We start from the raw sequence: 140,188 nt of genomic DNA, 5'->3' as shown, positions 1-140,188 counted from the left end.
CCCTTCTTAGTGGTACGGTCCGTTGGCATACACACACTTACACACGCATACACACACACACACACACACACACACATACACACGTATAAACACACACACACACACACCCACACACACAAATATAAACACACGCATACACACTCATACACACAAATACACAAGTATACAAATACACACACATATACACTCATATATACACAGACACATAAACATACATATCCATACGCATATACACCCACCAACATACACACACATAAAAACATACACAAACGCCCATACACACACGCATAAACACACATATACACAAACGCCCATACACACACACGCATTCATACATATATACAGAAGCATACACACAGAACACACAAACATAAACACAGATACACACACAGATACCCACATAAACACAGACACATGCAAACATATACATACACACACACACATACAAACACATCAACACACATATACACACACACGCATACACACATATACTTATCTTCTGTCTGTCCTACCGCAGAGTTCCCTGGGCCAGTATTGCTTTGTGCCGTTCGCTGGGGTCTGCCTGTTATCTGCCATGTTTGTTGGCTTCTTTCTCCCTGAGACAAAAGGCAAGACCCTCTCAGAAATCACCAGCGAGTTCAACAAGCTCAACTTCAAAGGCCAGCAGGAGAAGAGTTTGTCTCCTACCCAGTATCAGCTTGGGGAAGTGGGCCTCTCCACCTCTCTATAGAACACTTTTATTTTGTCTGCTAGCTTCTGTATACATCAGCGGTTGTCAAAGTGGTACGAGTGTCCCGGGGGTACCTGGATGGACCAAGGGGGTGCTCGAAATGAGTCTCTGATTTATCCCCCTAACAGTCTGACGGTACGAAACAAGTCTCAGTACGAAACAAACAAATGAGCCCGGTGTCACAACACCCCCCTTCCTCTGAACCATGAAGGAAACTCGCACTGACAGATGTACTCAGCCCACCCCTGGTTGTTGATGAACGTTGCCATGAAGACTGAGACATTTTGTCTGAAAGATTACCAAATGTTTTTTAGTGTCTAGTCAGTAGTGTTTGATTAGTTGAGAACTGACACATTTATTAATATTTTCGAAAGCACAGATCTTGGAAAGTATTCGGTGGGGCACACACACCTATGTTTTGATCTTTGCGTGGATGTCACGACTATGACAATAGAGCAAAATAATTAACTTGTAACCACTAACCATGATCAATCGAATAAAAAAGTATGTTTTCGTGCAAAGGAAAATACAATTCCTGTAATACATTGCTCTTCATAGCCTTATGTAGATTAAGCTTAATCACACCCTTTTGAAAATAATTGTTAATGATGGATGAACAGCCCAAACACAAATGTCTCAGTAAGGACATATGGAGCCTGCTGATGGTACGGCCTGTTGTGATGCTTGGTGAGCTAGTCCAGTACAGTACAATGTGTGGCTATAGTCCAGGTTGTTACTGACCGATTCTGTTGACCTGATGTGTTATGCTGTGAGCGTGAGTTTAGGTGCAGACCTAAACCTAACCTGTTTGAAATCCGAATAAAAAGCAGGAAACAGTTGAAGTTCTGTCTCGTATTATATGTTATGTATATCCACAAAACGATGACTGGGTTATTCCTTGGAGCACATTAATTTACTATTTCAACAGTTAAGCACTTGCATTTCTATGTGATTTTAGTGTATTTATAAGACGGGATGGTTTAAGTCAACATATGTCAAGCGGGAAATATTTAAGCGGGGACATATTATGAAAACAACACTTTTCCTGGGATTTGGGGTGTGGTTTTGAGTGTCTGGTGCTCCAACACGCATGCAAACTTTGAAATAAGTCTGAACATGATTTTTTGAGTGAGACATGCATTTTTTAAAGTACCCCGCCCACAGTTAACAAACGAGCGAGTCAGTTTCGGCTCCGCCTCCTACATAGGAAGGGGATTTTGTGGACCAGCAGACGAGCAGCTCCGGCGGGGGGAACTCGGCGGCAGCCCGGCAGCTCAGCTCCGGGAGTGCAATCCGAAGCTTCGGCAGCAGTCCGGAGGAGAAGACATGGAGGAGAAAGGGGTTGTTATCCCGGAGCTGAGCTGCCGGACTGCCACCGAGCTACCCCCACCGGACTTTTGCCGTCGAGGTGTCCGGGCTCGGCGGCAGTCCGGCAGGGGTAGCTCGACGGTGTACTCCTGGAGCTGAACTGCGGTAGACACGTTTATTTTTCCTAAAAGCTATTTCCAGCAAACAGCTTCAAAAACATATCTGGAACTCAAATACTATGTTTACTTGTTGGGAAAACACCATAATATGTCTCCTTTAAGTAAATGGGAGGTGAGTATGGACAATGCGGTTCAGTCACGTGAAGACAATTCTCATCTATGATTGGATTTAGAATTTGAACCAGCAGAACAAATTGTAGATACTTTATGTTAATGCCATAGGCTCTTGTCAAATTAGAGCTTGATTTGGGCATTAATAAATATATTTTCTCAGAGTGTATCATTGGCCTTTTGATGTTAATCAAAATTAAATGAAAGATTCATGTCTTTTTTTTTTTCCTTTTTTCTTGAACAAATATAAATAAATCCCAATATGCATTAATTGTATCACTTTATAAGGACAGAAACTCATATTTCATATTATTGTTGTTGTTGTTGTAGTAGATATTATTTATAAGCCGTTTATTTTCTGTTGAGTGAACTTGTTATGTAGTCCATGTATTACTAAATGTGAAGAAGTGAATCGTGGGCCAAGTCAACACACGTCACTACAGCGAAGATAGAGGAGAAGCTGAAGCTGCCACTTCCACCCAGAATAAGTAATGCATCTCCATACATTCAACTCACCATAAGTACAGGGTACATACATTAGTAATGGCCATAGCAGGCTAAATACATTACTAAGAGAAAGTCATCAAACACATTTTTCATGGTAAAAATAATAATATCTATACATCAATTTGTTCCATCTCTAGTTTTCTTTTGTATTGGTTCATCCAAGCTAGCGTCTAGGTCAAACCCCCCATACTGATGCATTTAGGCTTGCTCTTCCCAGTTGATCGTTCCAGGGCCGGCTCTAGACATTTTGGTGCCCTAAGTGATATTAACATTTGGGGGCCTGTAATGCCAAATTTGTACCGGCTGCCAAATTTGTACCGGGCGCGTCATCCATTCCAAACCTGCATGGCAGCAGATGATCGCGTCGTGCGTTGCCGGGCAGGTTTCAAAAAACATTTGCGCTCATGTTGCCAAAGACGAAATAACATAATACAGTTAACGGATCGCTAGATAACACTTGTTTTTACTTTATATTTGTATTGTATTCAATTGTTTAATCAAATTTAGCTAGTAAACTGAGTGTTTAAAACGTGTTTCAAAAAATATTCGCGCTCATGTTGCCAAAGACGAAATAACATAATACAGAAAACGGATCGCTAGATAACACTTGTTTTTACTTTATATTTGTATTGTATTTAATTGTTTAATCACATTTAGCAAGTAAACAGAGTGTTTAAAGCAGGTCAAGGATGAAATAGCACAATACAGATAACGGATCGCTAGATAGAAGGTTCGCGAATGTTCGTGAACCATTCACGTCATTCGATCATCTGTTGCCAGGCAGGTTTGGAATGGATTACGTATAGATGACGCGCCCGGTACAAATTTGGCAGCCGGTACAAATTTGGCATGACAGGCCCCTCCCTGGCGGCATGGGCAGTGTGGTAGGTTCTCCGGGGAATGGGCGTCCAACGTAGGGCAAAGAAATGTGGGCTAGGGAGTGAGGTAAAAAGAGGGAGTGGGAGATGTTATAGACTCCTGATGTTAGTTCAAGGAGAGAGAAGGGGGCATTTTATCCCCATGGTTACAACCAACAGCAGCTTTGTGATACTTTTCTAGTACCGTTGATGTGTATGTTGCGTTATAATGAGCGATGTTGTATATGGACTGTGCCACGCATCACAGCGTCACTCGGACGAGGTTATTAAATCAAACGCTGGTCAGTCGGAGCCTCACCGTCCATACACACATAGCATTATCCTTTAGGTGTCCCATCTGGACTGATATAGAGTAGATACAGTTAGCATATACATGTAGCTTCTGCTGCACATTAGTAAGCTAGACTGTATGATGTTTTATTGGTTCTCGTCCCCAATATGCATGGGGATATAAAAATAACTATATCGGCAATATTACTATATCAGCAGATATGAAAACATCATTAAAAAATTGAATCAAAGTTTTCTACAAACTCCACCATATTCTGGTTGCAAAAACAAACACACACACACAAACACACACACACACTGTATGTTAGTAACACACACATACACACACACACACACACACTGCATGTTAATAACACACATACTGCATGTAAGCAACACACACACACACATACTGCATGTTAGTTACTGTCACAACCCCACTGGTATCTAGGGAAAACCGGCACTCTGTCTAGGCAGGAGTCGAGACACATACGTGGTATAACCACAGCTGGTAGGCAACTAGCTACGGGCACATGTGTAGTGACTCACCTGGGTTCCTGGTGAGCGCTGGTCCTTCTCTCTCTTGCCATGGAGATAGCCCAAGCGTTGTGGTGAACGGTAGCTGTCTCGTTCAGTTATGGTTTACATGTTTAGACAAACACTTGACAAACAAAGACAGTGAAGGGGCGGTCACGTTCCCCCGTTGGACTCCTTAGCTCTGGTGTGTACTGGCATCTGGGTGAATGGCTTTACAAAGTCTTATCCTGCCGGGGGCTGTCACCACTGGCCACCATGCTGTGTATATCCACCATCTTGGATCCCCCAGGTGACCACAATCAACCAATCAAGGGAGCCACTCCCACCGTTACCATGACCACCAGTTACCAACCAGCTTAACCTTACCCAACAGTAGGATCGTGACATTCCTCCCCCCATAAACAAAACAAAAACACAATTATTTTTTTATTTTTCACCTATCCTTTTGTGTGTTTTTTTTTCCTAATCTTACATTTCATTATTTTATTTTTTTTTTCCAAAAATAACTTCTAACCTAAAATAGAACTCAACCATTATGTTGAAAACATGAGGATCTTGTAAATAACAAGAGAACCCACTACAAATCCGGTAGACAACATCAGTCGTAAACAAGGTCTCACACCCTAGAGAGAGCATCAGCAATAACGTTGTCCTTGCCAGCTATATGCTTCACCACCAGGTTGTAAGGCTGTAATACGAGACCCCAGCGAAATACCCTGGCGTTAGCACTACGGAACCTGGCTAAGAAAGCTAGGGGATTATGGTCGGAATAAACCACCACCGCCTGCTCACCTCCCGCAATATAGACCTCAAAATGCCTAACTGCTAAGACTAGAGCCAAAGCTTCCTTCTCTATGGTAGAGTACACTCTTTGATATGAGTTGAGTTTCTTTAAGAAGTACGCCACCGGCCGCTCATAACCATCCTCTCCTGCCTGTAGGAGGACAGCTCCTATTCCAACATCACAGGCATCAACAGCGAGAGCGAATGGCCTCTCAAACTCTGGTGCTCTGAGAACAGGGGCACTAGACAAAATGGTTTTAACTAGAGCTGTCAGTTAAACGCGTTATTAACGGCGTTAACGCAAACCAATTTTAACGGCGTTAAAAAAATTATCGTGCGATTAACGCAAATATTTTATTTACAAAAAAAAAAAAAAACTTTTTTTTTTTTTTTTTTTGGCTCAAAACAAAGAAGCAGTAGCCTGACTGCTATGTTCAAATGACATTTGTTCAAAGCAGTGTTAATTTCGTTAACGAAAAATATGACGAAAAATGTTCGTCAACGACCTTTTTTCCGTGACTAAGACGAGACGTTGACGAGCTAAAAATAGATCTGTGATAATAAAAACGATGACGAAATGTCATTTTGTTTTCGTTGACGAGACGAGACAGGACGAAAATGTTATTGGTGTGCTATTTGGACATTCAAAATGCACGATATTTTCCAATCAGTACACTCCCGTAAGGTTCTTATGCAACTGTTCACTCCTCCAGTAAATAGAACGGACCTTAGCTACGACTTGGCAACGGGAGGTATGGTCCACTCAGCTATGAGCTAACGTTATGCATTGTACATGATTCGAAATTCTTCCCAGCTTTTATTCCACAGATACTAGGGTCTATAGCATATAACCGCGTTGTCTGATTACAGTTTAATTCATTTTTCACAATTTACCGGCTCTCGTTTTGAAGAAAATCACCGCGCCATTCGTTTCAATGGGAATCGCCACGGTCTATACTTCAACATAAGGTGGACTTTGAAATTCGTCCAAGCCTTTATACCCAAGATACTATAGGGTTCATAGCATATAACCGCGTTTTCTGATTACAGTTTAATGCATTTTTCACAATTTACCAGCTATCATTTTGAAGGCGAACAGACAAGAGTACTAAAGTGTGACGTCACGTTTCGAGAGCAACAGATTTTCGGTTCTACACAAACCAAATTAACAAGGGGAAATCCTATGCCACACGAACCTTTTATAGAAAAGGAACAATCTTTTTGCGAATTGATTTCTGAGTTTGCTTTACCAATGATGTAAGTAATATTGAGAATAGATTGTCTTCATATTAAAAAAAAAAAACTAAACTAAACTAACGTTTACAAACTTTTCCTTTTCATACCCCAGGGGAATACATGAACGCCTCGTCATTTTTCGATTGGTAGTGATTTTCACCTCTTGAAATTGATTTATTTTAATTCTGAAAGAAACAACACATGGAAGCAATGGAGAACGCCATCTCTCGTTCGGTTGTTTAGAACTGAAAATCCGGTTGCCAGGACAACGTAACGTTTTCACTTTAGTACTCTATTTGAGTGGAACAACTAAACATGTGTCCATATAGCCTATATAGAGTTAGCCTAATTGAACTAGTTTAAAAAGAGAAAACATTTTGACTAAAAGTTGACTAAAATGTAAGGACTTTTCGTCGACTAAAACTAGACTAAAACTACAAAGGAAAACAATGACTAAAATGTGACTAAATATACTAAGCATTTTCGTCAAAAGACTAAGACTAAGACTAAATCTAAAATAGCTGACAAAATTAACACTGGTTCAAAGCAGTCGTTTAATTGCACTATAGGCTCTTTTTTTGTATCGTCCTGTTTTGATCAGTATATGCCAATGTTGTTATCAATAAAAAATCATTTGCACAAGACAAGCCGATGCACTTCACCATGTTGATAAGAGAATTAAAATGAGAAGAATTATGGGACAAAAAAATCAAGGGATATTTAGCATAGAAAAAGAATTTGCGACAAATCGCGATTAATCGCGAGTTAACTATGACATTAATGCGATTAATCACGATTAAATATTTTAATCGCTTGACAGCTCTAGTTTTAACCTGAGTCAATGCTACCTGACACCCATCTGTCCAGTCCCATTTCACACCCTTCCTCAATAAATTGGTAAGAGGGGCGGTCACTGCCGCAAAGTTAGGGACAAAACGGCGATAGAACCCACACATCCCCAAGATCCTTCTCAGCTGAGTCCAGGTGAAAATCCGCAATGGCCTGAACCTTAGCCAACCGAGGCTGCACCACCCCACATCCCACCTGATGACCAAGGTATGTGACCGTACCTTTACCAAACTCACATTTTGACAGGTTGATTACGAGCCCTGCCTCAGCCAACCGCTGAAATAAAGCCTTGACGTGTTCCCCATGTTCTTCCCAGTTGTCACTGACCACTACCACGTCATCTAGATAGGTGACAGTGTTTCCGAGCCCTTGGGTGAGGGAGTTCATCAACCTTTGGAAGGTGGCTGGAGCATTCTTCATGCCAAAAGGCATCACCCTGAACTGATACAGCCCATCTGGGGTTACAAAAGCTGACACTTCCTTTGCCCTTTCTGTTAATGGTACCTGAAAGTAACCTTTCAGGAGGTCGATCTTGGTCACAAACTTCTTCTGCCCCACCTGATCAATGCAATCCTCTAACCGAGGAAGAGGGAACACATCCCCTTTTGTGACCACGTTAACCCATCTGAAGTCAACACAGAACCTATCTGCTCTGCCCTCTTGAGCAACTAAGACAACTGGGGAACTCCAGGGACTGTCTGAGGGCTCAATTACCCCGATGCGCATCATATAGTCTACCTCCTCCTGTACCACCAACTTCTTACATGGAGGGAGCCTGTATGGATGCTGTTTCACAGGGTCAGCATACCCTGTATCCACATCATGTACCGCCCTATGTGTGCTACCGGGAGTATCTCTGAAAAGCGAAGGGAAAAGGTCAATCAGACGCACTACATCCCCCCGCTGGGAGTCAGTCAACTTCCCTTCCAACTCAGCACGAGCCTGGGTATTATACAACCTAGCATTAACCACGTCAGGGGACGAGTCCACATCACTAAGCTCCTCTGTACTTTCTGGGAGGTCTCTCTGAACACAAGTCACTACTGCCTCAGTTACCTCTCCCTTATAAGCTGTCATGGCATTAATGTGACAGTCGGGTCTTAGACCGCCTCTCTGGGGTACTAACAACGTAGTTGAGGTCCCCGACCTTCCTCAAGACCCTGTAAGGACCAGCAAACATAGGACCTAACGGTCCCCGTGGTCCTGCTCCTAAAACTAAGACCAAATCACCTGGATCAAAAACACGGCACACCGCCTTGCGGTCATACCTGGCCTTCATGCGAGCTTTAGCCCCAGCTAAATTCTTGGAGGCAACCTCACACGCCAACTGTAGTCGACCCCGCATTAATGAAACATAATCTAGAACATCACCGGGAGGTGCTGGCCGAATAATTTTCTCCCGCAAGAGCTGTAATGGCCCACGAACTTCATGTCCAAAAACTAATTCAAATGGCCTAAAACCCAAGGATTCAGTGGGGGCGTCCCTAACTGCGAACAACAGAAACAGGATGGCCTCATCCCACTCTTTAGGTTGACTCTCAACGAAGGCCCGTATCATGGTCTTTAAGGTTCCATGAAACCGTTCAATGGCCCCCTGAGACTGTGGGTGATAAGGTGAAGAATGCTTGACCACCACATTCAACTCGGACAAAACCTGATGAAAATGTTTGGCTGTAAAGTTGGAGCCCCTATCAGATTGAATAGAGCGGGGCAAACCAACCCATGCAAAGAACTTAAGCAAATGTTCCACGATTACTTTTGTCTTAATGTTACGTAGTGGAATAGCCTCCGGATACCTTGTGGCGGTATCCAATATAGTCAACAGGTATTCGTTTCCCTTCTTGGTTTTCGGTAAGGGCCCAACACAGTCAATCATTATCTCAGTAAAGGGCTCCCGTACCACGGGTAAAGGTTGTAAAGGAGAAACTGGCGGCTTACTGCCCTGTTTTCCCACCACCTGACAGGTGTGGCACCGACGACAAAACTCCTTTACGTCCTTGCGTAACCCTGGCCAATAAAATTGCCTGCTTACCTTGGCTAGGGTCTTTTTAAAACCCAAATGACCCCCGAATAAAGGGCCATGTGCCATGTGGAGCACTTCTCCACGGTAAGACTGTGGTAGCACAATCTGTTCATAACTGGCCCAGTCCTCACTTAGCAGGTCTACTGGCTGGCCTCCATTTCCTAAACAGAATCCCCTTTCTCACAAAGTAACCTGTTGCCACGTCGTCACTCTCTCTAGCAGACGTTGCCACTTTAACTGCATACTCAAGGGAAGGATCCTCCTTCTGCTCCTGAACGAACGTGGGTTGGCTTACCTCTGGAGCCCTAGACATCTCAGAACGGCTAACAACCCCTCTGGCATCTGACTCTGCAACATCATCACCACCGACCTCAGATGGCAACACAACCTCTGTCACCTCAGCACTCCGTAAACTCTGGGACGTCCCTATTTCGCCAGCTATATCACTGATAGGCTCTCTGACCCGCTTTAGAACGCCAGAGGTCAACCACTGAGGGAAGACGGTGTCACACAGATCCACCATTGGCTCCTCATCAACCAAGGGTGATGACAGGGCACCGGGAGCTGGTGCACCAACAGCTAGCTTTTCCCTAGCCTGAGCTCGAGTGACCACACATGAGGTAAAAACCTCTGGAAACTCTACCTCCATCTCCTTCATTTCAACCGGGTAGACTGGACAGTCTACAACCTCTGGGTTGACCCTAGTCCCTGCTATGTCGTTTCCCAGCAGCAAATCAATACCCCTCACTGGGAGATTGTTCACCTCAGCAACCTCAACACATGGTGAAACTAACTCTGATTTGAGATATATATGGTAGACAGGTGCATGCACGTAGCCACCACCTACACCATGCACCAATACATATCTGCCTGTGAATGAGGCAGGTGGAAGATCCACCACCCCTTTACACAACAGGGTTTGAACTGCCCCCGTGTCACGCAGAATTGTTACTGGCACCTGAAGACCCTCCTGAGACACTGCCACTGTCCCTTCCGAAGTGAACCCTTCATAACCCTCCAGGTCACTGGTAATACCGCTGCCAGAAGACACCAGTGCCACCGGCCTACCTGAGCTCTCAAACCGGGACCTCAGACCAGGACATTGATTCTTCTTATGCCCCTTCTTATTGCACCGGAAACACAGCATTTCCAAAGGGGATGTATAGCCTCGACCAAGAGATTGGGCACTCCTTGACTGCTGTTCACCACTAAATGAGTCAACTGGCCTTCTCCTGCCTACTTCACTTGTGAACCTCTTGCCATGAATCACTTCAGTTATCTGCAAGCTCAAGCGCTTCTCGTGGAGATTTCACTGCCCGTTCATTAAGATAAATTTCTATTTCCCTGGAAACACTAGCTTTAAACTGTTCCAACAAGACTAAGGCCCTTAGCTCTGAATAATCAAAGGCTTCCCAGGAGTTAAGCCAGCGATCAATAGCTATTTCCTGGTTCCGCCAGAAGTCTAGATAGGTTTCGCCAGGCTGCCGCCTTAGCTCCCTAAACCTAAGTCAATAGGCTTCAGGCACACTTCCATAGGCCTCTAATACAGCCTTCCTGAGTGAATCATACTCCAGACCCAACCGACAGTCTAGAGCAGCTACCGCCCTCTGTGCTTTACCAGTCATTACACTCTGTACAAGCAGAGGCCACTTTTCCTCTGGCCACTCACTCTCTTTGGCCACTTTCTCAAACATTTCGAAAAAGATATCCACTGCGTCTTCCTTAAAGACAGGCATGAATGTACGGGCCCTACCTAAATCAAAACCTGAGCCCCTGTTTTCAGCATGGTTACCGGAAGTGAAGGCCAACTTTTCCACCTCCAACCTAACCAACCTCTCTGAGTGTGCATAAGCTGCTTCTCTTTCCACTCTCTCACTCTGAAGGGTAGCTAACCGCTCCTCTTTCTCAGTCTGGAGTGTATGTAACCAATTTTAGGAGTGTAAAAGTGAATTACAGTATAATATAAGTTGGACTAACAATAAGACCAGGACCAGAATCAGAAGAGACCAAATTCGAGAGGAGCCACTGTACTGAGCAACAACAATGAGGCAGACACAAGAGTAACAATTGAGTAGCCACTCTTATATTTTACAGTGAACAAAGTAATTTGTCTGGTTCGTACAAAATGCAAAATATTATACCAAACAGTAAGAAAAATAAAAAAGTAGTGTGCACACTTGAAAAATGTCTGTTGGGGCCCTTAAAATAAAAGGAGTTGTTGCAAGTTCACCTGATTCCAAGGTTCCTTGTAGTGTAATGTGAGTGTATTATTTGTGTGAATGAGTGTGTACGTGAATATCTCCTCGGTGCTAATCTTCAATCAGGGTAGTTGGCTCGCCATCTTTTACAGCAGGAAGTTGTCCTGGACCTCAGACTCTTCAGTCCTCTAAAAAACCTGACCGTTGCTCTGTGTATCAAGGTGGAGCATGCCGATGCCGAACCTCGTAGCAGCTCTCCGGAGGACAGGCAAGCAGTTAGCCGACATAACTCTCCTTCGTTCAGCCACTTGGCTCCAGACCTCCACTGGGTAAGTGCTCCGACTCTTTTTCCTCACCGGTTTCACTCTGGGTTTTTTCTCTGGTTTTCCTCTTCTCCTTAACACACAGCTGCCCTCGCTTCTCTGGCTGAGATCCGAAAAGACTGGAAGAGCAACGCGACTGCACTTCCTCTCCGAGCCGACAGGCTGAGCGTGGCCTGCGTAGCTTCTGATTGGCTGCTGAGAACTAGGTACCCTACGTGGGACCATGCGAGTTGAGCGGTGCATTCAAAATAAATAAGATAATTAAAGTAAACAGTCTCTCTTCTTTTATGGTACTAAATTAACAGTGTTTCTTACACCTGGTTACACCCTCCCCTCCTGAACTTATGCACGTCCCTGTGCATAGTATACAGTTAAAGGAAAATTATTCGAGGGGTCAGGGCAGGGGGTTGGACAGGTTCTTCTCTTATGACTTCTTCCCAAGCTGTGGACAGTCCTTGAAAGAATGATTTCACTGCTGTGATCAAAGGATTTCCTAGCTCTGTATAATCAAGCCGTCGTGGTGGTTGACGATTTCTTTCAGATCTCCTGACTGTATCATTTGTATCTGTGTTCTCCTCTGTATCCATTGGGATTGTTCCATCCTTTCCTTCCTCAAGTTCTGCTCCTTTAAAACCATCCTCCTCAACTGGAAGTTGTTCTCCTTTGACATCTGGATTATCATCCTCAGGTAAGTCATTTTGAATCAAGGCTGGTTCATCGGCTTGCTCGGTTGGTGTGACTCTATCGGCGGATAAGTACTCAGTATCACTCTGATGAGAGTTAAACTTGATGGACATCAAAGGACCATCTGAAGTACTATTGGACATATCAGGTAAATTGTCAAAATCGGGTTGGGTGTCAAGATCGGTTGGATTGTCAAATTCAGGTGGATTGTCATCATTTTGAGCATTTACAGGACTCTCGACAGGACGAACGCCTGGAGGTTCAGTATGCCGAGTGTCTTGGACATCGGTCATGGACAGATCCGGGTACACAGGAATCTCACTGACCATGGGGACAGGGGAACTTAACCAAACAGGAATGGGTGCATCATCCTCTTCATCTGAGGAATTCTCTTCCTCTACAGCAGGGTTTGCACGAGTTCCTGGCCTGCGTGGTACCGGCTTTTGCACAGGCTCACTATTTTCCTCCGCAGGTAGGTACCCGCACGGCAGCAACAGGTCCCTGTGTAGCGTCCTTAGGGGACCATCCGCGTTTTCAGGTTTAACAGTGTATACAGGGAGAGTGCCTGCTCTTCTCACCACCACATGGACAGTGGGTTCCCATTTGTCTGAGATCTTGTGTTTTCCCCGGATGCGAACATTCCTGACCAATACTCGATCTCCAGGTTCCAGGTCTGAGACGGTAACATGTTTATCAAACCTTGTTTTGTTCTTGAGAGCGATCTTTGCAGCCTTCTCCATGGCTATCTTGTAGCTCTCCTTGAGACGTGACTTGAGGTTTTGCACATAATCAGAGTGAGATGAATGTTGACCCTCTGGTACTGGCAACTTGAAGGCAAGATCAACTGGCAGGCGAGGTTGGCGCCCGAACATCAGTTTGTACGGGGTGAAGCCAGTCACCTCGTTCCTGGTGCAATTGTAGGCATGGACCAGGGGTCTCACATGATCACGCCAACTGGACTTGTCTTGATTTTGGAGAGTGCCCAACATATCAAGCAGGGTACGATTAAATCGTTCCACGGGGTTGCCCCTAGGATGGTATGGGGTTGTCCTCACCTTGTGGATTCCAGCCACCTGACAGAGTTCCTTGATCGTGCGGGACTCGAAGTCTGGACCCTGGTCACTATGTAACTTCTCCGGGATACCATAGTGTACCATCAAGTTTTCGCACCTGCCACATGTCCTCACTTTCCTTTCCACACTCATGACCATCTTTGGCCAATAGAATCTGGTCCTTACAAGGTCCAGTGTCCGGTCGACTCCCATGTGACCCATATGGTCGTGCAGACTGGTGAGGACTGTGTCGCGGAGCTCAGCTGGAAGAACAAGCTGATAAGTTGTCTGTGGCCCCACTTGGCGTCGCCTGAACAGGATGTCGTTATGGAGCTCGAGACGATTGAGTTCTCGGAGGAGGAGTGGGAGATCAGGAAGTTGGGTGCGCAAGGTGGGAGGTGGTGTGTCCCCATGTTCGATCAGGGTGATTACATGCTTTATACATTGGTCAGCTCTCTGTTTAGCTGCTATCTCAGCTTCAGTGAGATGGGGGACGGTTGGAAGACCTCCAAACTGTTCTTCTTGTCCATAGCTGTCGGGAACAGCACTAGGGTACATGGCAAGAACCTCCACTAAAGCAACACGATCTGTATCTCCCTCTCTCTCATCATCAGGACTGACACTGTAGGTGAGCTGTCTCTCACAGATTGCTTTCACAACAGACTGATCGACTGCATTGATGTTGTTTGGATCAGAGAGGTGATCTTGTGTGAACTGCTGTATACGTTCTCTCTCTTTTTGTGATTTCAGATCGTCTGCTAGTATCCCATGTGGTCTGCGTGATAATCCATCCGCATCTCCGTTCTGCCTTCCTGGACGATAGAGGAGTTTGAAGGAGAATGTGGATAGTGCTGCTAGCCACCTATAGCTGGTCGCGTCAAGTTTGGCCGTTGTCAGGATGTAAGTTAGCGGATTACTATCCGTCACAACGGTGAACTGGTTGCCGTACAGATAGTCGCTGAACTTTTCGGTGACCGACCACTTGAGCGCCAGGAACTCTAGCTTGTGCGCTGGATAGCGGCTCTCGCTTCTTGACAGCCCTCTACTGGCGTAGCCTATGACTCTGAGTTGGCTCTCTTGCTCCTGATATAGCACAGCACCGAGCCCGGTGGTACTGGCGTCGGTGTGCAGTATATAGGGTTTCTGGGGGTCAGCGAAGGCTAGTACAGGGGCTGTAGTGAGGCTCTGGATGACTGCCTCAAAGGCTTGCTGGCAAGCTGGCGTCTAGCGCCCCCCGAAGGGCTCTTTTGGGTCATGGTATTGGTTTGTTTTCTGTCTTATGTCTGTTAGTTTCGCTTTTGATTTCTTGTGGAGAGGTGGGTAGCCAGAGGTTAAGCTGTGGAGGGGCTTTACGATGCTGGAGTAACCCTTAACGAACCTCCTGTAGTACCCAGCGAAACCGAGGAAGGATTTCAGCTCCCGTAGGGTCTGGGGGACAGGCCATGTCTTCAGGGCTGAAATCTTCTCAGGATCTGTCTGAACGCCACTTCTGGAGACTATGTGACCCAGATAATGGACTGATGTCTGGAAGAAGACACATTTTTCTGGGGATAACTTCAACCCAAACTCTTTGAGACGAGTTAGCACTCTCATGAGTCTTTCTTCGTGCTCCTCAAGGGTTCTGGAGAAAACGATGACGTCATCAAGGAAGACCACTGCATCTTTCAAATGCATATCCCCCATGCACCGCTCCATTAACCTTTGGAACGTGCTGGGGGCATTCGTCGGACACACAAAGGCCGTCTTCGGTTTGTCTGCCTCTTCAACCTCGATCTGGTAGTACCCCGACTTAAGGTCGAGAACTGAGAACCATTGAGAACCATTGAGGGCCGAGAATGTGTCCTCCAGCTTTGGAAGGTTGTACGCGTCCTTTATAGTCTGGAGGTTTAGACGCCTATAATCGATGCACAACCGGACTTGGCCGTTCTTTTTCCGGACTACCACTATGGGCGATGCAAATGGTGACTCTGACTCCCTTATAGCTCCCGCATCAAGAAGCTCTTTAATGTGCCTCCGGACAGCTTCAATGTCCTGTGGGTGGATTGGTCGGGCACGTAGTTTGAAGGGACTTTCATCTGAGAGTTTTATGTGGTGTCGCACCTGGTCCGTCCGGCCAAAATCCTGGTCATGATGTGCAAACACATCAGCCATGTTGTTGAGCTGCTGAGTGATGCGTCGCTTCCATTCGAGTGGGACTGGGGAATCAGTGAAATTGAAATTCAAGGTGGGTTCTTGAGATGACTGGGTCTCTGGAGGTCTCTGGAGAGATTCTGATTGCTTGGCTATGCTGTGCTCCTTTAATATGATGGTCTGATAAGCATAACCTCTGCAATAATGCACTTAGCAGGAATGACGATGTCATGGTCAGACTCGTTGCTTATGACGACTGGTAGCTTATGGGGCCGTAGCTGGGGGAAATCAACGAGACTAGATTTTACCAGCAGGCCACCTGGCAAGGGGGATGATGATGGATACTCAATGACGACGGATTTCTCATCCTGAAAACCAGTGACAAGGGCAACTCCCTCCACCACTACAATTTCACCGGCTGGAATGACTTGAGGCGTCTTGCCTTGCATCTTTACTACCCCCTGGTGGTTGTTGCTTGCCTGCTTAACTCAATGACCTTGAAAACTACTTTGTAGCCGTGTGGGAGGGGCTGGCGATTGGTTAAGTCAGTCTCTGAGTAAATGTCAAACAGTACATCTAGAGTGTTAGTACCTATGAGCATGAGGGACTGTGAAGTGTCAGGAACAACTAAGGCAAGTGTATTTACATCTATTGGGACTCCTACAAAGTCTTTTGGAAAGGTTATGGTCATTTCTATATAGCCAAAGTAAGGCACTAGCTGGCCATTTGCACCTTCCACTTCTAAGAGGTCATGAATCGGCTTAATCTTCTGCTCTGAAAGGTGCTGCTTGTAAAATGACTCAGGTACAGTGGTAACTTGTGAGCCTGAATCAAGAAGGCAGTTGACCGCTTCACCTCTCACAGTCACTTGGGCTGTGCTCTTGATGCCAACCAGCCGTTTGGGGAGTCTAAACGGTTGGTCCTGCGTTGGATGATGTAAGCTGGAACATGTTTGAGCTTTAATGTTCTCTGTATGTGTAATGTCTTTGTTGATCTCAGTAGGGGTTTTGTCTTCCTTGTTTACGTCTGAGGGACGTTGTTGACTCTCCTCAGCCCCTGTTTGTCCCACAACAGGAACTGTTAGTCGTTTAAAGGTACGTTTGAATCATTTTGAGCTTCCCACTGGCGCTGTTTTTTTTCCAACTGCCTCTTCTTTTCTGCCACTAGGTCGGGGTTTGCGGGGTCGGTGCAGCAGGGGGCAATGTGCCCATCTTCGCCGCAGTTAAAACAGTACCAGGGCTTGGGTTTGTATGTCTGTTTCTTTTTGATTTGTCTTTGCATGTCTATCATTTGGCTTTGACATCCTGCTCTGTTGCTTCCCTGCAGATCCCTTGCTGCTAGCTCCTTTGGTGTTTTTCTGTGACATGTATATAGTTAGTTGGCTTTGCAGACTTGCCACTTGCTTTCTCAGATCCTCAATAGAGTGGCGAAGTCACGCCTCTTCCGGTAGGGCTCATGGGACCTATGAGATCGAAAAATATGAATGGGTGTCAATGGAGAGAAAATAATTATTTTCTGGTCCCAGTCTTTATATGCCCTGGATTACACATATGTTGTTTGTGGATTTAAATGATAATTTTTCATGCAAAGAAAACTAAAAATGTTCCTGAAGAAGTTTGATAATTTTAGGTTTTATGTGAGGCCGCTTTGTGAACTACAGCTCTTCGCTGCTCTAGACGCATATGATATACGTCACCACACCCGCCCTTGGAACTCGGCACAGAGATGGCGATCTCTCTGCCCCACTTCACCGCTTTTTCCAAGGGGAGGATAAAAGCATCGAAAGAGGTGAAAACCATTATAAGTCGGGGCACGTGCAGAGTTTCAGTTATGCCGATGGGAAGATTGTCGGTCTTCTCCACGCCAGTCGCAGGGAGCGTGACGTCACATACGAGCCGTGTAGTCTTTCTCGTTGTGTTTTCTCTACAGCCTTTATCTGAACAATTGCACAATAAACGGTCGAACTCTTTGCATGAAAAATTATCCTTTAAATCCACAAACAACATATGTGTAATCCAGGGCATATAAAGACCGGGACCAGAAAATAATTATTTTCTCTCCATTGACACCCATTCATATTTTTCGATCTCATAGGTCCCATGAGCCCTACCGGAAGGGGCGTGACTTCGCCACTCTATAGCACTGATACTGCTCTCATCTTTCTCCTCTGGTTCACAAACATATGCGCCATGGAACTGCACCTGAGCTCTTTGCTTTGTGATGCCAATATGTTTTTTCATACGACAGGATTTTGCTTGCTGTCGATCTTCTTCGGAGCGAATCATTAGCAAGAGGTCTGAGAATGGGGGTGGGCTGCTCTTCTTTTGCTCCAGTTGCAGGGCGCTGAGCAAGGTGTTATCCCAACACCCCCTGCAGAACTGCTTAGTAAGATGTTTGTCTACTTCTTCATGTGTAACTCCCCCCCTTTTTGTTGCTCTGTTCAAGGCTAACTGGAGCCGATGAAGGTAAGTGGATGATTTCTCACCTGGGTCTTGGAGGGTGTTCAGGAATTGAGCAAAGAGCTCCTCTCCATCTTCCACAGTACCGAAGGCTGAGTCTAGGAGCTGTAGGTAGGCTGCAGGCGGTGACTCAGGCCGTAAGCTTTTAACTACATCAGCTGCTGGTGGGAGCAAGCTTTCATGGATTTTTCTGGATATTTGCAGAGGAGACAGGCTAGGATCATTCTGGAGCAACTCAATGTGTATGCGCCATGTGTCATAATCAGTTTCATGATTAGGTCTGGGAGTCTTGCCGGAGAAGGAGCTGAGTCTCACTTGGGATTGGATGTGTGGGACAACGTCTTGCCTCCGCACAATATGCTCGACCACGACCTTCTGGATGTCCGGTGGGTTCAAGTCACTTACTGATAGGGACGGTGCTCTCTTTCCATTGGTGAGGGGAACATGGTCAGTGGCACCGTTGCTGCTTGGTGTGGCATCTGGAAATGAGGTGTAAGACTGTTGCTCTTGATGAGTGGGTGGGGATACGACAGTGGTCTCAACATGTGTGGGGGAGGATTCTTCAGTTGTGGGCTGCATAGTTTCAACATCTTCCCCGATCTGAGACATCATTTCCTTCAACACCACGCAATAGTCTTTGCCACTCATCTTAGCTAGTTGCTTGAGCTCAGCTAAGTATGTCTTGGTAACATTACTTCCAACCTTGGTAGCGTACACGCTACTGAGTGTTTTTACTTCATAGACAACAGTGGGGTCATCTCGTGCTATGCACATGTACGGTAAGCGAGGTTCTAAACCTTCTAAGGCTGAACCGCTAGCATATTCAACGATCAGGTTTTGAAAGAACTCTGACTGTGAATCATCAACCAAAAGGATTCTCTCAATTTTACCATACTGTTTTAGAAAGTCAATCACTTGTTCATTTTGTTCAGCTACCTGAGTAATTCCACTGACAGTAACTGCATTTGGAATTTTGACACCAGACTTTTGTATGAAATCCATACTGGTCATTACTTCAATATTGATGCTCAAATCAAATGGCTCCTGGCTGGCTCACCACTTCTGTAACCAATTTTAGGAGTGTAAAAGTGAATTACAGTATAATATAAGTTGGACTAACAATAAGACCAGGACCAGAATCAGAAGAGACCAAATTCGAGAGGAGCCACTGTACTGAGCAACAACAATGAGGCAGACACAAGAGTAACAATTGAGTAGCCACTCTTATATTTTACAGTGAACAAAGTAATTTGTCTGGTTCGTACAAAATGCAAAATATTATACCAAACCGTAAGAAAAATAAAAAAAGTAGTGTGCACACTTAAAACAAAAATGTCTGTTGGGGCCCTTAAAATAAAAGGAGTTGTTGCAAGTTCACCTGATTCCAAGGTTCCTTGTAGTGTAATGTGAGTGTATTATTTGTGTGAATGAGTGTGTACGTGAATATCTCCTCGGTGCTAATCTTCAATCAGGGTAGTTGGCTCGCCATCTTTTACAGCAGGAAGTTGTCCTGAACCTCAGACTCTTCAGTCCTCTAAAAAACCTGACCGTTGCTCTGTGTATCAAGGTGGAGCATGCCGATGCCGAACCTCGTAGCAGCTCTCCGGAGGACAGGCAAGCAGTTAGCTCTCCTTCGTTCAGCCACTTGGCTCCGGACCTCCACTGGGTAAGTGCTCCGACTCTTTTTCCTTTTTCACAGGTTTCACTCTGGGTTTTTTCTCTGGTTTTCCTCTTCTCCTTAACACACAGCTGCCCTCGCTTCTCTGGCTGAGATCCGAAAAGACTGGAAGAGCAACGCGACTGCACTTCCTCTCCGAGCCGACAGGCTGAGCGTGGCCTGCGTAGCTTCTGATTGGCTGCTGAGAACTAGGTACCCTACGTGGGACCATGTGAGTTGAGCGGTGCATTCAAAATAAATAAGATAATTAAAGTAAACAGTCTCTCTTCTTTTATGGTACTAAATTAACAGTGTTTCTTACACCTGGTTACATGTAGCTTGCCCTTGCTGTTCCAACCACAGCTCTTCCAGGTTTAACTCCCTAGTCAAGTAGGACACTATTGCTGGTTTCCTGATATCTTTAGCTAACTCAATATCCTCAACTCCAGCCAAGGAGATGAGCTGCTCTTTCGTTAGCCTCCTGAACTGGTCACACGTCAGACCCACGCACACTGGTCACACGTCAGTCACACGTCAGACCCACAGACCCACGCACCCAGCAATAGTGTCAAGTAGGACACTATTGCTGGTTTCCTGATATCTTTAGCTAACTCAATATCCTCAACTCCAGCCAAGGAGATGAGCTGCTCTTTCGTTAGCCTCCTGAACTGGTCACACGTCAGACCCACGCACCCTTCAGAGAGATCCACCTGTGCGGACGCCATACTGACTACCCTGACACAACCAAACAATAGTTTCCTCTGTAGCAACCCACTACAAACAATACCCACACGTGATCTCTTCAATGCTAAACCTAGCTACATGTAGCCAACAACCACAATCCTTAAGCTAGTTTGCAAATCACCACAAATCATCACAAATCACCACAGCCCAAGCTTTCCAAGCTGGCTATCCAAGCTGGCCAACTACCGTTCTTTACATACTCAAGCATCTGTTTACATGAGAACCTGATACAGAGTGGCTACTCCACCCTTAGCCATGTGCTCCTCAAATGCTAACAGCACATAACTTTTAATGAGCTGAATACAACTCCCGTATCGCTTCTCTCGCCAACAGATTGCCTGCCTGTAATACTCGCTAGTCAAAATCCTCGGACGAGCAACCCAATTATGTCACGACCCCACTGGTATCTAGGGAAAACCGGCTCTCTGTCTAGGCAGGAGTCGAGACACATACGTGGTATAACCACAGCTGGTAGGCAACTAGCTTCCGGGGCACGTGTGTAGTGACTCACCTGGGTTCCTGGTGAGCGCTGGTCCTTCTCTCTCTTGCCATGGAGATAGCCCAAGCGTTGTGGTGAACGGTAGCTGTCTCGTTCAGTTATGGTTTACATGTTTAGACAAACACTTGACAAACAAAGACGGTGAAGGGGCGGTCACGTTCCCCCGTTGCACTCCTTAGCTCTGGTGTGTACTGGCATCTGGGTGAATGGTTTTACAAAGTCTTATCCTGCCGGGGGCTGTCACCACTGGCCACCATGCTGTGTATATCCACCATCTTGGATCCCCCAGGTGACCACAATCAACCAATCAAGGGAGCCACTCCCACCGTTACCATGACCACCAGTTACCAACCAGCTTAACCTTACCCAGAGCTATAGAGAGAGAGAGTTGCGACACGCTATGATCTCGCCGACAGGGTGGTCACGTGGTTGTCACGTGGTTCATGTAAGCCTCAATAGTTCCAAACACGCCGCGCAGTCAATGTTATTCTATGGGACGACAGCAGAGATTTCAATATTGAATGGTAAATATGAATGAAAAAAACACATAAGTATTTGTCTGTTATATTTGACTGTTATGGCATTATTGCATATTTGTTAATGTCAGTTTTATCTTTAGAGTGGTTAGATACGTTTTTAAGTTTGAGGGAAAGCTTCACGTTCGTGTTAGCATACTGGCTTAACCTTAACTTTTACCCTACATCTGTATTAAAATCAAAGTAATCAAGATGTTTTACCATGATCATTTTAAGATATGAGCCACACAAAGTATCAAATATATTAAAGAATAACAACTCATTACGCTTGGATGAATTAAATCGTTTTTATTTTTATTAAACAATTAGTGTGACAAGAACAAGTGAGTGTGATTGTGTTAACAGATTCAACAATGGACACAGCAGGGAACACTATATAATATACTTAGGGCAAACCATTAACATATAACGTTGCAAATATACTATACTTTATGCCATTACAATACTTATAATAGCCCTGAGCAAATTCAAAATTGGTTGAGATCAATGGTCATACCATGGTTGGCTGTGCAGCGTTTGGATGCTCCAATCGGTCCGAGAAAGGTTACCACATGTATGGCTTCCCCAAGGACCAAGAACGCAGGAAGAAATGGATGGCAATGGTCAGCCGTCAAAACGTACAAGTGACAGGGGTCAGCAACAGTCAAAAACGATGTAATGTAATTAATGTTCACATCACTTGATAGCATTTCAAAGGGCATAATAATTCTAAGTGTAGAGAATTATGACTTTTCAATGATATTTTAAGTGCAATGGAAACTGATCTTACAAGCCTACCTATAAAAAGGTACACTTCGAAGATGACCAATTCACGGCCACAAAAAGAGAAGGGATGTTGAAGCTGAGGCCCGATGCAGTCCCAACAGTTTTCATTCATCACCCTAAGCCGAAGAGGAGGAAACCCCCTTCTGTGAGGGTGCCTCCAGAACCAAGTGCAACGGACCACACATATTTCATCAAATTAAACTTCGGTATGATCCATGCAGCTGACAATATTCCCCATTTCATGTAATTCAAGGATAGACTACACTCCTAATGAGATTACATAATTCAGATTTGTACATTCAGTTTAAAAAACAACCAGAGGTCAGGGATTCACTGAGGATTTGCACACAATGTAGATAATCAACACATTCTACCCAATTAACAATTGCCGGTAGATCCATTTATACATTTTATTGATTTCTGATTGTGGCAGATGATTTAATTCACATTACAGAAATGATTCGCTTTAATTAATTTTCTTACATTGGAGATGACAGTAGTTGCAAATGCAAAGTCAAAATACATAAAACAGCAACATTACCTTGTAATTATTACAGAGATTGAGGGAGAAATTGAGGTGGATTTCAAGAGCGATGAAAAGGACATGACAGGAGACACCGAGAGCAATCAAGAGGCCACTTTGCCAGGGGCAGGTGATTCAGGGGCAGCTGCTCCAGGGCCAGTTGCTCCAGGGCCAGTTGCTCCAGGGACCAGACTGCCAGGGACTGATGGGGCGACTGGAGAAGTTAAAACGAAAAAGCCATACAGGTTCAATTCACCGCCCATCATAATCAGCCTTGTTGAAGCGGCGGCATCTGTAGGGCTTCATGTGCTGAACATCACCCTTTCCAGGATATAATTAAACAAACACACTGTTATTTCTACTAGCTATCGCATCATAAAACCCGTCCTTAAATCAACCTAAATTATCCTAGTAAACCAACATAAATAACTAACTAAATAAAAGTTTGATTCACTACTGAACTTCGTAATTGTTGGTGTAGATACCTTCACATGGCGAAGTCGAGCTCACAAACCAGCAGGCAATAGGTCGTCTACCAAGACAAATATATATATACGCTGTGCATATACAAATAAATGTCAGTATATGCATCATAAAAGGACCTCTAATACAATAGACAGTTGACAATTCAAAAGAGGTAGCTATTTAATCAATTCACCCCTGGAGATACCTTCACAGGTGGTGAAGTCGAGCTAACAAACTAGCAGGCAATCGGTCGTCTACCAAGACAAATATATATATAATTTACGCCGTGCATATTCAAATAAACATCAATATATGCATCATCAAAGGACCTCTAATACAATAGACAGTTGACAATTCAAAAGAGGTAGCTATTTAATCAATTTACCCCTGGAGTTACCTTCACAGATGGCGAAGTTAAGCTAACAAACTAGCAGGCAAACGGTCGTCTACGAAGATAAATATATATATAATTACGCTGTGCATTTACAAATAAATATCAGTATATGCATCATAAAGGGCCTCTGATACAATATAGACAGTTGACAATTCAAAAGAGGAAGCTATTTAATCAATTTACCGCAGAAGTTACTCGACGGCCAGCAATGGAAATGGATGATCTCCTACGCCGTAAAATGGTTGTTTGGAACTATTCGAGGCTCCATACCCCGGAAGTAGGCGCTACAACGGAGTCCAATGGAAGTGTCGCCACTCTGTTATATCTACCACTCTGACCTTACCCAACAGTAGGATTGTGACATTACACAGACAAACATACTGCAGATTAGTGAACCACACACACTTACTGCATGTTAGTAACACACACACACACACACACACACACACACACACACACACACACACACACACACACACACACCCACAAACACCCACACACTGCATTTTAATAACAGAGACACATACTGCATGCTAGCGTAACCCAGGTTTACATAACAGCTTTTTAATTTAATCAGATTGAAATCACAACCCATTAAAATATTTGTTACTAATCAATAACAAATACATGAACGACTTGTTTATTGTTGTTCTAAATAGTGACACAGAATGAGATAAAGATATATAATGGGAAAATATTGCAAATAAATGCATTTAATATATTGTATCTGAATGATATGGTGTGATTTGTTAAATCACCTGTCAACCAACGCATGGCAACTGTTTTGGCTTAGTTAGCCAATCAGAAATTAGACCCGCCTTTAACCATCAGCAGACGGCAGTTACGAGATTCATCCTTTTCGGGACGAGCCACAGACGTATGGGGTCAGAACAGTCTCATTAATAATGAGTGCACAGAGAAGGATTCACAAATGTATTTTGTGATTTATATATAAATTACTCTCTTCTCACAAATACATTTCAATCCACTCACAAATGGATATCGGTATGAATAAATGTAAAATAAATCCATAAACAAAAATAGGTTTCACAAACACATTTCTGATCTACACACGAATGTGCCTTGTTTTAATTATATGTAATATAAATCCATAAATATATTAATTAAAAAAATACGTTGCTAGATTCAAAAATGCATTTTTTTCAACAAGGAACTCTCTGTAGCCAATCAGATGCCTCCCTCGTTTTTAACCAATTACATGACTGCAGTTCCAACCTCTGAGTCCAGCCTCCGAGCCTCCCGGTTCCCTCTGTCAAATGTCGATGGGAAATAACATGGGTTTTTTGAATGATCGTACATAACAATCTCTGGTGGCGAAGAAGTAAAAACTGCGTCACGTTAAGCTACACACTTTTTCCATCTAGTTTCGACTGAGTTTTGTGGTTTGTCTGTGCCATTAAAGTAGTAAACGGCACCGACAATGTAAAAACCCAGTCACTGCAGTCATGTGATTGGCTGAAAACGAGGGAGGCATCTGATTGGCTACAGAGAGTTCCTTGTTGAAAAAAATGCATTTGTGAATCCAGCCATGTCAGGAGAGTCTCAAAAATCCACATATAAATACAGACCAGTTCACACACAAATGCAAACAAGTTCACAAATGAAAAGCGTCTTGTAAATTCAAGTTTAACAGTTTGTATATAAATGTAACAACATCCAAAAACATTTTGATGAAAATTGCAAATATTTTTTAAATTCATATATTTATGGATTTATATTACATTTATTTAAAACAAGGTACATTTGTGTGTGGATCAGAAATGTGTTTGTGAAACTTATTTTTGGAAGGATTAGGATTAGAATTGTGTTTATGGGATGAGAAATTACGTGCTAAACCGCTAACTGGCCGCAGCTAATGCTGCTTGCTTATTTCTAGCGTAGTGTCGCTAAACTTGGCGTGCCATGACTGATGTGGGGAGGGGATGTGAGGCCTGTTGCTGGGGCTGCGGTCTGGGGGCAGACCGCCTCGGCCGAAGCATCACGGCCGAGGCGAAAACATGGGTATTTTTTCTTTAGTTTGTCCGTGAACTTACATTTACGTTTAGGCATGGCTGCAGATGTAATGTGCTGTTGTAAACAGAGTGGAAGCGGCAAGGTGCTCAATGTTGCCAGATTGGAAATGGCAAAGTAACGTACCAAAGGCTCAAAATGGTCGTATTTGGAGGATAATTATTGTGGCTCTGGCAACCCTGAGATCGGTCGCCCAATGACAGACTCTGGCTGTTTCCCAATGTCAAGGAAGCATGCTCAACGGCCGCCCTTTTAAGGACGCTACGTCATAGAACGCCGACAAGCACTGTTCCAATGTTGAGGACACTCGAAAGCCGCGCCATTTTTGCGTCCTTTGTTTTTGAGAATTCCGAGATTTTTCAAGGATGCATCGCTGCATCCTAGACGAGCCAAAACTACCCACAATCCTCTGCGTTCACTGGGCGGGTTCTTGAAAATGGCAGAGCAGTACACGTTCAAACGAAGTGAAGTTATATTAGTTTTCAGAAATAGTTTGTGCCGTATTGCTTTTTATAGATTCATCATGTTAATGCAAATAATCAAGCCTAAAGACCTGTGCCACTTTTCAAACGTTTTTGCAACTTAATGATACGTTGCTATATTTTGCATGGACGTAGCTGGTGTTAAACACCACTGTCACCAATGTCAATTTACTCGCTCACAAGATTACATTATTTATGTATACCTATTTATGTTTGTGTTGAATCGTTTTTTTAGGGTCAGCCCAGCAAACGGAGGCTTTTGTGCGCCTTAGGGTGGCGCACAAACATTTGTTTACCGGTGGAAGGGATAGTGCCACTATCCAATGTTGTAAAATTAATGCACAACCGATCATTTGCAATGTTTGTAATTTTTATTGAACGTATTTAATTGTATTTGATATGCTATACTTATGTGTTCAAAGCACTGGTAGATTGTAGGCATATATGAATGAATCAGATCAGTTAAATATTATATCCAAATAAATACACGTTTATCATCTCTTTCTTTTTCCCCCTGCATAATAGTAATCAACCGTACTGTAAATGTGATGCATGAATTAAGTTCTCAGACAATTTCACTTAGTTTTATAAAAAATGAATGGATTTTCCTTTTAATAAAGACAATTCGATCAACCACAACAAAGCTTTTGTGACTTCCCCAAAGAGGCTCCATGCGAAGGAGACATGACCACATTCATAACAGACAAAAGTCAAATAAATATCGATCAGCTTGATTGCTGCCATGTTTTATTCATAAGCGCACATGTGTTTACAAGCGGACACGCAGTATTAAAAAGCGGAAGCGGAAGCGCTTCCACACTACCAAGTCGTTCCCAAAGTCCGACGTTACAAACGCTAGGAAGCACTCGATCTAGCACTCTAGTCTCATCTCCATAGGACGCGACTAGCAAGGACGCGTCCTAGCAAGGCTGCAGCCTTCACTTTGGGAAACAGCCTCTCTCTACAGTCAGCTCGCGCAAGAAGGTGGAACGTAAGGGAGATACCATTTCCAGAACTTGGAAGGCCGTAATAACAATAGACATATACAATGGTAATAACTAGTAGGTTATGTGAAAGACCCAGAAACACAAATATGCGACGAGGCAAAAACAAATATGCGACGAGATAATGTTGAGGCATTGGGAAATATGGATGTTCCTTAAAAGTGAGGAGGGCATTAATATAAGTATGTCAACATTGCGCAGACATCTGAAGTCATTGGCCGGCAAAGATGACGCTATCCGACGCTATCGTTTTTTATTTCCTGCTCGGGTTGAGGCATTGGGAAATATTGATGTTCCTTAAAGGACAATTCCGGTATTTTGAACATTGAGCCCCCTTTCTGGTTTGTTTAGGATGAAATAGAGTGGGTGACACCGAAATTTGAACTATTAGTCCTTTCTCGGGTATTTGGCTCATTTTGAATCGCTCCTGCCTGCTTCACAATGGTTGTCTGTGTGCATACACAAACCTGTCAACCCAGCAACCCTAAACGTTCGTTTTCAAAAATTTGCAAGTAACCGAGTGGTTAGTGACATTCGTGAAGTTTAAAAAAAAAATATCGGCGCAATATATGATTTCTGTCGTGTTTTATTGCACATTTATCGCCAGTTGATTTCAGTTGGAAGACTCATTACTGCACGATGATATTACTCCGCCGAACCGGAAAGGTGGGCTGTTAACGTTGGTTTGAAGTCTTGTACCGTGAGCACTTTGGATTAGGGAAAATCACATAGAAAATCACTGAAAATGGATTATGAAAGGTGGCTTCTGGAGGACGCACTCGATTTTGACGGCGGAGCTACGTGAGATGGAGGCTAGGGCTACGGAGGCGCCTGAAGCTCCGGCTGAAGCGGTCCCCCCAGGATCACGGGCGGGTGGTGTGCTGTGGGAAGTGCAGGCAGATGCCGACGGAAGTCGAAAGTAGGTGCTGCACGGAGTGGGACCTTGTGCGGAAGTTTATATGCGGTTGTGAGGTATCTGAAAAAATAGTTCAATTTAGCAACTAACACGGATGGAAAACATATATTGCGCCGATATTTTTTTTTTAAACTTCACGAATGCCACTAACCACTCGGTTACTTGCACATTTTTGAAAACGAACGTTTAGGGTTGCTGGGTTGACAGGTTTGTGTATGCACACAGACAACCATTGTGAAGCAGGCAGGAGCGATTCAAAATGAGCCAAATACCCGAGAAAGGACTAATAGTTCAAATTTCGGTGTCACCCACTCTATTTCATCCTAAACAAACCAGAAAGGGGGCTCAATGTTCAAAATACCGGAATTGTCCTTTAAAAGTGAGGAGGGCATAAATGTCAACATTGCGCAGACGAAGTCATTGGGACTGCTCAGGAGAAAAGCCCAGTCGGACCTGCTACAAGTGGCTCTCTTCCTGCAGGAGCAGTTGAACCAGTACGGGATGCTTCACGGATACAAATTGATGCATCTGAAATGCATCCAAGCAGGCTTGGTAGTCACTCATACTATCAATCTTTAAAGATATTTAAACTTTGACGCGACATTCGCGTGATGACAGCCAATCGGCGTTCAACAGCCTGGCCACTAAGTGACATGTGTAACGTAACAGCCAATCAGCGTTCAACCGGCCAACTCAGTGCAGTGCAGTCCGGGGTGAACTGCAGTATGGAGGAGAAAGTGATTGTTGCCGTTTGCGACTCCCGGAGCTCTTTATATCATATTATACAACGGGGGACCTAAATCCAGCGATCTGATTGGTTCCTAACTGTTGTATAATGAGCGTATACATAACTGCTATGACGCCCAATCATTTTGTGAAAGTATCACTCCGCGCCTTGAAGTGGAAACCGTTACAACCGTTCTCTCAGCGGGTCGCTAAAGTGTGTTGCATAGCGACCGTCGTGCATTTTGAAGGCAGCCAGGAGGGACTACTTTTTTGTATTCTTTAATAAAACAGCTACTTTGACTTTCTTGTTTTTTTTTTAAATGTAGTGTGTCTATGACTTTCGTTTTGCCATAATAGTAACCGTTGTATAAAAGCAATAGATCACTTCAGTCAGCGGTATGTGCTCATTATACCACTGTGAAGGTTTTTTTTTAATAATTTAACAACTGACAGGGTTTCCCTATAATAATAATAATAATAATAATAATACATTTCATTTAGAGGCGCCTTTCAAGACACCCAAGGTCACCTTACAGAGCATATAGTCATCATAAATTTTTTAAAAAACAAGACAAAAAAAATAAAAAAAATAAAAACAGTGATCAGTTAGACGTTGTGTGCGAGTTTGAACAGGTGAGTTTTGAGTTGTGACTTGAAGGTTGTAATGGTGTCTGACTGTTTTATGTGTGGGGGGAGGGAGTTCCAGAGCCTGGGTGCTGAACAGCTGAATGACCGGGCACCCATTGTAGTGAGTCGTGATGTGGGGATACATAGTAGTCCAGCAGAGGTTGAGCGGAGGGAGCGGGAGGGAGTGTATTCTTGGAGGAGGTCGCAGAGATAACTGGGGGCTAGGTTGTGGAGAGCTTTGTAGGTGAGGAGTAGGGTTTTGTATTGGATACGGTAGTGTACTGGGAGCCAGTGAAGTTGAATGAGGACAGGGGTGATGTGGTCAGATGATTTGGTGCGGGTGATGATCCGGGCGGCTGAGTTCTGAATGATCTGCAGTCTGTTGATGAGTTTGGTGGGGAGTCCGGTGAGGAGGGCGTTGCAGTAGTCTATGCGTGATGTGACAAATGAGTGAACTAGGATTTCAGTGCTGGATTGGGTCAGTGATGGGCGGAGTCTGGCGATGTTGCGGAGGTGGAAGAATGCAGTCCGTGTGATGTTGTGAATATGGGGTGCGAATGAGAGGGTGTTGTCCAGGATGACGCCGAGGCTCTTGACTTTGGAGGAGAAGGGTACTGGGAATCCATAGATAATTATGAGTGGAGCTGGGGTGTGTTGTGATTTAGTGAGGGTGGATTTGGATCCGATGAGCAGGGCCTCGGTCTTGTTTCCATTGAGTTTCAGGAAGTTCCTGCTCAACCAGCTCCGGATCTCTTCCAGGCACGTGATGAGGGAGGTGGGGGGGATGGCAGCGGTGGGTTTGGTGGAGATGTAGACCTGTGTGTCGTCAGCGTAGCAGTGAAAATGGACCCCATGGTGACGGAGGAGTGTGCCCAGCGGGAGGAGGTAAGTGGTGAAGAGGAGTGGACCCAAGACTGACCCCTGGGGGACACCCAGTGAGACACCTGAACACCCAGACTTGTGGTTGCTTAGTTGAACAAATTGTTGACGGCCGGTGAGGTAGGATGTAAACCGGGAGAGTGCAGCACCAGTGATCCCAATACCAGCTAGGCGGTCAAGGAGCAGAGGGTGGGAGATGGTGTCGAATGCTGCGCTGAGATCGAGGAGGATGAGAATGGTGAGTAATCCAGAGTCGGCTGCAAGGAGGAGGTCGTTGGTGATTTTGACTAGGGCTGTTTCAGTGCTGTGTTTTGGACGGAAGCCAGATTGTAACGGTTCATGGAGATTGTTAATGTCGAGGTGGGACTGTAGTTGTGCGGCAACCACCCTTTCAAGTGTTTTGGAGATGAAAGGGAGATTGGAGATGGGCCGGTAATGGTTAAGGTCAGTTGGGTCAGCACCAGGTTTTTTCAGGATGGGAGTGATGGCAGCCAGCTTGAGAGTGGGGGGTACAGTACCAGTAGTGAGGGAGGAGTTAATTATGTTGGTGATAATGGGGGAGATGGACGGAAGACATGCTTTGACAAGGGAGGTGGGAAGAGGATCGAGCTGACAGGTGGTGGTTTTGGCTTTGCGGATGAGTTCTGAAACGGCCTGTTCTGTTACTAGGGTGAAGTCAGAGAGGCTGATGAGAGGTTGGCCAGAGGTGATCATCCAGGGTGGGTCATCAGAGGGGGTGCGAGATGAGGCCAGTTGTTGGTGAATGGTGTTGATTTTAGAGCTGAAGAAGTCAAGGAACGCAGTGCATTGGGTGGTGGAAATATCTGGAGGGAGAGATTTAGGAGGCTGAAGTAAGTGGTTGACTGTTGAGAAGAGGACTCTGCTGTTGCCTGTACCAGTGTTGATGAGGTTGGAGTAGTATGAGGTTTTGGCAGTGGTGAGGGCATTCTTGTAGTGATGGAGGTGGTCCGAATACATTTGGCGGTGTACAGTGAGTTGAGTCTTATTGTACAGTCGCTCCAGTCGACGACCAGTGGCTTTGAGCTGGCGCAGATGAGGAGTGAACCAGGGAGCAGTGTGGGTGAATGAGACTGAGCGGGTTTTCAGGGGGGCCAGGGTGGTGAGGGAGGAGGAGAGGCAGTTATTGTAGTGAGTCACCAGGGGCCTCATGTACTAAGGTTGAGTACGCACAAAAACGTGGCGTACGTCCTTTTCCACGCTCACGTTCAGATGTACAAAACGTGAAATGATCGTAAAAATGTGCGGTCCCCACGCCAGCTCCAGAGCTGTCGTACGCACGTTTCTACAGCTATTGTTCCTTTGGCGACACTTAGAGGTGACGCTGGGAAACTGGGAAAAAAGGTGAAAACAATGACTCAGAGTGATTTGCACATCAGAGACACACTAATGAACAATTAACACACCTTGCAATTATATGGGTGGCTATAAAAGCATGCGCAATGGATGAAGAAAATTGTTTTAAAAATGGCTGCGTTAGCGTTGTTAGAGGACATCGCAAATGGTCAAATCCGAAGGGCGCTGGAGACGCCGGGGCCGACGGAGCAATCCGTGCCCTCTCCTTGCTTGTCTATTCAAAAATAAAAAAATTAAGTTAATAAACACGAGTCAAAGTCTTTAATATCCTGGCATCTTTACGCACGACTTATGTGTATTGCAAGCAGCCAATTGTATGACCAGCATAATTACAGCATTTATGACTTCAGCATATTTACCTTGGGGATGATCGGTGTCCCCTTCATGGGCTCCCACCACTCCGGTGAGAGCTGTGTCACCGATCAAAGCGGCCACTCTCAAATCGAAGGGGGAGAGTTCCCCCACTCCCGTCCCCCCACCTGTTGCGGTCACGCTTCGGCGGTGGGCAGAAACCCTCCGCTTCACCTCCACCTTGAGGTCTGACCACTTTTTTTTAATTTCAGAGTGTGTGCGCTGCTGAGACCCCACTGCATTGACGGCCTCGCAAACACACTCCCACTCACTTCTCTTTTGTTTTGCATTTATCCCTGTTGACAGGGTTCCAATAGCATATGCTTGCGCATTTCTACCTCGTGGAGCAAAATCTCGAGCTCAGACTCTGTGAAGTTTCGTTTTTTGCCTCTGTTCATGGTGCCAGGTGATCGGATTAAGAGGTGAATCTCAGGTCCAGAGGCCTATTTAAATGAAATTGCATATTTAAATGAGGGCGTGGACAGGGAGGAGTTTGGCACCTCGGCATGTGCGCTCAATTCCACGTTGATCGAGATGCACAAAAGAAACGTGCTTGGATCCATGCGTTCGCACACTTTGATACATCTGAATTTATTTGTGCGTAAGACAGTTTCTGGGTTTTGGCGTACGCCAAGTTTCAGTATGAAATCCACGCAAGTCTTAGTACATGAGGCCCCAGGTCAGTCAGGGAGGAAGCTGGGGGAGGGTTGGGGTAGGAGCTGATCATGGTGGAGAGGTCTGTGGTGTTGATAAGTTTGATGTTTCTGAAGGAGATGGTCCGTTGTTCCTTGGTTTTGTGTAGTTGGGTATGAATGTCAAAAAGTACAGCTTTGTGGTCGGAGATGGGGAAATCAATGACAACAAGGTTAGTGGGAGTGATGTCAGTGCAGCAGATTAAATCCAGAATGTGACCTTTGTTATGGGTTGGGAGGTTGACATGTTGCGTAATGCCAAGACAGTCCAGAAGTGATGTGAAGTCATTAGCAAAAGAATGAACATAGTACATAGTACTTTACTATGAACATAGTGTTTTTAATTTGAATACATTAATTATGTGACATACTGTCACAGCCAATATTAAAACAAAATCGAATGTGGGCAGTGGGACAAAAATTCTATTTCCCCACAAAAACAGTATTTTATTGATTTGTATAAAAACAATTTAGCTCATTAATTGGAAAAGAGCTTGAGGTAAGACGTTTTCTGAACAATAATGCATGGTATAAAGTTAAACACATAATGCACTGCTGTATTCAACTTGTAAGAGCTGCAATGTGAGGGGCCAGCCACATGCCCTTTAAACCACCACGACAACAACATTTCCACTTCTGGGTTCCACTGAACAATTAACGCGTCAATATTCGATGGGCTTTGGCACATTAAATGATGGAACAAGCATCCCGTACTGGTTCAACTGCTCCTGCAGGAAGAGAGCCACTTGTAGCAGCTCCGACTGGGCTTTTCTCCTGAACAGTCCCAATGACTTCAGATGTCTGCGCAATGTTGACATACTTATATTAATGCCCTCCTCACTTTTAAGGAACATCCATATTTCCCAATGCCTCAACCCGAGCAGGAAATAAAGCACGATAGCGTCGGATAGCGTCATCTTTGCCGGCCAATGACTTCAGATGTCTGCGCAATGTTGACATACTTATATTAATGCCCTCCTCACTTTTAAGGAACATCAATATTACCCAATGCCTCAACCCGAGCAGGAGATTAAATATGATAGCGTCAGATAGCGTCATCTTTGTCGGCCTGCAGCTAGACAGCAACGTTATTGATGAATGAGAGGCGTGATCTTTTCTCGTAAACGAGATCCTTATGTCGTAAATATGATATTTTATCTCGTAATTACGAGATCCTTATCTCATAATTACGAGATCCGTATCTCGTAATTACGAGATAGTTTCTCGTAATTACGAGATCCTGAGTGTGCTAACGGCTACATTAGCTGTGAAACTTTTTTTTATTTGGTGAATGCTCAGCGCCACCGTAATTTTGAAATCCCGTTTTTGTTTTTTTATATTTTATTTTGTAAGGGATTTTTTTTCCGGAAGAGTAACTAGGAACTTCCTGGTTTCAGTATTAAAATCATACAATCTACTAATTAACCAAAAATATACAACTAAATCTACTAATAAACCAACAAAAAAAATAATAAAAAATGGCCTAAATAATGAACCAAAATATATGTAATTTGAAATTAAATAGGAAAAGTGGCCATAAATAATTAAATACTAAATAGATACATACTTAAATTAAAAGTACTTGAAGGTAGAGGTACAAACCTGATGCAAATTTAGTTAAAGTAAATTGAACCAGGAAAGGTAGTATACTGACGCAGGAAAAAGGGTATAAATAAGAGAGGTGTTTGACATAATTTTATTTATTGATTTTATTGATTTTTTCCACGTTATAGTCTTCTCTAACACTCTAGAGGAGCATGAAGTCCGACTGCGACAAGTCCTTGAACGCCTAAAGGATATGGACCGAAACTGTCTCCAGAGAAAGGTTTTTCCAAACGTCAAATACCTGGGTCACATTGTGTCCCAAAATGGAGTTGAGACAGACTCCGAATCCTGCCATTTGCATGGTCCGCCAGAAGTGCCATATGGTGCAGCATTACCACGGCGCTCACCTCTGTATTTATAGGGTTACGGTAATAAGACTGACCGAGAACACCTTGGATAATCAGTTTGTAATCACCCACGTAAAATGTTCTTGAACATAACCCCTTTTTAATGCCTGATTTGTCATGAAAAGCATCAAGAGTAATGGACAACGATTGTGATGAGGAGTGTGGCTTGGTTTTCCACACTTCGGATTTGATTGACATTTGATTATGTGTTTACAGTGTCACATAAAAATATTATGTTATTGAAACATGTTGGACAGATGCTTTATTCCATGCAGTCGCGCCGTCAGTGGACAGTATGGAGTGACGGGATTAAATATAGAGATTCTTTTTTATTTCTATTCTAAGGAGATGTTTCTGGAGTTATAACTGAGAAATAACGCAGTTGACTTAAATTATTCTGATTACATTGATTTAACGCATGATTCGGGTTGAAATTAAATTTATGAAGGGCGATGATAAAACATAATCGTTCTTCTCACTCTACAATTCTTCGGTCGGACTTCAGTTCACCACAACACCATCTGTGTCGCCAATTCTCCTTTTCCTCTAAACTTTGCGTACGCATGGGTCAGAGTTTGCTTAGGGCTGCGTACATTTTCCCGTCAAGTTGGTTTTTTATAGATCACAACCTTGGCGTGGAAAGTCACATACGCCAATTTCAGCCCCGTTTTGTGCGTACGCAACGGTTATAAATGAGACCCCTGGCCATGGCCGAAGAACCTCAAAGAGTTGAGATCCTTTCTTGGATTCTCTGGATACTACTGAAGGTTCATTCAAGATTACTCGAAGATCACTAAACCTCTAGATAATCTCAACTCAGGGTACCCCCCTCTCTGGAAAAGCAGCAGCAAAGTAAAGGAGAAGAGCGGTCAGTACTTCCATCCCAAAGAGTCTTTCGGTGAAAGATGGACTGTGTCCTGTCAACAAGCTTTCGAGACCCTGACTGAAAATAATAAAATATTGCAATAAATGCATTTATTCCCACACTGTGCGGCTTCCCTCTACATGCACTGAACAATCACAACACTCTTTGCATTGGGCATAGAACTTTGACACCTCTGTGTCACGCACCCCAGTTCCCCATTAACTAAACATGCACTTACCCTCCTTCCCTGAGTTCTCAGTACATTGCAGTGTAAAGAATCGACATCTTAAACAATACAATAATATCATATGTACGGTAGTAAAATGCTCAATACTTGATTAAACTGATTTAAAACAGACATAATAAACCACCTGTGCTTGATGATGAGATGAGCCATTTATAATCATAGAAAGATATGACACCCACGAGCACAATGACAATCTACTTGATAATAAGCATGCATTCAAACTAATGACAACCACTTTCTGTGACGAAGCAAAACATTCATGAAGGAGGCAGTGTTTGATTCTGACTGTAGTACTAACTAGTTAACTTTAACCTTAAGTTAGTATAAGTAACGTTAGAGAAAGAATGCAGGGGGCTTCTTTCCCCCTTGTGGACGTCATATAGCCCTCCCCGTCTCTTCCTCTCAGGATGATGTGAGCCAAACGGTGTGAATGAGTGACATGTGAATGTGTCCGCACCTTGGCCTTGGACTCATTGACTCTGTGTCCTCCTGCTGATTGTTCTTGGTTGTGGTCCATCATTTATCTGTTTCCCGCCTTTTTTCCTGCTCACCTGTTCCTCGTTGTGTTGTTACTGCCCAGACTATTTGGTACCCTGTGTTGTTAGTGCCACCTTGTCCGATTGTTTTATACCTGTTATGCCTTGCTCAGCATCAAATAAAAAAAATTGAACTTCCTTCTGCTTTGGGTTCAGATTTCAGATAGACCTGAAAGAAGGTAAATCAGGGTGTACGCATTGGTTGACCTTTCCTTCAAATGGGCCAGATCCTTTAACCATATGCTAAATAAGTGAATACGTCTTTTAACTTTTAGCTTTAGTTGTGACAATACTGAATTAACCTTAACATATGAGTGGACTGAGAAATAGATTACGGTCATTGAATGGAGGGAGATAACAGTTTCAGTCTGTGAATCTATTGAAAATAGATTTCCAACGTGGATTAGTTAGTGTGTAAGTGGAATATCTGTTGATTAAAGGCCCACTATGCAACTTTTTTAGCCAAAATTACATTAAGTATGCAGGTTGAGAGTTATGCTGATGGTTCTGCATCCATTTCTGGGTCGATTGGTGGGTGTGTCATTTTCCCATGTCGCCTCTACAGTGAAAAAGCGCATATGCAACTTGATCTGCTCGGACCGGGACATTCCGGATGTGACGCAGCGGAAGTATCCTCGAAAATGTAGTCAGATTGTAGTTTCGAAAATGCTTTACGGCACGGACACACACCCAAACATGGCACCGGCTAGATATAAACAGCCAGTTGCGAGGCAATTGTTGCATTCATCATGGCTCAATCGACTGATAAGGGACCCAAGAGGCGACCATCGGTGGAACAAAAGAAGAATGGACCAGAAAAGAGATCAGACACGAGTGAAAGGGGAACTATGCAACTTTTTTGGCTTGATTTACCTTAATATAACAGGCTAAGAGTCATTGCGATGGTTCTATTATACATTTTTGTTCGATTGTTCGTTGTTTCGACTCACCCTTGCGCATCTTGGCGGAGAAAAGGAATATGTTTCTGCCGGCGACCCGCCGCCCACTCTCGCGGGAGTCTCGGGTCTCGCGAAGTAACGAATTGCTTTACGGCACAGACCCCCAAACACGGAACCGGCTCGATATCAACACAAGTCACCAAGTGATTGTTATATTCATCATAGATCAGCCGACTCAAAAGAGACAGAGAAACCCAATGTCGGAGGAACAGAAGAAGAGAAAAGGGAGACTGACCGGCAGAGAGGCCAGACACAAGTAAACGTTGGGCAAGCTTTTCAGGAATAGCTTGAACTGAAAAAAAAAGAAGACTGCAAATCAGACGCCGACTCGGCCGTGTTGCTTTTGAAATTGAAAGTACCCTTGGGTGGCCTTTGTCTTCGTGGTATTCTTGATGTTGATAGTCTCTGTACAAATGTGTTTGCTCAACCATTTTGTTGTGAGCCCTGTAAAAATTGTTTCTAGCTTGCCTGGTTGCAACCATATAAACACCTTTGTTTCCATGGGTGTTTTGCTGTTCGTCTGTCTCGTCCCCCAGATACAGACTGAATCCCCGAATCCAGGTTCTTGTTTATTTCGATTATTATGTTGGCCAAACCTCTTACACTGATTGTTCTGTTCAACCTAAGATAAAACAATTATAATCTAGGATATCAATTCTCCCCGTCAACTATAAAAAAGGATGGATTTATGTTTATTGCAATACAAATACACCCTTTTAAAAATGTATAACCTTGCCTACACTTTATGAACATCTACTTCGGACATGGCTCCACGCATTCGCCGGCTTCGGAAAACAAATGCACATGGCTCGCGTAGAAGTGCATGGGGAAGGGTCGTCAACGAGTTGTTACGACAGTGTTGTGAAATATCGACTACGAAACTGTAGGGGGCGCTGTGTAGGGAAATGTGCGTGCCAAAACCAAGAAAACAGCGAAGAAATTCCCGAAGTTGCATAGTGGGCCTTTAAAGTGCTGAAGACCAGGGTTAAATTCATTTGTTGGTTGTTTTTCCACCATAAAGTCATTGTGTGCATATAATGTCAAATATTAAATCCCACCATCATAATTGAAGTCCTTATGTTGGTGATTTTTGAAACATAAAGTCGTCATGTGAGTTTAATGTAAAATATTAAATTGGATCATTCATAGAGGCTGTCTTTGTGATGCAGTGGTAAGACCTTCTGATTGACCTGTTGGAGAGAGACCCAGTCTTGCTTAAGTTGGTTGTTTTCAAACATAAAGTGATTCCGGTAATATAATGTGAAATATATTCTCTCTCCATTTCCCCACAGAAGGTCAGAGACAGTACCGGATACATGACATCATTACGCTTACATTGTACATTACTTTTATAATGGAAATAAACAAAGCAGGAATTGAACATTGGTCTCTAGGGGGTTATCCCACAGTGCTCTCCATTGCACCACTGCTACAGGGACAACGATCAATGAACAATAACCAATAATCAATAATCGAATCAATAAAGAGGTTATACATGACATTCCAATGTATGCAGTGCATTTCTTTATTTCTTCGTTTGTTACCTCAAGGCAGAAAATAAGGAAGGGCGCCGGGAACACCTTAATTTATTTTTAATTCAATTTATTCCCTTTGAGGGCAACCAGCCGCCATCGGTCAGTGTGTGTGTGTGTGTGCGTGCGCGCGTGTGTGTCCATTAACCAGCTACACATGAATGTTATGTATTTTCAGGGTTCGCTAAGTCCATGATGTCATAGCTGACCACTAATTCCCTTGTCAGCCAAATAATCAGTGATTTATTAAATTTAAGTGATTTTATACGTGTTTCTTCTTTGACCGAGGGGAAATCTGACGCATGCATCTCCAAAAAGATTACCAGAATGCCTAACCAGTGTACGGATTTCTGCAGTCCAGATGCACAGGAAAGAGTTCTAGTTCGTACAAGTATTTGTTCTGCCTAATGACCCTCAGCCCAGCCACGTTTATGGAGCTGAAGATTAGACCGATGGTTTGACCGGCTCTATAAATGTTTAACCCGCTATTGGGATATATGCAAGCCCTGAGTGTGATACCTCCATCCCCTGGTTCTGTCCACACATCTGTGTGCTGAGTCCAACTGATCCACAGTGACAGAGACATGAACACTGCACTCAAAGAACTGGTAGGTGATGGTTTAAGGTGTCTTATTTCACAAATTTCATATGCTAAACATCATATCCTATCCTAAAATAATAGTTAATTTTCCTTTTAACTTGTTTGCACTGTTGAGGATGCCTGAAACAAACAATTGGCTATTAATCACTGATTTTAATGTTTTCATGACAACACACACAGGCTGTAAAGGCACTTCACACTTTACGCAGATTTTGTGTGCTCCTTGTAATTTGCGATAATAAATAATAAAATAATTTCCTGAAGCTAAATAAGAGTAAAGAGGTTTTCGCATGTAAGCATCATAACAGTAGAAATGTCAACATTTCTTACTCATAGAAAGCACACCAGCAGGCAAAAAATTTTAAAAACAGTTTAAAAGCTAAAGTTAGATTGATAGAATTAATGAAAGAACCTTCATATTACTTTGAGGTATGAGTAGCCTACTTGAATTCAATACCATCCACATAGCAAATGTACCCAGTAACTAGTTTGCCTCAAACAGTGTAAAGCCTGTGATGTTGTGTGAAGAAGTTGTCTAATGTCTTTGTCTGTTTCCCAGCTGCAGTACAGGAGATTGTACCTTCTGTCTCTGGTACTGGGAATAGGAGGATCCTTTCAGTATGGAATCCAGGTTTCTATGATGGCTTCTGCAGCAGAGGTAGACACATGATTTAAAACAAGTTAATGTATTGTATTATGTATGTATTATTTAAATAAAGTTGTATTCATGTTACATTAAGTCACTCTATACAATTTACTTCAAATTAAATCGCAGTAAGTGACATAACATTAACTTGCTTACTTATCATTAGATGAATCGACTACCCAAACAGCTGTAGATTATGTTATGTAGGCTAGTATACAGCTGTAGATAATGTTGTGTGGTAGTTTACAGCTGTAGATAATGTTGTGTGGTAGTTTACAGCTGTAAATAATGCTATGTGGGGTAGTTTACAGCTGTACATAATGCTATGTGGGGTAGTTTACAGCTGTACATAATGCTATGTGGGGTAGTTTGCAGCTGTAGATAATGATATGTTTGGCGGTTTACAGCTGTATATAATGTTGTGTGGTAGCGTACAGCTGTATATGATGTTATGTGTGGTAGTTTACAGCTGGAAATAATGTAATTTGTGTTAGTTTACAGCAGTAGATAATGTTATATGGGGTAGTATACAGCTGGATATAATGTTATGTAAGGGCAGTTTACAGCTTTAGATGTTTTGTGGGGTAGTTTACAGCTGTATATAACGTTATGTGGGGTAGTTTACAGCTTTAGATAATGTTATGTGAGGTAGTTTACAGCTGTAGATAATGTTATGTGGGGTAGCTCACAGCTCCAGATAATGTTGGGTGGTACTATACACCTGTGGATAATGTCATTTGTGGTAGTTTACAGCTGTAGATCATTTTATGTGAGGTATTTTACAGCTGTAGATAATGTTATGTAGTAGTGTACAGCAGTAGATAATGTTATTTCTGATAGTTTACAGCAGTAGATAATGTTATGTTAGGTACTATACAGCTGTAGATAGGGTTATGTGTGGTCGTTTACAGCTGTAGATAATGTTGTGTGGGGTAGTTTACAGCTGTAGATGATGTTATGTAGGCTTGTATACAGCTGTAGATAATGTTGTGTGGTAGTTTACAGCTCTAGACAATGTTATGTCTGGTAGTTTACAGCTGTAAATAATGCTATGTGGGGTAGTTTACAGCTGTACATAATTTTATGACGGGTATTTTACAGCTGTAGATAATGTTATGTATGGTGGTTTACAGCTGTATATCATGTTGTGTGCTAGCCTACAGCTGTATATAATGTTATGTGTGGTAGTTTACAGATGGATATAATGTCATTTGTGGTAGTTTACAGCAGTATATAATGTTATGTGGGGTAGTATACAGTTGGATATAATATTATGTAAGGGCAGTTTACAGCTTTAGATGTTATGTGGGGTAGTTTACAGCTGTATATAATGTTATGTGGGGTAGTTTACAGCTTTAGATAATGTTGTGTGAGGTCGTTTACAGCTGTAGATATTGTTATGTGGGGTAGTTTACAGCTCCAGATAATGCTGGGTGGTAGTTTACAGCTGTTGATAATGTTATGTGGGGTACTATATACCTGTAGATAATGTCATTTGTGGTAGTTTACAGCTGTAGATAATGATATGTGAGTTGTTCACAGCTGTAGCTAATGTTATGTGTGGTAGTTTACAGCTGTAGATAATGTTATGCGAGGTATTTTACAGCTGTAGATAATGTTATGAAGTAGTGTACAGCAGTAGATAATGTTATTTGTGATAGTTTACAGCAGAAGATCATGTTATGTTCGGTACTATACAGCTGTAGATAATGTTGTGTGTGGTCGTTTACAGCAGTAGATAATGTTATGTGGGGTAGTTTCCAGCTGTAGATAATGTTGTGTGGTAGTTGCTGTAGATAATGTTATGTGAGTTGTATACTGCTGTATATAATGTTATGTGTGGCAGTTTACAGCTGTATATGTTATGTCGGGTAGTTCACAGCTGTAGATAATGTTATGTAGTAGTTTACAGCTGTAGCTAATGTTATGTGTGGTAGTATAAAGCTGTAGATAATATTATGTAACGTATTTTACAGCTGTAGGTAATGTTATGTAGTAGTGTACAGCAGTAGATAGTGTTATTTGTGATAGTTTACAGCAGTAGATCATGTTATGCTAGGTAGCATACAGCAGTAGATAGTGTTATGTGTGGTAGTTTACAGCTGTAGATAATGTTATGTGGGGTAGTTTCTGGCTGTAGATGATGTTGTGTGGTAGTTTACAGCTGTAGATAATGTAATGTGAGTTGTTTACTGCTGTTGATAATGTTATGGGTGGTAGTTTACAGCTGAATATAATGTAATGTGGGGTAGTTTACAGCTGTAGATAATGTTATGTAGTGGTTTACAGCTGTAGATAATGATATGTGAGTTTACAGCTGTAGCTAATGTTATATGTGGTAGTTTATAGCTGTAGATAATGTTATGTGAGGTATTTTACAGCTGTAGACAATGTTATGTAGTGTACAGCAGTAGATAATGTTATTTGTGATAGTTTACAGCAGTAGATCATGTTATGTTAGGTATTATACAACGGGGGACCTAAATCCAGCGATCTGATTGGTTCCCAACTGTTGTATAATGAGCATATACATAACTGCTATGACGCCCGATCATTTTGTGAAAGTTTGCATATCACTCCGCGCCTGGAAGTAGAAACAGTTACAAAGTAAAACATGTGTTGGATGATGGAGAGGGTGTAAATGTTGTTACTCCGGGAGTGAGCAAGGCGATGGAGAGACTAACGAAAGCTTATGCACACGGCGAGTGAACTGCTCCATAGGATAAATTGCCGGCGAACCGCTCTATCGGAGCCTTCTCTCGGAGGGACGCTAAAGTGTGTTGCATAGCGACCGTCGATGCATCGCGGCAGCCAGGAGGGACTACTTTTTTGTATTCTTTAACAAAACGGCTACTTTGACTTTCTTTGTTTCTTTTCTTTTTTTTTCTATGACTTTCGTTTCACCATAACAGTAACCGTTGTATAAAAGCAATAGATCACTTCAGTCAGTGGCATGTGTGCTCATTATACCACTGTGAAGGGGGTCGCCGGCCCTCCGCTGTGCGTCGGGGCCGGACAACGCCCCTTAACAGTAGTATAATGAGCACATACCACAGCCTGGCGTGATCTATTGCTTAAGTATACAGCTGTAGATTGTGTTGCGTGGGGAAGTAAACTGTTTACAGCAGTAGATAATGTTATGTGGGGTCATTTCCAGCTGTAGATAATGTTATGTGTGGTAGTTTACAGCTGTAGATAATGTTATGCGAGTTCTTTACCGCTGTAAATAATGTTATGTGTGGTAGTTTACAGCTGTATTAAATGTTATGTGGGGTAGTTTACAGCTGTAGATAATGTTATGCAGCAGAGTTTTCTATGATAGAATGTCAATGTTATGCTATATGATAAATACTGGATGTATTTTATGATAGTTGATCTATTCTATGATAGAAAGTCGATGTGATATTTTATGATAGATAGTGGATGTTTTCTATGATAGATAGTGGATTTAGTCTATGATAGATAGTCGATTTGATATTCTATGATAGATAGTGCCTGTTTCTATGGCAGATAGTGGATCTCTCATTTGAGTGCCTACTCCTACAACATATTTATTTTATCTCAAACTATTTGTACATTGCCAACCGTCAATAGCTCAGCGAGTAGAGCACAATTCTGCAAGGCAGAAGGTCCATGGGTCGAATCCCACCAGGTACCTAATATGGTCGGAGGAAACAGCTTGTGGATGGTGTACTGCTGAGCAATGGTCTCCCAATAGAGTGACTGTCCTTGTACATATATGGTGTGTTTGGAACTGGGCTAACTTTGGGGCAGTTGGCTGTATTTTACTGATCTACAGTGGAGCTACTGCTAGCCAGTCCCTCCAGAAAAACCAGATTATGCGATCCCATAATTCACCGCCTAATCAGCCAAAGTCTGCATATTCATGCGGGGCCGCATATTTTCCAATATGCCGCACTTTCACTGCATAAATTGCTGATTTCTGCGCAAAATATGCAGGGCTTGCATGATTTCATAATCCCCGCATTTTCGTTGCAAAAAAGTCACATATATATCTTAGCAGAAAGTTTAAAAATGAGTGACGTAATTACGCAACGTGAACGTCATTGAAAAGCAGAATTTTTCCCACATTCCCACATTTTCCGCAAGTTCCCCGCAATTTTTGCAAGTTCCCGCATTATCATTGCATAAAATTGCATAAATATTCTGCATATTTCATCGCATTTTTTAAGAAAACGTGCCGCATAATCAAGGATTTTTGGCCGCAACAATCACAAAAAAACGCCGCATTTTTCTGGAGGGACTGGCTAGCAGTCTGGTCTGAGAAATGTCATGGATTAAACTCACGGTTAAGGTTTGACTACTTCCAGCAGTAGGGTTTTGCTTTGTCTTAATACAGGGCCCCACCTCACACTGTGAGGAAGCAAATAGAAGGGTAGAGTTAAGACTATGGCTCTATAATATCAAATTACCTCAAGTTGTCTCGCAGAGTGACAATCACTGTTGGGAACGTTACTTTAAAAAAGTAATTAGTTATAGTTTATCACTACTTGTTCCAAAAAATGTTACCTGGGAAAGTCAGCAACAGATAGCAAGAGGTTTGTCCTGCACTTCAAGTAGCCTATTATCTTTGTAACAAAAGTAAACAGTTAAACAATATAAAGTCTGCTTAACTCTATAGCAAATTAAATCATTTCAAAGTGTGTGTGTGTGTGTGTGTGTGTGTGTGTGTGTGTGTGTGTGTGTGTGTGTGTGTGTGTGTGTGTGTGTGTGTGTGTGTGTGTGTGTATCCTGGCTTGTGTGTTTGGCTCACTGGCTCCGATTGGCTACCATGAAAAATGGCTCTGCCTTAGCCAATCATAATCGCTTAGCTCGTTGTTTAACCCACCAGAGGGGTATTCCATCAACCAAGCTAAAGGCAAAGCCGGGCTTATTTCGCCAAGCCTCGCTACTTTCAGCTAGAGTTGCGTTCCATTAACCTGGTTTAAGGGAATCTCCGCTAAGTAACCATGGCATGTAATCCGACCAAACTAACCTGGTCGGTACCAGGCTAACTGTCAGGCTTACTAGAGCGGTGTTTCAGATAAGTCCATCTGTTGGAAACAAGTGTACCATCAGAAGGTTCTGCCAAGCCTAGTCCTCTCCATTTTGTCATAAATGAAGTACAAACAGCGTTTATTTTCACTAAGGGTCCAAGATTAAATTATGCAAATTAAATAATTAAATGAATTGCTATCTATTGTTATCGTGGATTTTTTTAAAAGAATCATTGAATCCATCATTTCTAGCCTGAGCAAGGCGCGGCTGAACTACGTTGATGGAATGGCTTCAGCCTCAAGTGGAAGTTGGCGTTAGTTCTAACCGGGCTAACTAAGCTCAACTAAGCGCCACTTTTGTTAGCGACTTTGATGGAATACCCCTCCGGTCTTCTCACTAGCAGTTTGTGTGTGGAGCCAGGGATGCGTTTGGATTATGCAGTTATTCAATTAATTCATAGTAACGCACCGCATTTAACGTTCAGTAACGTTAACGGCGTTGTAACGATGGAAACAGTAATTAGTTAGATTACCCCGTTGCCGAAAAAATAACGTGACAATATATTAGTCCAACAACCACAAAAGACCCAGAGCTTCTAAATCAATGTCCCTTTTTGTAGATGACTAACGGTCAGATTAAACCTAGCCAGTACCCGTATCTACAACTTAGTCATTATTGTTGCATCTAGTTGATCAAGTTTTGAAACTAGCGCAGCAGATTCACTTCGATTTGGGTTTTCTCATCAAAGTCTGAGGCTATTTTGTAATTGTCATTGAGAGCTTTTGTGAAGTCTGCCTGACAACTTCATCCAGTACTGCAGAGGATTTTAGAGGGTGGCTGATGAAATTGTCACTGTTTTTGAATATTGTGTTCCAGCAATCGGTTGAGGCTAAAGGTATAGAGACTGTATCAGTTCAAACAAAGAGTTGACGTCCTCACAGCAATTATCGATGCTGTAAATACCTACAAAACTAAAACTAATTAGTGGGTTTTCTTTTTTAAGTGGGCTTTGATGCCATTGCAGCCTACTTGCTAGAAATGTTGCTTGCATTATCATAACTCAGTTTGACAAGTCAGACCCCAAGTCTCGCACCACTTGAATTAGAGCTTCAGCCAGCCTAAATCCTGTGGGGCTGTGGATGGGCTCAAACCGATGATTCTCTCCACTACTTTCTAGTACCATCTGCACTGACAAAGAGATAACAAAAGGCCAAACCCTTGGCCGCGATTGTGGCTACCGCCTCCCATTCACTTTGTATTGGAGGCGTGTTGGACGCTTGCTTGTGTTGGGCAAGGGATTGAGGGAAGGCTCGATCCTGGGTGATCCTGAGCCCCTGGGCACTTGCCCCGTTGCCCATACGGAATTTCCATTTATATAGCCAATAGATATGTTTCTGGCTTTGTCAATAATGTAACCTATTAGTCGATACTGGTCCAATGTTTGTTAAATAAATACACATCAAAATGTGTACTAGCTATTTTCATCTAAATTATACATTTGATTACACCCCACACATTTTAAACATGTGCAACAATGAGCGACCCTATTGTTCACCCCAGCACGTGCAGAGCTTCGTGAACGATACGTGGATGGAGCGCTACGCGGCCCCGGTGGACGCTTCCACCAGCATGCTCATCTGGTCCTTCGTGGTGTCCGTGTTCAGCCTGGGCGCCTGGGCGGGCGCCGTCCACAGCGGCAGCCTCCCCGTCACCTATGGCCGGTGAGACCCACCATCCACTCAAATGCAAAGCATGGCGCCGCACGCACCCACACCCAGCGAGCGTCAACACTCGGACCACACGCACAGATTGTGATCATCCTTTCTATGCTCTTTTCTTTTTAAGGAAAAAAGCTCTGCTGTTCAACAACGTGGTGGCGGTTGTGGCTGCCCTGCTCATGGTCTTCTGTCGCATGGCGAGGTCCTTTGAGATGATACTGCTGGCCAGATTCCTCTATGGCTATAACGTTGGTACGTTTCACCTCATCAATCATTGTGTCTACATGAGGGCCTACAGCAGGGCAACATCTCAATGGTATGTTCCATCATGTTGTGACTGCATTCTACATTGAGATGGGTGTGTGTGTGTGTGTGTGTGTGTGTGTCCCAGGCCTGGGATTGAGCGTGCACCTGATGTACTTGGGTGAGTGCGCCCCAAAGAAACGAAGAGGGTTTCTCACTCTCACTGGGTCCATCTTCATAGCTGCTGGGAAAGTCACGGGACAGATCATCGGACTCCGGTGAGATGGTTATCAAAAGTGCCAAAGGTCCCAGTTCACCTCGGCTTTGTTACTTTCTCTAATGTTCTCCTGTTGTTGTGTATCTAACGGGTGTCAGTGTGTGTTGTTGTGTATCTAACGGGTGCCAGTGTGTTGTGTATCTAATGGTGTCAGAGTTCACTGTGGTTGTGTATCTAACGGGTGTCCGTGTGTTGTTGTACAATTACAATTAGGCAGACGCTTTTATCCAAAGCGACTTACATCGGTTAATACACACATTGACACACCGACAGCAGAGTCAACCATGCAAGGCGACAGCCAGCTCGTCAGGAGCAGTTAGGGTTAAGTGTCTTGCACAGGGACACACCAACCCTCAGCTAGGAGGAGCTGTGGATCGAACTAGCAACCTATCGGTTACAAGACAACCGCTCTACCTCCTGAGCTAAGGCTTTGTGTTGTTGGGTATCTAACGGGTGTCAGAGTGTGTTGTTGTGTATCTAACGGGTGTCAGTGTGTGTTGTTGTGTATCTAACGGGTGTCCGTGTGTTGTTGTGTATCTAACGGGTGTCAGTGTTTGTTGTTGTGTATCTAACGGGTGTCAGTGTGTGTAGTTGTGTACCTAACGGGGGTTCCCTGTGCTCAGAGAGCTGCTGGGCTCGGACAGCGCCTGGCCCTACCTGCTTGCGTCGAGTGGCGTCCCGGCCGTGGTGCAGTTCGTCAGCCTGCTGTTCTTCCCTGAGTCGCCTCGCTACCTCTACATCGACAAGGGCGACACGGAGGCCAGCAAAACAGGTGGGTCACGTGAAGAGATGCTCCTAACGAGGGGATTTACATGAGTCATCACGTTCTGCCCTGCTTGAGGGAGGCTGAGCTGTGTCTCAATGCTGATCACGCCTCATTTTCTTGTTTTAAAGAGATGACCAAGCCACACTAAAAGAGGCTCCGGCGAAAGACAATCGTGGGCAACAATCTCTTTCTCCTCCATGTCGCAGTTCAGTCTACTTCTGATTGATGCAGAAATGGAAGAACCAGAGACGTCGGAGAACCAGACGTAGTCGTTTGAGATTCTTAATATCGTCTGGAGGCGCACACAGCTTTTAGGCGTCATATTATGTATAATATTATTATAGATGTCTATACATTATATTATATCATTTCGATAAAGAGCTCCAGGTCTCCCACTGGAGCTCCTGGAGTATTCTAGAATATTTTATGGAACATGACCAAAAGCTGTGTGCGCGACTGCGTCTCTGGTGCTACATCATTGCTTCTTTAGCGCTCGTGTGATCTACCAGTCACACCGGTCACACGGTAATGCAAAAATCCATACCGTAGCGCAAATTCACACTGGTGTACTCTCTATACCGTTTATACCATACAACCGTAAGTCCAACCCACTGCCACTGATCTGTAATAGGTCTGTAGTGTCAGTGGGTCCCACCCCCTAGGCGGGTTTGAAAATGTGGAGTGCTTGTCGTTTTTTAGAGCCCCCCCCCCTTATACTTCCTGCTTTAAATGACGAAAAACTGATTTCTCCCGTCTCAGGGGAAAATGATGGAATGATGCAAGACCATTCAAAAATATGAATGATATTTCAAACAATACAAAGCTTAATGCAAATGGGTGAAGTGTCCCTTTAAGTTCTCAGTTTTTCTGAAGTTGTAGAAGAAAACGCTATTCCATGTGTGAATTAGGCCTATTGTAACCCTTGTCCCATGTAGTTAAATAATAAATCTAGAGTGGTTAATACAATAAGACTGGGCCTGGGCTCGTTGTAGGAAACTACAACTTTGATTCATATGTTACTGTTAGATAATTTTAATAAATGACCACCACAACTGTATTTTAAATGTAAAAGTATTCATTCACATATTTATTCACAAAATGAAATACTAGTTGAATGTATTTTAGGAAAAGAAAACAAATAAAATCAGATGCACGGGATTCTCCAATTTACAACAATCATGCAAACTCAATGTACCACACACAATCAAATTAACAACACACTTTAAATGAGGTTAACCCGTTGCAGGCCTGATTTGAAGCTTGTGTGCGGTGGGGCCTAAAAACTGTACTGGCCGCTTCACTCAGCGTTGAACTCAAAATAAAAGCACGTGCATGTGTAAGTCAGTACTCACGAAATCCAGGGTGTAATTAGTAGTGGCAGAAAAGGATTGGGGGATGATATTCTCACAAAGATAATGGCAATGGCGGTGGCAATCCAAACACACACGTGGGCAATGGCGGTGGCGAAGTCACAAGGAAGAAAACACAAACAGCAGGGCCATCTGCTGGAAACCCCTCTCTCTCCAACGTCCAGCTCCTTTAAGCATATTATCCAACAATGAGCCACAATATCAAACACTATTTCATATCGAACTAGCATTAGCTTTGCGTTAACTTAAGTCACAATACAAAACTACGATATGCGGGCACATTAACACAGAATGCTACCGCTAACTAGCACGTCGCTAACCGCGTTACACATCCAGTACAGTTCGTTACTATAACAGTTCGATATAGCACAATGGAGGCATACACATCGTATTCACCTTTTGCAGGTCACAAATAAGTTTAAATCAGGACCACGAGTAGTCGACCTCACGATAAAACTTAACTGCTTCTTCCCACACTACGATGTCTCCTCTTAGCTCTCAGGTCAGGTTTCTTTCTCTACATGTGCTCACTACTCCCCACACTAACCTGCTGCACTAGTCCCGCCCTTTACACGGTGAGACTTTATTCGGATTGGCTTGTGAAGTTTTAATACAACCAAAAACAAAACAGAAATTAAATGATTTACGTGTGACAGGTAACAGGTTAAGTTAAACATAAACACGGCTTCTTCCTCTTTTATATCCTGAATTCACAAATATTTTAGACTTGATAAACTTAAAGACCTTTATATTAATTTATCTTTTAACTGTAAATAGTTTTATTAAAACGTATTATATTTATGCTTTTAACCCGCAGTCCGCACACATTTTAACCCATTTTATTATTATGAACTCTATTTATTTATGAACATTAAACACAGCATTTTATTATACTGTTAATTATTTTTTATGCTCTGTAACTTGTGGTTTTTGTACAGGGCTACACTATTATTTTGCCATACACCAGTGGTTTTCAAACTGTGGGGTGCGCCCCCCCCTGGGGGGCGCCAGAGTTATTTGGACGGGGGTCCCCGCCCCCGTCCAAAATTACCCGAAGGGCGAAGGAAGCGCGCGTACACAAAAAGCTCGCCCACGAGCTGCTGTGCTCGTACCACAGAGGCACTTTGGAGAGAGCTAAGGTTCAAAACTGACTTTTTTTCGCGAGTTTTATCTGAAGATCTTGTATGGTAGATTTCTATCAATAAAAAATATTATTTTTGTGAGAGACTTTTCATTTTGAATGTTATGGACTTTTGGAAGGAAGTGTGCTCATTCATAATACTGTCAGATACTGTTCCCCCTCTGTTCCATAGAAAAGGAGGCTCACACATCTTTCAAATTCATACTGCTGACTTATTTCCCCACAACAGATAAGTGCTGTGGTTTTCAGGCTGATATCATTCAATTTGACCATTTAGAACAGGGGGAACGCATCCTGACAGCTTGGAATATTACTGTCAGATAATGACGGGATGCGTTCCCGGTGGTCAAATTGAATGATATCAGCCTGAAAATCACAGCACTTATCAATTGCCCTTCGGGTAATTTCGGACGGGGGCGGGGACTAGGGGAAACACATCTCGACGGGGAAACAGATCTCGACACAACACCGGCATTGTTTTCAGTTGCTTATAATAATTGAGGTCACCATAGCAACGCTGGTAAACAAACCCCGCCGAATAGTCGAATCTCTGGACTGAAAAGGCAGATCTGATTCGACTAATAAAATTCAGAGTCGGGGACCCTGAATGAATCTGTGTAAACTGGCAGTTTACACAGATTAAGATGTTCAAATGTATTTAAAAAAGGTTAAGCTAAAACATGCTTAGATAAAGTTGTTAAATTGTGTTAAGAAATGTGTTTAAAAACGCACAAAGATGTTGTAATGTTTCAGAAATATGTTTAAAATGTTTAAAAAATATGTTTAAAGAATATGCTTCAAATGTTTCAAAAATATGTTTCAAATGTTTCAAAAATATGTTTCAAATGTTTTAAAATTATGATAAGAGATGTTTAAAATGTGTAAAATAATTAAAATAGCTTTCAAAACACAGGTATTTAGAACTTTTTTTTGGGGGGGAGGGGCTCAGCTGACATTTTTTCTCTGAGGGGGGGCTCACTCTCTCACACTTTGAAAACCCCTGCCATACACTGAGCCATTTGAAGTTTGAATGTGGTCATGCATCTGCCTCAGCGGAGACATCAAACACGCTTTCAAAAATTTCAAATCGACTCTTCAAGTTCAAATGCGCTCGCTCTTTAAGGAGATGGAAGATGGCACTCTCATTGGTTCATTGCATGTTACGCCCAAAACACACCTATGGGTAATTAAGCTACTTCAGACCAACCCATTTAGATTTGCGTTGGTCGCAAGAGTAATTTATCCACCGGTATAATAGCAACAGCGCAAGAGATCCGCCCACAAAGCTACTTGCGTTTCACTTTTCACACTTGGGTTTCATACCGTTAAAATAGGGCCCTCGGTGTTTCAACTAGGCTCGTAAACAAAACTACACCCCATTTGTTAATTCCCTTGTTAATCACTAGTATGGTAGCCTTGAGATGAGGATCATATTATTTGTAGGATCATCCAACTCCTCCATGTAGTCCATGCCCTCCATGATGTTTTTGCACTCCAGGAAACACAGTTCCTGGGGGCTCAGTGCTGCTCCATTCTCTGGCTTTATCTGAGGCCGATTGAAAGCTTTCTCCGGGTAAGCTGCTGTGATCTCCAGCTCGTTTCCACAGCGCTGAACCAGCTATTTAATGGCTTGGTTGTAACCACGATCAGCTGACATGTGTAAGCAGCTCTTGACCTGGGGCCGTATTCACAAAGGATCTTAGGGCTAAAAGTAGGTCCTAACTGGCGAATTTAGGAGTAACTCCTAAAAATAATGGGCGTGTCACTCTTAAATTTAGGACTCCTAACTTTTTTCACTAAGAGCAATTCACAAAGTATTTTAGGCCTAAAAGTAGCACCGAAGTCTAGGAGAGCTTAAAAGTCCTCAAGAGGACTCCTAACTCAGTAATACCTATTCACAAAGAATCGTAAAATGCCTGCGAGACGAAATGTTAGGGTATTCAACTTGTTGTGGAGTTAATGCGCGATGCAATAACATCCCCGACTAACAGGAATAATCTGATTAGTCCCGAAATAAAATGTTTGGCCACACTACGTTATTTAGCAACAGGGGAAATGCAACTTTGCAATGCCGATGATTTAAAATTATCGCAACCATCAGTCAGCCGTGCCATAAACTTTCCTTTGGACATTCAACAATTACACAGGATCAAAGCCAACTTCATGGCAATTGCAGGTATGCCCGGTGTGGTCGGTGCTATTGACGGGACGCACATAAAAATAATTGGAAGAAATTGCATTCCATCAACACGCAGGTTGTTTTTGATGCAAATTTTAACATAGCCTACTGGATGTTGTTGCAAAGTGGCCTGGATCTTCAGCCACCCATGATTCGCGCATTTTAATGGTGAGCGGTCTGAGGCAGCTTTTTGAAATGTACCAGTTGAGTGTCACTTGCTGGGTGACAGTGACTATCCATGCAAGACGTGGCTCTAGACACCCTACCTCAATCCACAACCGGGAGCACAGTTAAAGTATAACATGTAAGTGATTACGCAGATTACGCTTAGTCCTATGCGTAAAACACATCGTATTGGCTCTTTGACGCCTTTTATTTGTTGAATCCATATTTATTATTGTTTACTGATTTCCTCCGTATATGCTAGAGCACACAAACATACACGAAATGTTGTGGAGAGAGGAATTGGGCAGATGAAACGTCGGTTTCATGTCCTCCACGGCGAAATACGCCTCACCCCAGAGAGGGCAAGCACAGTAATCACTGTATGTGCCATTCTACACAACCTCTGCAAGCGGAGGAACATTCCACAGCCAGACGATGATGATGATGATGATGATGATGATGATGATGATGATGATGGCGATCAACATGACAAGGAATTTGGCCGTGTGGAACCGAGTGGACAGGCATTTAGGGATCACTTTGAAAACACATTTTAGGTAAACACCTTGGCACAAATCAGTCAACACTTGGGTAGTTCATAACATTTAATTTCTTTTAAATTTTACTCTCTCTTGAACGTGCAGGCTACAACGTCATTATTGTGGTCTGCACAAAATTGTCATCATGCGTGTATTCTGCTAACTGCACTATAACTACTTAATAGGAATTCCTTTCTAGCCTAGGCTATTTCCTTGTGTGATTTATCCTTAGTAAGAGTAGGTCTCAGCGGCTTTGTGAATAACTTTTAAGAAAAAACTCCTACGTAAAATGTTTTAGCGCGAGTTAGGAGCACTCCTAGCGGTAAGATAAAATGCTTTGTGAATACGGCCCCTGATCTTTAGGTTGTCCTCAGAAAGAACAGCTTTTCTGCCCTCCTCTTAGCCCTGGAGTCAACAGCTCACACTGAGGACCTGAACCGTGGGTCTCCGTGGAACAGAGGAATGTCTCTTTGGGGTAAACGAGATGATGGCAGGTTCCTCACAGGCTGCGCTGTGATGTCTGTCGGTCGCTGTGACACTCTTCAAGCGTCGCCCCATTATCCGTGGGATGCTGCAATTGTCTTACGGCTGCTGGGATGGCCTGTGTGCTCACCTGAGTGTAGGTGCGTGTTTAGAAGTGATGGAGCATGTTAACTGTAATCTTCCTCTTTCAGAGCTTCACAGTGCCTGGTGCAGGATCTCACCAATGTCGTTTGGGACCTGAAGCATGCACTGGCCCAATCCCAATGTCCGGACTCACGGATTCACAGGCTTTGCTGCGCGTTCCTGCAAAATTATTATTAATTATTCCAGTAACAGGTTTCCCTGTGTAAACCTGCATATACCAGGCGTAGCTGCTCCTGGCATCTTGATCCCATACTTGTCTGGTTTGCTTGGGATGTACTGTTTGAATGAACGGCGACCTCTGAAAGGGACCAGGCGCTCGTCCACTGTCACCTCAGGGTCTGGATTGTTCATCAGCGGTCGGCGCTCCACCCACCTGTCCCAAACGTTCCTAATGGCAGCCAGTTTGTCGTCTCACCAGCTGAAAGGTTGTGTAGCTCTGTCATCAAATCTGATAACTCTTGAGAGGACATGAAACTGCTGCAGGGACATAGTTGACCGGAATATAGGCCTCCCTGACACTGCATCCCACAGACTTTTTGTCGCCACATTGTTGGACCGATGTACTCCCACTAGAATCAAAAGACCTATGTAGGCTTGGAGGTCTACCTGGTCCAATGCCTTCCATGTGCCGCAAACACACGCCCCCCTTCCAGGTTTGTCATAGCCAGTATAATTTCCACAATAGACTCTGGTAAAAAGAGTTGGAAGCTGGACCTGATGTCATCCACACGAGATGTGCATACCGTGTTGGCCCTGGCGTCATCCTAATGATATTTTCCCCTCTTGCTCTGCCTCCATTGTCCTGGGGGGATGAATACCAGAGCAACTTGCCATCCTTGGACTGGAAAGTCAGCACAGGTGTGTCTTCCGCAGCCCGCAGGGGCCTCTTCCCCAGGTGCCTCTTCCCCAGGTTCCCCCTCCCCAGGTGACTCTCTTCCCCATGTGCCTCTTCCTCAGGGGCCTCTTCCTCAGGTGCCTCTTCCTCGCCATCTGTTGACTGTTTGGTCTCATGATGGTCTGGATCAAAATCAGGATCGTTTTCTCCTATTTCTGAGACATCCTCCTCTATTTCTGGTTCAACTTCAATCCCCTCTTCATCAGTTTCAAAACAAAGGTCAAGAGCCTCTCTGACAGAAAATCGTCTGATTGGGCGCCGACTCATTGTGTTCAGAGTAAAATAAGAGCAATGCACAAGCAAGCTATATATAGCGGATCTGTGAGAAGATATCATACATTTTGTATCGAAAGTGTGGTTCACGTGGGGGGATGGGCACATAAGCCCGGGAAAGCCGGGTTCCGAAAACAAACACCTAATTGATAACTTTGAAATGTGGAACAGGTGTTACACGTTTAGTCTGGAAGGTGTGGTACACGTAGGGGGATAGGCACATGAGCATGGGAAAGAGAGGACACCTAATTGTTCATTCTGAAAGGGGTTCACGTGGGGTGGAGTGTGGGTGTGTGTGTGCGTGCGTGCGTGTGCGTGCGTGTATGTGTGTGCCTGTGCATGTATGTGTGTGTGCACTGTAAAAAATAAAAAGTTGAGAAAACTCAAAATTGCAAGGCAACTTACTGCAATCAATTTTTGAGTTTTGAGCCCAACAAAAGGTCATTTTTCTTCTTTAGACAAAATTGAAAGTTAGAGTTATACCAACTACGATTTTATATTTTACAAAACTCAAAAAAGTAAATCGGGGTTGTTAACTTAATATTTCAAATTAAAGTTAATATTATTTAAAAAAAAAAACATTTCAAAGGATGCAAAACTAGTTTTAAGTTCACTTTATTAAAATTAATAATTGGAAACTTCCATTTTACATTTCTGAATGCCAGACAGCAATAGAACAAGCAACATGTAGATAGTTCTGGAGCAGAGTATCGCTGTTTAAATACAGCAAACCAAAGTGCAGAACAAGTTCGACGTTATGGTCAAACTTGTTCTGCACGATACGGGAGCACAGGATAAACGGTGACGCAACTCTCGTGCCTCATACTAGTGATGTTACGTTTTGCGTCGAGGCATCGAGGCGTGTGTCGAGTATCTCGGCTCCTCCCCCAGCGAAGCTCCGCTTCGAGTAGGATTCACGTTGGCAAAATGACGTAGGGTGTGACGTTCGAGGCTTCGCCTCGGGCTTCTGCTTCGAAATATGGGTTCAGTATTGGCGGGAGATTTCGACTATAAAGATGTCCCGTATACGATCACAACCTTGTGGTATATTCAATATACCACTAGTCTGTGATCGTAGTAGTTTGAGCATTGCATTTTCTGTAGTATCAATCGAAACATCACACATTGTGTAAACATCACGTAGGGAGCTACGTGAAACATTACCCCCCCTGCACCTCCCTCCAAAGTTACACAAAACACTGTCCCCCACATCTCATCCACATTTCCCCTTTTACAAAATCAGTTCTATCATTCTGCCAAAAAAATTCAATAACCACTGTCCAGAACACTTTAATGGATATTCAATTAATGAGTCCTTCTCAGTTATCATGCAGTGTGGATCGGCTTAGCTCAGGAGGTAAAGCAGTTGACCTGTAACCAGTAGGTTGCTAGTTCAATCCCCAGCTCCTCCTAGCTCAGTGTTGTCTTCCCCCGGTCACTTTGCTCCTGACAGCTGACTGTCGCCTTGCATGGTTGACTCTGCCGTCGGTGTGTCAATGTGTGTATTTACCGATGTAAGTCGCTTTGGATGAAAGCGTCTGTTAAGACACACTTTTGCCAAATGATTTATTTTCTAGCATGAGCTCTGTGCCATTTTATGAATGTCACACTCACACACATGTATCACTGAAATGACTTCAATTCTCAAATGATTTAATGTTGTATCGGCACACGAAGCAAAAATCACATTTTGGGTTGGGTTGTCATAATTTCATTCACCACTAGATGTCCCTAGCGTACTCATTTGAAGCTTCGAGCACGAACCACTTTGGTGGTTCATCTGGCTTTGAGGCTTTGACGTTTCATGAGGCATCATCTCGGCACCACTACCTCATACACCGCACGATCCCGAGAGCTGCCTTTATTTAACACACACCCACAATACACAGCGCACCGCACAACCAACCAACGGACATGCAAGTCTCGGTAACGGTGGCGGCAACACTACGCACAATAAACAACACACAAACAATAAAGACCCCAAACCCGTTAACCCCACTTAACCTAACAGAAACAAATTGACAAAAGGCAATAAACCCCTTTTCCCCAACCGGCATCACGAATACCCAGACTCCCCGGGGGGTAGGAGTCGCCACAATATTTACCATCTGAAAATTCCGTTAGGAAACCCCGTATTTTCCAAAGTGTCAAAATGCGCATGTGCACAGTAGTTGGCCCAGCCTCAGACAGAGTCTGACTTAAACCCTTGTGTCTTGCCAACAAAGATACTACACTGAGCCCAACTCTTGACCCAAAACTCAACATTGTTGGTTGGACTAAATTGCATTGCACAGTTGACATGAATACTTAATGTTTTATATTCATTTTACTCAGAAATCATAATGAGACCAATAATTTTAAGTTTTCGTTTTTACAGTGTGTGTGCGTGTGTGTGTGTGTGTGTGTGTGTGTGTGTGTGTGTGTGTGTGTCAGGGTGTGTGTGTTTCCCTGTAGTTTCCCTCCTGTGTTGATTACTGTTCCCTCACCTAATGTGTCTCAGCTGTTCCTCGTTGTGTTTGTTATTTAAGCCCTCGTCTTTCCTTTGTTCCTGGTGCTGTCATTGTGGTTTGCTGTGGTTAGTTGTGGTTGTTAGTCCTGCGTGTTCCGTGTTCCCTGTCGTCTCCCGAGTTCCCTGTTGTCTCCCGAGTTCCGAGTTGTCTCCCGAGTTCCCTGATTCCTGTGCCTTAGCATTTAGGCAAGAATAAAGTGCCGTGTTCCTTGAAACCGTCTGCGTTTGGGTCCTACCTGCCTGCCCGCACCCGCAACCCCTTAAGTGTGTGTGTGTGTGTGTGTGTGTGTGTGTGTGTGTGTGTGTGTGGTGGATTTCTGGTTGTGTACTATCTGATGGATGAACACAATCTTGGGTCACCCATTCATTTCCTATGGCGGTCATTTTTGACCGGGAACACCACACAAAGTTGACTAAACACCTCAGCATTCAATGAAAGTAGTGATCAGCAATTGTATATGTTCAAATGCCTAAGGTGGAGGATATCATAAGCCCTCGAGACAAATAAATGTAAAACACAATATTTATGATTGATCGAAATGGATCGGTCATGTGCTCTCGTGAAGTGCTGTCCCAATCCCATATATACCTGTCTGAGCCCATGTGGCCTCACATACTCACTCGCTTAAGTAAATTAGCTCCTCAGATCAATTAAGTCTGTGAGACCTTTGGGATTTGCTCACTTTGGGATTTGGCCACTGTGTACTTGTACTCTACTTTGGTACACTGTATATCAGCGTTGGATTCTGTCAAAGCTGTTCTGAGCAAGAGCTCTTCTTTCTCAGCTCTGAGCCTGCTTCTCTTCTAGTGCAGCCAGTGTAGTTCCAATGGCTGCCTTGTTGGCTGTTCCTCTGAGGTGTACTGAGGTAGTGATGAAAACGGAGGAATGCATACTGCTAATCCTTTCTGCATCAGCTGACCTGATGGTCTTAACACTGCAGAATGGAGACACTACTTTGACACATTCTTGTGCTGACCTTGTGCAAAGCTTAGCATCCTAAAACCACCTGTCAGTTACTTCGACCAACTCATGGAAGTCTCTTTTAGGATCAAACCGATAATCTTAATCTGCATTTCTTCCTCATTCCTGAGGAACAGTTGAACTGATTCATACAGATTTCAATGAATACCTTTTAAAACTCTTCCAATAATTGTTCAATGGTCCTTTACGTTTCTATCATCTGCTTTGAGATGGTTAATCTCGTCCACCTTTTCAGTCTACTGTGACAGTTTAGATTCCCTCGCTTGTATACACTTACTCAACTTTGCTTCATGGCCTTTTGTTCTGTGTGTGACTGCCCTCTTGTGGTCAGTTTAAGCATTCCCCCCCTTCAGGCGTCAAGTCAGTTTCCTCCATTGCAAGACCACGTCCCCAGTGAGGTGGAAATTAGAAACATAATTTCCACTACGATTTATAGCACTTTGACCTCCCCATAATCAGTTGACTTGCAGCATTGCTTTATAAACGCCCAGAAACATCGAAGAGAGCGGTGTGGGGAACTAGCCTACTGCCTCATCAATTCTTTAATGGAGCTAGATTTACTGAAATCATACTGTTGCACATTTCCTCAGAAAAAAGAGCCATGCGATCCACAAGTGTGTAAGCAAGTAAGTAAAGTGCAATATTTTGGCATTTTTTAACGGGTTCAAACGATGTGTGTGGAAGCAGATGCACAACATTTGTCCATCGAAAACATGTTCAGACCTAAAAACAGAATCATTGACCAAAGAAAGGATGGGAACCGCTTGATTTAGATGGTATGTAAATGTTAGTTTAAATGTTTGTGTGCCAGCCCTGCAGTGGCTGTGGCAGGAGGACGACCTGAAGCAGGAGGTGGACGACATGCGGAGCGAGAGGGAGAGCGTGCAGGGGGAGAAGGCCAAGACGGTGCTGGACGTGCTGCGCTCCCGCTGCGTGCGGTGGCAGCTCCTGGCGCTGGCCATCCCCTGCGCGGGGGTGCAGTTCTGCGGCAACAACGCGGTGAGTCACTATGGTTACTACGGGGAGCAGTTTGTACACTTTTGCTGCTGACAAGCGTGCGTCACTTGTCCCAGATTTAGCTCGAGCTCTAAATTGATACGCAATATCTGAAGCTAAATAGATTGTAGCGACCCAGCAGGACTATGAGGTGGATTGCTGGGGAGTTTGTGGGGGGGAAGGAGTTGCCCTAGTTCAGCCTGATAGGCCAGTTGGGATAGAGGGCGGGCACAGATAGCCAGTGTTTGGTATCGCCCTATTGTTTTGGGCTCTCCTCCAACCCCGTAGTTAGTTGTACGGAAAGGATAATAAAGCCTGCAGTTCTCCGGTTAAACGTCAGCCCCCTGTGTCCTCATCTTTGCACTAGTTAGCCCCCGCAGTGTCGGGCCGCAAACGCTACACTGGTGTCAGAAGTGGGATAGCCAAGCCTCCATTCCCCTCACACACGTGGGCTACCACCACTAGCTGCTACCGTAGGACCGAGATGGCTGAAGAAGAAATCGGAAAGTCCGACCTCTTCAACCTATACACCCCGCCGGACACACCAATGAGAAAACCAACTGATGCAAACCAAGTTGTAAGGAGAAAAGATGAAAAGTCTCGCATGCCACTTGCCACTTTGCTGACTGAAGTCCCCGATTTTGTGGAGAAAAGCCCATTCCATGTTACCGCAACGGCTAACACCCCTTGCCCACTGCGTCCGTCCGTTGACCGATCTCATTGACTTTGCATGGGGCGATCCCGAAATGCATTGTTGGTCTGTCCATTCCGTCGGCTCCGTCTCTTGCGATCAGAAGTTGAGAACATTTAAACTTTTCAGGCTGCAACGGATCCGTCAGCCAATCAGATCGTGGCTCCGTCTGCAAATACCACTCCCCCATCACGCTTTCCGTCGTCCGTTGAAGGACGGATGCAGTGGGCAAGCTGCGTACCCTACATGCCCACTACCTCCGTCAGTCAACGGACGTGGGAAGGCGTGGCTGACTGATGGGGGAGTAGTCTTTGCAGATGCATCCGTCAGCCAATCAAATCGGTTCGCCAGGTTCTTCCCGCTACTTCCTGCTTGTTGCGATGCAAGATGACCCGCTTTCCAGTATCGTCAGAGCCCGAGTCGCGTCACAGTGCTTAAATTTGCATACGCGATCTGATTGGATGACGGATCCGTCGCTGCCGAAAAAGTTGAACATTTTTCAACTTCTTGACTGAGCCGAAGGCTCCAACGAAACGGACGGATCCACAATGCATTGCGCGTCCGTCCCCATTCAAAGTCAATGGGGATCAGTCAACGGACGGAGGTAGTGGGCACAGAGCGTAACGCGCCGTGCCAACTACCTCCGTCAGTCAACGGACGTGGGAAGGCGTGGCTGACTGATGGGGGAGTAGTCTTTGCAGAGGCATGCGTCAGCCAATCAAATCGCTTCGCCGGGTTCTTCCCGCTACTTCCTGCTTGTTGCGATGCAAGATGACCCGCTTTCCCGCTTTCCAGTATCGTCAGAGCCCGAGTCGCGTCACAGTGCTTACATTTGCATACGCGATCTGATTGGATGACGGATCCGTCGCTGCTGAAAAAGTTGAACATTTTTCAACTTCTTGACTGAGCCGAAGGCTCCAACGGAACGGACGGATCCACAATGCATTGCGCGTCCGTCCCCATTCAAGTCAATGGGGATCACGCAACGGACGGAGGTAGTGGGCACGGGGCGTTAGCCATGCGCCGGTGAGAGAGAGGTAAACAATCTACATGCATGCAGACCGGACTTCAGCCAAACTGACAACGATGACGTCACTGCCCCGAAAGATCGTCAGGGTAAAGTAGGCGGCAACCAAGCTCTATCCCAGAGTAACAAAAATGCATTACAGCTCAAATAGAAGATGACTTCATGCAGAGAATGAGCATTGCAATGTAGTGTGCTTTTGGACAGTTCCTTAATATCTCTAGAGCATGGTTTCTCAACGGGGGCGTTAGCACAACCGAGGGGGGCTCTGGGAACGTGATTTTAAACTTTCATGGTTTTCAAATTTTCTGGGTGAAAAAATAGGCTACCTGAAATAAATAGCCTATTTTTCATTGATTGGTTTCTAACCCCTCTACCGTCTCAGCTACTTTTTACTGTCTATGCACAGTGTAACAGTGGTCATACAGCGCGGTTCGGTCCTGACCTGCACACGCCCGGACTCCCGTTACATCAGCTATCGTCATGATCTCTATCGCTGATAAACATAACCCAAATTCGCGGGTTAACTGTTCAATAACCAACACAACACAATCAAACATGGGCGATAGCAAAAAAAACAATGTAATTTTGTTTCATAGCCCGTCTTCCTCCTTCCTCTTGCTGTTGTTAGGTTCCAGCTGCTCTGAGCGTAGTCTCCACGAAAAGACTGTTGCATTTCGAATACAAAATATATAGGCCTAATTAGGCCTCTGCACGTGATCCCGGGAGTTGCGGGCGTGCCCGCGCCGCGCCGCACTCACAGTGAATGAATGTTCAATCCAACCATCTCTCTCTCTCTCTCTCTCTCTCTCTCTCTCTCTCTCGCACTCCCCCCCCCCGCGTGTCACTCTGGAAGTTTAATTTGGTTTATAACAGTGATGTTAGCCAATCAGAGGTGATACATTTGCATGTCATGAATATTCATGAATATTTATTGATATATATTTTTCACCAAAACCGACTCAGAGGGTATTCATTGCTATTAGTGACCACCGCAAAGTCAATGAAAAACGATGCAATGACACCTTTAAGCAATATAACACGAGTGTGAGTGGGGTTGTTGTTTTTTTATCTGGGGGGGGGGTGGCGCCAGAGGATCAGGGTAAGGTCAGGGGGGCGTTTGCTCAAAAAAGGTTGAGAACCACTGCTCTAGAGGCAGCATAATGTCCATGATGGAAGAATCACAAGGCTTTGTTAATAAACCACATGAGGAATGAAAGGCTAATAAAGCCAACAATGACTATGTTAGTTCCATGGCTGCCGCTGCTAACCAACCACGTGACCTGTTTCCGGCTCTGACTACTGCACTTATGGCGCGTTTCCACTGCAGGGTGCGGAACGGATCGGATCGCAAAGGTGCGGGTCGGGTCGCGTTTCCACCGCCAAAAGTGGGCGTGACCCGGACTTTGCCGTACCCGTTCCGGCCCCATTCTCGGGACTCCTCCGTTGCGGTACCCAAAACGAGACCAGACGCCTGAAAGGGTCCCGTGAAATTCTAGCTACACCCCCCCTCCGTTGATTGGTCGACAGAATCGTCACTTCCGGGTGACGCGGGGATAAAAACAAACAAACAGTAGCCTCGAGGTATTATTCTTTACAATTAACATGTCGCGTAAAAAGCTTGCTTGGGCGAACAAGGAGGTGGAGACGTTTGTCTGCATTCTTGGGGAGGAAGACGTTGTTTACGATGTTTACGTAGCTGCCGCGGCGATCGACATCCGGCCTACCACCAAGGGTACTGTCGGCAGTGGAAACGCGACCTCGGAACTGAGCTGGGCTATACCGCCCCCTCCCTACCGCACCTTTGCGATCCGATCCGTTCCGCACCCTGCAGTGGAAACGCGGCATTACTGCTGCCTTGGTTACTCTCCAATAAACAGCGCCAGACCCCGTCCCCAGGGGCAGCCGCATAAAATTGGGACGTTATGATAGCCTCACAACAACTTGGGAAACCTAGTGCGCCCAGTTTGAGCTGCTAGCGACAGCCAGTTGCCGGTCCCCGGCTGAAAGGGCTGTTCAATTAGTCTCAGCATTGGAAGGGGAGTCAATAAGAGTACTGTTGGATGTGACCACAGCCGACCTAGGAAATCCGCAAGCAATATTTAGGGCCTTAAAGAGGCGCTTTGGAAGCCCCACTCCTGCAGTTGTGATGCGACAGAGGTTCAATGAACGAGTGCGGGAACCCGGAGAAAAATTCGGGGTGTTTGCGGCTGAGCTGCGTTACCTTGCACAAAGGCGATTTCTTGATTTTAATGATGCGACACGCTTGGTGTTAACTTAGGAAGCCTTCATTTGCGGTCTCTTATCCCTCCTATTGCGCCAGCAAGTCCGACTTGCTGACCCACAGACCTTGGAGGCAGCACTAGATAAAGCATTGGCAGTGGAAGTCATACTCACAGAAGGCTTGGACTACCAACCCAGACGGGTCTCCATATGGCTTAAGACCCAAGCCGTTCAGCCACCTGGACCTACCTCGTACCAAACAGGCTACGAACGCAAGCGATGTCGCCGGACGACCGACAGAGCCAAGTCTGCTGGAAATGTCACAAAAAGAGGTCACGGCGCCTTTGTACAGTGCCTGATTCTGCCCTGCAAGAGCCGGACAAAGACAGACGACCCGTTGCAAAAGCGCTTCACCACCCGATCACCCATGCTCTTCTTCCCCATAACGCACTCACCGCCGACTGCTGTAGAGTGCCTGTGTTGGTTAATGGCCAATGGACTAAATCCCTACTGGATACAGGCTCAACTGCATCGCTTCTACACCCAGACCTCATGCCTGCCGGAACCTAAACACAAGCAACCGATGTTCAACTCACCACAGTTACCGGGGGGAAGACTCCTATGCTGGGGAGGTGGGAGGCTCTGATTGAAATAGAGACCTACTCAGCCTGCCTACCAGTCTGGGTCGCTGGAATAAAAGAGGACTGTTTACTGGGAATGGACTTTCTGTGTGCGGCAGCGATTTTACTAGACTTTGAAACACGTAACGTTCAAAGACGGGACGTCCATCCCCTTCCTGAATGATCCCCACACTTCTGAAATGGCCAACAAGGTTGGTGAGAACGGGAATGCGGAGGGGGACCCACCATGCCATCCACAATGGGAGATCCCTTTTTCAGGAAGCCCTCTTCCACTGTCTGACGACAACCTCATACCCCCAGAACCAGACGCATGTGCCCAGTCACACCCCCATGCTGTCATACGAATTGCAAGTGAGTCAGCAGCCGGTAAAATTGTCCGAGGCAACAGTCAGGAAGGCCTAAACTCTGAACAACAGGATAGGCTATGGAGCCTCCTGTATGAGTATCGACACAGTTTTGCCACTGGCCCCAACAACGTTCGCCAAACATTTGGTCCAACAATTCATTAAAACAGGGGATGCCCAGCCAATCCGCCAGCAGCCTAGACGATTGCCCAAAGCCCGCCAAGCTGCTGCTGACCTGATGATACAAGAGATGAGGGATGTTGGCATTATTGAGCCATCAGAGAGACTGTGGGTGTCACCCACGGTCGTAATGGTTCCTAAGAAGGACGGGAGCTCAAGGTTTTGCGTCGACTACTGACCACTGAATGACAGAACTGTGAATGACTCCTACCCACTCCCGCGGATAGACAAGTCCCTCGATTACGTGGCTGGTTCAGCAAGGTTCTCCTCATTGGACCTTCAGAGTGGGTACTGGCAGGTGGCCATGGCTTCAGAGGACAAAGCCAAGACCGCCTTCACCACGGGACGTGGCTTGTGGCAGTTCACCACCATGCCATTCGGGCTATGCAACGCCCCGGGCCACATTTGAAAGGCTGATGGAAAAGGTCCTTGCGGATATGCCCCCTGAACGCTGCCTCGTCTACCTGGATGATCTCCTTGTCCATGGACCATGTTTTGACTCTGCATTTGGGAGCCTGATGGAGGTACTGGAGCGGATCAAGCGTGCAGGCCTGAAGCTTCACCCGGCGAAGTGCAGCTTCCCACGGCAAGAGGTCTCCTTCTTTGGCCACAAGATCAGTGGAGCTGGCATCATGACAGAGCAAGATAAGGTAGCAGCCGTTAGGGATTGACCTACCCCCACTGACATCCACCAGCTGAGATCTTTCTTAGGACTCACATCCTATTACAGCCGCTTTGTGGCAGGGTTCTCTACTGTAGCTGCCCCCATGTTCATGTTAATGCGCAAAGACACAGTACAAATGGGGACAGAATGCAGCCTTCCACAAGCTTAAACAGGCCTTATGTAAGGATCCAGTGCTGGTTGCACCAAACAAAGACTTGCCATTTATCCTTGACACGGACGCTAGCAACACAGGCCTTAGCGCTGTACTCTCGCAGCTGTCCCCTGACGGAGAGCGGGTTGTTGCTTAACAAAGTCGTACCTTGGATTAGTCGGAGAGGAACTATTGTGTCACACGCAAGGGACTGTTGGCAGTGATTGATGCAGTAAACCATTTCAAGCACATTGTCTTCGGCCTTCCATTCACCATTCGCACTGACCAGGCTGCTTTGAAGTGGCTCATATTCTTTAAAGAGCCTGAAGGACAAGTCGCCAGATGGATCAAACATCTCCAGGCCTTTCAGTTCACCATACAACACAGAGAGGTGAGAATCACACAAATGCAGACAGCCTCTCCCGCCGTCCGTGTGCCCCAGACTGTCACCACTGTAGCCGGAAAGAAGAACGGGAGGCAGCTAACCTACAGACGGGGGAGGTGATCTGTCGAGGCCTATTACCCGATGATGTTAGGGGATGGGCTGGACTGCAAACCGAGGACCCTGATCTTAAAACAGTAATGGGGTGGCTGGAAACAGACAACCCGCCACCCTGAGAAGATGTGGCGGCCCAGTCAGGGGCCTGTGGTCCCATTGGCCTGGGGTGGAGCTGCAGGAAGGTGTCCTGAAGAGGTGCTGGCATGAGCCAACCACTGGGGAGCCACGCTAGCAGGTGGTCGTGCCAAACGACCTCCAGGACAAAGTGCTGGAGGCACATACAGAGATCCCCCGGAGTAGGTCACTTTGGGGTGACAAAGACATTTTGACGGCTACGGTAGGGGACCAGAGCAAGAGAGATGTTGAGGACTACTGTCGCCGCTGCAAGTCCTGTACCACTCGTAAAGGGCCCCAAGGTCAGTCCCGTGCACCTCTACAGCAGCACCGTGTCGATGAAGAGGGTGGCAGTCGATGTGTTGGGCCCACTTCCCCGTACCAGCAGAGGGAACCGGTATGTGTTGGTCGCCATCGACTACTTCACAAAGTGGATCAAAAGTATACCCCCTACCTGACCAAGAAGCCACAACCGTTGCCAAAGCCTTGGTGCAAGGAATGTTCAGCCGCTTTGGAACCCCCTCGGAGCTCCACTCCGACCCAGGGCGGAATTTTGAATAACAAGTATTCACCGCCATGTGCAGCCAACTTGGCATCCGTCACACAAGAACCAGCCAACTTCACCCTCAAAGCGACGGGTTGGTGGAGCACTTCATGCGGACCTTTGGCACCCAAATAGCCCTCACCACCACTCCAGATCAGAGTGATTGGGACCTGCAATTACCCCTGATCCTCATGGCGTGCCGCAGTGCAGTCCAAGAATCCACTGGCTGTACTCCTGCATTGTTGATGTTGGGCAGGGAGCTCAGAACGGTGCCAGAGCTGGCCTACGGACGGCCGCCCGATGCACCAGATGCCATGGCTGGCCCGGAGTGTGCCAAGCAGTTACAGGGCCGCTTGGAAATGGTCCACAGATTCGCCAGACACCAAGCTCAGCAGGCAGGGGTTTGTCAGAAGCGATGCTATGACATGCACGCTAAGGGGCAGGACATCCAGGCTGGGGACCTTGCCTGGGTTTATTGACCTAAGAGGGTAAAAGGCCATTGCCCCAAGCTGGACAGCAAATTGGTTGGCCCCTGCTATGTGGTTGAGAGAGTTGGCGAGGTTGTGTATATAGTCAGACTCGTTCTCAGGGACGAGGAATTGGAGGGGGGGGTGTAGCGACCCAGCAGGACTATTAGGGGGATTGATGGGGAGTTTGTGGGGGGATGGAGTTGCCCTAGTTCGGCCTGATAGACAAGTTGGGATAGAGGGCGGGCACAGATAGTCAGTGTTTGGTAACGCCATATTGTTTTTGGCTCTCCTCCAACCCTTTAGTTAGTTGTACAGAAAGGATATCTTTGTATATAAATCTTTAATCTAAATCTAAATCTAAATCCTATATCTAAATCTACATCCTAACTCTAAATCTGCATTTTATATCATAATCTTGCATGTAAATCTAAATATTACATCTAAAGATAATCTTGTATACAAACCATCCCCCCCCCCCCCCTCTTAAAAAATGTTAGGCTACATATCCCTACAAAATAATTTTGTCACAGTCGACGGGCGCTATCGGCTCAACTTTATTATGTGCTGGTGTAACTTTAACTCTCAGCTGTACTTCTACGCCTTCGACATCTTCCGGGAAGCGGGTGTGGCGGAGGATAAGATGCACTACCTGTCCATCGGGATCGGGGCCACAGAGTTCGTGACCATATCGCTCTGTGTGAGTACTGCTCGTTCCTATACGCATGGAGGACCCCGCAGGCATGGAGGACCCCTGCGGGGTCCTCCATGCCCCTTCCTCCAGGTCCCTTGTTGACCGTGCTGTGGTTCAGTCCCTAGTGATCGAACGCGCCGGGAGGAAGAAGCTGATGGGCTACGGCTACCTGCTGATGGGCGTCACCATGTCCGTACTCATCGTCACGCTGTCCGTCAAGGTCAATATACAACAGTGGCTACTCCTTTGAGATGACAACGGTGTGATAGATGCTGTTTAAGACCTGTTCCTTGTGCCTGCAGGATTTGTATTCCTGGATTCCCTACGTCAACATAAGCCTGATATTCACGGTTATATGTATTTACGGACTTGGACCCTGTGAGTTATTTCCTGTTGATTATTCACCTGGTTTCTAATCATTGGATCGAGAAAGAAGTGTGAGAACAGCGTTGTGTGTTGTTCCAGCGGGGGTGTCCATGGCGCTGCCCGCTGACCTCTTCCTGCAGGCCTGGCGGCCCTCTGCTTACGTCTGCAGCGGCACCATCAACTGGGTGGGCATGTTCCTCATCGGGATGCTCTTCCCCTACATAGTGGTGAGCTGCTCTGTGTATAGAAACCTTTATGGATATCAAAAGGTTCTCCTAAATGATGCGAGTGTAATGTTAGTCGTTTTGTAGCTTTTCACTAGAGTAATGTGCATCACCATCTTTTCTCTCGTTTCCCCCTCTAGGGTGCAATTGGACAGTTTTGCTTCCTGATTTTCGTGGCCTACTGCATCTTCAGTTCGGCATTCATGCTGTACTTTGTGCCCGAGACTAAAGGGAAATCGATTATTGAGATTGCAGAGGCTTTTAACAAATTGAATTACAAACACAAGCACACAGAGAAGGAACCTAATATGCTTCAAACTCAATTTTAATAATGTAAAATGTTGTATTGTTTATTTATGCCATTTTATTTAAGGTAATGTATTTAAGAATTCCAAAGGAGAGGCTGCAAACACTTGGTTTGATTTCAAATAAAACAAGACCCAAGAAACAAGTTATTGACTTTTTTTACGCAAATTTATTTCATACCCACCTCTGTCCCAATAAAGAGACATGGGACTCAATAACAGAATACAAAAAACAATATCTATAGAAAAGTATGCTTGGATTGTATACGTCCAAAACACTTTGTTATAAACATGTTACATTTCGAAGACAATCTTGCTGAGCATGACGAAAAGAGGTTAAGTTAAAATGTCTGCATGTGCATGTGTTTCATACAAGAGTGTCTAAGCAAGTTACTGTATACGTTTGCCTACCCTCCGCAAAAAGAAACGTTTTTATCTGTTGCTGCTCACAATCAGTATTTTGAAGGCACTTTGCAACAGACTCCCCCCCCCAAAAAAAAATCACCTAGGCCTACAAAGAAAAAATTTAAAATAAATCACAGATTACACAAATGCCGAAAATGGCAAGCATGTCTTAAGGAAATCAAGGTATTTTAAATAGGTATTTCCCCATTTGAAAGCAACCTTTAATCCACAACTACAGGGAACAGGTAATAGTGCGTGGCAGCAGCAGACAGAATCAAATCAAAGGGAACAAATGGACAAAAATAATCAAGCCAACAGCACTTAGGAGTGCTGCCGACAGTGGTGGTTCTACGTCCACCTCGTGGCCCTACGGACTTCGATAGGGGTTTCAGTCCGTCTTTGCACAGCACCTTCGCAACAAGCAGGTGCGCCTCCAGCCATAGGAGGCGCCAATATGCAATTCCCCACACAATGTTATGATACATCATAGAAAACCGCTTCGCGGCACAGATGTTTTTTTCTTTTAAACTGCTCGTGGCGCCCCCCACGTGTTATGAAAGAATGGTGCCCCGGGCGACTGCCCGGTTCGCCCGTGCATAAACCGCCACTGGCTGCCAAAGCAGGAGCGATGAACAGTGGTCTGCCCATCACCAGATCAGACAGTGCTAGTGGAGCAGGAGCGATGAACAGTGGTCTGCCCATCACCAGATCAGACAGTGCTAGTGGAGCAGGAGCGATGAACAGTTGTCTGCCCATCACCAGATCAGACAGTGCTATTGGAGCAGGAGCGATGAATCGTGATCTGCCAACTCTCACCTGATCAGACAGTGATAGCGGAGCAGGATCGATGAACAGTGATCTGTCGCTAACACCTGGTAGCACAGTCTGTGGCCAACTCCAGTAGACACGTCAACCAAATGGCTATACATTTACATTCCTCTACATTATGGAGAAAAATAACAAAATAAATAAGTACAGGACTACTGAGGAACACTCATTTATATGTACATATATATGTATAGTTATATATGCCAGAGAACATGTGAATATTAAAGTATATACACTTTTTGCCCAATGCAATTTAGCCATAAATATATGCATAAGGAATTGAGCAATCAAAATGAACGTAAAGCAACTAGCAAACAGTTACAGAAACACGGACACAAAAGTAAGCTTATCCACAGTATACTCTTCTTTACAATGACATTCAGAGCCCAGCCTTCTTTTTCAATGACCCGCATCGTGAAAAAAAAAAAAAAAATCGTCTGATGCCATAGAGCTGATTTGTGTTAGATGTTCAATCATTCCCAATATAAGATTAACAAATACCTCAAACATACCCGGTCCAAAATCATCCCCACCCTGTTTGGTGTGACAATCAAAGGCATCATTTTAAATCTGATAAGTTAACCTCCAGTTGTTTCGTAGCCTAATAAATAAGATTGAGGCCTTACACAACTTGTGTAACGAAGTAGTATTGTATAGCCATTTTCATTCAATCATTGTTCATAAAAAGCAGTAGGCGACCAAGATAAAAAATATATATACATGGAGGGTAAAAAAAACAAGATTGCAAGCAAGTTAACCCAGCTGCGTTTAGAAAGAAAACGTACCTTAATATACTCTCCTCCAATTAAATTAACGTCTTGGCAAGGTAAAAGGCATATGATTATTTTTTGCTCATTTACATTCTGAAACAACGCTGTTACGACCAAGACACACTTTGATAGAGAGCCCTTGCACATTAAAAATAAGTTATCAAAAAATAAAGATGGTTGTGTGCAGCTATAAACCAACCCAACAGCCTTAACGTTAGGGCTTCATTTTAAATTAAGGATACATGCTGGTCTGTGGCATCAGTCACACAGATGGTTATTTCACAGACACACTAAAGTGGAAAGTTATCTTAATTCTGCAAAAAACACAACATTTTCACAATATAAAAAAAGAAAAGCTCTACAGAAAACTAACTGGGCACAAATAAATTACTAAAATATAATTATTTTCTCACAATTTATAACAATTACAACTGAAATTGGTCCCTGGTTAATATACAAAACTGTTGACGTTGAGGAGATGAGAAAGGTCTTGGTAAAACGTTTGAAAGGGATTTGGAAAGCTAATTTATAGCATCCTAGAGGCAAGTTTCCACACATTCAGTGAGACTGGTAGAGCATGATCACATTAAGTCTCTACTCAACAATCCACCTCGGAAACAGGTCAATGCAATAACGTAAATAACACCATGGTACATCTTAAATAGATCTACCAGTTATCGTTAAAGTCACGCTTTAGTACTTGAATAAGCATTATGCAATATAAATGTTACCCAAAAAGTCTGCTTGCATAAAAAAGAAGTTAAATGTAACAAGGTCACTGGTAGGCCGTGCTGGACTGCACCTTCACTTCATTTGCTGTTGAGGTAGCTACCTTCTTCAGATGTATACTGACTGTGGCTGGCAATAGGACTGAGCTATTCAACATTTAAGAACCAACATATGGCTTTGTTTTCACAAAAGGAACAACTTGTGGATGAATGGTTTGTTGAAGTTAAAAAAGAAATTGTGAATCAAGAAAAAGTATCCCACTGAATTGACTTGAGAATGTAACTGTGCAAACATACCATTCAACCAAAGTATGGTCATTATAATGTCTCCTGAAACAAGCAAAAATAAACGTAGGACTGTAAAAAAAGAAATAAATCCCTTTCATTGTTTTAACGCAAACGAGTCAATTTGCAGCCTTCAAAGCCAGTAAAAGTCAGAACCAACAAATAATGGACAGTATCATGAACTTCTGATAAATACTTGACTTCGAAGACTAATCCACCCCACATCGATCCAGACAGACGTGGCTGAGCGGGCTGGTGTAGAAACAGCTGGAGAGCTAGAGCTAGTCATCGTATTCAATACAAGCGAATCTAATGCAAGATCAAGAACAATGCGTCAGCTTTCTTTAAGCACTTTCACTACTCTGGAATGAAGGAAAAATAAAATCTCAATACAGCGCTATGACAAATAGATCATGACCAATAGTAACAAAGGTGAATGCACAGTGAGCAGTGCCATGAACAGCAGACAACAGTCAGTCTTGTGGCAGAACTATTCCCAAAAACAGAGGACTTAACCTCAACACAAGGGGTTCAGGAGAGTCCCCAGAAGTCGTGTCTCTCCCCGTTCCCCTTCGTTCAAATCACTTCCCTGCAAAGTCCAGTGCGCTCGGCCCCCCGTCGGGGTCCGCCAGGGACGAGGCGAAGGCCGACTGGACGATCTGAAAGCCGAACGACTCCAGCAGGGACATGTTCTGCTGGGAGGAGAAGGGGGACGGGGCCTGCGGGCCGGGGCCCGAGGGGGCCCTCGGCGGGCCCTTCTGGCCCTCGTGGACGCGGTGCTGATGCTTGTTGAGGTAGGACTTGGTGCGGAAGGCCTGACCACAGAGGCTGCAGGCAAACTTCTTCTCCACGTCGGCCCTGACCTTTGACCCCGAGGGGAAGGTCCTGTCAGCGGAGGAGGAGGGGGAGCCGTTGGAGGCCGGTGACGTCATCTCCACCTCGTCTGGGTCAGGCTTCTGCGGGGACTTGAGCTCGTCCCCATTGGTCAGCTCAGCGAATGAGGGGTCCGACTCCTCTGAGTCCAGGTGAGGACACTTCTCCGGTCGGTCTGAGGGGGAAGGCCGCCGTGGTCAGACAGACAGACAGACAGACAGACAGACAGACAGACAGACAGACAGACAGACAGACAGACAGACAGACAGACAGACAGACAGACAGACAGACAGACAGACAGACAGACAGACAGACAGACAGACAGACAGACAGACAGACAGACAGACAGACAGACAGACAGACAGACAGACAGACAGACAGACAGACAGACAGACAGACAGACAGACAGACAGACAGACAGACAGACAGACAGACAGACAGACAGACAGACAGACAGACAGACAGACAGACAGACAGACAGACAGACAGACAGACAGACAGACAGACAGACAGACAGACAGACAGACAGACAGACAGACAGACAGACAGACAGACAGACAGACAGACAGACAGACAGACAGACAGACAGACAGACAGACAGACAGACAGACAGACAGACAGACAGACAGACAGACAGACAGACAGACAGACAGACAGACAGACAGACAGACAGACAGACAGACAGACAGACAGACAGACAGACAGACAGACAGACAGACAGACAGACAGACAGACAGACAGACAGACAGACAGACAGACAGACAGACAGACAGACAGACAGACAGACAGACAGACAGACAGACAGACAGACAGACAGACAGACAGACAGACAGACAGACAGACAGACAGACAGACAGACAGACAGACAGACAGACAGACAGACAGACAGACAGACAGACAGACAGACAGACAGACAGACAGACAGACAGACAGACAGACAGACAGACAGACAGACAGACAGACAGACAGACAGACAGACAGACAGACAGACAGACAGACAGACAGACAGACAGACAGACAGACAGACAGACAGACAGACAGACAGACAGACAGACAGACAGACAGACAGACAGACAGACAGACAGACAGACAGACAGACAGACAGACAGACAGACAGACAGACAGACAGACAGACAGACAGACAGACAGACAGACAGACAGACAGACAGACAGACAGACAGACAGACAGACAGACAGACAGACAGACAGACAGACAGACAGACAGACAGACAGACAGACAGACAGACAGACAGACAGACAGACAGACAGACAGACAGACAGACAGACAGACAGACAGACAGACAGACAGACAGACAGACAGACAGACAGACAGACAGACAGACAGACAGACAGACAGACAGACAGACAGACAGACAGACAGACAGACAGACAGACAGACAGACAGACAGACAGACAGACAGACAGACAGACAGACACAAAGGTAGGAAAGATCGGAAGAGAGAACAAAATCAGAGAAGAAGTTGAGGGGAGAAAAGAGGCCTGAATTAGTTGAGGTTCTCTATGAATTGTTACGGTCATCACTCACACATCAAATACAACTCTCAATGCGGTTCACTTCAATCCAGCCGCAGACCGTCACCTTAAACATCTGAGGAGGCACCGCAACACAGGACAGTGAGGATCATGCCTTGAACCATGAGATGGGACACTGCCAAACTCCACACAACCAACACACATGTGCCAAGATGATTGTGATTTTGTGAAGCCCACTTTCATCTCCAATCGCTCGGCCCAAACCATTTGTGCAATGTGGACTGTGGCGTGCTCTACTCGTCCAATCGGTGAGCAGCTAACAGCATGCCCCGCCCCTCCGGCTGCTGGACTGACCTGTGACCGGCCCATGGAAGGGGAAGGCTGAGCGACACTCCCAGTAACAGGGGGGGGCACCCTGCAGGCCCGGGGCCGGGGGGCCGGGCTGGGCGTGACAGGGGGGTCCAGAGAGTCCGTGACATCCCCCCTCTGCCTCGGGTAAGGAGACAAGCAGCTGGTGACCGGCACACAGGTCTACCTCACGCCCGGGAGAGGGGGCGGTGGGGGGGGGGGGACAAAACAAGCCAGTGGAAACCAGAGAGAGGAGATTACCCCAAGTTCTACTTTAATGCATGTCTGTTTGCACACAGAAAGGCAGGCCAAGCCAACATGATTAGTTTGATCACATTCATGTTTTCTGCCATCGAAATGCTGTGACCTGAATATATGGGCAGATAGTTCAAGTTATTGGTCTTGATCTAGAGAATTTGCCTAAGCAAATGTTTAAAATCAATTTGTTTGGTCTGCACCAAATATTCAAGGCAACACATGCAATGCGCTGGCTCCCCCATGCAGCTCCATGGACAGACCAGACAGATGAGCACAGATCCTTGATTCCTCTGGGCATCAAGGATCTATAGCTTATATTCTCAGCCTTACTTTTGGATTCAGTCTTAAGAGTTTCCCGTTTCTCACAAGTGCCAGACCACTCTAGTCTATAGAGACATTAAGCGAATCAGGTTTCAATTCAATAACCAAAACGTGTTGTACCTAATCCATCTTTATTGGGGCCAAGTTCATTCTACCCCACCGGCATTTGTTGCTTGTTCCTGCAATTATGTCAAATTTAAGCTAGCTCTCAGCTTAAAATAACCTGTAGTAAATGCTGATCGACAGTTATTTCAATATTATCAAAATCACATACTTAAAATTATATATTCTACAATTAAAGAATGGTGGCAACTTGGCAAGCCCATACCTTTTTGTTTACAATAACGTACTGTTGACACTCCCAAAGCCCCCCCCCCCCCCCCTCAAACCAACAGCCAGCTATGCAAGTTTGTTTTCACAGTTGCACAGACAGTTAGTGTTGACTCTCTTGCACAGCTATTGAGTTTATTCAATAATGAAAGTCTGTCTCCTACTAATGTTGCACATTGCGACTTCAAGCACATAAAAAAAAGACAATGATAGGTCCTTCCATTACGTGCCAATACCAAACCACCACCCATGGCCGAGATTCCATCCGGCCTCATGCAACTACCACTTCTACGCTCTGCTGAAATGAGGAGGAAAGCTTCCTAATATAGTACTTTTGGGCGACATCCTTTATGCTTATTTTGATTTTCGTGACTAGGGACTCATTGATGATCAGGTGGCGTTCATCATGTTTACGCATCATTTACGACAACTTCCTGTACTGAATTCAAGTTTCTTGAATCAGACATGGCACACTCAGGTAAGATCAAGTTAAGTGGAAACATGCACAAGATGTTGAGTGAGGCCCAACGCCTGACCAAGTAATACACTAAAGACTGGAAAATGACCAGCACATCTGAGTAGCAGCTTATGCAGTTTGAACATCGTTTTATGTCCAAATGATATTCAACAGACACACAATAATCATTTGTAAAATAATTGCCAACAATGTTTGTAAAAACTATGCATTTTATATGTTTGTTAAAAGAATTGTCCAAAAAGAGAAAGATGCTTGTGGGTAAGGAACATAGATAACCTTACTTTAGGGAGGTGCTCAGGGTTTGATTCTCTAAAACATGTGTTTAAAGTGAACCTACTTTGTCAGATGGAGAGTTCTAGGAAGGAATGTTACAACCCCGGCAACTTTGTGATACTTTTTTTAGTACCGACGTTGTGTATTAAGTGTTATTATGAGCGATGTTGTATATGAAATGCACCACATACCGTGGTTCTGACACTCTAGAACAGACCTGGGCATTGTAAGGCCCCCGGGCCACATCCAGCCCTTTGGCCGTTTCTAACCGGCCCGCGTGAGGTCAGTGGGGAGTTCATAATCAAATGTAAATAACTGTATAAAAAATAAATAATAATAATAATGGAATACAACTGCACTGGTTTTATTATGAAGGCGATTTTTGTTGTTGCTTTTTTTGAAGCTTTGCTAGCCAAACTGCAAAAGCAACAAGGCTGTTTTACCAAGCGTTGCATATCCAGGGGTGCAGCAGCCAAGACCAGCTTTGTGATATCCCACAAAATCGCCAAAAAAAGTAAGCCATTTTCCGAAGGGGAGTTTAATAAAGAGTGTTTGGTGGACTCTTCTGCGCTATTATGCCCAGAGAAAAAGCGGCGTTTGAGAAGCGTAACGAGAAGGATTGAGGACATCGCGGGAAACCTGGAGATTCAGCTGCAAAGTAAAGCAGACAATTTCAAACTTCTCTCTTTGGCACTGGACGAGAGCTGTGATGCCTGCGACACAGCCCAGTTACTCCTTTTTATATGTGGGATAACGAAAGACTTTGAGGTAACGAAGGTGCTGGCAGCAATGCAGTCAATGAAAGGGACGACGACTTGGAGTGATTTGTTCACTGAGGTAAATGCCTGTTTTGACCAGCTGGGACTTAAATGGAACAAACTGGCATCTGTTAGAACCGATGGGTGTCCAAAACTGACAGGAAAAAATGTCTGACTTTTGAAACGGATGCAAGATAAAGTGACTGAAGTGACCTCAGAACTGAAAATGGTATTTTTGCATTGTATTATACATCAGAATGTGTTGTGTAAGTCAGTGCTAAAACTGAAGCATGTTATTGATGTTATAACTAAAACAGTTAACTTCACCAGGGCAAGAGCATTAAATCACAGGCAGTTTGTGTCACATTTAGAGGAGAATGAAAATGAACATGGTGACATAGGAAGTTGCAGTTTCTCTCAAGCCAGTTGGAGGGTAAAATTCTCACCCACATGCAAACCCTGAAAGAAGCCCCACCACAAACTGATCATCTCCACAGGTAATAATCCATGTTACTGGCACTGCATGGTGAGTTTTCAAGGCGATTCAAGACAAAAAATAAATAATTGAGGGTGAGATGCAAATGATTTCTTCCCCCTTCACTTGCAGTGTAGACAGTGCACCTAGCGATATTCAGCTCAAACTCATTGACCTGCAGTCAGATATAGTGCTGTCAGAGCACTTCAAGTCGGTGTCACTGCTGGATTTCCATTCTTCTCTCAAAGAGGAGAACTTTCCACACATGAGGAGGCATGCTCAGACGGTGTTTGTTCATATTTTAAGAAACATTTTCAGTGATGAAGTTTAACTAATCAGGATGCAGATCTTCTCTCACTAATGATCATCTGTCAGCTGTCCTGCGCATATCCACCTCAAACAATCAACCTGACATCAGTGAACTTGTTCAAGCCAAGCACAGACTAGATTTCTCACACTGAACAAGAAAAAAAGACCTGAAAAACAGCTAATGGAGTAGTAAAACTAAAAACAAAAAGATAATAACACAATTGCTTTGAGTATACTGTTCAAATAGTGTTTATGTTGTCAACATTATGTTGTCATTTTTTACTATGTCTGCTTCAGTTTTTCATTTGAAGAAAACATGGCTAAATTTGTAATTACGCTGCAAATGAAATAGTAATAACACTTTATAAAGTTCATTTAATGCTGCTCTTTGAAAAATGTTAAAAACAAGCACATTTTTTCACAATTGCTTTTGTGGATGTTGATTAAATACCAACATAACTGCATTTTGTACCATGTCTGCTTTATTTTTTTCATATTCTTATCATAACATTTACTCTTACCAGTCACAGCTTATCAAATACCCTACATTTTACTGCTTTTTATAAAGAGATCAAATTAATATTGAGCTGAATTGAATTTAGCCTATTGGTCCGGCCCTCCACAACAGTCCCTGTTTCTCATGTGGCCCTTTGGGAAATTTAATTGCCCACCTCTGCTCTAGAAGCTAGAAGCTGACACTGTCAGAGAAGCTCAACCCTCTCTCGGATACTGGCATCAAAACAAACTGCTCAGACTGGACCAATTTAAGAAATGGTTGCCGCATTAGTCACCTAGACCCAAAATATGGGATATTAGCCTGGCCTAGCCAGACTAGCCAAGGTATGTACCTAACCATGACCTTTTTGTACCGGTACACCCAAACAAAGATATTTTAGGTTAAAATAAACAATGACTAAATTAAACAAGAAATGCTCCAAAATGTTTGTAATATGGCAGAACTGATGCTAAATGTTGTTTCAGATAGTTTCTGCAACTCCCAACAATAACAAAAGGTTCATAGAAAATGAGGTGAAAGAGCCATCTCTTACTGCTAACTATAGCTACTGAATATCAACGACAGCCCAAACCCAGTCAATCCCTGGTGAAACATCTGCATAACTGAATTAGGTCCAAATGTACAATGCTCATTTTAGTCATGAACACAGGCTACTAGCTCCATGCAAATACCCAATCAGATTAAACGGTTGGAGAGCAAGCATGAGGCTGACTTCACAGGTCCAAGAACCTCACATTGGTGAAGATCCACGTCACGACTCAAGACACAAAGCTGGTTTTTGCAGAGCTGCCATCATTCACACTTCCACTGTAACGGACACAAGGGGGCAGTAAAATGTTTCCAACCCCAATCTATCAATAACCTGAGAGCAAATCTGGAACGGAACACAATATTGACTGTGCTCCATTATAGACATGTGGAAAATGTTATACATTCACATGGAAAAGAATGTGCCAAAAAAAAAGGCATTTTGAAAACCAGTTGGTGCATTGCCACCAACTCAAGAAGACATGTTTGACTTGTTTTGGGCTTTCATATACAAAAACCAAACCCTACGGCCATGCCCCACTCTATCACTCAGCCATTCCTTGATGCAAACTCCTTCCTAGAAGTGCGGTGTGTTGCTCAGCCTCGGGACTGCGGGTCCCGGGCTCCTAGCGTGTGGTCTGAGTAGTGACGTGGACCTTTGCAGACATGCAGGACACAGAGTGGTGGTTTGGTCTTAAGCAAGCAGCTTAAGCACCCCCCCCCCCCCCCCCCCCCCGCCCCGCCCCGCAGTGAGCAGCAAAGCGGATGAGCGGCGAACACACAGGGTGGCCGACAGCTTGCCTTCGACGGAGCACGGGCGTCCTGAGAGGTAGGCGTGGCCGTTGGGAGTCTGGGCCCCCCCCCCGGGCCCCGCGGGCGGGGGGACCAACACCAGAGCGTGGTGGGCTTTAATGTGCACCTTAAGGTACGAGGCGGTGGAGAACCCTGGGGACCGGGAGGGGGAGAACAGGAGGAACAACACAAGGAATAGGAGGCTGAGTGGGTGTGGTCACCTGGCTCCACGGCATCTCAGCCAATCAGAGCTACGATCAACACACTTTTTGGTTTGCAATTTCTCCGGCCCGCCATTTAAAGTAAATGTTGTGTGTATGGAGGAAATAAACTTTGGAGAAGTTTCTTGGTCGGTTGGAAGATTTGTGAGCCAATGTTCAAATGGCTTCAGAACACATGTATGTGCTGATGTTAGGCAAGTATTGATACCTTATGATTGAGCTGCAAAAACCAGTGACAGATACATTGTTCAGATTTTCTTTTTGATCCCCAACTTGGACGGATAGGAATAGTTACGGATTAAAACAGGGTTTGGATAACCAGAGCTCTGCATTACATGTCTTCCATTCCAGACCTACAGGAATTAAGACTTTCGACCGTTATATTACACTTCTTAACTGGTTATAAAGAGTTGACGGATTAGAATAAATATACTATGAAGAATGTACTATACAAGTACTTTGGTAGTATTTTAATCATTTAAGTGGTAGTGATAATCCAGTCCAAATGTTAGTCACGGAACAGATAATTGCTACCCAATAACCACCCTAGCAGAAATGTCTATCCAACTATTCTAAAGGGCTTGTAATAGAGTGGCGAAGTCCCGCCCCTTCCGGTAGAGCCCATGGGACCTATGACATCGAAAAATATGAATGGGTTTCAATGGAGAGAAAGTATTCTGGTCACAGTCTTTATATGCCCCTGTTAAACATATGTTGTTTGTGGATTTAAATGATCATTTTTTATGCAAAGAAAACTAAACATCTTCGTGAAGAAGTTTGATAATGTTAGGTTTTTGCCAAGGGGAGGATAAAAGCATCAAAAGAGGTGAAAACCATTATAAATTGGGGCATGTGCAGAGTTTCAGTTATGCCGATGGGGAGATTGTCGGTCTTGTCCACGTCAGACGCAGGGAGCGTGACGGCACATACGAGACATAGTCTTTCTCATTGTGTTTTCTCTACAGCATTTAACTGAACAATTGAACAATAAACGGTCAAACTCTTGACATGAAAAATTATCATTTAAATCCCACAAACAACATATGTGTAATCCGGGGCATATCAAGACTGGGACCAGAAGATAATTACTTTCTCTCCATTGAAACCCATACATATTTTTTGATCTCATAGGTCCCATGGGCTCTACCTGAAGGGGCGTGACATCGCCCCTTAATCGCCAACAGGCTCAAGTTATATTCTGTCATCATGGAAAGAACCCCTGCAGAGAAATTAAACTAAAAGTTTCCTGACCTTCGCCTGATTGTTCTGTTTGTTCTTGTGTCGAACCAAGGCTGAAATCCCGTTGTTGCAAGATATACCCCTATTACAATCTCAGCTCTTTAACAACTCTTTTAAGAATCTTAAAATAACCCAAAACTATGCTTTCTCTAGTCAAACACCACAAGCTCTGCTCTCTCCAGCACTCTCTCACGTCTTTCCCCGTTCTCTTCCTCAAACAACTCAACTCTCGCAAGTGAGACTTGGTTGGACACAATAACAAACAGACCGAGGTCAAGCCAAAGGTAAAAAAACAAAGTTGTATTTCCCTGTCAGGATCCTTCCCGTAATGATGGAACATGATCGGAGCCCGTCAGTGACAAAACCAAGTGCATTAAGAGGATGTGCATTAACAGGGCACTATTGCCTCTAAGGATTACTTTGCAGCCAGTTCGATGACAGTTGCAGCCTTCTTCTTCTCTTATTTAATACTGGACCAAATAAAAAAAAATAAAACTTGCCCCCATGTGTCCCTTAGACTCAACATTACCAGAAAATAGGGTCCAGGTTAGATAAATGACAAGTGTAAAGTTGTTCTATTTAGTTGACTCTGTACCTCTTGCCGACTAGTTTGCCCCTTGCAGGAAAAGCTCTGGAGGTTGAGCACACCTGGCAGGGGTGATCACACGGACTCAGCCTGTCATGGCTCTCAACAGCTTCACCGACGGAGAGAAGGTGACCAGTGGGCCGCTCACCTTTGTTGCAGATGCCGCAGTAGTTGTGGGTCCCCTCACTGTGCTTCTTGAGGTGGTCCGTCATGTAGGCGGCCCGCAGGAATTTGCCACACACCTTGCAGGGGATCTTGTCCTCGTGGCAGGCCAGGTGCGACCGCAGCCGGTCCCGGGTGGCGAAAGAGGCGTTACAGATCTGGAAGACCGAACCGGAACGTCTACAACTACAACATCGCTATGGGCCTCAAACGTAAGACGGTATGTTAAAGTAATGTCTAAAGTCCTCACCTGGCATTTGTGGGGTCTCTCCGTGGTGTGAACCTGTTTTATGTGTCCGTTCAGATGGTCTGGTCTGGGGAGATACAGACACACACATCATTCAGCACCCCGGGGTTCCGGCTTGGATATCGTGTAACAACGGCATGTGGTTTTGCCTTTATCCAACCTCACACACAACGGGGCTGACGCAAGGAAACGCCTTCCGGCCGTAAGGAAACTTCGTCCCTCTGATCACTGAGAGCTGCTTCACTTCTCTATCCCTTCTAACGCTTAGCAAGATGATAAAGTAGATTGGAAGTTTTTACGCACATTGACACCTCCCTCTATGAACAAAATGTTTTCGAACAAAGTGTCATGTCAATTATTTAAATAATGTATCGTTTAATAGGTTATAGCATTGTAGGGGAAAATGGCCTAGTACATACACAGTAGGATATAGGTGGGGTAAGTCAAGATCCCACTGTAGAGATCAGTCGGCACCCCCATATCATATACAATGAATATAACAGTAACTAATAATAATTCTAGTTATATATGCCCCCATATAACTACTTGTTTACTTCGATAAAGGTCCAGCTGGAGATGAGCTGTCCCATCAGCAGGGGATGAATTTGTCGGTACAGTGCACTTTTCTGTTGCCTATCTGTGTTTGAACTGTTTTTAGATTGTGCATCGCAACCTCGGCTCTCAATGACCGCCTCGATTCTGTAAGATAGGAGTGCAGGAACTCCGTCCCCAGGGGAGAACAGATCGTTCAGCTATGCAGCATACTGACGGTTTGGATATGGTGTTTACCCATAGCCACATGCATTATTATTCAAAAGGTTTGATCCCTAGCAGGGTGTAAGCTGTAATAGTACCATGTCAGGAAGTCATTTACCTGGTGCGATATTTACATTGAGGAAATTACCAAATGTACAAAGACGATTTTATTTGTTTTGCGTTATTTGGTTGATTTACTTACTAATTTCTGTTCTCACTTGTTTCTAGAAAATGGTAATGATTAATTTAATTTTTACTTACAGCATGAACAGTCAAGCCATAACATGATTTGGCTCTGTACATGCTGCAGACAAATTACAATCAAATGTGGTTTGACTATAGTTATCACATATTACAGAAATAACTTACGGTACATAAAATATATAACTACCATAACCAATATACAGTATGTACAGGAAGGAGGTGTCTTTACTATGGATTATAGCCACAGGTTAGTGATGGCTGAGCGGCTGTAAATTTCAAAGACACCCACACAACTAACAAAGAATCATAACACTATAATGTTGGTGTAATTTCATGCAGTGACAATCATTTTTAACAGTTTAGAATTTCATACATATTGTGGGAGTATTATTTGGCCATATTTTATATTGGACAGCAGCACATTTGCATATTCATTTTGCCGCTGAAATGATTTTTGACAGTTGGCAATTTGACTTGATTTTGCTTTTAGAGCTAAATTTCCCATTTGTATCAGTTATTTGTTACAATGTGTCTATGTGTCGGAGACAAAGTTACACGTTTTATATCACTGTGCCAGGACTTTATTTAGGAAACAATTTCAGATTAAAACAGGCTTCTAAAACAGATCGACTACTTTGCCTTCAAGTGATGAATGAAGAATAGATGCAAACCAAAATTAAGCATTAGTCACTGTTCCAGGGCCCACAATCCTTCTCAGCAGATACCACATCACTAGTCCAGGAGCATTTGGAGCTCTAACGTCGCTTCAGACGTCCACACGAATCCTAACACGAAACCGCATAGGTCCGGTTTTATTTGAAACCACCCTGGGACCATGGACCTATTAAAGAACATGGTTTATTATCTGCCTAATAACATGGTTATTAAAGACTCCCTCCAGGATTTCGCGGGCCTCTTTTGAGATTGTTGCAGCCTAAAATGCCTGATGTTGCGTGAGCTTTTCCAAAAATTTGTGATGAAAGTTGCTGTGTTTTTTAGCGATTACAATGAGAGAGGAAGTGAAAGTTGCGATTTTCCTGATGCTAAATATTAAGTTATTACTGAAAAAACAGAACAAAAACACTGAGAAAGGGACCTATGAATAATTGATTCTTGATTCTTTCCGCGCTGGCAATTGACTTGGATGCAACAGCCTGTGTCATAGTGATCTGCCTCATCGTCTGACGTCCTGCTTGCAGTTCTTCAGTTCTGTAGTTATGTTTCGCGGTGGCAAAATGCTTATCAACGGAAGATGTATGCTTATGTTCCACCACAATGTTGCATGCAGTGCAAAATAATTTTCCCCCGCTTTCATGTAGAATACCAGGATACTGCTTTTTGCGATCTTTCGCAGTTATTTTGGTCGGCAAGTGTGAAACGTTGGACATGTACATGCTGCATGAATGCTGGAATCGCTTGAACGTAGTAAACACGGAAGTAAGGCGGAAGGTAGTTTGTCGACGTCAGTTCAAGACGACGCCACTGATTGGTCAAATTTGCGGGATAGTTGAGATGGTTGGTTAAAATTGTGACACCGCCCTGAATTTGCGGAGATTGGTTGATGTTGCGTTGAAGTTGCAAATCGCAACATCGCGAAATCCTAGAGGGTCTGATTAAAGACACGGTTTCGCAAAAAAATCGGCTCCGGGTGGACGGGACCTGAAAGACATGCACTTTGGGAGATACACCCACGGATGACCATAGATGCGAGGCGGATTCACGAGTGTCACGTTTACTTTAGGTGGATGTTGGAGGTTTACTTTCTGGTTGATGTTGATGGATATTGCACAGATACATCTAACTATGAAACTACTTCTTCGAGTTTAACTCCCTCTGCATCAGCAACGGCTAGTCGGCGAACATCAGGGTGAGTAGAAAGGGACATTTGTTGAACTTCTGTTTACAAACCCGCCGTGGTTTAATTAGCAGCCTGGAAACATAGATCTGTGATATCGTCTGAGTAATAGTTTATACACTTTATGGTTGGAGTGCTAGCTTGTGGAAATTGACATGACAGGGGCTATCGGAGGGTTAGTCAGTTTTAAGGCTGCCAGCCATGTATTAAGGGCTGGTTTCCTATTCAAAGGTAGCCTGTGGAAATGTATGATTACCCCAGCTGCCTTGGCCCTATATAATTCATTACTGCAGCCAGGGGCAATGCAATAAGATGATCCTCCTGTAGCCCTGGTTGTTTGCTTTCCCGTAGCCATTTCAGCGAGCCTTAGAGCCTGACTCATTATCTGCTAGAGCCAAAGAGTAGGAGTAGGTTACCATGCCAGTGACGTAGCTGATTGTTGAAATCCAACATGGCGGCGCCCTGTAACACTTTCACCGTACAATTGAATCCCTTTTAGCAAGTTCAGCCATTTTTTGTTATTGTACCAATGAGAAGGTAGACAATACATCTGTTATATCAACTAAACTTCAAATTTCAGTTCATTTCGTCTTTAAAGTTAGGCATTTAGATTCAGGTCATTCGTTAAATAATGTTATGTACTCCGACCATTATCAACTGTCAAGGGAGTGGATTTTAGGAAAGGAGCGGCACGGCAGTGAATATGGCTGAATTAGACCTTAAAGGCACCCAGTGCAACTTTATGTAAACATTCAATGAAAAATAAACATTCAATTTCTAGTCTTTTTTACACGTAGTAAGTTTCAATAACTCCATACCATTGCATATCGACATTCAAGGAGCAAAGATGAGACGTCGTTGTGTGGTGAGAACTGATAGAAAATCGTAAACAACAACAATCGCCGGTGGGGAGAAGCCATTTTTCCATTGACTGGAAGCCTGCTTTATTTATTGTAGGTTACAAAAAATAAAGAAAATGGCGGCATTGTTGTTGTTATCGATTTTGTATCAGTTCTCACCACACAACGACATCTCATCTTTGCTGCTTAAAGGCACCCAGTGCAACTTTCGAGGCTTAAAAATAAACATTCAATTTCTAGTCTTTTTTACACGTAGTAAGTTTCAATAACTCCATACCATTACATACCGACATTTAAGCAGCAAAGATGAGACGTCGTTGTGTGGTGAGAACTGATACAAAATCGATAACAACAACAATGCCGCCATTTTCTTTATTTTTTGTAACCTACAATAAATAAAGCAGGCTTCCAGTCAATGGAAAAATGGCTTCTCCCCACCGGCGATTGTTGTTGTTTACGATTTTCTATCAGTTCTCACCACACAACGACGTCTCATCTTTGCTCCTTGAATGTCGATATGTAATGGTATGGAGTTATTGAAACTTACTACGTGTAAAAAAGACTAGAAATTGAATGTTTATTTTTCATTGAATGTTTACATAAAGTTGCACTGGGTGCCTTTAAATGTCGGTATGTAATGGTATGGAGTTATTGAAACTTACTACGTGTAAAAAAGACTAGAAATTGAATGTTTATTTTTAAGCCTCGAAAGTTGCACTGGGTGCCTTTAAACATGGTTTTGTGAAATACGGAAGAAAATCCTTTCCAGCCTAATTAGATCGAAAGGATTTAATTAGGATGGAATGGATGGATCCAATTAGGATCCTACTCCCTCTACTGAAATGTACCTGTAATTGTCATACAGCCACTCTACACAGATGCATAGTTATTGGTGGCGTTATGGCACAAACCCACTCATCTAAACAGGATACCACTCCTCTATGAAGGCATAGTCATATGAACAGCAGAGTGCTTACTAAACGAGTAACCCCCCTTACTGACATCTACAAACAAGTGACATACAGTGGATTACGCTGGAGATGACCTCGAGTTTGGTCCCAATCATGGGTGGTGGAACTGTACACTACTAGATGATTTATGAGAACACCACTCACCTCGAGAACCCCTTCCCGCAGCTCTGACACACGTAGGGCTTCCCCACGGACCCGTCGTGGGATCGGACATGGTACGACATCCTGTCCTTCCGCTTGAACCGCAGGCCACATAGGTGGCACTCGTATGGCTTCTCCCCGGAGTGGGAGAGCTTGTGTCGGTTCAGGTGATACACGTCCCGGAACACCTTCCCGCAGATGTCACAGCCGACGTGTCGTCTGATCCTCTCCCGCTTGCGGTGGGCGTCCGAGGCAGCGACTCCTCCGGGCGACCCCCCGCCGTTCTCCTCCATTAGACCCGGGTGCGATGCCGGACCGAGACCGCCCTCCGGAGAGAGGCTCTCACTGACATGGTTCACCGCGTTCGAGGCTCCATGCTGCGCTTCGTGGTTCTTCAACCGGGAGGCCTCTGTGAAGGCTTTCCCGCAGGACCCGCAGGGGAACAGCCGGCTTTCTTTGGCGGGGCTGTGGTTGAAGTGGAGCGGCTCCGTCGCCCTCTTTGGTCCGCCTCGGTTCGTCTTTGACCCCGGGGAATTGGTGTCCTGAAACGGGTTCCCTGACACCTCCGATGAGGGGGGTGTCGACACGTCTTCGACGGGATGCAAAACCGGCATCGGGGATTCGGTATCGTCTTCCAAAAGTGCCACAGTAGTGTTGTGATTTCCGTCCACATGTCCGTTGTTCGCAAAGCGCAGATCGTTGATCCCCGTCCCGTTCACCAGGTCCTGCTGGGCCCCGGGGAACCCCGACTCAACAGCCCCCCCCGGGGCCTGGAACAGACTGGCCTCCCCCCCTCGGGAGGTGGGGATGAGGATCTGAACGTTGGACTGTTTTATGACCTCCTGGCAGATCTCGAGAACCGATCGCATGAGGAGGAACTTGGCCGCCGTCATCAACTCGGGGAAGCACTCCAGTCGCACCACGATCCTGGAGGTGTAAGCGAAGTCCAGGATGTCTCGGAAAACTTTAGGGCTGATCGTGTGCATCTCTAGCTCCTTGGCGTCACCTTCGCTCTCCGGCTGACAGCTGAACACCGACTCGAAGTACTCGCTGCATGCGGCGAGCACCGCTCTGTGCGCCGGGAAGCTCTCCTCGCCGACGCGGAGCACCACGTCGCAGAACCGGCCTCCATCTTCCCGCTGCGCGTTGAGGTTGTGGAGCATCTCGGCGCTGTGCTGACTCACCTGGTAGGTGTACGAGGGCTTCCAATCCGCTACTTTCTCCATGTCAAATCATCCGATAGCATCGGTGTGTAGTACGACCGTACGGAGAGAAACGGGTGACCGCGGACAATAGACGGGTGAAGCGGATTAATAGTCCCCTTCGCGGTGTAGCATCGAAGCGTTAGCAACGGCGGGGAAAGATGGCAGCCCCCCAGCTTCCTGTGAACTCTGACCCCGGTCGCTGTACGGTAGAGAGGCTGCACAGACGATACAAACATGCGCATCTGGGGATGATTTTTCAGAAACTTAACTTAAGTTCAGAAACCCACCCTGGAGGTGGTATACTTGTCAACGTATCGTCTTCCTGGTCCAAGGGGAAACATCATGCCCCCAATGGTGCAAAGCCGTGTACAGCTGTTGGTGTCTACATGTTTGCAACCGTCAATATTGGGGTATATTATAGGAATAGACCATCTCCTTCATAAACCTTGCCAACCGCGCCATTTGTCAAATTTAAGGCATAGGGCTTTAAAGCTCAACATTATACAACGCAAGTTTACAGCTATGAGTGCAGTCAATTTAATTGTTAAGAATGCACATGTTTTTCAAAAAATGGATTTTTTTTTACAAATAGGACATTAAAATTGACAGACAGCAGGAAACATTGTAAACTGACACCAACTGAGTTTTACTTAATTTTATTTATTAACTCTAATTGTGCTTCTATAATTGAGTAGCACAGGCATAAACTGAATCCCAGCCACCCCCCTCCAAAAGAAATACAATAACTTGATTTAGAGCAGTGCTTCTCCCCCAGTGACAAGTTGGATGGGAGGGTGCAAGTTAAAAAGAAAAAACGAAAAAAAAGAAGGCACACCAACAATTGCCAATTCCTCCAGACCTCACTATTTGCGTCAGTCACATGTAGATCAGGGGCCACACTAAGTCATTTAGGGCAACTTAATTGAGTGCACCTGCTGTCACACCGCTATTCAATACTTTCAGTAGCCCTTTCACAGTGCAGAGGGACGTTACACCTAGATGACCAGACAAATGCAACACCATTTCGATGGCTCGACTTTGTCTCCACAGTATTTAATTGAGCCATGGTTAGTTAAATCTTCACCATCCCAAGAAACAATAGCTTTATATACACAGGGAGAATATGTTTCTTTACCATTTGTCTGTACAATGTAGGGCCTATACATTAATTACTTTTCTGCAAGTAAAATACAAAAAGAGGGAGAAAAAAAATTCTTCAAAACAATTCACCATAACTTGTCTTCCCTTTTCTCAGAAATCAAAAGACAGTGACTTCAAGGTTGAAGGCAAAGTACGGTCAGACAATCCATGTCTGCACTCTCTCTCAAATTAAAGTTCACATTTTTTCCCAATAATGGAGAGGTGGTGACAGAGTCCCGGTGTCGGGGCTTCACGGCCGAAACTCCAGCTCATCCACACTGATGACCTTGGCGGGCATGGAGGGAAGGGGCTGCTGGAGCACGTCCGAGCCGAACCACTTGGCCAGGCCGAGGGGGGGACTCGCGCCATGTCTCTGAGCGTTAGTCCGGTGGAGGCCGTGGTTCTGTGAGTGCGAGACCCCGGCTCCTGGGTGTCCTGCAACGGAATGAGAGATTTAACAACAATGACACTTAATACTGTCAACCAAACTCACATCATTACTCCGTTAGGCCAGTTCACTATGCACACTTGAGAGATAAGCTTGATATAGAAAAACACCAACTATATTTAGTGTATAGAGACGTACAGTGTTTCCATTTGGTTTTTTTCTTCGCAGTGTTGCTGTGAGTTGGTAACCTAGCAACACTTAGGGGGGTCCATGCCACCCCCGGAAGGAAAAATTTGAAAAAATAACCCTTTAAATGGTTTCTTCTGGTGAGATTCTTTGGGGAAAATGTACAGATTGAGCTTCCAAAGATGACATGACAACCAACAGGGTCAAGGCATCTGCTGAGACCAGATCATTGCGCCAATGTGCCTTGAACTTCAGGGCTCCAGACTAACATTTTTTTCACTAGGAGCACTGTGGCCCCTAACTGAACATTTTAGGGGCACAACCAGAAATTTTAGGGGAACACACCATAAATCAACAGGCCAAAGTGATTCTCTTTTTATTACTAATAAGTATTTAGATAATAGATGCAGAAATTATAATGTGCGGTTTCAAATTCAGTGTCACATTTTATTGTGATTCCCATCTATACCAACTGTTTCCACGTGTGCGCGCATGCGTTCGACGAGTACGGAAGCGACAGGACGCTGCGCCTCCTCCATGGACCTATTGGCCTCCTCCCTACCCGCTCACCTCTCCATTAAGAAAGCAGCAGGAGCGACAAACGCCTCCTGTGTGATAAGCCCTTTATGGCACATGAAGTCCTGACCGGGTTCGGTTTCCGGCGGGGACGCGGGTTTTGCGATTGACTTCTCCAGTGCTGGATATGTTATTCAGGAGCGGAGGAGTCAACTAAAACCATCAACCGTGGATGTGGTTTTTTTGCACAGCAACCTAAAGCACAAGGCCAAACGCCACATAGTGTATTCCCCGGCGTTTCATCTAATGTGTCGAATTTTCCTTCGGGTACCGGTCGGGAGTCTATCAATTTATAGCGGGTCGGGTGTGGAATGTAATTCGCGCTACTGTCGGAACACGTGTCGGATTCGGTTTTAAGTATTGCAGGTTTGCAAAATAAGACCCGTGCAGGACTATCAATGGTCAATATTTTGCGAATTGTTCAAACACACGTAGCAGGTTGTGAAATCTTTCTCCTTCTCAGACGTTTTACGGCGGCTCAATATTTAATCTCTCGGACCCTCCCCCTCCACACATTAGCCACCAACAGTGGCCAGCTCCTATCCTTCTCACATTCATTGGCTAGCTACAGATTCCAGATTCTTTCCAGATACGCCCATTCCACGTTTAACGTGCACTAATAAAAAAAATCTGTCACGTTCACATTTTGGTCACAAAATACGACCATTTGGTCGCAGACTGGAGGCCTTGGCAGAGATTATTATTATTTTATTGATTTCTTTGCCATTATTTAGGCTTTTTTTTTTGCAGTAGCGCTTACAATGGCAGTGCACTGCTGCTGAATGCATATAGGGGAAACACAGACGTATATATCAATAGATTTATCCACATAGCCCCTATCCATCCATCTTAAACCCCAGTCAGAAGCGCTTTAACATCAACTGTTCATTGCCTGTTTCTGATGCAAGCCGATCTCTTCAGCAAAGGACGGATAACCGATGATTTTTACCTTGTCGCTGTTGCTGGAGTTGTTGCTGCATTACTGCTAGCTGCATCTGGGCATTAGCCCTGGGAGGTAGAAGAGGATTCCCCGTTGCACTAAGAGGGTACAGTGGAGGGCCAAGCAGGGTAGGGGGCAAGCCACGGAGCTGAGCGAGGTCCATGTGGGACGGGAACATGCCTGGGGCAAATACACAACCATTCAAATCAAGGAGACTGAAAAAGGTTCCAACGGCGCCATGAAGTCAAGGAGAAAAAGACTGCAGGACAAGAAATCCAACCAACCTGACTGCATCAGGGCGGGTCCTAGTGGCTGGGGCTGGATGCCCTGCGCCAGCATTCGCTGCACCACGCTGGGGTGGAGCTGGGGAGGCGGTGGCCGCCCCATGGGGAGGTGGGAGAGCAGCGGGACCTGGTACATGGGCCGTGGGAAGGCCGAGCCGGGCCCGGAGGGTACCATGGGGGGCACCTGGTGGCCGGCCGACCCTGGCTTGAGGCGCTCATCCTTGCCGGGCATGTTCTGTGCACTGGCCTCCGGTCCCCCAGGCTGAGGACCACCTCCAGACAAGGATCCTAGGCAGGGGTTAAGGGAACCTCCATCTAGTTAAGAACAAAATTTTTATTTGAAAATGTGTAAATTTTCAGTTAATGTAATTTCTTTGCATTAAAGGTCCCATGGCATGCCACCAGGTGTGGTGACACACTTCTAGGTGGACCCGCCCACCTGTGATGTCATAAGGGGCAGATTTCCCAAAAATGTCCATCTTCGCCCTTATTCGTGCAATGCCCTTATTCGTGCAATGCGTAATCGATGCGCCAAATATTACACCGATATTATGTAAACATCAAATACATGGAACATTCATGTACAATTTAATGTATTCATGTCGTTTACATCCAATGTGCCAAGATTACCCATGTACAACATAATGAGTTCAAACTATACCGTAGCAATGCTTATTCATTTATTTATGCTATACCATCTTGACAGTGAATTGCCTCCTCCTTGCCGTCTGGTCGACTTCCTTGTTCATCTCTCGTCTTTTCCTTTGTCTCGTACATTTTGCGAATCACAGATGTCGGAGTGAACGATGCAGATATCTGAAACGGAAATGGAGACATTACTCAAGGTGTGTGATCAGGAGCCAGGGTGGCAAGTTGGAGCCTGACGGCTATATCTGTATCAACACGTCATCTAGCCTCTTCTTTAAACAAGACACTGGATTAAATTCTAGGCTTCGTTCAGTGTCGAATATGAATCGGTCTTTGCTGATTGTATAAGAGTTCTTGCCGTGTGCAATATATGTGCCATGTCATTTTGTTGAGCCAACAAATGCGTTGTATGCCTTTAAGAAAAGACTCTACAGCATATAAACAAGGCACCATTGAGTTTAGTTTGGACTAGTCGAGGAAAGGAGCTATAAAATACCACATCTCGTTATCAGCGCTCTGATGGTGTGAAATTTTGTCAAATCTCTCGTCTTTACCCAAAGACTACTTATGAACGAAATCGTCCCATTTCAACCTGCCATTTTGTTTTGCAAGAGAATATCGCCCACTTTCACTGCGGTTGTTTGTTACTACATGCGGGCTATGCCCACTGAAAAAGGTCAGCAGAAGTTAAATATAACCATCCTCGGTATAGCAAAATCCATCCCTGCTGTAAAACTGTCAATAAAACAGTTTAATCAATCACACGTCTTGTCATCTTAAACTTGTCATCGTAACAATGGACACTTTCCTCCTCCATGTCCCTCAAAAGGTACAGCCTTTCAAGTTTCACTGCACCCAGTGGTAAACTACATTCCTAGACCAGTATTCATGGCCATCTGATGTATTGAGCATTCATCTTAAAGGGCATATCCGGTGTGAAATGGATCTGGGATATGTTTGGTATGATATCGAGTTGGGATGTTCGTTTGGGAGCAAAAAGGCGCATCTATACGCATTCTTAAGTTGTTTTTAGCCGATTCTACCAAAACGCTATAAACTTGGAACGATGGGGGCATGTGTTATGATTAAAACTAAATTGTTATTTTAAACCACTTAAAAAGGCTAGAAGTAGCCTGACACTTCTTTGGTAGTATAATAAAGGTCTTGACATATAAAACAAGGCATTGATAACTTTGTAAGTACAGATTGTTTATTAAAATAGGACATTTTATGCACACAATACCATCAGTAGTTCACCCGTCGACCTCATCTTGTTTTAAGACTCAAAAAGTAGGTTGACGAACACAAGAGATTGTGCCATCGGTCAACAAAACGCAAGCTCTGTGTTTGCCAATTTACTTATCGAGTCTTAAAAACAAGATGGTGTCGACGGGTGAACTACTGAGGGTATTGTGTGTATAAAAAGTCCTTTTAGTGTTTTAGTAGAATCGGCTAAAAACAGCCAACTTAAGAATGCATATACATGCGCCTTTTTGCTCCCAAACGAACATTCCAACTCGTTATCATATTAAACAGATCCCAGATCCAGTTGACACCAGATTTGTCCTTTAATAGCCGTCATTACTACAGGCCAATGTTTACTTCCATTGCGGTTGATGAATATAGGTTGATCTTGATAACATGACTCAAGTCGTATCGCTACAGTTTAATTTAGGATACCAACTTTCTCACGAAGAAGGACAACCTACTTTAAGTTAACAGCGAAACAACCTCAAAAGCCAAAGTTACAAAAACATGAATGCATTAAAGAACCGCCTCCAGGGACCCCCTCTAGGCCCAACTCCCCTGGAGTGGGCTAGGCTTCTTGTAAAAAAGTATACCGCCACATTGTGACACATTTCGTATTGTAATTTTTACGTTAGGATCTCAAATGAGACCTACCCAAGGGGAAAACATGCCCCCTTCACTCCAGCCCCAACTCTGGTTTTAAAGCACACTCTCCAGAGCAGTTTGCCCGCTCTGGGCTACTCTAAAGCAATTCCAGTGCAACATGGCGGCCTCCACGACAGAGGACCCACTCCCCATGCAGAGAGAAAGGGCTCAAACTACAGGAACGAAAAAACAATACTTATCATGAGCTTGCACACAAATTAAAAACATTGACCTTTAATCTACTGATCATCTACTCTGATTCAAACTTAGTAACACCATGTCAAAGAATTTGGCTTTGCAGCCTTTTGTTAAAAAGGACGACAAGTACGTAGGCATATCTAAAAACGATGGCTTACGTTTTTCTTTCACGTCTACTATGATGCTCCTTCAACCTTCATATTTAACATTCGATAGGCTTTAAGTGAGACTTCGGAATGTGGACCTTTGTAGGCATCACAGTGCCATCCAATGGGACCCATTATAATTTCATAACCTTAAATTGTATCATCCAACTCTTAACGTCTATCCTTCAGGAACACAATCCTAAAACGTGTTGAATCGCCTTGTGCATTGTGCTGTTCTGCAACATTGAGCGGTTGGACATTTGCCAGATAAATCAACCTAAAACCTGGATGTTGTGCATTTGTGCAACGTGCCCTCTCCAGGTATCTCACCATGCTAGTGACTGCATTTCCAGGAGAATTCCGGTCACCTTGGTGAGAGCCGGGCCCTGGGGAATGATTTGTTCTGGTTTGCCTGTGGTTTGGAAGAAAAACACTTTAGGCTGACTAATGAACCCATGACCAGAAAGATTTTAGATTTGGGCAAATTTCACTTTGTTTATCAGTCTTTGGTTTATCAGTCCCAGCGACCGCCCCTTTCAAGCGATTTGCGGGGGCAAACCCTCAACTTCGTTGACTTATGATCAGTTTAAAACATTTTTGCTATGCTAGCAGAAAATACTTTTCCCCTGAAGCATTGCTCCGATAAGGGGCTTGCATTCCCCCCCCCCCCCCGATTTGATACCAGCCCAATACACAACATCCACATTTATCTTTGGACACAATCATTTTTCATAGCATATGCGATTGAAACAATCATTGAATATATTGAGCAATTAATTTCTCAATGAAAGTGACCCAAATTAATAAATAACTCAAGTAGAGCCCCCACTGAATTTGGAGTCCGATCAAATTGCAAGGAAAGACCCCAAGTAATCAGCAACACAGCAGACTGGAAAATATACAGGTCATTGCAAGTGTGGATGTAAATTGATGGCCTAGTAGTAGGGTTGAACTGGCCTGTTCCTGAAGGATTTGTCCTGCGCCTGCTTATTGTAGCACTGCTGGTATTGGTGGTGGGCGTGCATGCCCAGCTCCTGCTGGTAGGCCAGAGCTTCCAGGTCTACATGGTTCACTGCCATTGAGAGGGCCCTCATCTGCAGGAACACCAGCGCAAAACGGGTTCAAATAGGGATGATTTAGAGTTGGGGGACATGAACGCATCAGCAGTAGACCAGACGTATGGCTCTCACCTGCTGCTGTGTGGTGGGTCCTGTACTGATGGAGCTGTGCATGTCTGTAAACTGCGGTAATGACTGAGGCCCAACTGGAAACCCTTGTGAATAAAGCAATTCGAGCAGGCCGTCAAGGGATGCAGTTTGTGGACATTCAACGCAGCAACACCATACAGGGGAAAAGTAAGCATGAGCCATACATTTATCAACGAGGAAAAACCACAAGTAAGAATGTTAACATTGCTTACCATTGACAGATTTACCTGCTGGAGGCTGCATATGTCCGTGAAAGTAGTCTGGTGAAGGGGCCCTCTGTGGGTACAGCGTCGGGGAGGGGCCCTTGTGCAGCAGGCCATGTAGAGGGGCAGAGTGGGGGTCCTCGGAGCCCAGGAGGCCACTCAGTAATGTGGGAGAGCTGCTGCGAGGACGACACGGCCCGCCCAGGAGATCCTGCAAAAGACACATTAAACAGGTGAAGCTCGTGCAGGTATGGTCAGAGACCGCAAGTCAAAATCTGACAACGACAACCTATTGACCTCAGCCTCACAGCCAGGCCATATTTCACATCGCTCATTAGGTGCCGACTGCAGTGTTTGAGGAGCATGCCATCCAAACTTGCAACTGTTCAGCCACGCCGATCCCACAACCCAGATTTATAATGGTTCCGTGTTTCCAACGTAAAACACGATTCGTCAACGATATCAGTACCATTTTAGAGAAGGAGGGAAGAAGGGAAACGTGTGCATTTGTTGGTTTGTGGGCACTGTTTGAGTACCAACCTAGCATTGGCAGCTTGTAAGGGCTTACTTGGTTTGGACGAAAACAAAGCAGTAGCTACTAAACAATGAATTGCAATAGAATGATTCTCCAATAGGTCAATGGTTCGCCAATTGCCCGATTTCGCATGAAGGGAAATGAGAGGTCTGGATGGGGAGTTCAACAAAACTCACGGCTGAGTTACATTGACAAAGATAATTAACAATGAACCCCAGTTCTTAATAAACTACACAGAAGTCTTTACTTCTAAAGTAGCATAAAGATACTAATCAAGAAACCTAAAATTAAAAAACGCTTGGTTCGCTGTACGGCCAACTGAAATTTAGTTAAAACCAAGATGCCCGTGTCTGAAGTAATGGTGGCAGAACTCTATACTGAGCCCGTCTTTGTGAGGCCAATGATCTACAGTTTAACATAATATTAATCATACATACGTGGAATATGTTTTTCTGCTGCTGAGCAGGTGGCGGGACTTCAGAAATGCTCACCACAGCAGGGTCTGAAGGGTGCTGCTGGAGGATGGAGGAAGGGAGGTGAAACAAGTTCCCAAAAGCAAACCCTTCATGCAAGGTATGCAAATAAAACTGATTTTTTGTTTACACATGGTAGAATTTGCATAATCTATTTGCCAATTTATCAAGCCAATCAAAATATAAGAAGTCTTCAGGATATAGTTAAATCTTTTTTTAGACCGTATTACTGAGGTCCAACAAAACCGTTACAAGAGCATCATGGAGAGCCACTCATGAGGGCTAAACGTACATTGTTTGTGCTGCCTTTGGGGTGTGCTGGCAGAGTCCCGCTGGCCTTCATGCTGCTGACGAGCTTGTTGAAGGCCGACATATCGGGGTCACGTGGTCGTGGCCGAGCGCTGGAGCCGCTAGTCAGGGCCTCCTCCAGGTGTTCCACCATGACAGGGGTCCCGTCTCCTCTGGTCTGCTGAGGGGCCCGTCGAGGCTGGGGTCCGGCCTGGAGCTTCATGCCCTTCATCCCGCCCTCCACCTCCTCCAGGGAAAGCACCACTCCCGAGTGAGCTGGGAAACAGGCAGGAACACGTCATAAAAACCTTGTCGGGCCACGACATGCATTGGAAGAAAAGCCGCAATCACACAATGATAACTAGGTGCACCCACTGCTCTCGCGTAGGCGTGCTTTGTTGACCGTCAGGGTGGAGAGGAGGGGCTTCAGATCTATCTTGGCTTTGTTGAGCAGCTCCAGGATGTCCACCTTCTCCTTACGGTCGGACGACTGTATGGGTGTGAAGTATGGTGGGGGGCCGTGGCTGGGGGAGCTGCATTGAGGCTCCAGACCTAGAGGCAGACACTCTTGCATCAATTTGGCCTTTGGTCAAACTGACTAACCAAGGGGCTAAACCATCCACTGCAAGGGATATTAAAAAAAGTGCCATTGATTGAAAGGCCCATCAACAATCAAATGAGGCACTGTAAAATCATATCCAGGAGCATACAGGGATAGACTGAATAGGACGTCAGGTTTGTAATTTATGCCAGCCTATTGGCAGTGGCACCCATTTTAACAAAGACTGAACGAAGGTTTTGTCACACACTTGCAAACTACATTGACCCACCTATTGTACAACTTAATCAGTAAATGTAAATCAACCCTCAGTTTCATTTTGAATGTAAACAGATTTGAGAAGAGCATTCACACACTGCAGCCAACCGTTTTCTCCAACATTTTCTTATTTTATTCATTCAAACTCCAAGTTTATCCAGCTACTGTACATTGCTTTCAGAGTCAGACGTGCCATGTTGCATTTATAATAGTCACATTGAACTGTTAAGAACTGCCGTTAAGAATGTTTTTCAAAATTATTAAATGGTGCAATATTATTTCAGTGTGTCGAGCAAATACTGGTTGGCATCTTCAGCACCATCTGGGTGATTCATGCACGACAGTAAAGGACGGTTTACCTGCCAGTCGCTCCAGTTCCTCATGCGGAGTCGACCTAAGGCTGCTAGAGCGGCTCCCTGAAGGACTTAGGTTACTTGAGAACCACTGGCTGAAGCGGCTGGCTGACACCGGACCTTCTCCTAGAACATCCTCTATCATCTGAAATGGAAGGACATCGGAATAGTGATTAAACAGCACCTGTTGCAAGATTAGAACCCAAGGGCTCCAGAATCCCCCTTTAGAGGAAGATGAAACTCCTGACCATAACCAACAACTAATGGCGCGTTTCCACTGCAGGGTGCGGAACGGAGCGGGTCGGGTCGCGTTTCCACCGCCAAAAGTGGGCGTGACCCTGACTTTGCCGTACCCGTTCCGGCCCCATTCTCGGGACTCCTCCGTTGTAGTCTCGCAAAGCCAGACCAAACTACAGCAAGTAGAATGGTCTGGAGCCACGCTACCTCGAGCCGTCTATCCATGGGGAAACTGGGCGGGCCTGTTTTTATTTCTTTAAACCAATCACAATCGTCTAGGGCGGGGCTAAGCCCGGGAAGCAGCAGCGGTCTCCATGCAAAATAGTGCCGGGGGGGGAATTATTTTGACGGAACTTCTTGACGTTCAGAGGCTGTCAGAAATGGCTCAATCCCAAACGCCACAAAAAACCATTAACGATGTATGTCGCCTATGTGGAGATAATTTTATAGATAAAAAAGAACAAACATCTTTTGATTCTTTGTCACGATGATTACAAGCCACCATACACTTTGGCCCTTGAGGAGCTCACGGGACCTATAAAAACGAACAACGTTTTAACATTTATAGGTGGTTCTTGTAGAACACTACTAAAGAAATACCGTAGGAGCTATTGTGAAGTGGAACGGATCGGTTCATTGGTTAAATCCATGTCAAACGCTCATGCCGCTGTCAGAGTGAAACGATGCGCCAAATCCACACCAACCGGCGATAGTCGTGACCGCAAACGCATCGTCCCCGGGGAGAATCCTGCCAGACGGAGTCTGGGCTTTTCCAAGGTAATGTCAAAATTGGCTATGTTGTGGTCCTACCATTGTAATGAAATCAGATAGTCAGTAATCAGTAATTACATTATATTAAAATTAAACAAGATTGGATGTCTAGTTCCACAAACAATTTCGAAAACTTGTCTGTAGGCCTATAGCCATTTACCACCAACTGCTATTCATGCGTCTCTTTGTAAAACAATGTTATACTGTCCAGAGATGTGTCCACGGAAAGAGCCAAACATGCCAACTTTACAGCGCCGTCAAAGTCCTCTTCAAAACTCGCCATACTGCCTAGTTTTCGAGTTTGAGGGGGAGCACAATACGGTAACACCAGCAACCGGAAGGGGAGGAGTCGCCAAGGGTACTGTCGGCAGTGGAAACGCGACCTCGGAACTGAGCTGGGCTATACCGCCCCCTCCCTACCGCACCTTTGCGATCCGATCCGTTCCGCACCCTGCAGTGGAAACGCGGCATAATGCACATCCATGATGACAAGACATTCAGCAGTCTTTGGGACTTACGGAGGCCAGTCCTGGCATCGTCTTCTCCAGATTGAAGAACTCGTTGAAGTCGAAGTCGCCGCCCGACTGCTCTGGCAGGACCTCTGGGTGGGGGACCTCCTGGTCAGCGGTCGAGTCTCGGACCACGTCAGGCTCCTCAGGTAGGCCACCGTTGCACTCTTCAGACACACAATCGTTTAAAAAAAATAAAAAAGTGTACCAATGCGCAAATATATTGCTGCTCCATCCAACTGGAAGGGCATGGGATCAACACAGCCAGGGTTGAGGGCCATCCCCGACCTTGATAAGATCCTACGCACTGAAGGTATTCCAAAACATAAGAGTCCAACAACAGGCAGATTATAAAGATAAAACACTGGCTGCCCATGAACAGCTATAATTTTGAGGTTGAATTGTCTCTTGACATTAGTATTCAACATGCCTTCCTTCAGAGACTCCGTACGCCTCCTTGACCGCTTCGACCTGCGCTTATCATCCTCCAGGATCTTGTCATCAAATCCAATGAGCTCAATAGTCTCAGATTGGCTCGTAGGACCGCCGGAAAACCACTCTGGCTCCTCCTCTGCATACGAGTCGTTTCTTCTTCTCTCGCTGAACACCCGTTTGTCCCCAAAGTCTCTCTGCATGGGAGAAATATGTCAACACAAATTTATCCAGACTAATCTGAATTAAAGCTAGGATAAAGACTCACAACTTGGAAGCATTGCTCAATTTTTTTTTCAAAATATCTTTAAACGACAACAAATCAAGTTCCCTGACATTTTTTGGTTTAAATGTGGCATCTATGGCTGTTGCCGTCATGTAATAAGAATCCAATCAAATTATTGGATGGCTTTCCGTTTATCCAGCTTTTGCCTGTGTATTAATTCAACATTATTGAGTCTTTCAAAAGGCTAGCAGATCATTTGCTAAAGCTAGCAAGTTAAAGAAATATTTTTAAAGTAGGGGGGCCTTCAGATAGATGCTTTCAGTATTGATCGACTGGTAACTCCAAATTGCCTAACCTAGCATTAATATTAATCAACCAAACTGAAAGTGAGGTATACACAATTGCATATTTCAAAAATAGCTTCACAAAAAAAAGTAAAGTTAACACCAAACGAGATTGCTTCAGTTTAGAGGGAAATTAAATTTTGTATCCAACAAATAAAGCCATTTTCTGGTAGCTGAAAGAAAAGATCAGCCATCTAGCCAAACAAGGCTCCTTAACTGACCCTGAATCTCTTATCCTTGAAGTCCCTCTCACGCTCCCTCTCCTTCTCCATACGCGACTCCCTCTCGAAGGCCCTGGCGGGGATGATGCGGCCACTGCCGATCCTACGCGCTCCGCCCAGGCGGAGGCTTTCGTTCTCCTTGTTCTCCAGAGGGCTGATGGGGCGGCGGGCTAGGGGTGCCGGGGCAGCAATGCCCTGACATCCTCCTCCAAAGCTCCGCCGCTGCGGGCTGAGGACCACGTCCAGATCATCCTCCTTTAGTCTTTCACGGGGATCTGAGGTCGTTGAAATGTTGGGAAATTACAGGTGAACAGTTCTGTCAATGGATTTTGGATGTTTTTTTTGCCAAACATGTCCAACAGATGTTAACTGAGACTTTTCCTTCATGAGTCTCCACCCTCTAACGTTGTCAATAACAGCTTAAAACATAGTAATTTGCTTAGTATAATTTGTTAGAAATGGCCCATCCATTTAGTTAAGAAATCTGTCTGTCCCATTACCTGCTCCCTTTACAACTCTCGAAGCATCTTAAACTAAATCTCAGAAGGAGATGAAAAGTCATAGGAGAAATATACAAGCTTACAAATGTCCATTTAACTACTTCAAAATGCTACAGTCTCATTTCCTGATATGTTTCAGCACTGCATTTCTCTTTGAAGTGACCCTTTAACAGAAAATGAACATTAATTGTAGCCCCTTACCTGGAATTCTTCTCTTCAAAGGAGCTCGCTCTTCCAGGTAGTCCTTCTTGAAGCCTTCCACTGGTGAGGTACGCTCTGAAGTGGGGTACAGTGAGGCATGCCACTTCTCTGGGTCCCAGACACCATCACTAAAGACACCAGAGAAAATGTTCACATCCAACAGTGTCATGACATCAAATTACAAACGAGTTGCTTGACTATGCTTTTGGATTGAACCAATTAAAAATAAAAATCGATGTCATCCTTGTATCATTATTATGATTACACATTACTGAAATAAAATAATTGCATTCTAAGCGGCTATCCATTGTACAGTCACCAAGCATTATAGTATACCTGTCATATTTGTCCGCAAGACATTCTGGCCTTTCATTAGAGCATGGCAATTCCTTAATTGCCAGAAGCTCCTCCTGCAAGTTTGCTCACAATGTTTATAAAGTCAACTTGAAAAATATAGATGTTTATGTTGATTCCTCATCCGTTTATTACCTTGGAGTATCTGTAAGGAGATACAGTTACTACTGGTGGTTCCTTCACCTTCTCCACTTCCACATCCCCATCCCAGACCTTCTCAGCACATGCCTCATTCTCCATGGCTGATTCGTACAGCCAACCAAGCAGAGCCTCAAACCCAAGAATGGAAATATTCCTGCAAGAATAATTTTCAGTTCAATTCACTTCAATTTCTACCAACACCTTTGATCATTCTTAAATGTGTCGTTTTCCTTGTAATTTGAATAATTGTAGGTAGTTATGCACGTTGGAGAGGGAATTAAGAAACGGATTGGGGTTCTAGTCATAATTAGCCTAAATGAAATGCAAATGGGCCTGAATTAATCTTCATTATACAATCTTTATGCTTTTACAAGTTTCACATTCAAACAAATGTCAGACGTGCTGGGGCAGTCGAGCACAAATACTTACCAAACGCTAATCAGAGTTAATTGATACCGGCCGGAGAACCGCTTTGTGAGCCCTACACGCCAATTAACTATGCAAAATGAACTAACGTTACGGTTATAGACCCCTTCTGATGAGGCCAAACAGTTGATCACCAGCAGCCATACAAGCTAACCAAGGCATTCATTCACTAATCATTGCATCGTATCAGATTTCTGAAAAAAAATTGTTGTTAGCATTTTTAACAAAGCTTGTACCCAACATTAGCACGTATATATACACATCACTCTCACCGAAAAGCATTGCGTGACTGGCCATGCTATACACAAATAAAACACATTGCATTATGGAATGCAGGTACAGAGGCTCAATTAATAATATAATACAAATGAAACACTCACTGTTGTTTGGGATACCGTCTGACGCTAGCCGTCAGTGAGTAGTTAGGTGGCTAGCTAGCTAGCCTAGCTTCAGCTAGCCAGCTAACTAGCTGGGGAATGGGATAATGCCCACCCAGCAAACACACAACTCCAAGTCTGCCCGGTCACTTCGGAAATAAACGGATGAACAATATCAAAAGAGAAATAAAGTCAATTACAACGTCTAAAATGAAAAACCGTCAGTGATCTGGTGCCGACACAGTGTGTATCGCTAGGTACGCTCCTTCTGTTCTCTCAGTCGTAGCAGCGACCTGCCCCAGACCGCCGCTTTAAGAAGGTCCTCCGGGGATAACACCGGGCCCGGCGCGCCTGACTGCAAATACCTGCTGCGTTGGCTGTGAGCAGCGAGTGTTCCAATGTAGTGAATACTATAAAGTATGAGATTTATAATGAGTATTAAATGTTTTTCAAAATGTATACGTTATTTCCTCCATATGTCGCGTCCGTTAAGGGTATTACTAATATGTATCTCATTTAAGAGGCATTGCTCCAATGTAGTGAGTACTGCAAAGTATGTGCTTTATAATGGGTATTATATGTATTTCAAAATGAATACGTTATTTCCTCCATATCACTGGTCTGTTAAGAGTATTACTATAATGTATCTTATTGAAGAGGCATTGCGTGAGGCACCATATTGTTGTTGGCCCTTTAATCAAAACCAACGGTTCGTCTGTCAAGGGACCGACAAAAGTCGAAGCAGGTACGAAAGTTTGGGCCAATGATTAAAGCCTTTAATCGTGATACATCGTTTATTTAATGAAAAGGGAAAATTCGGAAAAATTATTTTTTCGCCACATTTACAAGATAACAATGAGAAGAGTGAACCCTCCGGCGAGCATCTCTCGTATTTATAAAGTTAGGGTTCCGGACCCGGTAGGCGCATGCGCTCTGGACCCAGATGGCGGTGCGCGGCGGTCTGGGTGAACATTTACAGCAGCAGTGTCATCAAAACATTTGGTTCCCAGCTGTTAGGAGCTATTACAAAGTTTTCTATCCTCGTTTTTTGTCTAGCGTAAGTAATTAGATACTTTATTCATCCCCTTGGGGCCATGCAGGTATCCAGTAGCAACAGACAGTACAGTACAGTTGACAAACAACAAAATGGAAAAAAGTCAAAAAAATATGTCAATAGAAAGTCGATGCAAACTTCAAAGTGAGCAATATTGCACATAATTTAAAATTCCATATAAGAAACAGCCAGAGGTAGATGTAAATATAAATATAATGCAATAGAACATTGTCCAGTGTGTGTGGGGGTGGGTTGGGGGGGAGAGAGGTATAGACAGAAAGAAAGTCAGTATTGTGATGTCCACGCGTTCAGGAAGCTGCGCCTGCACATATGAGACATGCAAACGGTAGACCTACGAGGACCAGCCAGGCTGAAGCCCCAGCGCAGAGCCGTCAGGTCGGGATGTGAACCCAGAGAGGTCCGCAGGGTGGCGGCCAATAGGACCCGGTATATACACTATAAGGTCGGGTACAACTGGAACCGGGGCGGGAGACTCAAGGAGCTGCGAATACGGTAAGACCCTCATCTCCTCATTGCACGTTGCATTTAGCACCTCTTTCAGCTTTTCACTGTGTAACATTTGACACCGCAGGCACCTGGCGAGAAAGTATTTGAAAATATGGTTGAAGAATACGTTTGGTCGGGTTCTTCCGAGTAGAGCAAGGTAAGGACCTGATAAACACATGTGCACGAGTCACGACATTTGACGATGAGGGGAAAGTGTTAACACACTGATGTGACCGCAGGTCCCACCGCGACAGAACGGTTCTTCTCGGAGCGTTTGAGACCTGGAAAGAGGAGTGGTGGACAACCAGGAGGGAGTGGAGTCTGTTAGTTCGGGCAGAGTGTCACCATAAGTAGGTCTATTCCTCAGAGAGAGCATGTTAATCATAATGACTGTACTGGATCACAGCATTTAAGGGGGTTATTCCTTGGGTCACTAACATCCACATTCAAATGTTGAATTAGTTCTCTCTCCATATCTGTGGAAGGACCTCTTTGACCACTTGAAACCAAAGTATGTATTGTTACGACACAGACATTTGGACGTTTTATGTTTCAGGTACACCCTTTACTGTAGGACCTTTCGTTGCTGGCAGATCTTTGCAGAGACCAGGAGGCAGAAGATGGAGATGGCACAACAGGCACAATCCTACGGTATGGAAACGAGGCTAGGATGACCACCTGACGTAACCATTCTCCAGATACTTAGTTCACGTATTTACACCTCTGTATGTTTGTGTGTTTGCTAGCTGAGAAGCACCTGGTTTGTCTGGTATGGAAGAAGTGGGAGGTGTTTGTGCTGATGAAACGCATGAAGGCCAGGATGCTCGATTTGGCTGTTCAACAGAATATACGGTCGACAACACGGTTGGACTCCCATCCATGTCACTGTGTTTTGTAGTCCTGTGTGTTATTCGCTATGTTTCCCGAATGACCTATTCATTGTGTTTCTACCCATGTATCCTCCATCATGCAGCTCCACCTGGAAGATGTGGCAAGCGAAGCTCCAACTAACTTTAGATGTGTTTGCTTTGGAAGAGCAGGCGACTGAGTTCAGGCGTCTGGCGTTACTTAGCAAGGTACACGAGATTCAACCTGATCACATTCAAGATGTTCCCAGCGTGGCTTTCCCAGCCAGCATTTGGTTAACGTATTTGCGATGTGTCCGTTGTCATCTCTATGCCCAATAGGCATGGCTTCAGTGGAAACACTCACACAAGGCTGTCTACACTCACAGACAGTCTGAAAACAAAGCATCACGCCATCGAAACCAAGCACTTCAGATGAACGTGTTGCATCAGTGGATGTGTTATGTTCGCAGTCGCCAATGCAAAAAGCATCCAAATGGTAAAGACAATTACTAATTACTTGCTCATTTACCTTTTATCCAAAGCAACTAACATTGATTTATTATACATGTCATCAATGAGCGGGTGTGTGTGTGTGTGTGTGTGTGTGTGTGTGTGTGTGTGTGTGTGTGTGTGTGTGTGTGTGTGTGTGTGTGTGTGTGTGTGTGTGTGTGTGTGTGTGTGTGTGTGTGTGTGTGTGTGTGTGTGTGTGTGTGTGTGTGTGTTGATTTTCCTTCTTCGAAGTATCAAATATTCTTAGCCTTGAAGTGGTCTATAAGACCACTACCCTTGTAGCATCAGTTTTCAGCCATGTCTTTGATTCTGGGTTTCAGACGTGGCGCGGCAGGCTAGGAGCCAAACACTGATAGAAGAGGGTTGGAGAAAATGGCGGCTCACATTAATTCTCAGGAAGGACGAGGTGCAGCGACTACAAGCTGCAGAACATCTGGCCAGGGGGCGCAAGCAGCGCACAGCCATGGAGCGCTGGAGGACCTGTATCCTGTTTTACTCACAAACACATCTTTAACGGACATATATGAACCATATTCAGCTAAATGGAGCCTGTAGATCGTTATTTTGTTCCTGAACCCCTCAGTAGACATGACACTGTGCAGGGAAGAGGCTGAAAGAGATGAGCTGGCATGCCAACATGGACGACAGCGTTTGCTGGTAAGGAGTAGGACTCCTAACCTGAACAACTGTTCTCTCCAACAATCATGTCACACTCACGCTTATCTGTATCTGTTTCTCTGTAATCACAGGTTCACCATGATTTGTAATCTTGTTTGATCTGTGGAAAGGTCTGAGTTAATGTAAAGACGATTGTAGCGCTATCAGTGTTTTTTTGCTGTTGCAGTGGGCTGGATTACGAGGCCTTTCCCTGAACATCAGCATGAGTAAAACACAGCGACAGAACAATAATGTTGCTGTTCATCATCTTCAACAGACTGTAGGTGCTACATACTTACAATAATAAACCATAATAAACTAGCGTTGCTAAACTGAAACTTACCTCAGAGGGTTTGTGCTTCGTACTTTCTTGTGTTATTTACAGCTTAAAAGCAAATACTGGAGATTCTGGCAGGACCGTGTAGAAGAGGAAGAAGAAAAGTTGCTTTACCCTCAAATCATCGCTGGCCAGACGTACTACAGGTATTGAAGTACATGTATTTTCCGAAATAATCGATTTAAAAAAGATTATGAATCGAAATTGAATTGCAGTGCATTGATGAATCGATATTTTTACCCAGCCCTAAATGTATATCTGAAAACAAAAAGTGTCAATACACTTGTTTTTTTTGTATGAATGGGATAATTTGGACATTTTCACCATCCTTTTGTGTTCTTCTTGACAGCGCTTCATTGACAAAATCCTTCTTTTACAAATGGAAGGACAGGCTAGTTGAACGCAGACATCTACAGGTACTGCATCATTATTTCAGTTTCACAATCTGAAAGATTTTAAACTTTAGATTGATATCAGTTTGCTATTCTTTTACTGTTTTCTTCCTTTCTCACGATTGCGTCTGATAACGGAAACAGATCTGTTTTAACATTATTGCCACTTCTTCGCCCTTCTATTAAAGACGAAGCGCTATCATATCGTTGTTGTATCATCCATTGTATCTGTACATGGATTTATTCAGCCACACTCATTGTCTGGTGTGCTAAGGGGTTGGAGCTCCGTGCAGAGAGCCAGTTGGCCAGACGCTTGTTGCCCCAGTGTGTCAACTCCTGGGTGAAATACACCTCACAGGCCACCCTGCACAGAGAGAACAAAGACATGGCAGACGCGTATAACCGGTGAGCTCCCGATGCATCTGTATTATATTTTTTGAGGTTACTGGATAGGGTTTTTAACCACCAGCCAAAGAGTACTGGGTCTGATGTACTCAGCCTCCCTTTATTGAGTTTTGGGTTTCTGAGCCACATATGCCTAAGCACTACCTTCTCACCACCATTCCTCTATGTGAGAAAAAAACCAAGTACTGACAGGTTTTTACCATTCCTATCCACCATGCCCTCATCCTCCTCCCCCTTTCAGACACCGGCTGCACGCCTGGGTTTTCAACACCTGGTGGGACGGCTCCCAACAGAGCCAAGAGCAACGGCTGGCCGGGAACACGGTACTGCGGGCAGGCCGCTACACCCAGCGCCACCACGGCCCGGCTAGCCAGGCCCACTGTAACCTCTGCTCCTCCCGTGTGGTCAGGCACTGCTGCATGACGGGCACCGGTGTCTGCAGACCGCCTGGGGCCTCTGGAGGAGACGCACGGGGCGGCGGATCGAGGAGGGGGAGAAGGGGCGCGCCGCGGAGCAGCTGTGCCAGCGCACACTCCTGCAGAACACCACCAGGCGATGGAGGGACAGGGCTGCTGAGGAGAGGGACAGGTGTGTGTGTGCGTGTGCGTGCGTGCGGAAGGATACTGGGTTCGATCCCCAATATCAGCAAGATTCCTTTCCACCTCCTGCTTCTTGATGATGTGTATCTGATCTCCTGGTCATTTGTTTGGGATGAACGTGTGTGTTGAATGAGTAAGGTGCTAGTGTTGGTTATTTATGTGTATTACCTGCAGGAGGAACATGATGGAGCAGGCCTGTAGGCGTGGGGAACTACGTCACATGAGATGGGCTTTGACTGGATGGAAAAAGGTACGAACGTGTGTTCTTTATACACTGCATCTGTGTCGTTTTGACGGTCATTTAATGTAGTAGTGGTTCAAATAGTTAAAAATGTGGTCAGAAAAATGATTGCTTTCTGCCTCATCTAGACTATTTGGTAAGGTATTTTTCTAATGTTTGTATTAAAGTTGACTTTAGGGACTTTAGTTGCTTGTGCTCCCTCAGTTTGTTCAGAGCCAACAGGAGGAGAGCAGCAGACTCGATCAAATGCGACGGCACAACGAAGTGAGACTGGTGAAATGTAGTATCCAGGCCTGGAAGGTAAAGCTCAACGTATCAGAGCAGTTCATGTTTCATGCACCCACACCGCCAACAGCCATCTTCATAAGCCCCGTGTTGTTGTTCTGAACACAGGAGTACCATCACCAGACAGGCCTGAGCTATGGCTTTGTGGAGGACTGCTTTAAGCTGCATAACCAACGCTTGCTCAGGTAAAACACATGAGATAAATTCTTCTTACTTAAACATGTATTCGAAGTGATGTAGGTACGATTCAAGCGTGTGCACCCATCCGTGTGAGGGCTGCTAACAATAGTTGGACCTGCAGTGTGCATTTGTAGGATGTATCAATGTAAATTTGGTAAATCTGTATTTGCATTCAAGTAACAAACCAGCTACGATCAGAGTAATGGAATATAGAACAGGAGGTTTGTATCATTAGAGTGTTATTCTTTAGAAATGGCCCAGCAAGCCATTAGGGGGTGAAATGCGCTGTGGGAATATTATCTGCCTGCCTCTGTAGACTGCGCCCAGCTCTGACCGGGAGCAATATCTTTGACCAATCAAGGCATCTCTCTCCCGATTGGTTCAGGGAATCCACCCTGCAGTCACAGGTGTGCGTAAAATGCAGTGCTTTTCAATGGCTCAAAATGTAGGGTGGAAGTTGTTTTGGTTGTTGAACTCTCGAATATTACCTACAGCAGCTTTGAGGTGGATTCCTGGATTATCTTGGGGGTTGTCATTGGTCATCTGAGTGGTTTCTCTTCACAGGAGGATACTGACCGAGTGGAAGGAAAACGCAGCCTTTCAGTTAGAAGCAAGGGTCAAAGAGCAGAGGGCTCTGAGGCACTTCAAGAGATGCCACCAGTTCAAGGTAGAACCGCCCATCCGGACCCTGCATGGCTCTCACATGTCATCATGATCATCATCAACTTTTCATTTTTTGTATTTATTGTTGTTGACCTGTGATACAATTTATTTTTGTTCGGTTGTTATGCTTTATTTCTTTTTTATCTTAAAGCATGTTGTAGCTCTGTTTAGAAAAGCGCTGTATAAATGAAGATTATTATTATTATCAGTCCTTTGTTAACCTAATGTTGTGTGTATTGGGAATGTTGATGTGGAAGTCTTTGTTCTTTTTATAGGTGCTAATTGCATGGAGACGAGCTGCAGAACATGCAATAGCAAAACGTCTCCAACAGGGGGAGGTACTGGCGAGGGCTCAGAGTCACATGGAGCATGGTGAGCTTCTTAAAGAATAGCCTACTGTAACCCGTTGCATGATGATGTCTGTGTGTGAGCATCATCGCATAGTAAATGAACGTCCTGTCCACGGTCTTCTTCCTTTACCCCAGTGTGGCAGCAGGCCGGGTTCAAGCGCTGGCGGCTGAGGACCAGGGCGACGGTGGAGGACCAGACGGGCATGGAGAAGGCAGAGCAGTACCACCAGGCCAGGCTCCTCTCTAAGGCACTTAAGTCCTGGAGTGGCCATCATCTCCATCACCAGACATATGAGGTCAAACTAAAGCAGTATCTCAGAAGTCCAGGAGAGCAGCTGGTCAGCCCCACCCCCGCTCACCTGAGCCTGTTTTCATGTTATACCGCGCAGGTGATGAGGCGACAGGGAGCCATGCTTCTCCGACTGAAGGTTTACCAGAAGGTCTTTGCGGTTTGGCAAGTGGAGGTCAGTCAGAGAACAGACATTGACGTATATCCGGGCCATAAACCGATTCGTCACTTTTCGCGTTCTTTGCAAACTCTCGTTTCCACTACGATTCACGTTTTTAACACGTGGTATTGAAGAGTATGACAGTTCAGCATATCCTTGACCTGCCCCTGATGATGTACTTCCCGTCTACAGCTGGGGCGCAGGAGGCGAGAGGCGGAGCAGACGGCGATCTCTCTTTGGCACTGGTCGCTGGGCCTCCAGTCCAAGGTAAGAGGCCTGACCTCTGGCTGTGTAGATTCTGTGTTAACCCTTCCTACCAAAATACTCCACAGAGTGTTGATGGTAAACGGCGACCCGATGACCATGGCATGCCTCCGTCCACCCGCTCGCAGGCCCTGTACGCGTGGCGGCTGTGGGCCTCCGAGCAGCAGAGGAGGAGGGAGCGTCTGGCCCGAGGGGCGGAGTTCTACCGAGACCAGCTGCTGAGGGACGGGGTGGCCGGTCTCATCACGCACGCCGCTCACATGAGCCGTCTGGCTGCGGGCCAGGCCCAGCGCGGCCAGCCGGTGGGTTCAATAGCTCCTTCCTGTTCTTTAAAATCTAGTTGTTTAGCAGCAAAGATTTTATCCAAAGCGGATGACAAGCGAGGCTGAGAACATTCAACGTTTACAATCAAAAGCTAAAAGTCGGCTGAATTACTTCAAGCTGCTGGACCTCGTTTAGAACAACAACAGGAGAGTGTGCAGAGAGCCCTAGGAATCGCTAAAACATTAATGGATTAACTGGAATGATTAATTTTTTTATATTTATCCGTTAAAGGAGCAGTGTGTAGGATTTAGTGGCATCTAGTGGTGAGACCCTTACCGCCCCTCGCCCCTACGGTGGCCTGTAAGGTGACCATGTGTACTTCCAAAAGGAGGTCAAGTGAGGAGGTTCCTTGATAGACTGATAAATTACATTTAGTTAATAGGTCTGTAAAACTATAGGTCAGAGCTTCCAAGTAAGAAGGAGAGAATTAAAAACATGTCCTCGCTAGAGCATTCACAGGTTAGGGAAACACAACGATTCTAATGCTTATGGGATTATACACAAACTAAAATGATATATATTATCTATCATTTAGTTTGTTCCGCTAGATGCTACTAAATTCCCCGCACTGCTCCTTTAAGGCATGGCTGGCAGTGTCTGTATTATTCACTCCTTATCCCCGTCTTAATGAAGCCCTTCCCTCCCCAGACCTCCCAGCGGCTTCAGAGCACGGTGCAGCGCTGCGCCTGGCACTGGAAGCAGCGGGTGCTTGGCCCACGACAGGGGCCCCCCCAGGGCAGGGGCCTGCCACCCAGGACACAACATCACCTCACCTTCAGCGGTCCGCCCGCTGCTCCCAGCCCCGGGGCGGGGGCGCCCTGCCAGACGTGAGTGTGAGTGTGAGTGTGAGTGTGAGTGTGAGTGTGAGTGTGTGTGTGTGAGAGTTTTTCGTCTGCCCGATGTCCCCGTGTACAGCTGTGGTCCAGCCTCTGGTCCTGCTCCCCTCTCCTCCAGGGCCCCGGGGCCGGCCCTCCGACCGCAGCCACGCCGCCCCCAGGACCTCCTGGAGTCTCCAGGGAAGAGGCGGGGAGATGAGGGGTAAAGGATCCATGATTCAAATAAACAGGACATAATGTAATATGATTCCCATACTCCTACATGTCTATACCCTACCTTCCCTCTGTTTGGTCCTGTATGAGTGGCCTTGATGCAGTAGGTAATAGGCTACTGTTCCTCTGATCTAGGTCTGAGGAGCCCCCCTTGATCTGCAGCCCCACCCTGCACCCCTCAGCACCCGGCCCCGGACCCCATCGTGTTGTGGAGGCTCCGTGGAGCCGGCTTCTAAACCAATGCCAGACCCCGGCGATCCCTTGCTGCCTCCAGCCTCCACACGCCCCGATCAGTTCCAGACCCTCCTTCAAGAGCCACGTGCCGGCAGTGGCGTGTGGTCAACACCCTCTGTCCATCTCCTCCTCCCCCCGCCAGGGAGCAGAGGACCAGTACGTCCTGTTGCCGCCGTCGTCGTTCATGACTTCAAAAAGTCAAACCAAGGTATGTTCATGTGCTGTCCAGGGAGAATGTGAATGGATATGGACTGCAGAATGACAGCCATTATAAACATACTGTTGTGTTTGCTTGATGTGTTGCAGGCCAGCCCCTCCTGTCCCAGTGACAACTCACGTCTTCCCTCCGCCCAGAACACCTCTTCAGGTTTACAACCCCCTACGTCTCATCAAGACAGTGACGTTGATACATTTATCTGCAACATAAACATTATTAAATATATGTGATAGCAGTACTTAGCATCATGTAGCATCTTATCCTAGCTATCTTTGTTGTGTACGGGTAATGGGTAAACCTCCTCGAGTGATTGTCAGTGCTTGGCACTTTTTTCTATGAACTTCCTTACTGTACCGACAGCGATATATATTATTTCTCTTTCTTCTGACAAATGAACTCATTGTAAGTGGCTTTGGATAAACGATCTGATAAACGCCCTAAATGTAAATTTAAATGCAAAGTGCTTCTCCTTGTGATTCTGGTTGAAGGGTCTTGCATGACGTCGCCGGTTGACGAGGTGGAGATGTGTTGGGTGAAGGAGGAGGCTGACCCTGCCCTGTGCCTCACTAAAGAGCTGCTCCACATTCAGCTGGAGATGAAGCGCTTTCAGCAGGACCGCCAGCAGCTCTGGTATGACCCTGCAGGCCTCCGTACCTCCTGGTGATCGTCTATATCTTCAAGGTGTCCCCTTTTGGGCACTGTCCCCTATTCATTTGACCTGCTCAGTGGGCCTTCACGTGGAAGGCCAAGGGGTCAAAACTATGGCTCATTGTAGACGTATATCTAATCAAATCTATGTCAAGTGTGGCGTTAAGCATTCATAGCGCAGTATTTACACTGTTGTTTTATCAGTTCAAAAGTACGTCTTACGGCGCTTTTACTGAACTCTACAACTCACTCTGATTTCCTCTCCTATGTTCCTCATATGTTTCCAAAAGAGGCATCAACTGCTGCTGCATTTCTTTTTTTAAATCAGTGATGACCACAATATGCCGAACTTCCTTCTTGCATCCATGTTTTTTTCATGGATGTTCAAGTTGACTGACAACGTGAACAAGCTTGAACGCAATGATGTTGGAATTCGGAATCTCAGAGTTGAATCTTTCGAGTTCCGAGATTTCTTCAACGCGGTACAAATCTATGTTTAATTCAGTAACACACTGTAGAATAAATCGTATTTAGACTTAGATCACCATGTTTTGTCTCTGTTTAGTCCTCAGAAAGCAGCGTATGGATCCATAGTTCCCCTTCTAAGACCGGGTTCAATGTGAATTTAACTGTTATCTAGGCCATAGTCTATTCTTCTTGATGTTCAGTGTGGCTGTTGTTTTTGTATAAATCCACATAACCTCTGGTAGTAGTCTTATATCAAACGCAGATTAAACCCACCTTATGAGGAGTTTTTCAATATCACATTCCCCTCAGCATTGACAAACCGCTGGCGGAGGTTGTGATGGAGCTGATATATCTCCTCAATATAATTTTTAGATTTAATATGTTAAAATAATACTTATGTCTTGTCTCATCACATGCTATGAAAGCAGGATCTTGCGATGACACTACGGATGCCATTGCTTTTCAAATAACCCATTCAGTCCAATCACAAAACCGTCCTCCTGAATGAGATGAACCACACAATCGAGTGCTCATACGAGCAGACTGAGCAACCAACGCATTGAGTCTTCAAAGTTCAAGAGCACCATAATATTGTTAGAACCTTCATAATATGGGTTTGATCTGAGTTTCATTCACATTCCACTACTACTCAACTGATGGAAGATTTATTGATTGATTTCTATTTAATGTATTTGGATGACACCTTGTGGAAACCCATTGTATTGTATAGGCATAGAACCTCCAGAAGAATGCTTGTAGGCCTACATAACAGTCAGTCAATTCACATTGAACGGTCATAGAAATATGGATCAATCCGGTGCTTTCTGAAAACTAAACTTGATTGTTCTCAGTTGATTGGTTGAAAAGGTGAAGGTGTTTTGAAAACAGGTGTAAACACGGATACAAATAAAACGACAAATACAAATAAAATATAATGAATGAGTACACGTCTACAGTGAGGCGTGTTGTTGATGGTGTGCTGTCCTGCCACTGCAGGGCCTGGCGGAGGCTGAGGGAGCTGCTTGAGACCTGGCTGAGCACCAGTGCTGAGGACGACCCCGCGGAGAAGAGCTCTGTGCAGCAGGAGTTAGACCAGGTAGGAGCAGGACCCCAGGAGGAGTTAGACCAGGTAGGAGCAGGACCCCACTGCTCCTACACTGTTCTAAGATAATGTCAACTTCTGGAAGTAATTGAATGTGAACCAAGGGAAAGGAGTGACTCATTGGTCATCGGACACATTGTGGCTCAAGGTGAAAGGCCCCTTTTTAACAAACGTTTGTGCAGAGGAGATCTCAACATGAATTGACCCCTTGGCTGTCCCTGTGAATAGCTGGAGCAGAGCATGGCCCAGCTGTCTGAGGACCTGGGGAGGCAGAGACCAGCCATGCTGCTTCACGCTGCGAGGGTCCAGCACCTTGACGATTCCCTCCGCACCTCTGGACACGGGCTCCCCAGCAGAGCCACTGAGACACTCTGATCACTCTCTACCACCGAGACACTCAGATCACTCTCTACCACCGAGACACTCTGATCACTCTACCACCGACACTCTGATCACTCTACCACCGAGACACTCAGATCACTCTCTACCACCGAGACACTCTGATCACTCTACCACCGACACACTCTGATCACTCTCTACCACCGACACACTCTGATCACTCTACCACCGACACTCTGATCACTCTCTACCACTGAGACACTCTGATCACTCTCTAGCACTGAGACACTCTGATCACTCTCTACCACCGACACTCTGATCACTCTCTACCACCGAGACACTCTGATCACTCTCTAGCACTGAGACACTCTGATCACTCTCTACCACCGACACTCTGATCACTCTCTACCACCGACACTCTGATCACTCTCTACCACCGACACTCTGATCACTCTACCACCGAGACACTCTGATCACTCTCTACCACCGAGACACTCTGATCACTCTCTACCACCGAGACACTCTGATCACTCTCTACCACCGAGACACTCTGATCACTCTCTACCACCGAGACACTCTGATCACTCTCTACCACCGAGACACTCTGATCACTCTCTACCACCGAGACACTCTGATCACTCTCTACCACCGAGACACTCTGAACATTTTCTACCACTGAGACACTCTGATCACTCTCTACCCCAAGATCACTCTCTACTACTGGGATATTTTTATATAAACTGTTCACATTTGCAGATTTAATTTAATCCTGAAGAAAATATTTTCACTGTAATTTATGTATTTTTGGTTTGTAATAAAATCTTTCTAATCTTGCCATGTTTTGTGTTTGTTTTCTTTGCACATGTACATATTTCATATTTTATTTTGTAATCATTTAAAAGGATGCTGCTTTGAACCTCTTGGTTGTTTTAAGTATAGAGTTTCTGACGGTTTACTATCATAGTTCTTCACAGACCAAATAGACTTACAGACCAAAAGATAAGAGGATAGATCCATGTTTGGATGAGTTTATTATTTGATGACATGTGTTTACAGGCTACAATGATAAGGTTAAATCTTTGCACAGAAATAGTTGCAGTGTAAAGGTTACATAATGCCACTTAAATACTTTTTGTATATTACTGGTTGTGAAATGGTCACCTTAAGCACACCCCCCACCCATGAAGGAAGCCCCACATTTTACCCTTCAGAGACATCAAACCTGCTTCAATGAGCGTACCACGTGACGGATGGTGTTAAATATCTTCCATATGTGCCTGGAAAAAAAAACAGCTTTCCTTTCATGTGGATCCCCCCTCACATGCTTTGGTATAATTTCCCTCCGTTACCACTGCCTGTTCCTATAGTCTGCATAAGGATCAGAGTTCTGACAGACAGCAGCACTGTGCTGGGATTACAATCTGGATTTAATATATCTGAAGATATCTGAGTGAACAAGGACACAATGCAAGTCCGTCATGCGGTTTTCCTCTTCCTCATGTGTCTGGTCTATATTAATGGTACGTTTGATCTTAACTTAATGTAATATTTTCCATTCTTACCAAGTATAATTATTGAGCTTTATAATGTTTGTTATAATATGTTCCTCTTTTGGGTTCAATAATTTCCCTGTATGTATTTATGTATTTTGCCAGCTGCTTATGATTGTTCTGGCATTTGTTCACGAGTTGATTTTAATGTCACTTTTCTACAATTGATTTTACATATTAACAAATACGGTTTTATTTTGTTATAGAAACCGTATTTAATGCTTAATTTGTCCAGCCCCAAGATTGCTTACCTTCCCTCCTCCCTTGCCCTCAGGGATAAGACCTAAGACCCCTTCAGACTAGAACTGCATTCTGAGGGCCATGAATACAGATTCACCTCACCGTAAAGTGTATTGAACGTGTATTAAGTTCCAAATGTTGTCTGATGAATGCATGACCATGCACACATCTTTGTTTCGGAATGAATGAACTAATGTTGTCTGGGGTGACCGCAGCCAAGAAGATGCGCTGGTGCACGGTGTCGGACCCGGAGCAGAGGAAGTGTGCAGAGCTCGCCAAAGCCCTGGTGGCCGTGCTGCCCCCCGCCGCCGTGGCCGCCTTCGCCAGGCTGTCCTGCGTCCGGGCCTACAGCACGGCCGACTGCATCGACAAGATCAGGGTGAGCCTCACAGGGGTGTCTCCTGTCCTGGGGGTTGAGGGGGTGGAAGGAGTCCCAGCTACAAGATGCTCCAGGATTCAAGGCTTTTCGAAAAACCAACGATACACAACCAGTGTTGGTTGCTTTTGTAATTATACACACACACACACACACACAAGCTACTCTTGTCAGTGCAAAGTAGGCTTTGAATCTGACACACACGCTGCTTTCAGGCAAACCGCGCAGACATCGTGACGCTGGACTCCGGGGAAGTTTACTCTGCAGTGAAGCAGTTCGGCCTCGTCGCCATCGCCAAGGAGATATACAGCGACGGTGGGTTACATTTCTGATCTTTTTACTGACATAGCCTTCAACAGTCTGCAAAATGACTGACTGTTCGTCGTGTGTGTGTGTATGTCTGTGTGTAAGTGTGAATGTCTGAGTGTGCTTGCGTGTGTGTGTGTGTGTGTGTGTGTGTGTGTGTGTGTGTGTGTGTGTGTGTGTGTGTGTGTGTGTGTGTGTGTGTGTGTGTGTGTGTGTGTGTGTGTGCGTTGTTCTGTGTGTGTCTCTGTGTGTGGGCATGTGCTAGTGCATGTGCGTGCATGTGTGTGTGTGTGTGTGTGCGTGCGCGTGCTTGCGTGTGTTCATGTGTGTATATGTGTGCGTGCATGCGTGCGTGCCTGTGTGTTTGCGTGTGTGTATTTGTGTGTGTGTGTGTGCGCTGCAGGAGGGTGCATCATGGCGGTGGCGGTGGTGAAGAACAGCTCCCTGGACGTGCGGTCGCTGAGGGGCGTGCGGAGCTGCCACAGCGGGGTGCGCTGGACGGCAGGATGGAGCCTTCCTCTCAGCTTCCTGCTCTCCCGCAACTACCTGACCTGGACCAAGGAGCAGCCACTTAGCAACGGTAGTCAACGCAGAGGCAGCCAAACACTCACCAGAACTAATCATGTTTAATGTTTATGTGTGGAGACGCGTGGATCCATCGCTACAACTCTGGGGCGTACAAATACATGTTCCGTGCTCGAAAAACGAATGAAGGAAAAAAATGAATAAAAAGTTGTACCAGAAATGTGCAAGTGTGTGTAGCAGTATCAAGACGGTGCCTCTGATCATCTGTTGGTATGTTTCCCTGATCTCCTTTGATGGGCGTTCCTCCTCCCCGGCTCCAGATGTGAGTACCTTCTTCAGTGCCAGTTGTGTTCCCGGCGCCGCCACGCTGGCGCCCTCTCTGTGCGCCGCGTGCCGAGGCCAGAAGTCGTACATCCGCCAACGCAACTACCACTGTGAGACGTCGCACAACGAGCCCTACTACAGCAACCACGGGGCGCTCAGGTCCGCCCGGTAACAGCATCCCATGACGTCACATGACCTGTACCTCGCATGTTGAATGATGTTGCCTCCCCTCCACAGATGTCTCCAGAGCGGGGCAGGCGACGTAGCCTTTGTGGATCACCTGGCTCTGGAGAGCATCGAAGGTGAAGTGTGTGCCCGGTGTTGCGTGGCTTGGCGGTGGTGTAACACACATTCCATCGATCGTCCAAACACATTAACACTGTGTTTATAGTTCCTCTAACTGAGACTGGTCTCCCCTTTCCAGAGAGCCAGAGGGAGGAGTTCAGCTTGCTGTGCACAGATGGGAGCCGTGCTCCTCTCAGCCACTTTGCCAAGTGCAACTTGGGCCGCGGTCCAGGTGGGGCCATGGTCACCAGACTAAACTACCGCAAGATTGCACGCAAATTCCTGACCACAGTTCAGGTCAAATATTTTGTTTGTATTGGGTTTCATTCAGTCCTCCTCAGTTTGTCTCTTGTCGCGCTCGGCGCCCCAGTGTCTCCTCTCCGTCTGCGCTCTGTCAGAGTAACGTCGGCTGTGTTCCCCGTGGGCTCAGATGTTGTTTGGCCAGCGGGGCAGAGAGAGGAGCCACTTCCCGCTCTTCAACTCCTCGGCCTTCGGGGAGCGTGACCTGCTGTTCACGGACGTGACGGAGAAGCTGGCCGTGCTGCCGGACGGCATGGACGTCAGCCAGGTGCTGGGCCTGGACTACGTGGCCCTGCTCAAGGGCCTCGGACACGAGGGTGCGGACATACCTCAGCTCAACCCCTGTTTATACAATATCTTTGGGGGCAGGACTTATATGTGTGTGTTCGTGTTTCTGTGTGTGTGTGTATGTGTGTGTGTGTGTGTGTGTGTGTGTGTGTGTGTGTGTGTGTGTGTGTGTGTGTGTGTGTGTGTGTGTGTGTGTGTGAGTGTATGTGTGTGTGTGTGGATCTGTGTGTGTGTTTGTGCGCGCGTGTGCATGTGAAGGAAGCTCGTTGGAGGACAGCGTTGTGCGTTGGTGTTGCATCAGCCTTGCAGAGCAGAAGAAGTGTGAGCAGTGGGCCCTCAGCATCAAGTCGGACCCCCTGGTGTGCGTCAAGGCCGCCTCCATGAGCGACTGCGTGGAGAAGATCAAGGCATGGCTTTAGTATCTATACATAACTGATGTATCACACAGTATATTGTATATCTATACACAAATTACTTATGTATCACACAGTACATTGTAAATCTATGAATACACTACCGTTCAAAAATGTGGGGTCACCCAGACAATTTCAACAGTTTTCAGATGTGCTAACATAATTGCACAAGAGTTTTCTAATCATCAATTAGCCTTTTAATACGATTAAATAATGTACCAGTAGAACACAGGACTGATGGTTGCTTGAAATGGGCCTCCGTACTCCCGTCGGGGAGACGTTACTGGAGCCTCAGGAGTTGAACCAGCAGGTTAAAAAATTGTTTCATAGCACCGTAGCGCTACTCAACACAAGGGCCCCGCCACTGCCCCTACCCCTGCCCTGCCCTGCCCCCCTCTCCTTTGAACACGGACTATGGACTATCAGAATATCTATGCACTTCAACAATGCACTTTACTTTATATGATCATGCTGCTTATATTTATGATATGGACTTTCATTACTCTATGCACTTTAATAATGGAATTGCATTCTGTGTCTTATGTATTTTTTTATTTAAGGACTGCCATAAGGTAAAGCACTTTTCGATGATGCACTACTGGTTAGATGTAAACTGCATTTCATTGTACTGGTTCTCCTTGCTCCTGCAATGACAAAAAAAATTGAATCTAATCTAATCTAATCTAATCTAATCTAATCTACACCTATGTAGAAATTCCATTGAAAAATGTGTGGTTTCCATCTAGAATGGTCCTTTACCACATTAACAATGTCTAGATTGTATTTCAGATTAATTTAATGCTATCTTCATTGAAAAAAACATTGCATTTCTTTCAAAAAGTAAGTAAATTTCTAAGTATACATGACTGAAGTACCACCCAGCAGTGGTTCATCCCTGGCGAGTGTTTCTGTTAACCAACCTGTTCTCACCGAACCGTCGCAGAGGGACGAGGTGGACGCAGTCTCGCTGGACGCCACGCATTCGTTCATCGCCGGGAAATGTGGTCTGGTTCCGGTAGTGACCGAGTATTATGGTATGGCTCCGTTATGGTGACGGCTCCACTTAACAGCCTTAATACACAAAGGTATTCATGCAGGGGTGGCTGAGTTTTGTTGACGTCTGCACTATTGTCTTGTTTCAATCTTCAAGGACGCAAATGTGTTTTGACTGAAGGGACAACCCACTTGGAGACGGACGGTAACCATTAGGTTCCCTGCTCACTCGTCTTTCTGTTTGTGAAGTTATATTCCATGTATTCCATTCCATTTCATACGTTGTATTTTCATTGGATTATGTTCTATTCTAATGGACCTCATTGGATGACGTGAATCCATTGGTTCCCCAGTGTTCCCCCCCGTGGTGGCGGTTGCTGTGGTAAAGCGCGCCACCAGGAACATCTTCATGGGGAACCTGGCGGGCCGGCGCTCCTGTCACGGTCATATGTACAGCCCGGCTGGCTGGCTCCTCCCCCACACACACAACATGAGCGTCGGGCACAACAACAGCTTCTCCTGCAACCCAAACAAAGGTAGCACACTGCTCTGAAGGCCCCACACCAATAAATGGTAAATGTTAAGCACACTGCATTTATACAGCGCTTTTCTAACCAGTGGCAACTCAAAGCGCAAACATTCCCTCATTTATGCACACATTCACAAACCGACGGCGGTGTCAGCCATGCAGGGCGACAGTTAGGGTCAGGGGTCACGCTCAGGAACACATAGACACTCAGCTACAAGGAGCCGGGGATCGAACTAGCAACCTCCCGGTTACCAGCCAACCTTCTCTACCTCCTGAGCCAAACGCCGGCAAATAGCGGTGCTGTTCAGCCGTGACTGCGTCTGCCTCCTCCTCTCCTGTCGTTTCAGCCTACAGCAGCGTGTTCTGGAAGGGCTGTCTTCCTGGCTCCCAGGGGAATCTGTGTAAAGTGTGCATGGGCGGCACGGGGGAGGCTGCCACCAAACGCTGTGCAGACAACCACAACGAGCGTTACTATGGCAATATCGGAGCATTGAGGTGAGCGTAGTGTCTTGCCTGTCGGTAGGTTTCTTGAGTTTTGACCTAGGTTCTCGCTGCTAGAATGTTCCTCTGCTTCCAGGTGTCTGGTGGGCGACGTCAGTGGAAAGAGTTATGGAGACGTGGCCTTCCTTGAGCAGGCCAACCTGGAGGCCAACATCCTCAGTGGGTGAAACCTAGAATCACACTGGGTTGTACTTGCTCTATTTCAGTGATTCTCAAGAGGTGGATGGAGGGCACTACCAGTGAGCCGCAGAGCATATGCCAAAGCTTAATCTTGAGAAAAAAATTAAGTAATATTTTAATGTAAATACTTTTTTAAATGGCTTACTTTTCACTGAGATTGGCCCCAATGGTCGAAGCTTTTTGTTCGTTCAATGTTTTTTACAGTACACAGAAGTATTGTTGATTACGGAAATATTGGTAATATGTACATATACTTTCTCGATTGTGACTTAAAAACAATGACATGTGAGAACTGAGGCTAAACCAGTCTCTGCTAAACTCAGAGACTCAATGTGTGTGTGTGTGTGTGTGTGTGTGTGTGTGTGTGTGTGTGTGTGTGTGTGTGTGTGTGTGTGTGTGTGTGTGTGTGTGTGTGTGTGTGTGTGTGTGTGCCCATGTGTATGCATATGTGTGCGTGCGTGCGTGTGATTGTGTGTGATTTCATGCGTGCCCATGTGTATGTGTGTGCGTGAATGACTGCGTGTGTGCCCATGTGTTTGTGCTCTCCTCCAGGTCTGAGGCTGACGGGCTGGTCAGAGGGGTGGCAGCCTGCAGACTTTGAGCTGTTGTGCCCGGACGGGAGCCGGGCTCTGCTGTCCGACTGGGAGAGCTGTAACCTAGGAGACGTCCCCCCCAACACGGTCATGACCCGACCGGTGCTCGCGGCCCGAGTCTACGACTTCCTCATGAAGTCACAGGTTGAGTTACTACCACACCAGTTGGATGAACCTCCGACGGTTCACACTACAGACACCCATTCAACACACACAAAAAAGTACTTAGTTGGGTAGCATCTTTCCCTAGCTTTCTCTGTTGTGTATAGGGAAGAGATTAACCTAGCGATTGTTAGTGCCTGGCACTTGTTTCTATGAACATCCTTACTGTACCGACGGATATAGATTGTTTCTCCTTCTTCTGAAAAATGCACTTAATGTAAGTCGCTTTGGATAAAAGCAACTGCTTGATGCCCTTAATGTTAACATTTTTATTATAATCACGTGAGTTTGTTTTGCGCATTTCTCTTCCTTGAAGGAAACTCTGTCAGCCAGCGCAGACGCAGACTTCCAGCTCTTTGAGTCCCAGCAGTTTGGTGAGAGCGACCTGCTGTTCAAAGATGTGACCCAATGCCTCGTCCACACGAGTCACTTGGACTATCGCACCATCCTCGGGGAAGAGTTCTACACACAGGCAGACTATGTATTCAACTGTACACATTCTGGTGAGAATGCAATCCATGTGGTTTATTTCAGCTGATGATTCAATTCACTAGATGGACATCATCTTTGAATACAATGTTCCCTATGACAGATATTCTGGAGTTTTGTGACCAGGACGTGTGCAGCATCTTCTAATGGAAGGAGAAAGCACCTTATCTACCTGTCCCACTCAGCTAAAGGAACCTACATATAGATATTGGGTCAACAGAAATGTTTGAGTGTTTTCTACAAACTATTTTTGCAATGGTTAGCAATATGGTGGCTAAGTTAATGGATAATCAATCGATAATATTGATAAATATATGCGCATTTACCATGTCTCAAACCACATTTTCAAAAATAAATCATTTAAGTGCTCCCAACTGCTTTATTAAAACAATATAGTAAATTATTTTTGTATGATTTTACTGTAAGAATTAAAATTGATATAATTGCAATTTTTCTGTATTATGACATATTTATTATGAGTTACTTTGTTTTTATTATATATAATACTAGCATCGAAGGATACAAGTATGAAATACATTCGAACATGGGTTAACGTATGGACTACAATTCCCATTTGTAGTCCATAGGGCCCTTGTACTTCCTGGTCTGTGTGGTGGTCATTTAAGTAGTACTTCCGGGTGTCTCTGTCATGTCCTTCCCATAATAACATTGTATAATGGTTCCTCCAGGTTCCTCCAAGTCCGACATTATAAGTAGTTCTATTCTAGATGTGGTGTGTCCCTCGTCCATGGTGTATGCTGTAGCGTTTCATAACCCATGCTAAGGTAACTAACTAATACATAAATCTCAATCAAATCTCGCCTGCTCAACACAAATCTCAATTGAATGTTTCATGTTATTGTACCGTTATTTACCTATTTTTTTTTTTTTACATGATTTTACTGTAATATAATTGCAAGTTTTCTGTATTATGCCTTGTATTTTAAGTTACTTTTCTTTTTTTATTATATATAAGAATACCATGGCTGGATCCAAAGTACAGATCAACTCACTAACTTGGCGTTGCCTCATATTAGTTCAGCCAGTGTATAGGTTTATTCTAAAAGGTATTCTCCAAAACCTTTTATATTTGCTATTTTTTTATATGAATATGTGCTGATCTTTGAGTTGATTAGTAACCTATTGTGCATCCATTTCTTTCCAGATGTCTCTGCCATGGAGGGTATTCAGAAAAGCATCACCTGGATTAAGGTCAATCTCAGTTTCTGCAAACCTTCTGATGAACTTTGTCCCTTCTACTAGCAGCATTGATGCCAATTTAGTGGACAGATTACAACATTTTGTGTCCCAGGCCAGTCGTCTGTTCGTCATCAGTGGTGCAGGTCTCTCTACTGAGTCAGGGATCCCGGACTATCGATCCGAGGGTGTGGGCCTTTACGCCCGCACTGACCGACGCCCCATGCAATACAAGGAGTTTGTTGGCAGTGCCACGTCTCGACAACGCTACTGGGCCAGGAACTACGTAGGCTGGCCCCAGTTCTCCAGTCACAAACCCAACGCAGCCCACAGGACCCTGCGGCGGTGGGAAGAGGCTGGGAAGCTGCACTGGCTCGTCACTCAGAACGTGGACTCTCTTCACTCCAAGGCCGGGCAGAGGAGACTGACCGAGCTCCATGGCTGTGCTCACAGGTACACATGACAGTCCGTCACACGTGGTGTTTATCATGGGTCAACATACTAGAACATTATTTAATCTTCAGTCTAAAGTTAAGTTGAAGGACATCTTGTAAACTCTATATGTATATATAACAGGTGCTGAGGTGCATCTCAATGTAACACGCCAACATTTGCATGTAAAAAATTAAATAAATTATTCAAATATTCTGAGATACAGAATCTTGGGTTTTCATGAGCTGTAACTGTCATAATCATCAAGATTAATAAAAAGAAAGGCTTTAAATATTTCATTGTTGGTGGAATTAATCTATGTACGAGTTTCAATTTTTGAAACTAATTAACTTTTCATCAATATTCAAATTCACTGAGGTGTGTGTCTGTATCTATAGGGTGATATGTCTCGGCTGTGGCACAGTCTCGCTGAGGGAAGAGCTCCAGAGGCGATTCGAGGCCCTGAACCCCGAGTGGAGAGCGCAGACGTTGGGTGTGGCTCCTGACGGAGACGTGTTCTTGGAGGACGAGCAGGTCCTCCACTTCAGAGTCCCTTCCTGCACCGCCTGCAGCGGTACCCTGAAGCCCGAGGTGACCTTCTTTGGGGACAATGTGAGCAAAGCCACGGTACAGCTGGTGCACGACAGACTGGCCGAGTCCGATGCCATGCTCGTCACTGGGTCCTCGCTGCAGGTGAGCTTTCAGAACAATATCTACCTTTTTAAATATTTTATATTTTAGTCGACTGATGGTATTTTCCCCTTTTTGTTTCCCAGGTTTATTCTGGATACCGGTTCTTGCTGGCAGCAAAGGAGAGGTGCATTCCGATCGCCATCCTGAACATTGGGCCGACGCGGGCGGACCACTTGGCAGAGCTCAAAGTCAGCGCTCGCTGTGGCGAAGTGCTGTCAGTTCTGCAGCCTCATTGACACATGACCCCAACATGGACTCAAACCTTTAATTAGGTCAACAGGTTTTGAAAGTGGACAAAGTGGCGACACAACCAAGTGGGGAATCTTTATTAATTGGTTGGTCTTGCAAGTTTTCCTTTTTCACAATGAAGACATACCAACACTCGTAGGCTAAATGATTAGGTTGTTTGTAATTACATGAAAAAAATAATTCAGGTTGAATGTGTATCAAATGAAGGTATTCATTATGCTGCAGTGTTATAAGTTTCCTCTACACAATCTTCCATGATGAGTGAAGTGGTTGGGTTAGTCACATTGAAAAAATAAATAATTCAATCTCCCATTCTGCAGGATTGTGATTCCACTAATGAATAAATCTTTCAAATAATTACAAAGCATTTTGTTTTGAGATTGTTTATTCACGACTGTAAACCTAGTTTAAATTTCAGTAAAGCTGTAACATCAGTGGTGGCTTTAAAGACAGACCGAACGCAACGTAACATGAGATTGCGTTATACTAAGATTACTTAGAACGGATTGCTGTTGAAATCTTTCAGTTAGTCCCCGGCTCCAGTGGTCCAGGCTGGCCTGAGTCTCGTTGTGCAGGAGAGCTGGGGTGCTGAAGGAATAAAGGCAACACGCATGTCCTGCAGTTTCTGTTTGCCATGAAACTGAAGCTTTAAACACCATCAAATGAGTCATTGCCAGGCAGTTCTCAAAGCTTTTGCCCTGATCAAACCAGTACGTACACGGAAAGCCCAGTAGAATCCCAAAGAGGGTGCACAAGTTCCACTTTCCAGCTTCATCTCCCACTAAGAGAGGCTGGTCTTTTTTGGTTGACTGTACGTGTGTTTGTAAAACTGACATTAACTCTTGCAGCATGCTCCTCAGATCTCCGCTCAGCGGCTCGGTAATATGTGGCTTTTCCAATGTGTGACTGACATCAATCACTGACACATAACTACTAATAAGCAGCTGCTTGAGGTGTTCCATCATCATATCTGGATTAACAATAAGGACATTGCCATTAATGTCCACCGTGATAAGAGACTTGGACACCAAACTGTTAGATTGCAGTGTACACAAGTACTGCTGTACTTGATCTGCGGTAGCACAGTTGATGTCATAAAGCAGGGCTGGTTTTAAGCCCAAATCAACAGCCAAGACCTGAACACCTAATTCTATACTCAGAGACCCAAAAATCGACTTCTTTCCAACAGATAACCATTTGCATGCAGCCACAGAAAAAGGCCTTTCATTAGACATTACGCATATCAAATTAGTTGTTTTTTTTAAAGCTAAAAGATGCTTCGCCGCCAATACAGGAATGTTTTAACAATACTGTTTAATATTAAAAAAAAAAAAGCCACTCATTTATTTTTAAATATACAATCAACAAATAGAAATGCAAATTAAATCATTGTTGGTTGAACTAAAGATAAGTTCCAGAGACATACAATAACAAGTGTTACAATACTAAAACCACGTCTAATTATGTATTGTTTTTGTTCATCGTTAATGCAAGAACATTATTTCCCGATTTTTTGCTGATTCCATTTGTTCCACGGCACCTAAGGAAGGAAGATGTTTAAACATGTTATGTAACATTTTTTAAGTATTAAACCTTACCATGGGTTGAATTGCATGTATATTGTATGTTTGATTATTTGGTGTAACCACATTGTCTTGAATCAGTATAATGATGCTACTTACGCAGTCCTCCTGGTTATGTGTGCTGAACTAAACTGGAGGCTGAGGGGACATCAGATCAAAATCTGACAGATTCCTGGCGACCCAAACACCGGCTGCAAACAACCCAAAATTGACCAGCAGATTCCTGTATGTGGGGAACATTAAAATGGGAACACGTTACGACTTGCTTAACGACAGTGCCCATATATCTGTGTACAAGCATGGGAAGATCCCCGACACCACAGATCAAGGGTAGAACTGACAGAGGACATGCCTGGCGTGGCTAGCTAAGGAGCTAAGCTAAGCTAAGCTAAGCTACTACCTTCAGCTGTAATGCAGCCCATCGGAAACAAGAATTACGCTTTCTTCAGAACCTCACCTTCGGAAATCGTTTCTGTCTGTTGCGAATCGACACGCTGTAGAGACCCATTCAACAACCGCCGACGGTCCCGAAGGTCCTTTTTTGTTCGCTCCACTACTCATCTTGCCCTGCGTCCCAAAGTTAAACCCAAACAGCGGAACAGATGTCTGTATGTAGTAGCAGCGGAAGGATTTAGCTGCAGCACAAATACGGAACGAATAGCAGCGGAAGGATCTAGCCGTAGCACAAATACGGACAGCGCAGAGGCTCAAACCGAGGGCGCTGCTTCCATTGATGTTTGACAACAACGGTCACTTCAAGGCCAATTATTTTCAGTTACAAAAATGTCTGCAACTCGCTATCGGCGGTTCTTGAAGCTGTGTGAGGAATGGCCGATGGATGAATTCAAAAAGGGCCGTGATTTGGGAACCTTTTTGCGACAGAGAGTCGCTCTGGCGTTCCGCGAAGGAGAAAACACTCAGGTAGAGTCCTGAGACCCCTCCAATGGGGTTGGATAACTATTCAACCCTGGGTTCTGCACTATCAGTATAAGGTGTTACTATGTTGGTGTGAAATGATGCGTGTGATCTAAATGTGACTTTTAAATTATTACTTTTTTGTATTTCCTTTCAGATCTCGGACCCTGAGAAGTGTGATCAGATGTATGAGAGTCTGGCTCGGATCAACAGTAATGTGTACAGAGAACGGGTCAGTGCTGCTCTACACCCAGAGGAGGGTTCTTACTGGGAGAGGGGCATCGAAAAGAACCACTAACCTCTTGCATTAAAGCACATATGCCCATATTACATTATTATCTAGCCATGAACAGTTGGCAAATTAATACAAACTATTTGTTAAAGATGAAGATTAAATCAATACACAAAAGCTAAAATGTCCTGTTTAATTAACAATAAAATGCTATGGCTGTAAAGCTTTGTCTTCACCCCACCCCGGTTTAAATCATCAAATCAATGTCAATAAACATGATGTTGTGGAAATAATGGGTGCATTTACTGATAAAATATTCAAATACTTTCAACCCTTCATCGTCATCCCTTTGTTTTAATCCTAACAGTTCCCCCGTGTAATGGACACCAGCTTCACTGGGGTGACCGTGGAAGAATGTAAAGTGCTTTTATCAGGTATGGATCCATGTCTATTCATTTGTGTGTATATTAGGGCTGTAACGATACACCAACTCACGATTCGGTTTGCATCACGATTTTTGACCCACGGTTCGATACATCCCACGATTTTTTTTAATTTGGAAAGCATTTTATTTCACACTTTTCTAACAATTAACTTAAAGTAACATTTAATAACAAATAATTTGGAACACTGAACTGATTTGAACGGAAAGAATACTACTAAAGTGTAGCTAAATAAATAACCAGAGATTGCAGTTGGAGGATGCTTGCAGGTAGGCAAAAACCCTCAACTAGTTTGGTGGTTTAGTCAAATAACCTATTAGCGCTTCTTATTAAGCTATTTAGCTTAAATAATGACATAATCATGCCGTATAGAACATGTTTAATAGCCTAACTTTCAAATAGATGGGAAAAAACATGACATGAACGTCGCAATAACGAGGCATAGGGTTACGAGTAGCGTATGTGTGTGCGCGAGAATGGCAGTGTGCGTATTTTGTTTAACCTTTATTTTTCCAGATAAAACATTAAGAACAGTTTTTTATTTACAATGTTGATCTGGTCCAAGAGGCCCAGATGTGTGTGTGTGAGTGACGTCAGCGAGTGAGTGGACGAGCGAGGAGAGCGAGCGGTAGGGTGTGTGTCTAGTGAAGAAACGAACGAGTCCGGTAGAATAAATTACCCACCCTGTCAATAATCGGTGGCCGCTTCATTCCGACCTACAAGCAGACCAACTGCCGGTGAAATCACACAAAACAATAGAGACAAGGATCACACGGGCTATTTTTTTCGCGCATGGCCCACTCTGGATAAATGTTGTTCATATCGCATATAGGGCTGGGCGATATGACGATATCATACCGTGGACGATATGAAAGTGTCTCCCGGGAGAGATTTGGCCATATCGTTTATACCGAGAGAAAGAAAAAAAAAATGGCGGTGGATGGAACTGCAGTTAACTGCAGTTGCGCCACAACGGGGCCCTGCAGCAGAGTGCTTAGCTGTAAGACATTTAACTATTCCCAGAAGAAGAAACTTCACCAGCCAATGTGCTTTCAGGTAACGTAACCTGCACATAATTTGAGGTGAGGAAGGCAGGAATCATGGCGCAGTTAATGACAGATTGTTCGCTACTTACTCCTTTGTAAGCATGGAAATTCAAGTTCAAAATAAAAGAAAAAACGGATCAAATGTGAAGTATGGTTATTTTAAGCCATTTATTATTTTAATTTACTTCAAAAATACCATATCGTGATATAAGATTTTGTCCATATCGCCCAGCCCTAATCAGGACTTTGACGGCTGTGGAGAAATGCAATCCTCCAGCCACGGAGAGCTGTCATCACAGAGAGGGCATCTTGTCGCAGACTTACGGCATAGATAAGGAGCGGTGTCAGCAGACTATTATTTAGACAAATTATTAGCAAATTTCAATCTGACATTTTGCCTGGAGAGTTAGATAGGGTGTATCGCGCTTCTGCCTTCTCACACCGCGAGACAGGTTCGTGGCTTTGAGTGTCGCGATTTCGGTTTCGATACGCGTATCGTTACAGCCCTGTATGTATGTATGTATGTATGTATGTATGTATGTATGTATGTATGTATGTATGTATGTATGTATGTATGTATGTACTCTCAAAACACAAGAATGTAAAAACCTGGGAGAAATCAACGGTTCCATCCGTCGTGGGTGGAATCCCGTCACCCATGAGGACCGGTCTCTCCGTAAGGAGCCACATGGCTGGGAGAGCCCCGAATGAGTGGAGAAGCAGGCTATTTAAGCCCTGCTTTTCCACCTGTTCCACAGTTGTTCTCCATGTCCTTAATTGGCCCGGGCCGGGTTGCCACTATATGTGTGTGCGTGTGGGGGGGGGGGGAATGTTTGTGTACATAATACATCGGTTTCTTTGATTAATTCATGTACCAGGCCTATTTGACGACCAACGTTGTCATTCTTTGTAGGGAGTATGCAGCAGATGCAGCAGATGGACGAGGAGAAGAAGGGTTTGTGGAAGACGTTAATACAGCGCTTCTCATCGAAGGCCCCAGAAGAGGCAGCGGAGAAGGCCTCCGAGAAATAGCCTGGTCCTTGCTTCTTTCGCTGCTAATTCAGCAATAAATAGAGTGCTTCATGGCATTGAAATCCAACCATGTTTAATGAAAAGGGTCATTCATTTATTCATGTGTAACTTAAAATAGTCAATAAAAAATATTTAAAGTCAAAGTATTTGCAGGTTTGGATGTGTGAATACAGAGTACACCTAAAGATGGAAGACCACTTACTAGTATAAAGTTGTTTTATTTTAAAACCACGCCCCCCACCCATATTCAATGAAGACAGCTGGGACTATGGCCTAACCAATGTTGTTAGAGTACTCTTACAGTAGATAAAAAATAAATACCTTAAAATGTATTCAGAAAAGTTTTTCTGCAGAGAAACATTACGAAATGGAAGCTTTCTCTGCAACCTGATATCGTTGTCAAACTACTTGTTTATAAAAAGACAATACTACCGACTCAACAACTGTTTGTTTTTAAGCCTATTTTTATTTTCAGTATTCTTAAATCCGATTGTAAGATCGATTTAAAATATAAAAAAACCTGTATGGAACTAATCGAATTAGAAGCTGCTAATGCCAATACGAAGCTTTAAATGTTTGATTAATGTTCATCCCATACTGGCCTTTGCTGCAGGCCATTTCGGCCAAAAAATATTTGACCCTTTTGGTGTGCGTCTCAGCGCCTCCTCAATCCCGCGGATGCCCACTTGGGGGCGGTACAGCCGCAATGGAGAAATAGTTTGACCCTGAATAATAGACGGGTCTCTGGACACAGCAGATAGGTACATCCATTCACTCTGCACATCCATTCACTCTGCACATAATCATTAAGAACATCTTAATTGAAAAAAACATTGGAAATTCCCAGAGAAAATGACCAGGTTCAATGAACAACTAAACCACGAAAGCCAAGTTTTTCGTTAATCAGTAAAGCTTTGAATTATGAGAGGGCAAATTCCTTCATTTAATTATACAGTCGATCTGCAGTCTTGGAGTCGTTGATATGAACCTACAGACAAACCTTAGCTACGCAACAGCATGCAAAATGAAGAAAGTCCAACAGAATCATCTCTGGGTAGCGTTTTATCATTACATTATCAGGCTTACAAGGAAGAAAATCTATCAAATGCTACCTATAAATGGATGACCATGCTGCAATCTCTAACGTGACCAGTAGTATCTGGTGCCTCCTATTCTCCTTTAGGGTCGGGATTGTCCTTCCAGATGCGATAGTTGAGACAGGTGGCCAGACACAGCCACGCCAGGTAGGGAGCCATGAGCAGAGTGGCAGGCCGGCTGATGGGGTACCAGGACAACATGGTCGCTCCGACCGTCCCAGTGAGAACCATAATCTCGTATAGCGCCTGGAATTAAAGACAAAAAAACGTTTGGATACCAAAGTCTAGCTCGGAAACATTCCCTCATCCCTATAATGTTCACAGTGGTTTATTTATAATTTTAAAATTGACTTACTAATTTCATTTTGTGTGCACCAAAGAATATAGGGGTCCATGCCCAGTTTAGAGCTAGCTGCAGTCCATACAGGCCCATAGGCACCATTGCATCCTCGGTCAGGCCGCCAAGTTCCTTATATATGAGGTAGGAAGCATACCTGAAGGTGATATACGAAACACGGTCAAGCAGGTGGATACAAGGGTTCACATTGTATAGCAGAGCTGCCTGCAGTGAATAATCAAAATACAAGCAGGGAATATACATAAACTGACCCCATTCCGGTGTACAGGCTGGTCCACACTATAGGGAAGGCGGCGTTGGGCGGACGCCAGGAGGGCTTCACCAGAGTGGGGTACCACGTCTTCACCTGGTGACGGGTCACGTAGCCTCCGTACAGCCCCCCGAGGTGAGGGAGGGCGGTCAACCCGATCGCCTGCCACATGTCTGGGGTCAAAACAGCCATGGTCAAGTCAAACCACCACAGATCGTCTACACTGAATATAAATTAACTATGTAGGACTGGGCGACATTATGTAGGCGTGTGTCATTTCAGAACCCGAACGCCTTCACATTAAGCAAGAGAATGGAGACTAAACTGAAAAATGGGAACTCACTGAACTGTTACCTAATCTGACGATAAAACGTCAGCAGGCAAACGGCAACAGGAAAAGACCGTTTTTATCTTATGCAAGTTGTTTACCTCGTGTCTTCACTTTATCCGTTGTGTAACGACTGCTGCTTACCGTTCACTATACGGACCCACGACGTCTGGCACCACAGGCGGAGATACACGACAGAAAACGAGCTGGGTTAAACTGAACTTTGACACTCTGTGGCTGGTTTAGTTTGACACTCGGTCGGTTTGGCTTATCTATCCGACCCAACGTCTCACATCAGGGAGTGTCCAATGCTGAAGGCTGTGCAGCCTTCAGCATACACTGTGTGTGTGTGTGTGTGTGTGTGTGTGTGTGTGTGTGTGTGTGTGTGTGTGCGCGCGCGCGCGCACACACACACACACACACACACACACACACACACACACACACACACACACACACACACACACACACACACACACACACACACACACACACACACACACACACACACACACACACACACACATTTTTTCAAATAGGCCTGGTACATGAATTAATCAAAGAAACCGATGTATTATGTACACAAACATTCCCCCCCCCCCCCCACACACGCACACACATATAGTGGCAACCCGGCCCGGGCCACACACACATTACACACGGGACCAAACGGCTGAATTAGGTAAAAGCTGAAATTCATTTTTCTCCTTTATTTTCGGTGTGAATAGAGCGCAACAGTGACTGACCGCCCCGTATTTGAACCAAGCCCCCAGGAACAGTGCATACTTCCGCAATCCACCAGTGCTCAGCGGCCAAGCCTGGTATTGCAGCTGTTTAAGCGGGCTGTGGACGGGTCCCTCGATTCATAGAGCCCAGAAGTAGATATCTCCGTTCACTCCAATACAAGTGGGGAACAGGAATGTGTCTCCGCAAAAAATGTCTGGATATCAATCAATGCCTCATAGTTATCTTTATGCCATGTCCTAAAATAATGTACGTTTTTTCTTTTCAAAACGCTACCTCAAGCGTTTTATTAGCCGTTTTCTCTAATTATCTTTTGCTGGAGAAGGAGGGGTGTGCAGCTATAAGGAGTCGTAGTGAAACAAATTTTGTTTCGACCTGGCATCCGAGTGGGCCTAGTTCAGTGCTCCGTTAAAGGGGACCTATTATGCTTTTTCGACTTTTATGACCTATAAACGTTGTTATAATGATTAATTGTCATGTTTAACCATACTAAAGTGTCAAATAATGACGTACATGCATTTCGACATATTCCCCACTGACAGTCTGGGGTGGCTGTGCAGAGCGCTAAACACTCGGGACAACGTTTGCGATTCCCTTGTTCACATTTCCGGGAAATCATCTACGTAGAGGCACTCCTGCCGCGCCCCTATATGCCTGGTCAAATCTGCCCGCGCTCGCTTCAAGGAAGGTAACCAATCACAACGGAGTTGGGTTGGCAGGAGGGGGGCGAGGGGGCGGAGAAGGACGAAACCGAGCGTTGACAGTAGGGATGAGTCGGTCGCGACCGATTCGTTACAACGAACGAATCCCGAACGTGAACGACAAGAACTGGTTCCCCGAAACAAGAAGAACTGGTTCTTTGATTATTATTTTTTAAACATAAACCCAAGATATGGTCACGTAAATAAAATATACAAACGAACAGAGCTTCGTCTCCCCGCGACTTATATTGATTGAGTCTACAACGTTCTCAAAGATTCAGCCAATGAGAGGTAGCAATGGTGTTGCAATGGCACTTGGGTAAACAAATGACAAGGCGGTACCGTCGAATATGCGTGCTTTCTCTGTCTGACGTATCTTGGGTCATACCATTTGACGTGGGGCCACTCATATATCCCCCTACATTTTTTCAAAAATAGACTTGACCTCCATCTGTTTATTGGATCTACGTCAATTTAAGAACAAACAAAGAAATGAAACTGCAGTTCGTATTATAAATGTAAAACCATGAATGAAATATAGAGAGTAAGCAAGTGGTATAAATATTGGTGGGACGTTCAGTTATACTATATAGTATGTCTTCTCGATTTTCACGGGGGTTAGAGCCTAGAAGTAGTTTAAATTATGCTCACGGCCGTCTCGCGGGGGGGGGGGGGCAGACACCAAATGACGTAATCTGACGTAACGAACGAATCAAATAAACGAATCGTTATAGTGAACTGAACTGAAAGAACTAGTTCCCAGAAAAGAATCATTTTGCCCATCCCTAGTTGACAGAGAATGCTGAAAGCGCCCAGATGAGAGGAAGAGTTTCCCGAAAATCTACATAGTTTTTTGTGTATGGTTAAATGACTATCAATCATTATAACAACGTTTATAGGTCATAAAAGTCGAAAAGCATTATAGGTCCCCTTTAACGTGTCCGATTTTTAGACTGGTTCAGCTGCTGCAGTGCTCAATAACTCTCACTGTCTTCTGCTTGCGATCATTGTGATTCACCATATATTGATCCATTTATTCAAAAGATCCAAAGACAAAGAACAGGTGCATTACGGTATCATTTTATATTATTGTTAATAGTCTAATTAACATTTCAGTAGCGTTGGTATTTAATTTTTCATTTGCTTGTTTAGCTATGTATGACAGTTAACAATGTTGGTGTATTACAATTGTTTATTTGTGTAGGCCACTCCAACTTCGTTGCTGGTTGAAATGTAACCATTTATTTGTACATAAGTTATTGATTGCATTTTTCATAAATAGTTAGTTGGAAGGAATCTGTTTGACATGACGGAGCACAAGTTGGCACAAAGCACTCAAAACTGCAAAAATACATTGTTCAATTGTAGACTTGGAGCTTGCATAACGGAGCACAAGGCAAAGTTTAATAGTGCATTTCTTTTTGAACAGCACATCCGAGCAGTGACCTCTGTAATTGTTGTACATTTAAATGTATGCCCATCACTAACTGAGTTTAGCTTTATCTATTATTACTTTTATTTTCTTCCCTTCTTTTCTTAGGGTGCACTCACACTAGGCCATCTGGCCGTTTTCACACCTAACCATGCTCAAATGGCCCCATTGTTCTCTGGCCTGCACTCACACTAGGCCATCTGGCCGTGGCCGTAGGCCGTCGCAGCTGTGGCCTGGCCACGGAAGGCTCTTGTACATACGTCATGACGTCGTAACACGTCATCACCAAGCGTCCGCTGCATGGACCATAATAAAGTCTGCCGCCATTCAGAGTTTTAACAACAATGGATAACAACACAGAGAACACACCAACAGTTGAACCGCTTGACGCGTGGTTTACTGTTTAATGGGAAAGAAGGCTCGTCGCCTTTATTATGTCCGTGGTCGTCGCATTGACTATACGTCATCCAGCTCAGGTTGCGTAGCCGTGCGTGTGCGCGTGTCGGCTCATTAGCATCTGTACCGTAGCGGCCCGTGCCATAGCAGCACACCTCTCCCAAGTGGCCAAATTGGCCCGGCCTGGCCAGACTGGCCACACTCACACTGGCAGATTTGAGCACGGTTAGGTGCTAAAACGGCCACGGCCACGGCCAGATGGCCTAGTGTGAGTGCACCCTGAATGTTATGTGTATTTTGTTTTGGAAATCTGCCCCTTATGACATCACAGGTGGGCATGTCCACCTAGATGCGTGTTGGATAGATCTGTCTACCAGTCTGCCCAGTGGACTGTAGCAAACGTTGCTCATCTATCCGGCACACATCTAGGTGGACACGCCCACCTGTGATGTCATAAGGGGCAGATTTCCGGCTTGTAGCGGTTAATCACACCACACCTGTGGCGTGTTCCAATATCCATACTATCCGTACTTACTAGCCTGAGTTTGAGTATGTAGGGCGTTCCGATTCTGATCGGGCGAAAATAAGTGTACTGAAAGGACCCGGATGGTGTACTCAAAACGGTCAAATCGCGAAGTGTGATGCAATGTACACTTTTGTACTCTACGGCAGCCATCTTAGCTACGTAGCGGAAGAGGGCGGAGCCAGGCCGAGCCAAAGTCATTTTGTAGTTTTTATAATTTTTTTAGCTTTTTATAGCTGCTAGGCGTAAAGAGTTCACCGTTCAAAGCGGGATGTTTATTGCGGGGGAGGAGCCGCGGTGGCAGTCATGATCGTAATTTCCGGTTAGTGCACCACAGAGTATTCGATTTGGAACAATACTGACATCTGAAAATTAGCGCACTTAGTGAGTGCGGATAGTGTACTTCGTTTAAGTGTGCTCATGGAAGTATGGATATCGGAACACGGCACAGGTGGAATGCCATGGGACCTTTAAGTTTGCTCCATTTCCTCTCACAATGGGCGGAGCCAGGAGACGTGCTAAAGACTAAACCCAAACCATCACCAGGGTGTCCTAGGATACCCCATGGACGCAGATCCCGGGGATGGAGTCCCCTCCAACTTCCTACCAACATCAAAGTTGTACCTCCTTATATCCTTTTTTCTAAATTAATTCTGTAATTGGAAATATATATGTAAGAGAAGCCGACTCCACTCTTGAAATTATTTCCACATAAACCCAAAGTTTTTTAAATGTTGATTATTTCCCTCTTTTGTATCCTGCTCAGTGGTCTGAACCTTTAATGACGTCCTTCCAGAAATTTGTCTCGAAAAATGGCTGTTGTAATGAGATCTATGCTCTTGGGGACGCCTATACTTCTAAGTAAGTTCACAATACATATGAATAATTACGAAACATCCGCTTACTCTTAAAACCAGTTCACCCTCTTACCTAAAAACAAAGAACACATATAAGCTTTTTTAGATGTCAGACCTGGATTTTATACATAAAGGGAAACCATTTCCAGTCCAAAACCTAGGTAATCATAATGTATTACCAGTATAAACAATGTCTAACCTAAAATACTCTCTAAAATAAATACATTCCCCACCTGCGAAAATATAGATGAACGGTATAATTTGTAAAAATTACAAAGTTCACATCATTTCTAACACACACACCTTTTGAAACTTGGTGGGTTGAAGTCCGATTAGGGCATTACAAGACAAGGGTTCAAAATAAAGTTTTGGGTGTAAGTAAAGAGGAGGAGGCTTTTCGTGATTGCTTTGGGATCTCCATCTCAAGAGATCTCTAGAGACTTATAAAAAAAGTATTGAAAATGATACGATGACGTGAGGAATTTACAGGAATATACAGTGATGTGACTGATGTCATATTTGACCGTTTTAGTAAAACGAAAAGATTTATGAAAAATGAGAATCGTCATCAACCAAATTGCTATTGCTCTGTTAAACACTAATACAATAACGACGCTGAAGTTGGCATCCGATTCGCAGCATCCGATTCGGCAATTGCTGGTTCACCTTAAACGGTCGTGATTGAAAACCACCTAGAATCTTCAAATCGGTCCTGATTGAAAACCACTACACCTAGACTCTTGAAATCTGGACTACATTATCACAGTGAGGCTATATATTATGTAAAACATAGTTTCAGATTTTTGAAACCTTTACCCTATTTGGTCATGGTAATGATGGATGACCACATTGGTAATGTGGTCGATAGTGTTTAATTGTGGTCGATAGTGTTTAATTGTGGTCGATAGGGTTTACATGTTTAAATGTGGTCGATAGTGTTTATATATGGTCGATAGGGTTTACATGTGGTCGATAGGGTTTACATGTGGTCCATAGTGTTTAAATGTGGGCGATAGTGTTTAAATGTGGGCGATAGTGTTTAAATGTGGTCGATAGGGTTTACGTGTGGTCCATAGTGTTTAAATGTGGGTGATAGTGTTTAAATGTGGGCGATAGTGTTTACATGTGGTCGATAGGGTTTACATGTGGTCAATAGTGTTTAAATATGGTCGATAGTGTTTAAATGTGGTCGATAGTGTTTAAATATGGTCGATAGTGTTTAAATATGTTCTTTTCCCTCACTCTCCACCTCATCCCTAACTCTCCACCTCAAGCTGGTGTGTAGTGAGCGTTCTGGCGCCGATTGGCTGCCGTGCATCACCCAAGTGGGTGCTACATATTGGTGGTGGTTAGTGAGGTCCCCCCTTCACTTTAGGCGTCTTTGAGTGTTATTAATTATTATTATTATTCATGTTTAACCTCTGTTTTCCTTTTATTCCTAGTCTGTTTTACATAGTTTTGAATGATGACTATATGCTCTGTAAGGTGACCTTGGGTATCTTGAAAGGCGCCTCTAAATTAAATGTATTATTATTATTATTATTATTATTATTATTTGTGAAAATGCAATAAAGGCAAATTGTAATGCTTTTTAGGGTTCGAGACCGCATTAGAACTGATCCTGATTGAAAACCACTACACCTAGACTCTTCAAATCTGGACTACATTATCACAGTGAGGCTATACATTATATAAAACATAGTTTTAGATTTCTGAAACCTTTACCCTATTTGTGATTTTGGTGGGTTTCAGTCAGGACCCGTTCTGATGCAGTCTGGACCCCTAAAAAGCATTCAAATTAGCCTGTATTGCATTTTCACAAATAGGGTAAAGGTTTCACAAATCTGAAACTATGTTTTACATAATGTATAGCCTCACTGTGATAAATTAGTCCAGATTTGAAGAGTCTAGGTGTAGTGGTTTCCAATCAGGATCAGTTCTAATGCGGTCTGGACCCCTAAAAAGCATTAAAATGTGCCTTTATTGCATTTTCACAAATAGGGTAAAGGTTTCACAAATCTGAAACTATGTTTTACATAATGTATAGCCTCACTGTGATAATTTTAGTCCAGATTTGAAGAGTCTAGGTGTAGTGGTTTTCAATCAGGACCCGTTCTAATGCAGTCTGGACCCCTAAAAAGCATTAAAATGAGCCTGTATTTCATTTTCACAAATAGAAAAAAGGTTTCACAAATCTGTAACT

General features: G+C 44.7%; 11 protein-coding genes across 33 annotated transcripts in view; 6 read left to right on the top strand and 5 right to left on the bottom strand.

Moving 5' to 3' along the window:
- Positions 1-858, top strand: part of slc2a11a (solute carrier family 2 member 11a) — an 18,452-nt gene extending 17,594 nt beyond the window's left edge. For both annotated transcript variants that reach the window (XM_060062755.1, XM_060062748.1), the window contains 2 exons: positions 1-12; positions 518-858. The exon at positions 1-12 is cut by the window's left edge and continues 116 nt beyond it. In XM_060062755.1, coding sequence (XP_059918738.1) covers positions 1-12; positions 518-730 — 225 coding nt within the window. In that variant the 3' untranslated portion in view covers positions 731-858. The remainder of the gene's footprint in view (positions 13-517) is intronic.
- A 38,441-nt stretch (positions 859-39,299) lies between these two features.
- Positions 39,300-69,219, top strand: LOC132466066 (solute carrier family 2, facilitated glucose transporter member 11-like). The gene is made up of 12 exons (XM_060063096.1): positions 39,300-39,621; positions 40,174-40,272; positions 46,819-46,979; positions 47,104-47,228; positions 47,368-47,497; positions 48,120-48,268; positions 59,754-59,941; positions 68,070-68,180; positions 68,293-68,394; positions 68,477-68,552; positions 68,640-68,767; positions 68,905-69,219. The coding sequence occupies exons 1-12, from the start codon at positions 39,598-39,600 to the stop codon at positions 69,091-69,093; spliced, it is 1,482 nt and encodes a 493-aa protein (XP_059919079.1). The 5' UTR covers positions 39,300-39,597; the 3' UTR covers positions 69,094-69,219.
- Positions 69,217-88,809, bottom strand: patz1 (POZ/BTB and AT hook containing zinc finger 1). Of its 5 annotated transcripts, XR_009527720.1 has the most exons (6): positions 87,085-88,808; positions 82,298-82,361; positions 82,034-82,205; positions 74,807-74,983; positions 74,505-74,567; positions 73,092-73,133 (listed from the first exon to the last, which is right to left on the bottom strand). XR_009527720.1 is itself a non-coding variant. In XM_060062968.1 (5 exons), the coding sequence occupies exons 1-5, from the start codon at positions 88,305-88,307 to the stop codon at positions 72,667-72,669; spliced, it is 2,103 nt and encodes a 700-aa protein (XP_059918951.1). In that variant the 5' UTR covers positions 88,308-88,809; the 3' UTR covers positions 69,217-72,666. The 5 variants fall into 5 exon arrangements, 4 of the variants coding, with proteins under 4 accessions (XP_059918951.1, XP_059918960.1, XP_059918979.1 ...); XM_060062968.1 differs by lacking the exon at positions 74,505-74,567 and having other exon boundaries at positions 69,217-73,133; positions 87,085-88,809; XM_060062996.1 differs by lacking the exon at positions 73,092-73,133 and having other exon boundaries at positions 74,252-74,567.
- Positions 88,810-88,926: 117 nt separating this feature from the next.
- eif4enif1 (eukaryotic translation initiation factor 4E nuclear import factor 1) lies at positions 88,927-103,626 on the bottom strand. 8 transcript variants are annotated; one of them, XM_060062861.1, is made up of 19 exons: positions 103,305-103,626; positions 102,493-102,652; positions 102,340-102,413; positions 102,004-102,131; positions 101,303-101,577; positions 100,510-100,708; positions 100,089-100,246; positions 98,569-98,707; positions 97,768-97,944; positions 97,397-97,668; positions 97,069-97,146; positions 96,106-96,307; positions 95,876-95,958; positions 95,643-95,779; positions 95,016-95,097; positions 92,496-92,616; positions 91,801-92,115; positions 91,526-91,696; positions 88,927-89,861 (listed from the first exon to the last, which is right to left on the bottom strand). In XM_060062861.1, exons 2-19 carry the CDS (start codon positions 102,595-102,597, stop codon positions 89,677-89,679), a joined length of 2,901 nt encoding a protein of 966 aa, XP_059918844.1. In that variant the 5' UTR covers positions 102,598-102,652; positions 103,305-103,626; the 3' UTR covers positions 88,927-89,676. The 8 variants fall into 8 exon arrangements, with proteins under 8 accessions (XP_059918844.1, XP_059918880.1, XP_059918863.1 ...); XM_060062897.1 differs by having other exon boundaries at positions 91,801-92,088; XM_060062880.1 differs by having other exon boundaries at positions 96,121-96,307.
- Positions 103,627-103,989: 363 nt separating this feature from the next.
- Positions 103,990-116,257, top strand: sfi1 (SFI1 centrin binding protein). 8 transcript variants are annotated; one of them, XR_009527707.1, is made up of 33 exons: positions 104,068-104,362; positions 104,672-104,868; positions 104,948-105,019; positions 105,102-105,212; positions 105,419-105,513; positions 105,609-105,726; positions 105,836-105,938; positions 106,050-106,206; positions 106,541-106,702; positions 106,804-106,877; positions 107,065-107,157; positions 107,263-107,360; positions 107,564-107,630; positions 107,881-108,011; positions 108,253-108,334; positions 108,421-108,599; positions 108,785-108,860; positions 109,038-109,151; positions 109,245-109,321; positions 109,881-109,983; positions 110,255-110,351; positions 110,465-110,625; positions 110,719-110,793; positions 110,971-111,045; positions 111,171-111,344; positions 112,015-112,193; positions 112,321-112,404; positions 112,551-112,857; positions 112,956-113,046; positions 113,355-113,496; positions 113,805-113,996; positions 114,979-115,078; positions 115,313-115,331. XR_009527707.1 is itself a non-coding variant. In XM_060062806.1 (32 exons), the coding sequence occupies exons 2-32, from the start codon at positions 104,693-104,695 to the stop codon at positions 115,457-115,459; spliced, it is 3,720 nt and encodes a 1,239-aa protein (XP_059918789.1). In that variant the 5' UTR covers positions 103,990-104,046; positions 104,668-104,692; the 3' UTR covers positions 115,460-116,257. The 8 variants fall into 8 exon arrangements, 7 of the variants coding, with proteins under 7 accessions (XP_059918789.1, XP_059918798.1, XP_059918807.1 ...); XM_060062806.1 differs by lacking the exons at positions 104,068-104,362; positions 113,805-113,996 and adding an exon at positions 103,990-104,046 and having other exon boundaries at positions 104,668-104,868; positions 115,313-116,257; XM_060062815.1 differs by lacking the exon at positions 113,805-113,996 and having other exon boundaries at positions 104,070-104,358; positions 104,668-104,868; positions 115,313-116,257.
- A 403-nt stretch (positions 116,258-116,660) lies between these two features.
- Positions 116,661-123,926, top strand: sxph (saxiphilin). The gene is made up of 17 exons (XM_060062650.1): positions 116,661-116,943; positions 117,429-117,592; positions 117,805-117,904; positions 118,299-118,475; positions 118,741-118,903; positions 118,982-119,046; positions 119,169-119,326; positions 119,460-119,646; positions 119,876-120,024; positions 120,974-121,064; positions 121,181-121,228; positions 121,377-121,559; positions 121,900-122,047; positions 122,130-122,212; positions 122,786-122,970; positions 123,305-123,491; positions 123,581-123,926. The coding sequence occupies exons 1-17, from the start codon at positions 116,889-116,891 to the stop codon at positions 123,622-123,624; spliced, it is 2,187 nt and encodes a 728-aa protein (XP_059918633.1). The 5' UTR covers positions 116,661-116,888; the 3' UTR covers positions 123,625-123,926.
- A 149-nt stretch (positions 123,927-124,075) lies between these two features.
- On the top strand, positions 124,076-127,423 carry sirt4 (sirtuin 4). 2 transcript variants are annotated; one of them, XM_060062662.1, is made up of 4 exons: positions 124,076-124,262; positions 124,643-125,127; positions 125,505-125,799; positions 125,883-127,423. In XM_060062662.1, exons 2-4 carry the CDS (start codon positions 124,643-124,645, stop codon positions 126,033-126,035), a joined length of 933 nt encoding a protein of 310 aa, XP_059918645.1. In that variant the 5' UTR covers positions 124,076-124,262; the 3' UTR covers positions 126,036-127,423. The 2 variants fall into 2 exon arrangements, with proteins under 2 accessions (XP_059918645.1, XP_059918652.1); XM_060062669.1 differs by lacking the exon at positions 124,076-124,262 and adding an exon at positions 124,449-124,544.
- c1h1orf74 (chromosome 1 C1orf74 homolog) lies at positions 126,416-127,283 on the bottom strand. The gene has a single exon (XM_060062682.1). The coding sequence runs from the start codon at positions 127,281-127,283 to the stop codon at positions 126,492-126,494; it is 792 nt and encodes a 263-aa protein (XP_059918665.1). The 3' UTR covers positions 126,416-126,491.
- On the bottom strand, positions 126,416-128,249 carry tomm6 (translocase of outer mitochondrial membrane 6 homolog (yeast)). Its single transcript, XM_060062735.1, has 3 exons — positions 128,089-128,249; positions 127,731-127,854; positions 126,416-127,588 (listed from the first exon to the last, which is right to left on the bottom strand). Exons 1-2 carry the CDS (start codon positions 128,190-128,192, stop codon positions 127,758-127,760), a joined length of 201 nt encoding a protein of 66 aa, XP_059918718.1. The 5' UTR covers positions 128,193-128,249; the 3' UTR covers positions 126,416-127,588; positions 127,731-127,757.
- Positions 128,250-128,305: 56 nt separating this feature from the next.
- Positions 128,306-131,442, top strand: LOC132465857 (ubiquinol-cytochrome-c reductase complex assembly factor 2). The gene is made up of 4 exons (XM_060062722.1): positions 128,306-128,552; positions 128,704-128,778; positions 129,146-129,212; positions 131,181-131,442. The coding sequence occupies exons 1-4, from the start codon at positions 128,415-128,417 to the stop codon at positions 131,297-131,299; spliced, it is 399 nt and encodes a 132-aa protein (XP_059918705.1). The 5' UTR covers positions 128,306-128,414; the 3' UTR covers positions 131,300-131,442.
- A 901-nt stretch (positions 131,443-132,343) lies between these two features.
- On the bottom strand, positions 132,344-133,675 carry tspo (translocator protein). 3 transcript variants are annotated; one of them, XM_060062701.1, is made up of 4 exons: positions 133,434-133,675; positions 133,006-133,177; positions 132,752-132,890; positions 132,344-132,642 (listed from the first exon to the last, which is right to left on the bottom strand). In XM_060062701.1, exons 2-4 carry the CDS (start codon positions 133,173-133,175, stop codon positions 132,469-132,471), a joined length of 483 nt encoding a protein of 160 aa, XP_059918684.1. In that variant the 5' UTR covers positions 133,176-133,177; positions 133,434-133,675; the 3' UTR covers positions 132,344-132,468. The 3 variants fall into 3 exon arrangements, with proteins under 3 accessions (XP_059918684.1, XP_059918674.1, XP_059918694.1); XM_060062691.1 differs by having other exon boundaries at positions 133,477-133,674; XM_060062711.1 differs by lacking the exon at positions 133,434-133,675 and adding an exon at positions 133,348-133,372.
- Positions 133,676-140,188: the final 6,513 nt, after the last annotated feature.

Source organism: Gadus macrocephalus, chromosome 1 (genome assembly GCF_031168955.1).
Source record: "Gadus macrocephalus chromosome 1, ASM3116895v1".
In the NCBI taxonomy this organism is placed as follows: domain Eukaryota; kingdom Metazoa; phylum Chordata; class Actinopteri; order Gadiformes; family Gadidae; genus Gadus; species Gadus macrocephalus.
This window is presented reverse-complemented; position numbering and strand designations above follow the sequence as displayed.

What these genes read in the sequence shown, in the direction of transcription:
- LOC132466066 (XM_060063096.1), top strand. Translation starts at nt 39,598, where the DNA reads ATGAACACTGCACTCAAAGAACTG. An exon ending in CCTCTATGGCTATAACGTTG is followed by an intron (nt 47,229 to 47,367) that starts GTACGTTTCACC and finishes TGTGTGTCCCAG; the next exon opens with GCCTGGGATTGAGCGTGCAC. An exon ending in GGACAGATCATCGGACTCCG is followed by an intron (nt 47,498 to 48,119) that starts GTGAGATGGTTA and finishes CCCTGTGCTCAG; the next exon opens with AGAGCTGCTGGGCTCGGACA.
- patz1 (XM_060062968.1), bottom strand. Translation starts at nt 88,307, where the DNA reads ATGGAGAAAGTAGCGGATTGGAAGCCCTCGTACACCTACCAGGTGAGT. An exon ending in TGCGGGAAGGGGTTCTCGAG is followed by an intron (nt 82,362 to 87,084) that starts GTGAGTGGTGTT and finishes GTATCTCCCCAG; the next exon opens with ACCAGACCATCTGAACGGAC. An exon ending in AGAGACCCCACAAATGCCAG is followed by an intron (nt 82,206 to 82,297) that starts GTGAGGACTTTA and finishes TCGGTCTTCCAG; the next exon opens with ATCTGTAACGCCTCTTTCGC.
- eif4enif1 (XM_060062861.1), bottom strand. Translation starts at nt 102,597, where the DNA reads ATGGAGAATGAGGCATGTGCTGAGAAGGTCTGGGATGGGGATGTGGAA. An exon ending in GACAAATCCTTCAGGAACAG is followed by an intron (nt 95,098 to 95,642) that starts GCCAGTTCAACC and finishes TCCAAACCACAG; the next exon opens with GCAAACCAGAACAAATCATT. An exon ending in GGCAATTCACTGTCAAGATG is followed by an intron (nt 92,116 to 92,495) that starts GTATAGCATAAA and finishes GTTCTTAACTAG; the next exon opens with ATGGAGGTTCCCTTAACCCC.
- sfi1 (XM_060062806.1), top strand. Translation starts at nt 104,693, where the DNA reads ATGCAAACGGTAGACCTACGAGGACCAGCCAGGCTGAAGCCCCAGCGC. An exon ending in CATGGAGCGCTGGAGGACCT is followed by an intron (nt 106,703 to 106,803) that starts GTATCCTGTTTT and finishes TGAACCCCTCAG; the next exon opens with TAGACATGACACTGTGCAGG. An exon ending in CTTTGACTGGATGGAAAAAG is followed by an intron (nt 108,861 to 109,037) that starts GTACGAACGTGT and finishes TAGGGACTTTAG; the next exon opens with TTGCTTGTGCTCCCTCAGTT.
- sxph (XM_060062650.1), top strand. Translation starts at nt 116,889, where the DNA reads ATGCAAGTCCGTCATGCGGTTTTCCTCTTCCTCATGTGTCTGGTCTAT. An exon ending in CAAGGAGATATACAGCGACG is followed by an intron (nt 117,905 to 118,298) that starts GTGGGTTACATT and finishes TGTGCGCTGCAG; the next exon opens with GAGGGTGCATCATGGCGGTG. An exon ending in CTCCTGCAACCCAAACAAAG is followed by an intron (nt 121,560 to 121,899) that starts GTAGCACACTGC and finishes CTGTCGTTTCAG; the next exon opens with CCTACAGCAGCGTGTTCTGG.
- sirt4 (XM_060062662.1), top strand. Translation starts at nt 124,643, where the DNA reads ATGTCTCTGCCATGGAGGGTATTCAGAAAAGCATCACCTGGATTAAGG. An exon ending in CTCCATGGCTGTGCTCACAG is followed by an intron (nt 125,128 to 125,504) that starts GTACACATGACA and finishes CTGTATCTATAG; the next exon opens with GGTGATATGTCTCGGCTGTG. An exon ending in TCACTGGGTCCTCGCTGCAG is followed by an intron (nt 125,800 to 125,882) that starts GTGAGCTTTCAG and finishes TTTGTTTCCCAG; the next exon opens with GTTTATTCTGGATACCGGTT.
- c1h1orf74 (XM_060062682.1), bottom strand. Translation starts at nt 127,283, where the DNA reads ATGTCTAATGAAAGGCCTTTTTCTGTGGCTGCATGCAAATGGTTATCT.
- tomm6 (XM_060062735.1), bottom strand. Translation starts at nt 128,192, where the DNA reads ATGAGTAGTGGAGCGAACAAAAAAGGACCTTCGGGACCGTCGGCGGTT. An exon ending in GACAGAAACGATTTCCGAAG is followed by an intron (nt 127,855 to 128,088) that starts GTGAGGTTCTGA and finishes CCCCACATACAG; the next exon opens with GAATCTGCTGGTCAATTTTG.
- LOC132465857 (XM_060062722.1), top strand. Translation starts at nt 128,415, where the DNA reads ATGTCTGCAACTCGCTATCGGCGGTTCTTGAAGCTGTGTGAGGAATGG. An exon ending in GCGAAGGAGAAAACACTCAG is followed by an intron (nt 128,553 to 128,703) that starts GTAGAGTCCTGA and finishes ATTTCCTTTCAG; the next exon opens with ATCTCGGACCCTGAGAAGTG. An exon ending in GTAATGTGTACAGAGAACGG is followed by an intron (nt 128,779 to 129,145) that starts GTCAGTGCTGCT and finishes TAATCCTAACAG; the next exon opens with TTCCCCCGTGTAATGGACAC.
- tspo (XM_060062701.1), bottom strand. Translation starts at nt 133,175, where the DNA reads ATGTGGCAGGCGATCGGGTTGACCGCCCTCCCTCACCTCGGGGGGCTG. An exon ending in AGCCTGTACACCGGAATGGG is followed by an intron (nt 132,891 to 133,005) that starts GTCAGTTTATGT and finishes TATCACCTTCAG; the next exon opens with GTATGCTTCCTACCTCATAT. An exon ending in GTGCACACAAAATGAAATTA is followed by an intron (nt 132,643 to 132,751) that starts GTAAGTCAATTT and finishes CTTTAATTCCAG; the next exon opens with GCGCTATACGAGATTATGGT.